This window comes from Lissotriton vulgaris, chromosome 11 (assembly GCF_964263255.1).
Source record: "Lissotriton vulgaris chromosome 11, aLisVul1.2, whole genome shotgun sequence".
In the NCBI taxonomy this organism is placed as follows: Eukaryota; Metazoa; Chordata; class Amphibia; order Caudata; family Salamandridae; genus Lissotriton; species Lissotriton vulgaris.
This window is the reverse complement of record NC_141699.1, coordinates 281,935,432-282,079,610: the sequence shown is the minus strand read 5'-3', so window position 1 is coordinate 282,079,610 and position 144,179 is coordinate 281,935,432. Positions and strand designations below refer to the sequence as shown.

The 144,179-nt window shown below is 45.7% G+C and overlaps 1 protein-coding gene across 1 annotated transcript; it reads left to right on the top strand.

Annotated features, from left to right (window-relative positions):
- The first annotated feature begins 60,885 nt into the window (after positions 1–60,885).
- Positions 60,886–109,012, top strand: LHX5 (LIM homeobox 5). The gene is made up of 5 exons (XM_086944740.1): positions 60,886–61,546; positions 67,234–67,460; positions 77,130–77,407; positions 91,145–91,310; positions 108,091–109,012. Exons 1-5 carry the CDS (start codon positions 61,374–61,376, stop codon positions 108,459–108,461), a joined length of 1,215 nt encoding a protein of 404 aa, XP_086800866.1. The 5' UTR covers positions 60,886–61,373; the 3' UTR covers positions 108,462–109,012.
- Positions 109,013–144,179: the final 35,167 nt, after the last annotated feature.

Below are 144,179 nucleotides of genomic sequence, written 5' to 3'. Positions count from 1 at the left end.
AGAAAGTTCCTCAGAAACTAAAGTCCAAGGTTTCTCTAAACGTGAGTTATTACTCAAAGAAAGCATTACTCTTTTTACCTCTTCATCCTTTTCAAGTTCATCTCTCCACTCTTTCTCCTCAATCGCTCCTTCTGTAATCTCACATACATTTATTGAATCATCAGAAAAACCAGAAACGTCATCTTCTTCAAAATTTTCCTTACCAACCATTCTCGAGAGACAATCAGCAGATTTGTTTGATATACCCGGAATGTAATCAACAGAAAAGTTAAACTCTTGTAAGGAAACAATCCATTTTCTAATTCTTGATGAAATCGCATCCAATCCCTTCTTATAAAAAATTTCCTTTAAAGGTTTATGATCCGAGAAAACAAGAATCTTTGTCCCCCAAATTAGATTCTTTCATTTTCTCAGAGCCCAATAGATAGCAAGAGACTCTTTTTCTATTACAGAATAATTTAATTCTGAACCCCTTAGACATCTTGAAGAACAACAAATTAAATTATCCTTTCCATTTCTTTTTTGTATCAGGACAGCACCAAGGCCTTTTTCACTTGCATCAGTGAATAAAATTGTAGGTAACCCTGGCACAAATGCCTGAAGAGAAGGAGCCTTGTTCAATTCAGATTTAATTCCAACAAATTCACCTTTACATTCATCAGACCACACATACTCTACATTCCTCGATGTCAACCTTCTCATAGACTGTGTTTTGTCTGCAAAATTAGGAATACACTTTCCATAAAACTCCACCATACCAAGAAAGGAAATTAATTCCTCCTTATTCTCTGGCTCTTTTATATTGTTGATTGTGTCAACCAATTCCTTTTTTGGAAAGATACCTTTATCAGTTATTTTATGTCCCAAGTAATTTACTTCTTTCACACCAAACTTACATTTACTTTTCTTAAGTGTCATACCTGCATCCTCTAAACGTTTAAGAACTGCACACACACGACCATAGTGTTCATTTGAACTATTTCCATAAATAAGTAAATCATCCTGGTAGCATCTTACGCCAGGTAACCCTCTTAAAATTCTTGCCATAATTCTTTGAAAGACGGAAGCCGCAGACACAAGGCCAAACAGCATCCTTTTATATCTGTAGGTTCCCATAGGGGTGATAAAAGCTGTTAAATCCTGGGAATGATCATCTAATACAACCTGATGATAGGCTGAGGCAAGGTCTAGTGTGGTGAAATACTTGGCGCCTTCTAACGTGCTCACCATTTCATCAATATTCGGAAGGGGAAACCTGTCAACAACTACTTCCTTATTTAATGCTCTCAAGTCAAAACAGAGCCTAATTTCTCCAGTTGGTTTCTTAACTATAACAACGGGAGCCAACCACTCAGTAGCTTCCACTTGTTCAATCACATCATTTTTTAGCAACTTGTCAATTTCTTCTTTCACTTTATCTTGTTCCATCAATGGTATTCTTCTCACTTTTGCTACAACAGGTATTGCATTCTCTCTTAATCTGATGCGATGTTTATACCCTTTCAAGCATCCTAAACCTTCTCTGAATACCTTGGGAAACTTACTAGCTAAATCCTCACCTAACTCCTTTTCTATCTCATTCTTTTCCACTATGTCCACTTGTTGAATTTGTACCTGTGGATTTGCATTGGGATTTAAAGTTACCCCCAGTTGTCCTTGATGTACCCAACCTAACAGAATATCACCCTTCTTTGCAACATAGATTTTGCCTACAATTATCCTGCTCCCGAGTTCTATCTCAGCCATGAAACAACCAACCATTTTAATGGGTTTGTCTGAATACCCAAGAGGTCTAACATCAGATTTCATTAACCTTACTTTTCCAGCAAAATATGTATTGAATAACTCTTCATCAATCAAAGTAATGCGAGAACATGAGTCAAATTTGAAATTAATCATTACATTTCCTACTTTACAGGATGAACTGGATGATCCCCTTCTTCACATTTTATTTCAAAAGTAACAGTTCTAACTTGTGGTTGAGACTGATTCCAACGTTTCCTTGACATTTCAGGTCTAAATACCTTGGTTCTGCAACACTTTCCATAATGTCCTTTCTTACCACATACATTACATATAATTCTTAAAGCTGGACAGATTGGAGAGTTAGCTAAATGACCTACTTGGCCACATCTAAAGCATGCAAACTTGTTACTCTGCCCTGTAAAGTTATTTTGAGTCATCGAATTTGATGCAAAATTATCTTTTTCTGAACCGCTTTGTGTTTCATTCTTTTCATGTTTTTTGACTTGACATATAACTTCTTCAACTTTTGTTTCTTCTTTCTTTTCAATAATAGATCCTTTTTCCTTTTCTTTTTTTAATTCTCCAACACACTTTGTCATATGTTCTACCTGTTTCGCTATAGCTAAAACCTCTTCAAGAGGTGGTTCATCCTTTAACCAGAGTTCTTTTCTTATTTCATCATGAGCACACCTGAGCACAAACTGATCTCTAATTCTTTCATCAAGAGTTAATCCAAAGTTGCAAGAGGATGCCAGCTTTCTTAATGAAGACACATATTCTTCTACAGTCTCATCTCTTTTTTGTTCTCTTAAACCGAAATGATAACGTTCCATAATGGTACTGACTCTTGGAAGATAATGTTTGTCAAGTTGTGCAATTGCAATTTCATATTCATTTAAATTGCGTTGTTCTCCAGCAGATAGATCAGGAAGATGCTCTAAAACATCTTGTCCTTCTCCTCCCAAACAATGTAGAAGAAGAGCAAGTTTCCTTTCTGCACTCAGGTTAGTTCCACAAACTCTTGCATAGTTGGCAAAAATCTTTTTCCATTTTTTCCATTTTATATTAGGTTCTCCTGGAGTGTTCAAAAAAAATGCGGGTTGGGTTACATTCTGCATTTTGTTTTCCTTTTCAAAAAAATTTTCTTAAAATTTTCTTACTTGACTTTTTTTTTTAAATAATAGTTAAAGATCTTTTCTTTTCTTTTATGTTTTGTAGAATTATTAACAATACAGATGTAAGAATTCTGTTTATTTCAGAAGATCTGAATATACTAGAGTCTTTGTTATATTTTTTTTTGATGAATAAAAATTCTTTTCCTCTTTATGAAGTAAAATGGAATGTTCACATTAAGTAGAATAAGGTTTCAGAATTCTTCTTTCTCTTGTAGTGTTCCTTCACTCTGAGAGGGTAATTGTTACATAAGAGAAGATTACAGAATCTTATAAACAATGGTGAGTTAGTGCTGAAAGAACGCGTTTATTTAATAGAATGACAATGTGTCATCATCGTTCTGAGTTCTTCTCTTGTGCGCGCAAGACAGAGCGCGAGCATTAAGCGTCACGTAAAAGATGAAGTGTCCGGTTTCTTCTCGTGGCTAAGCGTGAGGAGAAGACAGGCTTAGCGGGAGCAGCTTAGCGCGAGCAGCGCACGTTATTTAAACTTCAATTTCTCCATTTATCTCCTCATTAGTATTTTATTTAATCCTCCCGCCTTACTCCTCACCGCTTTTCTGACTAAACGGCCGCTGGGAAGACTCCGCTTCCTTTCTTCATGTGATTTTCCGCCGCTGGAGGAGTAGACGAGTCGTTCTTCTTCTCTCACTGTGTTGAGGTGAAGACTTGGGTTCACCCGATCGTCGCCATAAAAATGTGGTGTCTTTTAAATAGATAAGAGTTCAGGAACAGTTAAGTTGAAACAAGGAGGTATTTATTAAACCTCAGCCACAGGAGACAGCACTTCAACTGCCCACTGACAGCTCGAGTTCACATAGTTCCAGAATCTCCACATGAAAGATTCTAATACATTAAAGGTACAGAATACATATAAGTAAGCACCATCACAATAACCATAACATGAAAAGTTAACTATCACTTGTGAACTGCATCACTTATTGTGCCATCATCTGGAAACCACGGCTTCAGGCCTAGCTCTGTAGCCTGGCTGCTGCAGTGTAAAACCTGCAGTGAGACTTGTTAAAAAAGTCCCTTTGGACAGGTAAAAACCTCCCTTTTAAATATTAGTAACTCACCTCAATGTAGGACTTGTAGTCCACAAAGTAGGGTGCATGATATTTAAAAGCAGGACATAGCAATAATTAATGCTACCATGTCCCTACTGTGATAAGCCACATATGTCACTGCATGTGTCATCAGAAATCTCGGTATCTAACACTTTTTACGTCTCGCTATTACATTCCGAAAGGAATGAATAGCGAGAATTATAGGGTTGCATCAGGAAAGCTAAACCAGCCAGCGGATTTCCACAAGTGCATGTGGTCTCGTGAACGCGCTCCCATCCGCCTGCTGGTTTAGCTTTCCTGATGCTCTCCACATGAAAGCAATCAGCCTCTCTCCCACAGGCTTCCCCATTGTGCGCAGTGCGCACTGGCCTCACTTCTCCTCCCCTCTAATTGCTCTCACTTTCACGGCCGCCAGGCCGTGAGCTACATCAAAGTGTTCCGCTGCCCCGCCCCCTGCTTCACGGCCGCTTCTCATTTCTGTCCGTCACATCACATCATCAGCCTCCCTCCTACAGGCTGCACATGACTCAAAAGATCCTGCCCACTTGCACTGTACAAATGTTTCATTTTCATCATTTTCATTTTCATCATGACACATACCTGTCCGTCGTGTCTTATCGCTGTTTGCAAATGTAATGTTCCCGAAATTCCTTTGTATCATAAAGTAATGCTTCAAGTATCCTTCACGCCAGTTTGCAGACACGTTGTTTTAAGAATATAGTGTATCCATGGTCCAACCTGTTATATTTACATTTATGGGAAAAGAAGTAGGGGTGGGTAGTGTAGCCCATGGTGTGCTTCTGGGTTTTTTCAAATAAGTTGCATTTTGAGTTGAGCGAGCCTAAATAGAACAACAACGTTATTGTACGAGTGCAGGATGGTATCTGCTTCACCTCCATAGTTGTGTTCTAATAAAGCTCCTGGTTTTATGGGTTTTTTCACAATTCCGTCTCTATTTAGTCATATTTATTTTTGGACATTCTTATTGGTATTTTTTTCACAAAGTGATGCTGTCATGATTGCAATTGCATTTAGAGACACAGATAATATGCTGTCTTCTGTGTTTTGTCCTGGTCTGTTACACACATGTTCAATGCTTGTGTGTCGCCTTACCACTGCCTTGGGATCAGACACTTGCTATAGTGTGTGCCCTTTCCCCTGGAATTGTTTTTGCAAAGCGTGAAAGTCGAAAATCCGAATCGAGTCGCGCATTGTAGGATCGAGAAACATGCAAAGACACACAAATACATAAAGCCAAGACGCAAACACATAGACACGAACAGACAGACTCCCCGATGTGACAAGCGCAGACAAACACACAGACACGCAGACAGACTCCCGAGGTGACAAGCGCAGACGAACACACAGGCACGCACAGAGAGACTCCCCGAAGTGATAAGAGCAGACACATAGGCATGCGCAGATAGACTCCTCGAAGTGACAAGCACAGACAAACACACAGGCACGCACATACAGACTCCCAGAAGATGACAAGCAGAAACAAACAGACACGCACAGACTCCCCGAAGTGACAAGCGCAGATAAACAGACTCCCCGTAGTGACAATCACAGACAAACACAGAGACACGCACAGACAGACTTCCCGAGGTCACAAGAGCAGACAAACACACAGACAAACTCCCCGAGGAGACAAGAGCAGACAAACACACAGGCACGCACAGACAGACTCCCCGAAGTGACAAGCGGACAAACAGACTCCCCAAAGTGACAAGCGGACAAACACACAGACACGCACAGACAGACGCACCAAAAATATATGTATCTGCAAAACAGGACACACCGTAAGATATTCTGACTCTTACTGTTTTTAAGCACATTTGTGAAGCAGCGAATAGCAAGACAGTACAATATTACTTTTTTGTAACATTGTTGGAAGGGGTAAGACACAAGCGGGCCCAATAACATGATAATGTAAATTGAGAAGGCTTCTGATGATGAAATACATCTTTTACTCGCAGTCCATGAGGTAGAGTGAGCAAGATCTTGCATGGGCTTGGATATACTTTGTTAAAAAGCATTAACGCTGTGATAAATAATAGTAACAGGAAACAATTAGAGAGAGAGGGTAGGAGGCACTCTTAGTCCCCCGGGTTGAGTATGTCAAACAAAGAAAGAGTGTCATGCGCAAAAGGGTCTGTGTTAGAGCACAGAGGCAAAGACTGTAAGAAATTCCCTATTATGGACACAGTGGAAACCTTATAGGGATTTATTGGAACCTGGTTGGTGACATGCTTCATCATCGGGCCCACCAGGAGAAGCCGAATGCCTCCCTGGTGTGCTACAATGCCAGATTACTGCGGAGCTGGATTTTGTGACAGTGATGTGAAAAGTGATGTTAAAAATGTCTAAAATTGTGCCAACCAAAAAAATTTTTATTCACTGCTCAGTTTAGACATGGTTAAAAGATATGTGTGGGAGAACTACCACAGATTATGATGGGAGTTTCTACTTATAGTGGGGTCAACATGTTTCTGCCCTAATAAGTGTGTGATTTACATGGGCATTGGTCAGGACCGTGTATCGTGTACCTCGGCGGTGTGGGCGCGCTAAGGCCCACCTTAACCAGAGGACATGAAAGTTAAAAAATTGCTCTATGTGTAAAAATCAGTGCAAGAAAACAACACAAACCACAAGTTGTGGGAATTACCTCAACTCTGAGGAACCTGTGTAGTTTGTATTCTAAAAGATCCACGCCCCATGGGTCTCGGGAGGGGGTGGAGGCGACTATGGCCCACCGCCCGCAACGCCTAGCACCCGCTCGGCACCTAACTTCTCCTGCTCCGGACCCCGTGGATCAAGTAGTAATACATTTTCTATTATACAATTGCCAGTCACTTAAATCAAAGTCGATTAAAGTGCTGCTAAAACGCTGCCAAAAGTGCAGTTGTGTGCCGCACAATTTCACAGGGAGAAAATTACAAAAAACAATTTGATGGACAGAATGTAGATCAATGTCTTACATTCACCCCAGTACAAGGATCTGGGCCTAAATCCATCGTTTTTTGCACTCCACACCACCCTGGGTCAGATAATGGCTTTATGCAAATCAGCTCTGACCCTGTGCCCCATGGGAACAGTCCAGTCCGAACTACAACAGCCATATCTTTCCCAGACCAGAATCAAGCATCCGAGGACCGGACCGGTTTCGAGGTAACACCTCTCATCAGCCCGGCTAGCTTGACTCCAGTGGTGTGGAGGCTCTGGGACCCACGTCTGAGCTACCCCAGTACACTCAGGGAGAAAATTACAAAAAACAATTTGATGGACAGAATGTAGATCAATGTCTTACATTCACCCCAGTACAAGGATCTGGGCCTAAATCCATCGTTTTTTGCACTCCACACCACCCTGGGTCAGATAATGGCTTTATGCAAATCAGCTCTGACCCTGTGCCCCATGGGAACAGTCCAGTCCGAACTACAACAGCCATATCTTTCCCAGACCGGAATCAAGCATCCGAGGACCGGACCGGTTTCGAGGTAACACCTCTCATCAGCGGTGTTACCTCGAAACCGGTCCGGTCCTCGGATGCTTGATTCCGGTCTGGGAAAGATATGGCTGTTGTAGTTCGGACTGGACTGTTCCCATGGGGCACAGGGTCAGAGCTGATTTGCATAAAGCCAATATCTGACCCAGGGTGGTGTGGAGTGCAAAAAACGATGGATTTAGGCCCAGATCCTTGTACTGGGGTGAATGTAAGACATTGATCTACATTTTGTCCATCAAATTGTTTTTTGTAATTTTCTCCTTGAGTGTACTGGGGTAGCTCAGACGTGGGTCCCAGAGCCTCCACACCACTGGAGTCAAGCTAGCCGGGCTGATGAGAGGTGTTACCTCGAAACCGGTCCGGTCCTCGGATGCTTGATTCCGGTCTGGGAAAGATATGGCTGTTGTAGTTCGGACTGGACTGTTCCCATGGGGCACAGGGTCAGAGCTGATTTGCATAAAGCCATTATCTGACCCAGGGTGGTGTGGAGTGCAAAAAACGATGGATTTAGGCCCAGATCCTTGTACTGGGGTGAATGTAAGACATTGATCTACATTCTGTCCATCAAATTGTTTTTTGTAATTTTCTCCCTGAGTGTACTGGGGTAGCTCAGACGTGGGTCCCAGAGCCTCCACACCACTGGAGTCAAGCTAGCCGGGCTGATGAGGTGTTACCTCGAAACCGGTCCGTTCCTCGGATGCTTGATTCCGGTCTGGGAAAGATATGGCTGTTGTAGTTCGGACTGGACTGTTCCCATGGGGCACAGGGTCAGAGCTGATTTGCATAAAGCCATTATCTGACCCAGGGTGGTGTGGAGTGCAAAAAACGATGGATTTAGGCCCAGATCCTTGTACTGGGGTGAATGTAAGACATTGATCTACATTCTGTCCATCAAATTATTTTTTGTAATTTTCTCCCTGAGTGTACTGGGGTAGCTCAGACGTGGGTCCCAGAGCCTCCACACCACTGGAGTCAAGCTAGCCGGGCTGATGAGAGGTGTTTCCTCGAAACCGGTCCGGTCCTCGGATGCTTGATTCCGGTCTGGGAAAGATATGGCTGTTGTAGTTCGGACTGGACTGTTCCCATGGGGCACAGGGTCAGAGTTGATTTGCATAAAGCCATTATCTGACCCAGGGTGGTGTGGAGTGCAAAAAACGATGGATTTAGGCCCAGATCCTTGTACTGGGGTGAATGTAAGACATTGATCTACATTCTGTCCATCAAATTGTTTTTTGTAATTTTCTCCCTGAGTGTACTGGGGTAGCTCAGACGTGGGTCCCAGAGCCTCCACACCACTGGAGTCAAGCTAGCCGGGCTGATGAGAGGTGTTACCTCGAAACCGGTCCGGTCCTCGGATGCTTGATTCCGGTCTGGGAAAGATATGGCTGTTGTAGTTCGGACTGGACTGTTCCCATGGGGCACAGGGTCAGAGCTGATTTGCATAAAGCCATTATCTGACCCAGGGTGGTTTGGAGTGCAAAAAACGATGGATTTAGGCCCAGATCCTTGTACTGGGGTGAATGTAAGACATTGATCTACATTCTGTCCATCAAATTGTTTTTTGTAATTTTCTCCCTGAGTGTACTGGGGTAGCTCAGACGTGGGTCCCAGAGCCTCCACACCACTGGAGTCAAGCTAGCCGGGCTGATGAGAGGTGTTACCTCGAAACCGGTCCGGTCCTCGGATGCTTGATTCCGGTCTGGGAAAGATATGGCTGTTGTAGTTCGGACTGGACTGTTCCCATGGGGCACAGGGTCAGAGCTGATATGCATAAAGCCATTATCTGACCCAGGGTGGTGTGGAGTGCAAAAAACGATGGATTTAGGTCCAGATCCTTGTACTGGGGTGAATGTAAGACATTGATCTACATTCTGTCCATCAAATTGTTTTTTGTAATTTTCGCACAATTTCACACAGGCACACACAGACAGACTCCCCGAAGTGAGAAGCACAAACAAATCCACAGCTGCGGCCTGCCTCCCACTTCAAAGGTATCCGCTCACCCGCTCACTGCTTCACACTTCACGGCCGCCAGGCGGTGTCTCACATTTCTCCCCCCCCCCCTCCCCACAGCAAAGCCAAGAGCTTGTTGCTCCTTCTTCCTGACCCAGCAACCTTTCTCGCCCTGCCCCCGTTCTCTTCTCTCCCTTCTTCCCCCTCTCGTTGCGAGCCTGTTGATTTCTGCCCTCTTGTTTCACAAAGTGATGCTGTCATGATTGCAATCGCGTTTAGAGACACAGATAATACACCGTCTTCTGTGTTTTGTCCTGGTCTGTTACACACATGTTCAATGCTTGTGTGTCGCCTTACCACTGCCTTGGGATCAGACACTTGCTATAGTGTCTGCCCTTTCCCCTGGAATTGTTTCTGCAAAGCGTGAAAGTCGAAAATCTGAATCGAGTCGGGCATTGTAGGATTGAGAAATATGCAAAGAAAGACACACACATACATAAAGCCAAGACACATAGACACGAACAGACAGACTCCCCGAAGTGAGAAGCACAGACAAATCCACAGCTAGTGATTTTGGTCATTTCCAGTTTGGGGCTAATTTATTTTGAGAGGCTTCTGGCATCTTTGTGCGCTTTCTTTTATTTCTTAAACACGGGACCTGCTTCGCCTCTTGCTGAGATGAATGGACTTCCGTTCTCACCAAACCCTCTCTCGTCATGCATCTGCGCATGCTCCGTAATTCCAAAGGCATCTTCTCAGCGGATGGAGGACCCGTGTCCCCTCTGTCTAGAACACGCAGCCTTCTGTCATTACCTCTCAGCCAGCCGCTTTCGTAAGGAATGTTTGCAGCATTATAATACGTGCTCCATCTATCGACTGCCTTTCCTCAACGGCTTCTAAAGTTCAACATTGTAACACACTGGTTGCCTCTCAACACTTTCTGAGCTTTCGTCATCTTTATCCTGGCAGGTACATATGAGAGGTGCACATTATTTTATTGGTTAGTGGGTGTATTTAAAATTTAATGTAGGTCATTTACTAAATCAAAAAGGAAAAAATAAATTAACAGGAAACTTAAGAAATCCAGATATTATAATCTATACATCTTTGATTTTGACTGCTCGCCAGTATTGTGAATTTAGCCTTAGCAGGAACAACAAGGAGGACACTGATAAAAGTGTCACTCCCCGGTACCAAGCTTAATGTTGGCGCTTTCACTTTTAACACTGGCGCCCATGGCTCGTTTCCCTCGTATTTTGTGCCTTTCTGCCCCTATTAGACTCGTTTTTGTGCTCTTCTGCCCCTGTTAGACTCGTTTTTGTGCCCTTCTGCCCCTGTTAGACTTGTTTTTTGTGCCCTTCTGCCCTCTGTTAGACTCGTTTTTTTACCCTTGCAACCCCAGCATCACTCAGCGCAACCCTTGCATCACTCAGCGCAACCCCTGCCTCACTCAGCGCAACCCCTGCATCACTCAGCGCAACCCCTGCATCACTCAGCGCAACCCCTGCATCAATCAGCGCAACTACTGCATCACTCAGCGCAACCCCTGCATCACTCAGCGCAACCCCTGCATCACTCAGCCCAACCCCTGCATTACTCAGCGCAACCCCAGCATCACTCAGCACCACCACAGCATCACTCAGCACCACCACAGCATCACTCAGCGCAACCCCTGCATCACTCAGCGCAACCCCTGCATCACTCAGCGCAACCCCTGCATCACTCAGTGCAACCCCTGCATCACTCAGCGCAACCCCTGTATCACTCAGCGCAACCCCTGCATCACTCAGCGCAACCCCAGCATCACTCAGCACCACCACAGCATCACTCAGCACCACCACAGCATCACTCAGCACCACCACAGCATCACTCAGCACCACCCCAGCATCACTCAGCGTAACCCCTGCATCACTCGGCGCAACCCCTTTATCACTCGGCGCAACCCTTGCATCACTCGGCGCAACCCCAGCATCACTCGGAGCAACCCCTGCATCACTCGGAGCAACCCCACCATCACTCGGCGCAACCCCAGCATCACTCGGCGCAACCCCAGCATCACTAAGCGCAACCCCTGCATCACTCAGCGCAACACCTGCATCACTCAGCGCAACCCCTGCATCACTCAGCGCAACCCCTGCATCACTCAGCGCAACCCCTGCATCACTCAGCGCAACCCCTGCATCACTCAGCGCAACCCCTGCATCACTCAGCACAACCCCTGTATCACTCAGCACAACCCCTGCATCACTCAGCGCAACCCCAGCATCACTCAGCGCAACCCCTGCATCACTCTGCGCCATCACAGCACCACCACAGCATCACTCAGCGCCACAGCATCACTCAGCGCCACCACAGCATCACTTAGCACCACCACAGCACCACTCAGCACCACCACAGCACCACTCAGCACCACCACAGCACCACTCAGCACCACCACAGCACCACTCAGTGCCACCCCAGCATCACTCAGCGCCACCCCAGCATCACTCAGCGCCACTACAGCACCACTCAGCACCACCAGATCATCACTCAGCGCTACCCCAGCATCACTCAGCACCACCACATTATCACTCAGCACCACCACATTAACACTCAGCACCACCACATTAACACTCAGGGCCTCCACAGCATCACTCAGGGCCTCCACAGCATCACTCAGGGCCTCCACAGCATCACTCAGGGCCTCCACAGCATCACTCAGGACCTCCACAGCATCACTCAGGACCTCCACAGCATCACTCAGGGCCTCCACAGCATCACTCAGGGCCTCCACAGCATCACTCAGGGCCTCCACAGCATCGCTCACGGCCTCCACAGCATCGCTCACGGCCTCCACAGCATCGCTCACGGCCTCCGCAGCATCACTCAGGGCCACCACAGCATCACTCAGGGGCACCACAACATCACTATGCGCTACCAAAGCATCACTGAACGCCACAGCATCACTCGGCGCCACCACAACATCACTCCACGCCATCACAGCATCAATCTGTGCAACTATTCAACAACAACTGGTTCAAATATGTTCTCTCAATGTTTCAAGCTTCATTACAAATGTCACAAAAAGATGTTAATATTTCACTTCTGTTCTTGGATTTTCGTCACAATAAAATACACTGAACATAACTTTTGTGAAGATTATTTACAAAAGTTTAAGCTATTGCCATTATAAATTACAATCACTTTTAAAGTATTAATTATTTAAAAAATTAAAAGCCATTGTTATTTGTAATATCGATACATCTAAGTCACGTAAATACAAAACATGTTGCATTACAAATGCTATAGGTGTCACATTTGCGAAAGTTATAACTATTGGCATTGTAAATGACAAAGCTATTAATTTCGCTATTTTCTAAACCAACACATAAATAAAAAAATTGTCATTTACAAGACCAATAGCTCAAACTTTCATAATGCGAGACCTATTGCATTGCAAATGCTTGTTCCCTTTGTAGTACAGAGGCATGTTTTTTTTTTTTTGCGGGGAGCAGTTGTAGTATATATTGGTACAGCAACAATATGCCACTATAGTGGGTGTTAGTGAGACAGAGGGACTTAATACGTGTGTCATCTCACTGGAGGGCCAGTCGTGTTGGGGGCCTACCTGCCCGGTGAAGAGCCTAACTTAACCTATAGGTGTCTCACCTGGTCAATGTAAATCTAGTGGCCAAGTCTACCTGTGAACATAAGTTGCTACCATCGTAAAAGTCACGTAGAGCAGGAGACCGGCCCTGTATCCAGTTAAAGGAACCATAATTGACCCTGCCTGATGGGAAGTCTGGGTTATGTGTTGGGGGTAAGCTGGCAAGGATAGGACAGAAATGCCCTATGCTGTCGCACCTCTCTTGAATAAGCTAGCAGTGTGGCTGTCACAGGCAGTAGATGGGGAGCCTCAGTCCACTCCAAGATTGGGAGCCATTAAACACCTCGCTCACCAGCACAGTCTCAACAGTGTCCGTGTAGCCTCATACATTCCCAGCTGGTGAGTGTGCTAATTTGAAAACTGGCCTACAGTGGTGGCATTGTCTCATGTATTGGACATCATAGCCATGGTAGGCCAACAATGATGCAAGTCCAGGCCATAATGACAACAGCTAGGATACACAGGTGTAGACACAGATTTATTGAGGTATTTCTCTCAATGATAATAATAATATTTATTATTATTATTATTATGATTATTATTATTATTATTACTATCTGTCAATGGTTACCACCTTTAACCCATAATCTAAGAACATACAATGAGAAACACCCTGGACTGACATTGAAGCAGGTCAGTTGGTCACCTTCCCTCGACCTTCAGAAATACTGAAGCTCTCACTCTTAGGTCCCATTGGGACAGGATAATGCTCTGAGCCTGTAGCAAAGACAAAATAAGAAAAGAAACAATCTATTTTTTTAGTTTAAAACTTCTTTATTGAAACAGAACCAAATTAAAATACAGCAACATACATAAATAAACTCAACATTAAGACAAGCCATCTGAAAATCAATAACAGTAAAGAAAAAAGAATATACAAAACGAGTGATCTTATAATAAATATAATACAAATAAGGACAAATCTCATAAAAAAAGAATATATAGGCAAAGTCCCAGTAAAATACAACTAGCATTTTATAATGTTTTCATGCAGTGCAATGAGGAGGGGGAAGAAATAGAAAAGAGTGAAAGGAGAATATAAACAAACAATAACTAATAAAGAAAAAGAGGATGGTAAGGAAATAAAAAAGGTGTGAAAAAAAGAGGTGTGCAAGGAGCTATTAATGGGACTTGAAATAGGCAAAAAGAAAGAGCAAAAATAATTGAAGTCAATGAGGTTTATCAACCTCAGCATTTTTAGTATTACTAGAGAAAGGCCGTGTAAGGTAGGAGGTCAGGGGAAGCCAAATTAAATCTCTTTTGGTGGCTGTGTGTAGAGAGGATGAGTGAGAGTTATCCAATCGGCGATTATGACAAATTAAGTTGCATTATGCCAAAAAAGATGCCCTGTCAAAATGTTTCCAATTGGAGGTAATTACTTGTAAGGTAACTGCCAGAAGATCCACCAACATACTTTTAATCTTGTCACCTGCCCAAAGATCCGAACAGCTGCCACTAAAATGATTAGCAATGTAAACAGAAAGTGAAACTGAGAACAGCTGGGAGATTTTGATGCCGAACACACCACCAGAAAGATAAAACTTTAGGAAAAAAGAAAGAACATATGTAGACAATCTCCAATAGAAGAACCACATGACCAACAATTGTGTTTGGGATTTTAAATAAAATGGAGGGAGTTTAGAACAGCCTATTGTAGAAAGAAAACGTAGTCTGCGTCGTGCTTATAGAGAGTGAAGTGTGATGTATATTATGCCACAATTTATTCCATAGAGTGAATGAAAAGGAAGTCTTAAGATCGTGTTCCCAACTGAGTACGATTTTGGCTTTGGCCTTACCTGGGTCTTGAATAGAAGGCTGCCTGTAGATTGAAGCAGCTTTGACTTCTGTAGAAAAAGTGAGAGGAAATATAGGCTCAGGAAAAGAGTTATTCACAATAACGGAAGGAGTAATAATATTAGTGCGGAGAGTATAGATAAGTAGAGAATATTTATTTCTATGAGTAGTAGGAAGACGAAAAATACTACATAGTTCCAAAAGATTGCTACTAAATTTGATAATGTAGCTGGGAACTTACCCGTTTCCCTGCCTGATTGTGGTTGCAAGCGGAGTACGTATTTCAGAACATTTAAAACAGAATTGAACCATTAAGCACTGCAGTAATGCATTACAGAGGCAAGGGACTTTGCCATGTAAGAACAATTATTTTATATATTGGATAAGTTACTCCTAAAGTGTGCATTGTAAGCCCAGAGGGCTGAGTGCTTAAGAAGTAAACATGTAGCATATTACACATTGGGAGAGTATGCCCTCGCAATGAACAACTGTTTAAAAGCTGTTTTCATCATTTATGTCAAAATATTTCCCAGGAACTGGCATAGATTGGATTGCAATACTAATTTCCTTTATCTTCCTGGAAAAATGTTACAAAACTGATAAAAGTTATTTTTCGCTTAGTTTCAAAAATCCAATTGAATGGAGCAAGTACATTTAGAACAAAGGTTACTGTGAGAAAATGAACTCTGTGCTGCCTGAGACCTGAGAAAAACATGGTTTAGAACGAGTGTTCCTCTCAGCCCTCCTGGCCCAACACACATTCCAGGCAGAGACTCAATGGCTTGGCCTCTGGACCTAGGTAGGCAGGGATGTTGTCAACAACTGGCCACTTAACAGGGACTAACCATCTGGAAGGTCACAGAGTTACCGAGCAGAACAAATGACAGCCTTAGCACCTCTTGTTTTGACTCAGTGATGCCAAATGGGGATCTCAAGAACTACTCCCTGTCATTCAGAGTACCATCCTAGAATTTCTGGCTTCAAACCCAGCAGCAAGGATCAGCTGTTTGAACTGAAACAGAGGAGAAAACACCTCGTTTGAATAGGGAAGTGGCTAGCGAATGACCTGTGCACCTCTGAATGGCGGAATGGGATAGCCATCCTGGAGGTAAACTACTTTTGCAATAATCCAACGAGTACTTGTAGAAAAGTAAGGTGGGACTAGTCACGACAATAGTTAGGATTGACTTTAGGAAATTATTAAGTATGTGACTAGTTCCCAGATAAGAATAGCACCTCACCACCACCTCCTCAGAACATTCCTAGACCTGGGAAGGCAGCATCTAATAAAACATACTTTTCTTGAAAGCTTGGAAGAAAGAAGACCCAAAGGCTCCTTACTTCTGCTGGCGCCCAGGGACTAGAATTGCTATCCAACTATCACGTGGTTGGCCTCTATTACCTTCTAAAGTTGCATAAAAGGGAAATGACTCCTGACTCCACCACGGCCTGGTGGACCACTGAGAACTGGACCCTCGAGGGGTGCTGGCTGGAGAAAAGCCTTGTAGCCAGGATCCTGCCCTAAAGACCTGATGGCTGCCGGAGTGACCAAGAGGAGCTTTCTCAACATTTGGTGAAAAGGGGACTTAGCCCTTTTTCTCCACCTCTGGAAGGCTGGGACTTTTATATGGAGTGTGTACCCTTTGGCTTCGCAGGAAAGAAAAGCAGGCTAGTCCCACTCTGTACTTTTCTCACTATAAAAACTGGTGCAGCAGGACCCTGAGATAAAGGTATCCAGTCTCAATAAGCTCTTTCAGCTACCGCTTCCGGTCTTCCTTGCTGTAAGATTTTTAAAAACAAAAAGATGGACAAAGGGCCTGACTTTTAATTTAATGGATGGGTTACTCCATCACAAACATGATGGCTATCCCGTCCATCTTATTACCAGTGCTATAGTATATATTGCACTTTAAATAGGGTGGGTGGACATTTTATCCATCACAATGTGATGGAGTAATACATCTGTCAAACTCTAATCAGACCTAAAGTCTGAAGATATATCCTTGGACTGGAGCGAGATGGTAAATCTATCCCAGTGGCAACTAGACTTAGAAAGACACAAAATCCAGTTTTAACCCACTCTCTGGTTTTGATACCAAAAACAATGGTGTCAAAGGGAGCTCGATAACTACATATCTGATTTTAAGGGGCCCTTGAACCTTTTACCTTCCCTGCTTGAAGACTTTACCTCCAAAACATAGAGTGAGTCCCCTGCTAAAACATTTGTCTGATGAGAGCCACTTGGGCTATCTGGCCTCAGAGCCATCTCGACTAGCCTGAAAACAATCCAGAGTGAAGGTCAACCATAAATTGCTATTTTTCACTGACACCTTAAAAAGTTCCTGTATCCGGCTCCCTCTATCCTATATCTGTTGTTTTGGTGTCTATTTATCAAATGTCCCCAATTTTTGCATTTTGGTTTGGAGTTTTTATTATGTAGTTTCTGGTCTTAAAAACTGTTGGAGCAGCTTGAATTTAACACACAGTTGTTTGCTGCCTCTGAACCAACTACCAGGGTTCAAGCCAAGTTTTACAGAGAATATGTTGAAACCTAACAAGGGTATGTATATTGAGTTGGCCTGGATCCCCATTTACCAAAGTAATAACTCTCTTTTTGACAAAAATTACTTGTAGGTCCATAGACATAATATTGTAGGGTGATGAACATATATTGTGGTACTGGATGCACAGAAATGTGGGTCCATGAAAATATTTTGTGGCAATTGAGGCATGTCACTGTGGGTGATAAACACTTATTGTGCACTTAAGGCTTATCATTCTGAGGTGATAAATATTTATTATGCCACTTGAGACATATCATTGTGGGTGGTGATCATTTATTATGACCCCTTCAGCGTATCACGCTAGAATGAGGAATTTTGATTGCGCCACCTGAAACATAGCACTGCGGGATGATGAACTGTTTTTGTAGCACATCGAGGCATATCACTGTTGGTGATGAACATTTGGTGTGGCACCTGATGCACATCACAATAGGCTATGATCATTTATTTTGCTACCCAACGCGTCATTGTGGAGGTGATGAACATTTATTTGTGTACCTCAGCATATAAATGTGGGGAGATGTACATTTATTGTGGTACCTATTCATTCTGCCACTTTGGGTATATCATCGTGGCATGGTGAGGATTTATTGTGTCCCACAAGCCGTATAATTAAGGGTTGGTGAGCATTTATCATTGTACCTGAGGCATATTACTATGGGTGGGGAGCATTCGCTATGAGATTTGAAACCTATCACTATGGTTCCACATTTATCTATTGTGGCATTGTATGAGTATTCATGTAGCATGATAAGCATTTATTGTGGCACCGGAGGCATAATATTTTGGGGTGGCCAGAATTTTTTTGCCACCGGAGGCATATCACTGTGAAATGTTGAACATTTACTGCAGCATAATAGGGTTACTGCTGTGTGGTGATCAATAATGTATGTGCCACCTGAAGCACACTACTGGTGAGCTGTTATTGCGACATGTTAGGCACATCATTGTGTGGTGATGAATATTTATGTGCCACCAGACGTATATCATAGTGGGGTGGTAGGCCTTTATTGTGGCTCCTGAGGCATATCACTTTGGGGTAGTGGGGCTTTATTGGGACGGCTGAGGCGTATCACTTCAGGGTGGTGGGCATTACTGTTGGGTGAATCGCCTGCTTTCTCCTGTTTATTCTGATCCTTTTGGAAGCTTAGGGCCAGATGTATCAAAGGGTTTTACCTATTCTGTGTCTATGGGAAAATGTGTTCGTACATATGGCCCTTAGTCACTTCTCTGCTATCCCTTTAGCTGTTCTCTCTGCGCGCTAAAACCGGTCGGTAGCAATTGCATTCAGTTCTGTATTGTATGCCATCTTATGCTGTTTACTGTTTCACCAAGGCTGGAATACAATTAAACAATTCTCCAGTATCTTTGCCAAGCATATTAATTAAAGCGTTTGCTAGTTTAAAGAACGACAGCAAACAGCCCTGGCTCTGATACACAATCCTGCTTTTGTTTCTATTTGCTGCTTTCACTGAGATATTTTGAACTAGCACTTTCCTGTACTCTGTCATTCACACTCTTTTCAGAAAGAAGAATACTTTATCTCAGAGCTAATGTATCTACAAGGAAAATGTTTTGTTTACATTTTTGCCATTGTAGTTATCGTTTTTCCAGGTGATTTATACACTAACAGAAGGCTTTTACTATTCCTTTGTCTAATTATTATACCCTGCTTAAATTATCTTTGTCTTCATGGATTATTTAGAAACCTCGAACATACAAAATCGTTTTTTACCGTTTTGAAATTACTTGCAGTCATATTTTGAAGAACCTGCATCTATTCCTTTCAGTTTATATTACCAGCACATATATAATTTAAACCCAGGCCCCAACAGGAGCAAACCCCACTAAACAATACAGAACTTTCAAAAACAATATTGGCATGGCATGAAAGACTGTATTCTGTAAACAAAATAAAAGGTATCCCCTTTTTTCTTGAATATAAGAGCTGGCCAATAAAATTGTAAAATGTGAAGTTATCCCAATATATAACAGGACTGAATGAAGGACATTTAAATGTGTTCAATCTATAAATTGCATGCTTATATTAAAAATCTCTACTTAATGGAAGGATGTCCAACATAGATCCAGATGGGAAGGATTTATAGAGGACGTTTTGTGACTTCCATGTACAACCATTACACAGTGGTGTATCTTGTGTGGATGTCCAAAAAAGGTGGCATAGAGCCAGCCCGTCCGCCCTAAGTTGGTCTCTCTTGCTTTAAATAGTTGCAAAGATAATGGAATCTGACAATGACTATGGCATTGCTCTAAAAAATGGCAAACACGAGCTAGGGGCCATATTTTATCCGAAACAGTAGTAAAAGTTGTTAAAGCAGCAGGACCTGAGAGTCCAAACCAGATTTTGCAATGCCATTTTTCTACTTAATTAGTGAGTTGGATTACTGAAGACTGTTTTCACTTCACTTCACCCTCTGGTGGCGGGATACATTTGACTCCTTTTCTTAAAAAAGAAAAAAAACTTGCTCCCACTTATGGTGGTAGTAGCCTACTTAAATTCCTACGAGTTTAAGTGTTGGAATGCTAAATGATTAACCATGTCACATTGATGTGGGTGAAAGCCTTGGAATCCCCAGTGGTATATCTGTCCCGAATTGGCGGCTCAGATATGAATAGTTCTATTCTTCGATGACTAAGTATATAACACTCTATTACTCTCCACGTTCCCAGTTCTTCAGTTAGTTTTTCGGTACCTGGCCTCTACTTACAAACTTCCACATTACAGCACTGTCAAAATATATATATTTTTGCCACTAACCATTTCGTGCTTCTTGTCCCCTCTCGCTTAATAGCCCCAACACCTTGTGGGCTCTTCTAATGTATATATAATTATATGCATACCTTGACACTGAGAACACCCACCAAAACCAAGCACAAAATAAAACGACCATTTTGTCTTTGAAGATGTCCACCTTTAATTTACCTCCCAGCTTTAATAAATCGTGGAACACCTGAGGTGTCCCATCTGCATGGATTTCCGTGTCTGAACATTGATTAGGACCAAACCTTGGATAGAACCAATGTTCTACTTAAGACACAGTGGGCCCGGTCATACAAACGTATTTTCATCCATAAACGTATGTTTATGTACGAAAACGCCTCCATTTACTTCTGCCAGCAATTCACAAAAAGATTTGCGGCGGTCGGGAATGGATTTACTCCTGCAGAGTCTCTGCCACAGATGTGGAGCAATTCGCAGTAGTAGTAAAGCTCACGCAGGAGTTGGTGGCAGCTGGGCACTACAAGGTGTAGTTTGCCTTGTATCTTTGTGACTACTCTCAAACCTGTACCTTTGTGGGCATTCACTAATTCCGATTGGCCCCTTCCCACCCTAAAATTAGTTAAAGGCTGGAGTACCTACCCTTTCAGTATGGGATGGGAAGTGGCTCAACGACAAATTAGGTGGTGCGTAGCGGAAGGGATTTCTCTACTGTTTTTGCCAAAGTAGTAAAAAAGGAAATATAAAAACATGCTTTAATACAAAGTGATCAGTGGCTCCTGTGCTTATATCAAAGTCATGTAGAATGAGAACCTGTGGAATACGTCACGTGACATTCTCAATAGTACATCTCTAAACCTGACCCTGTGGCTTCTAACTTTCGGACAGTAATCTGCAAGGACAAAAAACAAAAGAGACCTACACAATTTTAATATTTTAAAAAGTGTAACCAATACTGAGTACCCCCACCATCACCAAAACACATGGGAGCACTTGGAGCAGTGAACGCTTCTTACAAAACTGTGGAGGAACAACGACAACCTAGGTGCAATTAAAATATAGTTAAACAAATATTTCATTAAAGAGGAATATATCTATCAATGAAATTGTGCTGCTATTGTTGCTGCCTGACTGGGCGAGCGTTGACGTGCCTGTAAGAATATATCTCCTTGTGTTGTAATAGCCTCGGCTTTTGATTTGAAAATCCACTAAACATGAAAAAGCTAAGACGCTCTCTTGTGGAGAGAAATAAACAATACTATCAATCCAGATACATGAAACGAAGTAATGGTTATTGAAAATACTATCAATTCCTATATCCATATCTGCCTTTCATCCAACCCTTGTTAGAAAATAACGAACAAAAAGGCTCTTAAATGTGAATGTTCTTCGACCACCTAGATGATCAGTACACCCTGTAAGAAAGTGTGGAGGCCGGAAGTAGGGGCCCTTCAGACTGACAAGTGGAATCCCACTCACCGAATGGACATCGGCCGGGCAGGTTCCCCCACATAACATCCCACGCGACATGCGACAAGCTGGGCTGGGGGAGCCGAGCTGGGGCATTATTTTAAAAAAAAATTTAAAACCTTTATTTGAAAAAGTGCACACAGCTATTCAGCCTGACATCCCGGAGGCAAGGCAGCATTACGAAACAGGAGAGCAATAGTGCAAGAATCAATGTAACAGTACAGTGAAGGTTGATTTTATTTTTTGTTGTTTTATAGAGGAACGTAGAAAGAAGAAAAAGAAAAAGGAGCGCCAGAAAGGGCGCGAAGAGAGTGGCAATGGAGTACAAGAAACCAGTGAAGCGTTGTTGGAGGGGCAGGGGGGGAAACATAGGGATCACAAGCATGGAAACAGGATAAAGGACAGGAGAGAGGAGGGTAAGAGGGAAAAAAGAAAAACAGGATAATATTTACAACGTATTACAGTTGGTGTCGCAGGCTACGGCGACAGATGTTCCTCCAGCGAGACAGGTTCCGGGGGTATGCAAATGTCTCCCCTGTACGCATTCCAGGCCCCCCACACTTTCAGCCACTTTTTGGGCTTACCCCTAGCAACATAGACCGTCTTCTCCCTAAACATGCACCAATCCATATTGGCTTTCCACTGCACAACCTTGGGAGCTACTGAAGCTCCCCACTTCTGGGCGATATCACGTTTAGCCACCATGTTGCCAAGGGTCACCCACTGCGTCTGCGCCACGTTGTGGTCCGTCGGATCCCAGATGTTGAGGAGGCACCTCCTAGCTTCCGCATTTACCGCTACCCCAGTCACCTCTCCCATAATCAGGTGCACACGTCTCCAGTAAGAGGCTATTCCCAAAGGATGTGCATAAAAGTGGCAAGGGCACCACAGCCGCGGCGACAAAGCCCATCGACCGAATAGCCCATATGCACAAGTCGGGGGCCAGTTACGTACACCCTATGCAGGAACTTAAGCTGCCCCAGTCTGAGACGGGAAGAGATGGCAACCTCCTTAGGGGAGGATACCGCACTCTGCCAGTCCTCATCATCGATTTCCAACCCATCACGCACCCACTGATCCCGCACACCCAGAAGGAGATCGGTGCGAACATTTATAAGCTTCTTATAGGACAGTGAAATGGCGCTATCTGGCATACGGCCGTCTAGCACCCTATCTTCCAACAGGGAGCTTTCTGGGATCGCCCCCTCTTCCGGCCTAGCAGAGAGCAATGCATGTCGCAACTGGGCATACCGGAAAAATTCCGAGGTACCCAACTGATATTCATCCTGTAGCTGGGAAAAGGACTTAATCACACCTCTCGATAACATATCATCCACCCTGGAGATTCCTATAAGATCCCACTTATCGAAACCTTTGGTGTGCCACAACTTGCCCAGGATGTCTGAATCGTATAGTGGGGTAAGCCTAGTCAGCTGGCCTTGCCAGCCCTGCGCCTTGGTAATTGCCCTCCAAATATGGACCGCCGTTTTCGTTGGGCCCGACATCCGCCCGTCTAGAGACCTCGAGTAAAGCGCCCTATAGTAATTACCGCCACCCAGGAGCCACCTATCCATGGCGTATCCAGGGTTGTTCTCCGGACCATAGAGACCGTGATTGATGGCCGCTAACTGGGAGGCCCAGTAGTATCTACGCACATCTGGTAGCGCTATTCCCCCATCGTACCACGGAAGCGTGAGCTTCGTGATAGCGATGCGGGGCCGGCCATCCCAAAGCAAGGCACGCTGAAGGCCCTCGATCTCCCGGAAGTATCGGGCGGGTACCGGATCTTGAGTATTCTGCAGGGCGTACAAGAACCTGGGCAAGGACATCATTTTAAATAATGCTGCGCGCCCGAGCAAGGAAAGGGGAAGTTTGCGCCAACCCTCCACATCTCGCCGGAGGCGGAGAAGAGGGGGAAGCAGATTGTGTTCATAGCGCGCCTTCGCATTGCAGGAGATATAAATCTCCAAGTACTTAAAGCCCTGGCTGGCCACCTGGATGCCACAGCCTCTAGGGAGGCGCGGTGTTCCCCCTTTCAGTACATACAGGGAAGACTTGGCCAGTTAATAACAAGGCCGGAGTATCGGCCAAAAAGCCTCAGTACATCACATGCCACGATAAGTGACGTGCAGGGGGAAGTGAGGTAAAGCAGAATATCGTCCGCGTAGAGGGAGACTCTGTCCTCGAAACCAGGGGCCCAGCTGATACCATGTAGATCCGGGTGAGTCCGCAACAAGGCCGCGAGTGGCTCGAGTGCGAGCGCAAACAGAAGAGGCGGCAAAGGACAACCCTGCCTGGTGCCCCTGTGAAGAGCAAAAGTCGCTGAAACATGGCCATTAACGGCAACATTTGCCAGCGGGTCAGCGTACAAGAGCTTAACCCATTCCACAAACACCGGGCCAAAACCGAGCTTCGCCAACACTGCCCACAGGTAACTCCACTCGAGAGAGTCAAAAGCCATTGTGGCGTCTAAGGACGCCAGGACAGCCGGCTCCTCAAGGGTATGGGCCCTGGCCAGGGCACCGTGAAGTCTACGCAAATTAAGGGCAGTGTTGCGGTGTGGAATAAAGCCCGACTGGTCCGGATGCACTAAGTCGCCGATAACACCAACCAGACGATTGGCGAGTATCTTGGCGAGAATCTTAGGCTCAGCGTTCAGGAGGGAGATGGGACGGTACGACAGGCACAAATCCCTCGGCTTCCCTTCCTTATGGATGACCACAATGGTGGCCAACCTCTGGTCAAGGGGAAGTAGACCATTCTCCCGTGCCTCCAGGAACATGTTGCGCAGGTGTGGGGATACCACATCCGGCCTGATCTTATACAACTCAACTGGGATACCATTGGGACCAGGTGCTTTGCCCGATCGCAGTGAGCGAATCGCAAGTGCGACCTCATCCACAGAGACGTCCCTGTCCAGATCAGTGCGTTCTTCGTCCGACAGGCAAGGGAGATCGACAGCAGAAAGAAATACTGTCGAATCGGTCTCAGACCGGTCCGAGACAGAGGTGTAGACACCTCGAAAGTAGTCAGCGAAGGACTCGGCAATGGCACTTGGGTCAGTGACCACCACTCCATCCTCCCCCAGTATCTCAGGTACAACACGGCTAGCCCTCTCCCTCCTATCCAGCCAGGCCAGCAGCTTCCCGGCCTTGTCGCCGACGTCGTAGAAACGACCCTGCTGTTCTTTAGCTAGGATGAGGGCAGCGTTAGTAGCAAGATCACGGTACTCCGACTGTTTAAGGGAGAGATCATGTAGAAGAACAGGATCGGGCTCGGCCTCCAACCGGGAGTCCAACTCCATGATCTCCGCCTCGACGCGCCCCAAATCGGCATCTCTAACTCTACGGGCTTCCGCTATAAGAGCAAGAGCCTCGCCCCTCAAAACTGTCTTAAACGCCTCCCATAAAGTAGCGGCCGACGTGACCAACCCCTCATTTTCAGTGAAGTAGAGATCGATGGCCTTGGCCAGTAGATTACGAGTTTTGGGATTGCGGAAGTACCACGGGTTAACAACCACCGGCCGTTCCGACATGACAATATCGAAGTCAAAAGAGACCCACAGCGGGGAATGGTCAGAGATACCACGTGCCAAAAACCGAGCCTCAGAAACAGCAGGCGCGTGAGCCGCCAAAGTAAGGACGTAGTCGATTCTAGAAAGACTACCGTGGGCGCCAGAGTGAAAGGAATAGTGACATTGTGTGGGATGCAAAAGTCGCCAACTATCTACCAACCCCAGCGTCTCAAGGAAAGTTGGCAGCCACAATTGGGAGCTACGGAGGTCTCTAGGCGGATGGCGGTCCAAGGAGCCGGAGCAAACCGAGTTGAGATCACCCCCCAAAATCAACAACCCAGCGGGCAAATTCAAAATGGCGCCACCAAGGTCCTGGAAAGTACTAGACTGTAGGCCCGGGGGAACGTAAACTGAAAGTAAAGTCAGGGCACGCCCTTCCCATCGTCCCGCCACGGCGGCGTACCGCCCCCTCTCGTCAATCACAGTAGTGTCAATCTCAAGCGGAAGGGACGTACGCACAAGAACACCCGCCCCCCGAGATCCCGAAGAGAACCCCGAATGGGCCACCATTTTAAACCCTTTACGATTAAGCGCTTTACATGTATTGCCAACCAGGTGTGTCTCCTGCAAGAGAACAATATCCGGCATTTGTCGTTTAATCAATTGAAGCACAACCCCTCTCTTAATACGGTCACCCAACCCGTTGACATTCCAACTGAGAACTTGCAATTTCCTACCCCCCATCATCGTGACCCAGGCCCCGCCCAACCCCAGAAAGCCTCAACAATAAGTGAAACAGAACTGTACACACAACCCATTGCCTAAGAGAGATAAAGAGAGAATAAAGAAAAAACAAACAAACTTCCCCACCACCACCCCCCACCCTGCACCCCTGCAGCAGACTAAAAAGCCCCGACAACCAGCAGTGTGCCTGTCGCCCCATAAACTAATCTACAAGAAAGACCCTGAAGGAGTGAGGAATCTCCACAACCCCCTCCCGCCACCCTCCATGTAAAAAAAAGAAGAAACAACAAAAACGGAAAAGCTCTGGTATTAGCAGTCACAGACAGCAGGAACACCAACCGCCATAATTGGCACAGTAGAACCTAGTCCTGGAGATCAAGGCCACCAGTTGCGCCTCCGGAGCGCTCGTCGTGATCTTCTCGACGTTGCGGCAAAGTGTCCAGCCAATCGCTCGCATTCTCGGGCATGTCGAAGAACAGGGCTCGGCCCTCGTACTCGATACGTAGTTTAGCAGGGAATAGCATAGAGTACTTGAAACCCATGTCTCTAAGGCGCCGTTTCACCCCTGCGAAGCTCTGACGTTGTCTCTGAACGGCCCTTGTGAAGTCCGGGTAGAAGTGCACCTCAGAGTTCTGAAATTTAAGTGGCCCATGTCTCCTGGAGGCTTGAAGGATCACATCCCGGTCTCTAAAATTGAAGAGCCGGGCAATGATGGGTCTAGGCGCAACACCCGACTTCGGAGGGCCACCAGGTATCCTATGAGCCCATTCCACCGAAAAAAAGTTACTCAGTCCAGCTGGTGCGAGATGTGTCTGTATCAAATCCTCCACAAAAAGGTCCACAGTCGCCTCCTCCGCTCCCTCCGGTACACCTATGATGCGAACGTTCTGTCGCCTTGCTTGCCCTTCGAAATCCTCCAGCCGTCTAGAGAATTGGTCGTTAACCGATCGTAGGGTCCGGACCTCTGCTTGCAGGTCCGAGACATCGGTAGTCAGGCTGGAGGTCTTAATATCAAGGGATTTCACCCGATCAGTGGTCTTGCCCAAGTCGGCCCATATCAAGTTGAGATCAATGGCCAGGGTGTCCACCTTTTGTGTCAGGACCTCATGTTGCTTCTGCATTTCAGACCTGATGCCCGCGATGGCCCCCAGTATATCACTCAAAGTGGGCTCCGAGCCATCAGGCGAGCCCGCGCGTTGCGAGTCTTTAGAAGGGGCCACCACAGAAGGCGACGTCCGTTGCTGGGTATAACGATCGATCTTGTTCAACTGTGTCTGAGTCGTCCTCCGAACGCCTCTGTTCGCCGTCTTGTCGGAGTCTCCTCTGCCGGCCATGATGGAACCAAGGAGAACAAAGGGCTACCTAGCCCGGACAAAGTGGGCAGGTGTGCAGAACAGAGGCGAAGCCAGCACACAAGTCAGCTGACAGCAAGCGACTTCGCAGCTACGTGCACTCCGCCTGCAGGGATCGAAGGTCTTCGTTTCGCATTCCAATCATGCGGAGCGTCGGCATGATCATCGGCCACCCATGAGACAATGGCGCATCCCTGGCACAAAGTTCAGCACGACGTAACTTCGTCTAGGAACAACGGATTTGAAGGCGGGAAGCAGTTCCCGTGTCCGCGACCTCTCACCAATCGAAATCCACTACCGTGGAACAGGATAGCATACAGGATATTTGCGGAGGGTCGGAGGGTCTGCGGAGCTCCGAGCTTACGCGGCCATCTTGCTCGCCCGCGAAGCTCCTCCCCTAGCTGGGGCATTATTGACTGTGCGGGGCTAGACGATGCTGGGCAGTGTGCACACGACGAGTGTCCCCAGTGACTCGGGTGGGACGGCATCAGTCGGTGTGCCCGAGCTGCGTGCGCACCTGGGGCACCGTGTCGCCCAGGCCCGTGGGCGGAGCCCTCGCCTCCCTAACCTGACGCACCTGTTGCTGCTCGGCTCTGGCAGTAAAGGCTGCGACTTTGGTGCTAGAAACCAGGGTTTGAGCCTCAGGGTCGCGTCCACATCCTGTGATTCTGGGCAAATCACTTCATCTCCCCGTGCCTGAATGTGTAAGGTAACTGGTGCTCATGTAAAGCGCTCCAATACCTTTGGGTCGAGTTCGCGCTATATAAAATCTGCAACAAAAATAAAAAAAAGGCAGCGAGGAGTCTCTCATTGGAGCCTGTTATGGTCTAAAAACAAGTGGATACAGGGGTCCAAATACAATTAATATAAGAAGCGGCAAACTTTGGCCCAACATGAAGGGACGCTAGGGTGGGGGTGCAACAACACTGCAGGATACCACCGAGGTCCCCTCGTTGCCGATTCCGTTTGGTGCTGTAGGGCTGCTCTCCCCCAACGATTCCAATAACGATTCCTGCTACATTCGCCTCAGATTGAGCACCATGGCTGCTCTTTATTGTATAGAACCAGTCAACTGGCTTTACAGCCCATGAGGCACCAACAGGCTCTTTGATTTCTATTGCACCTATCACAAGAGGTATCAATCAATATGTATGGTGTAAACACTGTAAATGTCAAGTTTAGGGAAGCTGTGGCAGATCCATGAAGCTTATATTATAGGCCAGGTCATGGATTACCCAAGGGCCACACACTTATACACCCAGCCCTTGACAAAATATGCACTGCATGCTATATTGCATAGATGCAAGAAGCACCATAAGGAGTCGAGGGTGTAATGTAACTTTAGACACCAATGGGGACAGATCCCATACCATGACGGATCCAATATCCCTGCAGATACTGACATTTTACATTGACACGCTTCAGCCGATAGAGACACACATCCAACCAAGAGGATGTATGTGCATTTTTCTTTCTCGCAAATCGATTTCTAGTTAAGCTCGAAGCTATCGAATTGGGTACGTGAGGTTGGGCACTTGCCACGCACAATATCTGATCATTCTCCTGTGAGGTTACATATGTGCCTATCAGCCAAATTGTGCAGAGGAAAAGACATTGCTCGACAGATGTGTTAGGGATGCTGCATTTAGGAATGATATGGCTGTTACAATCACATAATACTTCGATAACCATGTAGGTGACATATCCACCTACTCCACATTGCGGGAGGCATTTAAAGTAGTGATTAGAAGTGTTGCTATACCCAAACACGTCCCAAATCATTTACAAAAGCAAGAAAGCAAGATTACAGAATTAGAGAAAATATTACAAAACTCACCCTGGGATTTTTTAACATTTGTCTATTTGAAGTTCGCCATAGACTAATTCTATGAGTTGGCAGATTAAGAACTATTCTTCCTAGGGACGTCTGTACAAGCTAGGGGATATGACGCGGGCAAGCATTCCAACCACACCCTGGTGTGTCTGCTAAGGGATTACCAGTATCCAATATTACTAGTGCGGTGCAAGATGAAGAAGGGCAGCTAATAACTCACTTCCTGGATATCTTGTATGTCTATCAAATATTATGGAAAAACTGGTCAGGCTCATGAGACAGCACCCGAAGGAGATAACTTTAACATGGGTGGAAGTGAGGAGAGAAAAATGATGGGGGGTCTGCTTAGCTTGAAAGAAGTTAGAAATGCTATAGATGGTTTAATGATGAGTAAGGCACCTGTGTCTGATGTCAAAATAGGACCAATCATAGTGGCAAATAGAATGACATCCTGATGCAAGAGATGGTCCTGCCTGAGCAAAATGCTATTATCTCCAGCAGAAAAAAGCACATATAAATATAATATAAGGAAGCTGTTTGCTATAATGGGTCAAAGAGAGCCAGACTTAGCAGCAGTCACTTTTTTTTAGAACCTGAGAAGGTGGTTTACCCCTGGTGTCGGATCAAATGTAGAACACCCTCAGCCCAATGTGTCTGGATAATTTCTTGATGAGGTTGATTCAATTGTTATATACAGAACCTACTTTGCAAAATCTGGATTATTGGATATTTCTCTCATCCCTTGAGCGTACAAGGGGGTACTTGGCAGGGGTGCCTGTTATCCTCCTTTGTTTTCGTGCTTGCCATGGAGTCCCTGGCTTGCATAATAAGGAAACATCATTGGTCGCAGGCGTTGATAGTCAAAAAAGGGCAACTAACATTATTGCTATATGCAAATGACATCTTATTTTTTTAATTAAATGGCGATTTTGGTGAAATGTCAGGTATCAATATCAACTGGTGTAAATCTGGGTGTGAAATTCCACTCCACTCATGGAGTTCGCAGAGTTTTTCCCGCTCCGTGCTTCGTGTGAAGTTCCAAAAATTTCCGCTCTGCTGATTTTTTTCCTCGCTCACTCTTGCCAATGTTAAGTTGGTGAGCGCGAGCAAGACAAATCTTACTACAGACCACTTCCTGGCAAGATCTGTCAACAAAGGCAGTTGCGGATGGCTGCTGCTGCTCGGGTTGAAAAACATTCCATTTGCATTGAGGAAACTGCTGCTCGATGACAACATCTACTCATGAGGCAGAAAGAAGCTGCGTCCTCCTGCGCTCGGCGTGATGCCGGACGCACTGATTTTCCAGTGCGGGATAAACACTCTGCACTGAAAATCAGCACACGCGGCACAACCTAATGCACTCTGCCACTTGCCGAACTCCGCGTAGCGGGCAGAGTTCTTTGGCCCTTCCTCCGCGAACTGCGCCCAGCCCTCGGTTGCAGTTGGCCTAGAATATCCCCTTAGTTGGAGTAGCAATTCAGTCAGATATCTGAGGGTTAGAAAACACAGATCTAAAGATGTCGGTCACTCAAGGCCATTACACTATGTACTGGTTTGTACCCACCCGACCCCCTTCTGCCACAGATTGTGGCTGAGACTGATGGGACTGGTACACTTGCCTCACCCTGTATATGCACATCCATGGTTGCAAGCACAAACTGAGCCTGGGAATCATTCACGAAAAAGTCAACCTACTGTCTTAGTCTTACCTTAAATCCACTATGAAATAACCCCTGCACTTACCTCAACTCTGGAGCAAGCTACCAGACATGATACTTGTGTAATATACTGCTATTGATCATATTTGCTGTATGTTTAATCCGTTATGGCAGGCCATAACACTCTGACCTGCAGACCGCACGATGACTACTGATAGTCTTGCTGAATGTCATTATTTCTGTTCTTTTTTTGTGTGTTACAAATGCAAAAAAAAAATACTTTAAAAAAAAACTCTGCAGCAAGCTATGTTCAATACTTTAAAAACACATATAACTTAACCCGGGTGGGAAAATTATTTCAGGATCAAGTCTTCACATCAATGGAACATTGTAAGGAATTAGCATATATTTAAATACTGCCGATTAAAGAATGCAGTGAAATACCTGTCCTTTGCCGAAGGTTGGAGGGCCCTTGGATCCACTCATCAGAGTGATAACACTGGAAAGTCCGACGTGAGGACCCCCACATTATACAGTTGGCTTGCTAATAACAGAATGGACGGTAAACTACTGGCAATAGAGAAATGTGCTGCTCATATAGGTGTACTTTTTCAGATGATAAATGGTCAATTTGCTATGTGTTCATTTCAGCTAACAACAGGCACAGACTGACACATTCTAAGTGTTTCCGTTGAATGTACATGACTCCCATGCAACTGCCTAGAACAGACCCCAGTAAAGATCATACATGTAATGTGTGGGATGCCACATGCTTGTTTCATGCATTTGGCATGTGTATGTTCAGAATTTCTGGGCTTCTGGCATGCCGTCCGAGAACAAAACTATGGCACTTGTAATACCTGTCAGCCTTTTGGTCATGGTGTAGTGTAGTTCCTATATTCCCAATAGGCTCTGCGCATTGGAATAACATAAACGATAGCTTAGACGTAGGACTGAGGTCGACTAGGTCTCTATTGAATATGTTAGACTTAATTGTGTGAGCCAGCTAGCTCAGAGGTCACTAGAAACTTTCTCGAGTAAACAAGAAGGCGTTTAGCTTTCCTGAATAGACAAGAAGGGTTTAGCTTCTGACAACCATATCACATGTCAACTTTGTTCCCCCTGTAATAAGGAATATATCTCTAGAGGTGCGGAAACAATAGATAGCTATTTTACTCAGTCAATCGTGCATGCTTCGTTTCACCAGAAATGCTGAGAAATAGAGAGACGGGCGTTTTCCATAAAAGGGAATTTATTGAGCAGTCTTCTTTCTCATGCAAGAGAAATGAATTGCCACAATTGCAATACTTGTCATAAAGTAACGTGCGTACAGTAAAAGGAGTATTATGAAATAATACTGTAAAAGCATTTATATGGTTTCAAAGCCATAAGATACATAAAATGGATAAAAATACAAACAATGATAAAATAATGACTAAACGTACTCAACTGGTGTTTCTAAGATACTCCTACCCCAGTGTACCTAACCTAAGCGAGGTACAGGGAAGGAGTAGATGAGTTACAGTTTTTGCAAAGAATCTGAATCAAGAATTCTCTATGGGTCTAATCAGTTCCGTACCTTGGGTATAGAATGAAGGAGGTCTTGTATCTCTCTCTCAGGACTCGATCTCCCAGAAACCCACGAGGGTGTCAGGGAAACACTGGAGCTGGATTTTCTCAGCAGGAGAAAAGACAGCGTCTCTCAGTGCGTCAGCAGGGAGGGTCGGCTTCCTTCAGCACTCGCATCAGCTGGGCGTCGGGCAAGTAGATAGCCCATCTGCTCCAAACCACTGTGTGTTTGCTTAAGGCAGATGCTGGTATATTTATACCTGGAAGGTGCTGAGTTTGACGTAAGGTTGGACATAAGACGTGACTAAGAACTGGCAGTTCTTCCAGGACTCTCAAGAGTTCTAGGACAAATCAAAACAGAAGCAGGGGAAATTCCCGGGCTGCTGGAGGCTTGGTTTGTTTAAGAATGCGTTGTACTTTCTAAAAGTCTATGGGAGTAGCCTTGCCGTATTTGGACTGTATTGGCTATGACTTAATATGGATATGATTCTTATGCCTTTATAGGGATATGATTTATTATAACCACACAAGGGCATAAATCAGGAATATCTAATTAGGGTCCTAGATATATTCACAACAGCCACTCTACGTATAATGTCCATCATTACTAAATACTAAGCAATACTAAACATATAACGATGCATGTGTTTTTCAGCCCACCCCGAAATACATAGTTTGCATTTGAAATGGTGTATACACGAAAAATGAGCATAATACTGTACGTTTTCAAGCAGTGATATCATTCAGAAAATGCATATTTTGTTCATTTAGAATGTTGGCTGAATGAATCACAAAAATTACATTCATGAAATGGCTCTTAATACAGAAGAGAAGGTCGAGACCATTTCATCACATATTTAGACAAGACTGTACATGTGCTAGAGGCTAAGTCATAATATTGTCTCTAGGTATTTTTTTAAAAATAGAAATCTTGTTCTCTAAAAATAGTTCTACTTTAAGCAGAGTATCATGTGCCAAAAAAAGTAAATATTTTGGGAATTGGGAAAAAAATAATTACGCTTTCGGGAAGTCCCAATGTTTTTAGAAGGCCGAATTCAAAGTTCAGGGGACGCTGTGTGCTCGCTATTTCAAATATTATTCCCGTTGTTAGGAGAGAACATTACCTTAGATAGGCCGGCAAAAAATTTGTCTACAACAGTAGGTGAAAGTTGGGCCAACTCCGAAAAAGTGGAAATAGTGCATACATGCGATGCATTGCCATCATCGGTGTTTAGATCAGCAATGGTCACGGAAGGTTGTACCTGTGTACCGCTTTCATCTCGTACCTCACCGCCACCTAATCGTGATGGTGAGGTCTCAACGAATGCCGTCATCAGAATGGGTAGCCACTGGGGACAACACGTTGCATGAGCCGTTACTGAATCAAGCAAAGTATCGACATCCATAGGTACTGCTGATGGAAGTGTGAGACAGACGTCTAACAAGCATTCTTCTCCGCAAAGCAAGAATCTTAATACAGGTAGGATGCAATCTTGCCAGATTGGCCTGAATGAAAGAAAGCAGGTAGTATTCAGATCTCTTAGCCGAGCCAAGCCGAGGACTTTAGTGATCTGATCTCGGTATTGTACTGCTAGGATCGTGTCTTCCATTGTAGCCTGAGTTTTGTCTGTGACTGGACTTACCATATCGGAGCAGAAGGAACAAAAATAAGATTCCTGCTACGAGTCCCAAGATGAGAGGCAGGCCGCCGAACACAGAATGCACAAAATTCGGGAAGATGCCGAGAACTGCTTTGAAGGGTGTTAGCAGTCCCGAAAAATTTTTCTCAAATACATGTGCGATGCCGCTGGTATCAGACATGTTTAAGATTTGACTTAACATTTCTATGAAATGTACGGGGCAATTTGTTGATAATAATGCATGTATCTCAGCTGCTGTCCTTGCAACTTGCAGATCATACGTTTCTCTTGACGAGGTTAAAGGCACAGTTGTTTGTAAAAGAATAGACTTCATTCTGCTTAAAGTATCAATTCGAATAGAAGAGATATTCAAAGAAGGCCATATTGCCGCCTCCGGTACACAGTCAAAATATCGAGTTTTAAATTTCGAACTACCAAAATATCGTGTTTGAAATTTTGAAGGTGCAGAAGATCGATGTCAAGAATATCGTTGGACAGAATATCGACCCTAAGGTAAGTAATATCGAAATTCTTTATATCGATGTAAGTAATATCGAAGTTAGTAATATCGATAGCATATATATCGATGTAACTAATTTCGATGACACTAATATCGATATTTGAATTATTTTTGTTTTTCATTATGTATGTGTTATATGTTTTAGTTAAGTATTTAAAATAAATTATATTATATGTGTATTAATTTTATATATTAATACATTTATTTATAAGTAAACTATATGTTTGAGTACCGGAGTGGGTTGTGGGTTTATAGGGGAATAGGGTGGGAAGTAATTTAATTGTAATTAATATAATATTTTTTTATGTATAATTTATTTTGTAATTAATTATTAATTGGCAATTAATTATTTTAATTGATAAATTAATTATATAATTGGTATTTAATGTTAATTTTAATTAAATGTTATGTTTTAGTACTGGAGCGGGTGGTGGGTTTATAGGGGAATAGGGTGGGAAGTAATTTAATTGTAATTATTAAAATATGTATTGATGTATAATTTATTTTGTAATTATTTATTAATTGGCAATTAATTATTTTAATTGATAAATTAATTATTTAATTGGTAATTAATGTTCATTTTAATTAAATGTTATGTTTTAGTGCCTGAGCGTGTTGTGGGTTTATAGGGGTATTGGGTGGAAAGTAATTTTATTGTAAATATTTAATTATTTATACATTTTTAGTTATGGATAAAAAATGTATTAGATAATTATTAATTGGTAATTAATTATTTTAATAGATAATTAATTTTTAAATCGTCAATTAATATTTGTAATTTGTAAATATTTTTTATTAACTAGAAAAAATAATTAATTAATTGTTAAACTTAATTTTTAATATTGATTTAAATGTAAATAATATGTTATTGTTATGATAAATAATTTATTCTTTAATATTTATTATTTGGTGAGTAATATTTAATAGTTATTATTTATTGGTGTTTGTTATTAATTTATTGACAATTATTATTATTCAAATGTAATTGGTTTTATTAATTATTAATTGTTTTTATTGATGTTGATGTATTTGAAAAATTAATTATACATTATTTCAAATATAAACATTATTTAGAAGTATGTTACAATAAAAATCTATGTTATTAAACGCTTACCCTACTGTTGCACCCTTTAGAGTTGGAATAGTAATTTTTCCCCCTACGCTATCCAAAGCTTTCCCTACTGTTGCACCCTTTGGAGTTGGAATAGTAATTTTTCCCCCTACGCTATCCCAAGCTTTCCCTACTGTTTCTCTCTCTGGAGTGGGAATAGTAATTTTACTCCCTACACTTTCCAACCCATTCCCTACTGTTGCACTCATTGGAGTGGGAATAGTCATTTTTACCTACCCGCTATCAAACGCTTTCCCTACTGTTGCACCCACTGGAGTGGGAGTAGTAATTTTTACCCGTACGCTATCCAACGCTTTCCCTACTGTTGCACTCACTGGAGTGGGAATAGTAATTTTTACCCACCCGCTATCCAATGCTTTCCCTTCTGTTGCACTCTCTGGAGTGGGAATAGTAATTTTACTCCCTACACTATCCAACGCTTTCCCTACTGTTGCACCCTTTGGAGTTGGAATAGTAATTTTTACCCTTACGCTATCCAACGCTTTCCCTACTCTTGCACTCACTGGAGTTGGAATAGTAATTTATACTCTTACGCTACCCAACACTTTCCCTACTGTTGCACTCACTGGAGTGGGAATAGTAATTTTTACCCAGCTGCTATCCAACGCTTTCCCTACTGTTGCACTCTCTGGAGTGGGAATAGTTATTTTTACCCACCCGCTATCCAATGTTTTCTCTACTGTTGCACTCTCTGGAGTGTGAATAGTAATTATTCTCCCTACACTATCCAATGCTTTCCCTACTGTTGCACCCTTTGGAGTTGGAATAGTCATTTTTACCCTTACGCTATCCGACGCTTTCCCTAATGTTGCACTCATTGGAGTGATAATAGTCATATTTACCTACCCGCTATCCAACACTTTCCCTACTGTTGCACCCACTGGAGTGGGAATAGTAATTTGTACCCTTACGCTATCCAACTCTTTCCCTACTGTTGCACTCACTGGAGTGGGAATAGTAATTGTTACCCACCCGCTATCCAACGCTTTCCCTACTGTTGCACTCTCTGGAGTGGGAATAGTAATTTTACCCCCTACACTATCCAACGCTTTCCCTACTGTTGCACCCTTTGGAGTTGGAATAGTAATTTTTACCCTTACGCTATCCAACACTTTCCCTAATGTTGCACTCATTGGAGTGGGAATAGTAATTTTTACCTGTCCGCTATCCAACACTTTCCCTACTGTTGCACCCTATGGAGTTTGAATAGTAATTTTTAGCCTTACGCTATCCAATCTAATTTATGTTTATTTATGTATTTTTAAATATTTTTAATATGTTACATAATGTTGTGTGTAATTAATTTTTTTAATATTGAAAGTATATTTCATTGTTTTTATGTACTAAATATAAATATGTATTATTATTTATGTTATTCTTTTATGAGTGTTGATGTATTTGTAATTTATAGTATTTGTTAACATTTTTAAATTAATTTAAAAAAACTAAATATTATAATTAATTAAATATATATTACATATTGTATGTTTAATTTTAATTAAATGTTTAACATTAAATATGTATTATTTATTCATTTAAAACATTCTAAAATATTTTTACATAAGTTTAAATTATATAAAAGTATTATTTACTTTATATTTCTTTTTTTAATAACAAAAAAACGATATATTTAATTACGATATTTTTAACATCGATATTTTAGTTTCGATATTTTTGTACTTACCATGTTGTAGATAGGGTGTCGATATACTTGCCTTCGATATTCCAGCGTCGATATTTTGTCTGTCGATATCCTGTCTCTCGATATTCTGTCAGAGATTCGCCGCCACCATGTCTGGTTTGCTGTTTGGATACAATACTTGCATACAACAAGTGACCATGGAAGTAACGCTCACGAGATAGGCTTTTCCTGGCACCATGCAATTACAGCTGTGATCACTTATTATAACGTAGCTGCCGTTGGAAAGCTGTCTGAAAAAAGGCTCTATCTACGTAGCAGGGGTGCCTTGCTGGTGATATGAAAGGTTATTTGAAGAACCTTCGCAGGCTCCATGCAAGTTAATTCCTTGACACTGAAGTGTACCGCTTAGTGACTTTTCAGAGTTATTACCACTAAGAAATACCTCTTTCTTGCCCCCACTCCAACACCTATGTGTACAAGGTAAATTCCAGGTTGTCTTGGTGTATCCTTTACCCAACCTTTCATACAGGCCTGCTGATATATACTTTTGGCAGTATTGAAACTGAAAAGTTGTTATCGGGATTGTAATGGTGCCGTGTATTATCCATTCAATGACCGGTTGTTCTGACATTGTCAATGGTAATTTTTCTAGTTTTTCAATGCTCAGCACCGTATAGTCTGCCCCTCTCTTTGCCAAAGAGATTTGTCTATCAGTAAGGTTATAGATAGAAAATAATGACATTGTGTTGATTAGACGCCATGGCACGTTGCCTGGATGCAAATTTTGTAACGTCCAGCCTAACTGTACAATAGAACGTAATTGGTCATGTTGTAACATTAGCATATCCTGTTCTATTATATCAATAGCAGAAGATACAATGCTGTCCAGTGAATAAATTCTGGAGGACAGAGTCGTTAACCCATTGCCCACTACAGAAAGTGATTTTTCCAAATTAATAAGAATCAATTTCTCGTATTTTTTTCTGCAGTTTCAATTTGTGTTATTTTCCAAGCTTCATTGTAAGCTGCGTATATACCTGCGTATATGAAACGTTTTTGACGCTGTTTACGAGGTCCCAGTAAGAAATCTCGCAAGTCAGCACCTTCTTTAAGTAAAGTTAAGTGTTGCTTAATTTCGGGAAGTGTGGATCTCTGTAGCCATTCGAGGCATAGTTTTCCTACACTGTATGTTGTAACTATCCCTGGATGTTGTCTCTGGGAATATCTTGGGTCTGGCCTATTCTGTTTGAACCCCTGTATTATGTCAGGAATCTATCTTGACAGTCATTAGTGTCCTTGGGCCAGATCAACCATTTGTTCCAATTAGGATTTGTTCTGTTTTGTCTTAAAATATGGGACACATCTAACCCCTCATATGTAGTGTTGTTTCTATCAGGCATAGGCTTCGGTATAGACGGGTTATTTAAATCTTTTATCTTGGCTAGGCCAAGACAGGTTGTTTGTTGAATGGTGTCATTCAGGAACATTATTTGTTCTGGGATCATGCAGGCTCTGAACAATGATTCTAAACCTTGTACCTGCCATTCTTTTGTTCCCCAGACAGTTTTTGTCTCAATGTTGTTTTTCCAAAATTCAAAACCAAATGTAGACATTTTTTCATAACATTTTTCAGAATAAATCAGTTTAGTGTTTGTCAACAAGTTTTTCATTCCTGTCTTATTCATAATTTTAAACGTTTCTGGATCAGTGACATTGGGAATTTTGCATAAAAAATTTTCGAACTACCTTTTAGTGGAGTTGGACAATGTTCCCATTGATTATGACTGAACACATTTCTAGGATTAGCAGATTTATACAAATAAGGATGCCCAAAATGATTGAAGCAATACATTTATTCATAATTTGATGAACCCTGTAAATAATCATGTTCTGTAAATGTTGCTGACATTTCTAAATCTGACATCATATTATTAATATTTTCAAAGTCCCAATCATCAGAGAAAGTACTAGGTGATACAAAGTCACCTAAAGAAATCTTGAACTGATGTGGATATTTCAAGAGCTTAACCGGGCCGTAGATTTCGTAATCAGTATTGTCCCATGCTACACCACCAGGTATAGGAATGGCTGTGATGTTCACTGATGATAGTTCTCTTTTTTCAACGTGAGAGAATCTGTGAGGTTTTAGAACCAAGTTGATGTTCTGACTTGCTGTGTCCATTGTACTGTATTTTCCATCAATCATTCTTCCCAGGCCTAAAACTAAGATGAGCCAGAGCAGGAGGAAAAGTACACCTAACACAATCCACAGTTCAATCCAGGGTGAAATCAGATATGTTTCTCCAAGTTGATGAAAGAGTTTTGTAATTTTTTCTTTGAAAGTTTTGTTTGCTGGCTTGTCTCCATGTTCACTTGGATCATCGGAAAAGTCATCGAATTGATAAAGTAGCCAGATGCAGTTTTGTCAATTGTTTGGATGGCATCAGGATTGTTAATAATCTTTGCAGTTGCTTCTTCCTTTTTAGGTCTAATGCCGTCCATCCACTTTTTACGATCCGGATTTTCGAAAGTTCACGTGAAATCACGTGACCACAAGCTCCTTCGTGCACGAGCTTGCATTTCCCCACAGGCTTCCCCCTGCCAGCAGCATTTGCATCAAAGGGTTCCGTTGCCCCGCCCCCCGCCGGCACTTATTCACGGCCACAGGCCGTGACTTCAAAGGGTTCCGCTGCCCCGCCCCCTGCTTCACGGCCATCTGTTCCCCAGCACCTCCCCTCTCTTTCCCCAACACCTTTTGTTGTAAGTTCTTCGGCTCCTCCTATCTTCACGCATTTCAAATGTACTTTTTGGGGTTGTTTATCTGCTCGTATCTGCACGCATTCCCTCGTCTGCACACATTTTCCTGCAATACATTACATTTTTTAAACTTGTTTACCCTGCTCCCTCCTTCACTCGCAGCCACGCATGAACCGGGGGCCACACTTTCCTCAGCATGCCTGCTTCACTGGCAGTCACGCACTTACCGGGTGCTGCGCTTTTTTCATCATTGCTCGCATTCCACCATTTTTTAAGCGCTGGGCTTTAATTATCTTTTGCAGCTTTAAAGCGCCGTACTTTCATTGTATTTGCAGCTTCGAAGCTGCATCTGCTCCACCTCCAGCCCCCAAAAACAAGCTGCATATTTCACGCTCCTCTCACCTCTTCATTAGCGGCCGAGCAAAAGCCTCTTCCGGTCATGGTGATCAGCCGCTGTGCCGGACTCCGAACTGCCCTCCTCGCCTCCAGCAGCTGATCAGCAGCCCACAACACCAGGACGAGTTGTATGGCTGCCAGGAACTCCGGACTCCATACCCCTGGGCTAGCTTTATTTACGAGGGTAAATTATTGGATTTTATTATCGCTTTCTGCACATTTCAAAGGTCGTTTTTAAGCATATGAAGCTTTGTACTTTTATTTTGGTGCAACTCTTCACTTTCCCATCGTGCATGCATTTACCATTATCTAAATGATTGCTTTGGCTGCAGAAGCCTCGCAAACACGTTTATCAGAAATCACCACAACACATCTGTACCTCGCACCCCAGGCCATGCATACAGGACACCTGGCTGTGGGCCCCTTAGAACCTTTCGTCCCTGAGGAAGTCTGATCTGGTTGTAGCCCCATTTCCTTGATCGCTATCGCTCCGCATTTAGAGCCTCCTCTGTAACACCTTTTGTTGTAAGTTCTTCGGCTCTTCCTATCTCCACGCATTTCAAATGTACTTTTTGGGGTTGTTTATCTGCTCGTATCGGCACGCATTCCCTCGTCTGCACACATTTCAAAAACTGTTTCCTGTATATTTTGTATTTTTTTAACAAAAAAATTAGCTCAAATACTTAGTAAATAATTAACTTCAGTTTTTACCATATACTTTCAGAACAAGTGCCATAGCAACATCGGGAAATGTATGCGTGTTTTTTCACAGCCACTTATGTTTTTTGAAAAGATTTTGGTCTCTAATGCCTTAAAAGTCATTATTTATCTTTTTACATAATATCAACTTCGGTAGCAGCAGTATGCGTTTTATAAATGCTTGACAGGTTTAGGTGCTCTTTCAAATTATTAGGATTTCAACCTCTGATGCCTGTTCAGTATTTACATTGTTTAGGCAATTACGCATTGTAAAAGGTTTTCGTGCCACGAGCACGCAGTTCAGTATTCCCTAATGCTTGTATTTGTTACCCCGTCTTAGCCACGCACCCACTACCATACACACAGCAGGCCTGGCTGTGTCCATTTACCGCTCGCTTGCTATGTTTTTCTTTTAATATTGTTTGTTCAAAAAAGCAAATACTTATAGTTTGTTACTTCTTATGCTTCTTTTAAAAATAATTCTTACTCCCATGCACTATTCTGTTACTTTAGTAAACTCTATCACGTTTCATTTTGTAGGCTGCGTACATTTAGCATTTCCACAATTATTCAGTTGGCTGAAGAAGCCTCTCAAGTACGTTTATGTTTGTGAACAAACCATACCGTTTAGTATCAACTACTTTTATCTTTATTCACAACAACTACCCCTGCATCACTCAGCGCAACCCCTGCATCACTCAGCACAACCCCTGCATCACTCAGCGCAACCCCTACATCACTCAGCGCAACCCCTGCATCACTCAGCGCAACCCCTGCATCACTCAGCGCAACCCCTGCATCACTAAGCACAACCCCAGCATCACTCAGCGCAACCCCCGGCATCACTTAGCGCAACCCCAGCATCACTCAGTGCAACCCCTGCATCACTCAGCGCAACCCCTGCATCACTCAGCGCAACCCCTGCATCACTCCGCGCCATCACAGCATCAATCTCTGCAACCATTCAACAACAACTGGTTCAAATATGTTCTCTCATTGTTTCAAACTTTATTACAAATGTCACAAAAAGATGTTAATATTTCACTTCTGTTCTTGGATTTTCATCACATTAAAATACACTGAACATAAAGTTCACAAAAGTTATTTACAAAAGTTTAAGCTATTGCCATTATAAATTAGAATCACTTTTATTTAAGTATTAATTATTTAAAAAATTAAAAGCCATTGTTATGTGTAATATCAATACATCTAAGTCACGTAAATACAAAACATGTTGCATTACAAATGCTATAGGTGTCACATTTGTGAAAGTTATAACTATTGGCATTGTAAATGACAAAGCTATTAATTTAGCTATTTTCAAAATCAACAGATAAATAAAAAAATTGTCTTTTACAAGACCAATAGCTCAAACTTCCATAATGCGAGACCTATTGCATTGCAAATGCTTGTTCATATTAGAATAGTCCGAGGCTACATCATTGTAGACAGCTGTTTCTTGATGAACTGTTGCTATTTGGGTTTCAAGAGGCACAAGTTCCATGGCTTTCTTGCATAGTCCTTTTTTATTCACTGCAGGTTTATCAAATGTGATTTGTCTCTCAGTTTGAACCTCTTGGATTGTAGCAAGGTTTGGTCTTCTGCTACTTCTTGGGAGTCCACTGGGCCTACTACTTATTATTGGCCACATGGTTGTGGTTTTACCAGGTCGATTGATACAACTCGGTTCTCCTTTTTACCAGCAAGGGGCGGTAGTACTACTGATCTTGTTATGCTGATAGCTAAGACAGGTACAGCTTTTCTGTAAGAAGGCCCAAATTCCTTCTTCACCGCGATTTTTTCTCTGACCAGATCCCCAATCTTTGGAATCCAGACAGGTCTTGCTGGGACAGGTGGTTTCTCTTCAGTGGGTGTTGGCTTTAGTTTTGTGTTACTTAGACTTCTTCTTGTTTCATTCAAGTTATGTAAAACAGCCAAACGATCTTTGATATCAAAAGTTTTTTGTTCTACCACTGAAGTCTGACTATCGAGGTCTTCGATAATCATTCTTCTACCAAACAAAAGTTCATACGGAGTGATTCTACCCAGAGAATTTCTTGGCAGATTGTTAAGACTACGTTGGACACTTAGATGTTTGACCCACCCATCACCCGAACCTAATACCCTTAGCTGTTATAGATTGCTTTATGTCACGTTTTTTTTTCTCCACTACCGCATTTCCCTCAGGATGGAATGGACTAGAGTACCGCAATGCAATGCCCATGCTGGTCATGGCCTCTTTGTAAGCTCGAGAGCTAAACGCAGGACCCTGGTCAGAGTGTAGCATGCCAATTGCGTATGTTCCGATAACGACTCACAAATCTTTTATAACAGTTCTGGCGTCAGCCGAGCGCTAGGGCAACATCTAATTGAATCTTGTCCTAGTAGTTGTGGGACCGCATACGTCCGTTGGGATGCATGCGTGTAGACAGTCTAATGCTGTCTAACAGAGGTGTCTGGGTTGGACTGACTGTGCTATTGTCAGTCTCCTGGTTCGGTTCATGACTGTGATCTCTATTGCAGTCCTGACAATCCATTGCAAAGTTATAAATTTGCACGCTCATTCCCGGCCACCAGTATCGTGATTGCAATTCTATTATAGATTTCAGGATCTCTTGGTGCCTCAGACCCAATCCCATGTGTGCTTCTTGAATCAAGAAGACTCTCTGGTTCGTGTTTGGAATTACTCTATCCCCCACTCCAGGGATTTGAGCAAACGGAACGAAGTTCGCATCAATTATGTATGTATTTCCGAGTGGATAGTTTAGAGGTAACGCCGCATAATTGCCTTTCATTGAGGCTTTTACTGCAAGCAGCGTTTCACCATCTATTTGTTTTCTAGAACACTTTTTTTGTAGCTACGGAAGCCGAGTGATCAGCTGCCACTGTGGCTTTATCAGCCAATGAATCCCCTGCAACGTGAACGCCATCATGTTGAAGACTCTGCGTATGTATCACGTGAGTCTTTTGTAGTTCTGTCTGTAAAAGAACTACTTGTTCCCATAGTTTTTTATATTTTATTGTGCCACCTGTCTCATCTTTATCACCATTTTTAATCCAGGTCTGCATGGAATTACTATAAGATTCGACACAGTAATGAGAGTCGCACACTATTAGTGTGGGTAATTCGCGATCTGCATTTTCAAGCGCCATCTTCAAAGTTCGTAGCTCAGCTCACTGAGCTGTACAGTTTCCAATGAATTCAGTTTTAGTGACCATTGGTCTGAATTTACCTAAGCGCCAGCGACCTTTAACAATCGTGCACGCAGCATTGTAGACTTTTTTATCCACAACGTAGTGTTGTGCAAATCTATCTCTGTAGATTACACAGGTGTACCGTTCCAGAGGCAGAATTTCGATCGACAGAGGACATACTTGTTCGTATTCTAGATGTTTTAGCTTTTTCATTCTGGGATCAAATTTGTATACTACGTCTGGTGCAGCAAGAGAATTAACCCATTGTATCCATCTTGGATGTAATGCTTTAACATTAGGAATGCTTGCTCTTGTTACTGCTTCTAAAGCAGGTACTGGTGTAACGATTATTATACGTTTACCTTGCGCGGGGGCTCTTTCTTTTGCTACAGCAGTTTGTACCGCAGTTAGAATTTTTTCAGTAGAACCGAATATCATTTCAGCTTGTGTGTACAAGTGTGATTTGTAAGCTATTGGTACCGTTTCTCCCTCATTGGAGGTCAGGTATGTAAATCCGCATCTTCCTGGATGTAGTATAAGATGCTTTACAACATGTTTTGTGAGTTCATGCCAATGTTATACAATATGGTTGATTTACAATAATCATGGCTTTGTCACTGTGAGAATGTATATTCTTTAGAATAAAAAAAGAAGGGAAATGTAAACATCATCCATAGGACTAGCAAGCTGGCAGGCAATTGAGTAAAGAAATGCAAAAGTTCCTTTGTATTTACAGGGGCAGACCACAGGTACTTGATCCATCCTACAGGCCACGCCGACTTCCATTCATCACCCTCTGCTACAGAAACAAACTTTCCATTCTGAAAATGGAAGCATTGTTTGGAGGCACCCTCTTCACCCTAGAGTCCCAGCTAGATATGATCAGGGCTACAAAGATTATGCAATTCTGTGGCTGTGTCGGGTCTGCATAATTTGCCTCCTATTCCATCATGCGCTGCATAATTTGCAGATTTCAACAATAAAAATGTTTCTAGCTCAGTTGTTTCAAAAGTTACTAAACATGTACGAACACATTTTGCTGCACAGTGGAGGCCCTTCTCAAAGCTTGACTGGTAACCTCTAGGTTATTTATCGCTGTATTTGAGTGATAAACTGGTACTAATGAGGGGAAACGTTTTCTCAGACAGTGTTAAAATGTGTCACAAAGACAACTTATTAAAGTAATACTATCACAAAATGTGCAGCATAATTTGTCGTTTCTTGACAATAATTTAGTCAACCCTGCAGCATGATCTGGTCCTCTCGTGTAGCATAATTCCAGTGGCCCTGGCCATGATGCATTAGACCGTTGCCACAGTGAGCCAAATATCCAATGCTGAATATGCAAATGTTTTTGGAGGCCCCCTCTACGTCCAACAGGCCCAGCTAGATGTAGTGCATCACATCTCTGCTTCATAACTAGACTTCCCACACTGAACGTATACATCTTCAGTCGCGGCACCTCGCCCATTCTACCAGTCTACGAAGCTTTTAATTGTCAGACCCCTGCTGCAGATTTCACTCTCTATGCATACAAATGCCTGCTACATTCTGATGGCCCACTTTCATTGTTTGCATTGAACCTATGTGTCAGTGAACACTCTGAACATTGAACCAGTCATTGCATGCATCTGATACATTTTGCAGGTCAAGCTTCATTGCAGGGATCAGCTCTCTACTGCAGTGAATTATACTTCCCAATCTTAACATAAAGCCGTTCATTAGAGATGCACCCTCCTTCAGTTAGTGTCAGGGAGCTTGCATGCATCCAAAGGCGTAGATATCATAGTGCAGCAAGTGTAGTGGCACCTAGGCTCAGGCGGGTGCAGAACCAAACTAGAGGAAAGTGGGCCCATTACCCTTGCTTGCTTTTAGGCCTGTTACACACTTAGTATGCCACTGCGCGTATCAGATCTCTGCTGCAGTAAACCATGCTTCCCATTCTAAACACAGAGACGTCCATTGGACGCACCCTCTTCATTGTCAAACTAGCTTGTAGGCCTCAGAGTTCTGCTGCACTGTTGCAAATTTCCCACTCTCGTCATAAAAATCTTCAATGGTGTAACCCAGTGGTTCTTAACCTTTTGAATTCTGCAGGCCCCCACTTAATCATTACTGCAAACCAGAGACCCTCCCACTGAATTATTATTAAAATAGGGAGACCCCCAGTGAGCCAATACTGGAAGCCGGGGATCCGCCGTAAGCATTTTCGATGATTTGAACTGAAAAACAATGCACAAAAAATACATAAACAAACATTCACCAAACAAATACACGAATGTTAAATTATGTTATTTAATTCGCAAATATAGAAGAAAAAGAATCAAACATTTAATTATAGTGGGGTGGCTGGGGCGTTTCTAAATTCAATTGAGGCAACTTACTGTCCATACAATATTCTGTTTGATGCTCTTGCCCTGTTCTGAGGATACTAACTTTATTTTCAGACTCCAATTTCAAATTCCTTCAAATTTACAGAATATTTTAAAATGTTCAACTCTACATTTTGCTTCTTGATTTCTATATACGTATTAACATGTTAATAATATTTAAATCTCTAAGCAGTCACTGACCCCCTAAGAAGGTTTAACGGACCCACAGGGGTACCCACAAAAAGGCTAGGAACCACTGGTGTAACCTAATGCGTGCTACAGGCCTAGCTAGATTGTATCCATGGGGCTTCGACCGCAGTGAATCATAATTCAGATTTTCAACGTAGAAACGTTCATTTGAGGCTCTGGTGTTATCCTCCAGCCAGCTAAAATGCATAAGAATTCAGCAGCAGCAAAGCAGACTTCGGTCTCTTCAATGGAGAGTCCTGCTCTATCCTGCAGGCTCAGCTTGATGGCATTCATCAGCCTTCAGCCACACTCAACAGGTCTTACCACTCTGAGCAGAGAAATCTTAAATCGAGGCTCCAGCTGCATCTTACAGCATGAGCTTGATTGCATGCATCAGCCTTCAGCCACAGTGAACCAGACTTCCCACTCTGAATAGAGAAATCTTAAATGGAGGCTCCCGCTGCATGCTACACACTCAGATTGTTGACATGTACCAGCCTTCAGCCACACTCAACAGGACTTCCCACTCTGAACAGAGGAATCTTAAATGGAGGCTCCCACCGCATCCTACACACTCAGATTGTTGGCATGCACCAGCCTTCAGCCACACTCAACCAGACTTCCCACTCTGAGCAGAGGAATCTTAAATGGAGGGTCCCGCTGCATGCTACACACTCAGATTGTTGGCATGCACCAGCCTTCAGCCACACTTAACCAGACTTCCCACCATGAACCGAGGAATCTTGAATGGAGGTTCCCGCCGCATGCTATACACACAGATTGTTGGCATGCACCAGCCTTCAGCCACACTTAACCAGACTTCCCACCATGAACCGAGGAATCTTGAATGGAGGCTCCCGCCGCATGCTACACACTCAGATTGTTGGCATGCACCAGCCTTCAGCCACACTTAACCAGACTTCCCACCATGAACCGAGGAATCTTGAATGGAGGTTCCCGCCGCATGCTACACACACAGATTGTTTGCATCCATCAGACGCCTGCCACAGTGAACCAGATGTCCCACTTTGAACAGAGAAATCTCAAATGGAGGCTCCACCTGCATGCTACACACCCAGATTGATTGCATGCACCAGACTTCTGTCACAATGAACCAGATGCAGCCTACAGGCCCAGCTGGATGGCATACAACGGCATTCTGTCTCAGTGAATCTTACTTCCTACAGGTGGGGGACCGTACTGAGACATATCAAAATCACCCACCCAAGGATTCCAACCCCGCAAGGCTGGAAGTTAACTGTAGGGAGACAGAGACAAGATGATGACATTCCTGAGTTAGAGAATTTAACAATGCTCAGGCTGTATTTATTACAAATTCATAAACACGACATTAAAATACATTTCACAGTATTCATGCATCCTATATACAATATGTAAATCATGTCATTTTGAGGGGTACCTAATGCATGGTATCTCCTAACCATGGACTTTAAAAATGAGTCATGGTTGACCACCCCCAGGCACCCATAGCATCCACTATTCCAATTGACTCTGGGGCTGTGATCCCCCTACAACAAGTAGCACACCAGAAGGCAAACTCACCTGCCCCTACAAGATAAAGGGAGTGTGTGCCAGCATGAAATCTGGACCCCCAAAATACAAGCATGACAGAGCTAACCCAAAGAACGGATTGCCCCTGGCACCCAATGGGAGATGGGCTTGGGATACCGGGCCAAGCTTGGTGCCCTGTTGCAGTCACTATCCCGCAACATACCCAGGGCCATGTAGTGGAGTACCATAAAAGGCTATAGACAATCACTGTAGAGGGTGTCCAGAGACCTTCTCTACACCCCCACAGCCTCCCCAGTCCTGGTTTAAGGCTTCCAATTCCATCTTGAATTTGCCTGCACTTCTATTCCTGATGCCACAGTTGTCCACCTACTCTGTGTCCAAACATGACTGCTTCCCTGCCAGAACAACCCCGAGAAGAGACTATCAACAGGGATGGGCAGAAGGGGAAAGTAAAAATCCTTCCAGGCTCCCAAAGGCAGCAAGGTCCTGAATGCAAGCGCACTGGTGGTCGTTAGGGGCAGCCGGCAAAAACAAGGTAACCGTGAGTGCCCCTCTTTTAACCTGCCTGGCTGCCCCTGCCACCTGCCCAGATGCCTCCTTTACTCACCTGCCAGCCAATCACTGTCATTGCAGAATGCCAGCGAAAATTCAAAATACGATGCTCACCGTTGGCCACTGCCTGGAACCGGCCCGGTCCAGCCAGCACCTGTCTTGGGCGCCCGCCATCAGCTGAGGTTGCCCCATGTCCATTCTCAACATAGAAGCGTTCATTTGAGGCCCTGGTGTCATCCTCCTGCCAGCTTGAATGCATCAGACTTCTGCAGCAGGGAGGCAGCCTTCCCACTCTGAACATAGAAATATTCACTGGAGGTACGCGGCATCCCGCAGGCCCACAGACTCCTGCTGCAGGTAACCAGACTTCCCATTCCGAACACAGAACCTTCATTGGAGACATTTCCCAACACACAGCTATAGGCACCTCCTGAGATGTCTTCACATTTTTTTTTAATTAAACATCCTACTTGAACGTCTAATCAGCTTTTAATGTTTTCTATGCTTTTTTGGCTGGGGTCATTTTCTTCATTTTTATTGCTTGAGTTCTTACTTATGATTAGAACTGGATTGTTTGGACTTTGCCAGCAGTGTTTTCATGGTCTTCAGCAATAGCGATGATTGCATTAGCATTTAAACTGTTAGCTGCTGCTGAGCTAAGTTCCTTCAGACATAGGGGATAAGGACAAGGTTGTAGGGGGAACCCGGAGCGAAGGCATTAAGAACTAAAGCAGGCCATTAAGGAAGGAAGGGAGCTCAGGATAAGCCATTCTTAACCGAGTGGTGCCCCATTCCTGCCCTTTCCGTTCTGCACAACAGTTTGTTGGTCATCTGCATATGAAATATGATCAGAGGTAAGTCCAGCGTCCCTCTACTTACATCCCCCTTCCACTTTAAGCATCACCTGGTGGTCCCAAATCCTTAAACTAAAATCCAGGGCCAGCAAAGGTGAGATGAATTCAACCAGGAAAATTTGCTGACACCTAGGTTACTGTTGAAAGTCTGTACCATAGAGAGGACATACAGCCAGATTCATGAAGCAAAATTGCGATCGCAATAGCTGCGAATCAGCAATTGCGATCGCAATTTGAAGAAAAGGAATTCATGATAGTGAAAAGTTTAAAATAGCGAATTCGCTAAAGAAAAATTGCGAGTTCGCAAAGTAATTCGCAGAATCCTGGAAGAAGCCCTTTAGCGAATCGGAAATTGCGAGAAACCATGGATTCTGTGAATTCATTTGCGAAATCGCTAAATAATCGCAATCGCTATTCAAGAAAAGTCACAAAATGCGACAAACCCAAAAATCGTTATTAGCGACGCGCAATTTAAGGAGAACCCAAACCAGGTGGTAACCATTAAGGAAAAAAAAAATATCTTCAACAAACTACCCACAGGTGCAGGCCTGACCAAACACACTTAAGGATACGCAGCTGGAGCATGAGGACTCTCACAATGCCAGGACTCTACATGGTGGTCAGGCGGCGAAGGCTTCAGCGAGCAGCACGGAACAGACGCAGGATACAGGAGCGAATATTTCACAAGCGGTTCACCCTACTGGGCCAAACTGCGGAGCAAATCTACTCCAAGTACCGCCTGAATGGGGCAATGATCACTAAGCTGATCCGGGACTTAGACCCCCTGATGCAGCACCCAACAAGGAGGACCAAAGCCGTGCCCATACATGTACAGGTCTTGTGCAGCCTGCACCTCCTGGCTTCCGGAAGCTTCCAGGGGGTGGTTGCTGTTGCAGCGGGGATCTCCCAGAGCACCATGTCCCACTGCCTAAGGAGTTTCCCGGAGACAATGCTGACCTGGCTAAACCATTACATCACATTCCCAACCACCCAACAGGACTTGAATCAAACCAAGCTGGATTTCTACAACATTGCACAATTCCCCCATGTAATTGGATGCATAGACTGTACCCACATCCACATCTGCCACCTGCACAAACAGAATACATGTACCGGAACCGCAAGTCCTCCCACTCCCTGAATATTCAGATGGTGTGCAACGCTAAGACAATCATCACGGACATAGTGGCACAATACCCGGGGAGCACACATGACTCATTCATATTCCGGCACAGCGGCATGCGCACACGACTGGCCAGGCAGACTTTGGCGAAGGACACCTTCTAGGTAAGTACACATGCCACTAAATGGTACATTGCCACCATGTTGCTGCGCATAACAGGCACTCACCCTCTGCTCCTTTCATTCAGGTGACAGTGCCTACGTCTCCGTGAGTACCTCCTCGCCCCATACCTCAACCCTGCCACACCACAGCAACGGCGTTACAATGCTGCACACATCCGCACTAGAAATTGCATTGAGAGGATATTTGGCCTTTTGAAGAGCCGCTTCCTCATACTGCACAAGACTGGTGGGGCCCTCAAATACGAGCCTGAGGTCTGCTGCCGCATCGTGGCTGTGTGTGCAATACTCCACAACAGTGCTACCAAGCGCAGGATACCTGTAGAGATATCTGGCAGTGAGTCGGAAGGGGACAACCGCCCACCTGCACATGCGCGTCATGCACGCGGGGAAAATCCAGCTGAAGGACACAGACGCCGCAACCAAATCACAATTAACTGTTTCTAGTGCACCCACTCCCCTCACCCAACACTTCACTCACGCATGACAATTGAAATAATGACATGAGTCTGAGGTACTGTTATTGAATAAATATTATTGTTGTTTTCACAATAATATTGCATTATTTTCAAAAGATACATTTGAGGTGTATTGCGTCATACATCACCTGATTTGTTAGAGGGCATGCTTTTCTTATCAGCATGTCCCTGCATGATGACCAAAAATGTCAATGGCGCCTCCGGCCCGGAGCTCCGATTCGCCTCTCCACCTCTTCCTCCGGATTCGCCCGTGATGCCGCAGTGGGCCTGCTGCTGCGGCGGGGAACTCTAACCGGTGGCAAAGACAGACTGCTGTGGCTAGATGTTCCCTCACTAGCGTCATCCCCTCCTGCCTGGCCGTGGCCAGTTGCCTGCAGAGCCTGAACTGCAGTGGTTGCCTGCTCAAGTGGCCGTGCCACGTCCTGGCAGCATTGGACTATCTGGATTTGCATGGCCAATGATCTTCGGGACAGCTGGGATGTTGCGTTGCCAATTATATAATTGGAGCGCGTGAACGCCGAGAGGCGTGTTAGGAGCTGGCATTGGCAGCACCGAGTGAGGTCCAGCTGGGTCAGCATGCCCTCAGTGTTTGCCTCTACTGCTGTGGTCATTCACTCCATCCGGTCAGACAGCTGGATGTATTGTGCAGCTGCAGATGTATTGCTGCAAGGTGTCGTGCCTGTTGTTGGTGGACGAGCAGCATGCGGCGCTCTATTGAAAGACCCGGCACACGCACAGTCACCACCCTCCTGCCGGCGCATGGTGTAGTTTGGCACCGCTCCCTGACCTGTCCGCTGGACTGGGTGGGCACAGTAGGTGTGCGTTGTGTTGGGGGCCTGGCAGCTGCTGGTGTTGCCGATGCCACTGGCATGAGTCTCACAGTTGGCGGTTGTGGTGTGCATGTTGTCTCTGGCGTTGCAGGTGGTGGTAAGGCTGCTGGCGTTGGTGCTCGCCCTGATGGTCCTGGTTGTGTGGATGGATGTGTGTCACCCTCAGAATCCTCAGGATTGTTGTCAATTTGTAATCCCTCACTGTCGCTGCTGGTATCTTCAGCACCACCTGTGATGTAAAGTGGACGTTCATTAATAACATGTATCTTGCACATGGAATGTTGCTACATGCATGCAGGCTAGCATTCCCTGACTGACTGTTGGATTGACTCTATTAGGACATATCTGGCTGTATGGGGCTGAATGTAAATTGTGGTCAGACTACATGTCCCACAATGCAATAGGGATTTTCTGGTGTGCATGGGCTGCATGACTGGGGTTTCTAATGGGTAGCTCTAGGGTCATGGCCATTGTTAGGGGACAGGGTCGCTGTCGCATGGCACTTACCTTGGCTTTCCTGGGTGGGTCGGGAGGAGTCCAGCCGGGTTACCCCAACGCATGCCTCAGGTTGCAAGGTGTTCTCAACGAGGTCCTCCAATGGGGTGTTGGGAGGGACTGTTGGCTCTCATCCTCCTGTTGCAACACGCTCACCCAGCCTCCTGGCGATCCACTCCTTGGCACGACCTCGGAGGTCGTACCACCTCTTCTTGAGATCGTCGATTGATCGCTGGGTGACTCCAACTGAATTGACTTTTGTGCGGATGCGCAACCAAATTCGCCGTTTGTCGGCCTCTGGCACCCTCCTGGAGTCCTTCCCGAACAGTCTGTCATGATCTCTACTGACTCCCTCAATCAGATGTTCAAGCTTGATTGGTCTTATGCATTTGACTGATTATGGGTTAAAATGAGGAAGGATAGGGAGTTGTATTGAAGACTGGGAGTGTACTTCAGATTTAACTGACTTTAGAATGAGTAAGAAGACTGCAAGTGACGCTTGGACGGGGAGGATTCACTCTAGCATCTTGACTTGGCACCTCAGTACGGAGGCCTTACAAGATACGCTAATCCGAGAGACCATAACGGCACACGTCGCGCAGTGCTTCGAGCTGAATACAGGCTCAGTTCAGAGAAGAGCTGCTGAGTGGGAAACCCACCAAAGTAGTAATAGGCAGGCATCGCAACTACGTGGGGATTAGATGGACTTTACATAGGGAACAACATAACTTGGATAGATCCCTACGTCAACTTGAGACAAAGATGCCATTCCATCAGGACAGGGTAGATCGACTAAGGAACCCCAGAAAGGATCACACAGCGCTAGAGGTTTGCTTAGGGAAACTGGGCAAAACCATTATCTAACCCAACAGCACAGTGAGGAAGACCATGGAAGTTATTAGCCTGGCTGCTGCGGGCAATCAAACCCATAGGGTCCATTAAGACGGATGACAGTCAAATACAAACCACCAAAGCTGACATTAACGGGGCATATGTCACTTAGTACTGCCACCTGCATGCAGCACATGGTAGTGCCACTGCAAATTAGTTACAAGCTTACTTCAAGGGCATCCCCTTTCCAAACTTTAACTCACTCCAGCGAGCTGAGCTAGATGAACCGCTCCACCAAGAGGAAATATGCATGGTGATAGCTCAAATGGCCCATAACGCAACACCAGGCATCGGCGGTCTCTCCGTAGAATACTATGCTACCTACGACACACTGTTACCCTCAAAACTGCTTGAATTACACAACGATGCGAGGGATAATGAGAAGCTCCTGGACACACTCCAAGAAGCAATTTCAGCGGTTCTCTTTAAAACCTGGATGTGACCCATTGGACGTGCAGTTGTACCAACCACTATCACTCCTTAATCTGGATTACAAAATACTAGTGAAAGTATTGGCCAATAGGATGCTTCCTGTAATTAATACCATGGTACACACTGACCAAAATGGGTGTAACGTAATAGGTTCCTCAATATACAGCGCTTACTGGGGTTGCTGAATGCCGAAAAGGGGGACGAAGGAGTGGCATGGGGATTTTGCTTGATGTAGGAAAGGCATTTGACACCTTGGGGCGGATTTTCTTACTGGAGACATTGTAAAAGCAAGGAACTAGGGCAACGTTGTGTCAGCTGGATGAGGGTGCTGTACACCTAACCGACGGTCAAAGTGAAAACAGGACACATCATCTCAGACAGTTTCGAAAAACAGAGGGGCACCAGTCAGGGACATTTTAGCCTGATTATGAGTACAGCAGCTTATTTTAAGACTCTATCGGGCACATGCATCAAGCGATTTTGGAATCGCAAATGGTGCGAATCGCAAAATTCTGCCGTTTGCAATTCCAAAATCACTTTTTGGGATGCATCATTCATTTTTCAATTATCGCAATTTAGGAAATCACAATTTTTTGCGATTTCTCAAATTACGATAGCATTTAAGAAATCGCAAATTTTGCGATTTCTTAAATGCTATGCATGAATATTTTTTTTTTTGCGAATTCGCAATTTTGAAGGGGAAAATTACCATGAAGTACACCTTCAGGGTAATTTGCGAAAAGTTTCAAAAATGCAAATAAATGCATTTTTCAAATTTACAATTTACACACACACATGCCCTTGGGACATGTGTGTGAGTAAAATGTACTTACGTGACATTTCAGGAGTGCAGGGGGGATCCTTTGGACCCCCCCCGCACCCTTGAAATTGCATTCTCATTTTGTGATTCCTTAATTGCGAATTCGCAAAATGAGAATGCCTTCCCATTGATTCCTATGAGCCTGTAGGGACATAGGAATCAATGTAATGCGATTCCTTATTTGCGATTCGCAATTAAGGAATCGCAAATAAGGAAAATTAAGAAATCGCAAAAACTTTTGCGATTTCTTGATGCATAGGAATTTGCGATTCCTAAATTGCGATTCCTTAATTTTCGCAATTTAGGGATCGCAAATTCCAACAATGATGCATGTGGCTGTATGTAGTTTACCAGAGGCTTCTTTGGAAGACCTTTTGCAGGTATTGAAGGGGCGAAAGACCAAAGCAATTTGTTGGAGGGCTAGTAGAAGAGAAAATGTACCAGGAAGACGGCAAAGGTGATGAGACACATTTCTAGGGAGAGTATTCACGTAGTCAGTGAGAGAGAGGGATCAGTATTAAACATGGCTCCAAGGTGACAAAACTTGGTGATGGTGTGCAAGGGGCATCTATAGAGTTCACCCTGGCATGGAGGAAATAAGGGGGCAAATGTATCAACATTGCATTTTGCGAGCCCATAATAGCAAATGTAACCGATTCGCTATTATGGAATCGCAAAATGTAATGTATGTAGGTTTCGCAGAAAAAAATTGTGATTCCTATATTTTCCTTAATAGTGAATCGCAAATTGCGATTTGCTATTAAAAAATGCCTTCCCATTCATTCCTATGGGCCTAGAGGCCAAATTGGTAATCACAAATTGTGAATGAAATTACAAAGGTGATAGGGGGCAAAAAGGCCACCCTCATGCACCCACAAAAAAGGTAAGTGTGCACATGTGGCACACATACACGCCCTAAGGGCATGTGTGTGTGCCAGATGGCACTTAGAAAAATGCAAAACTGTGCATTTTTCTAAGAATTTGCAAATTACCTCCAACTAGAAGTTGGTGGTAATTTGTGATTCCTTAAAGCAAGGTCGCCATTTTTAACTGCTGCCTGCATTGCATTTAGGGAAATGCAAATTGCAATTCCCTAAATGCATTCGCAAAATAGGAAATTGCAAAAATTGTGATACCCTATTTTGCGAATGCCTTTTGGGATGATACATCCCAAAAGACTTTTCATTTTTCGCAAATGGGACGATTCCGCGAATCGGCCCGTTTGCGACCGGTAACAAGCTTGATACATCTGTCCCAAGGTGAATTTACAAGATGCACAAGGCCGACCTTCACACTTTGGCTGTTGAGACAAAGGCAAATTTGATGCCTCCCAGTAGGGTATCAAACTCAGGGATGAGAAATCCAGAGCTTTTGAGGCTTCCATTCCCATCCTCTCCTCTGCCTTCTTTTATCTAATAAATAACACTCTCCTGTTGCAATGTCTTTTTTCATCTTTTTCTCTGCCCTCTCATCATATGTTTAATCTTCTCTTCTCCTTCCTCGCCTGCCTGTGCTTCCTCTTCTGTCCTCTCCTTTTCTCCCTCCTCTCCTCTTTATTCTCCTTGTGCTCCTCTGTACCCTTTTCATCTACTCCCTCCTCTTCTTGCCGCCCTCATCTCACTTCACTCAGCAGTCCTCGCTCTTCGGTGCTCTCCTCGTCCTCTCCCCCAATCCCTTTGCCACTCTCCCCCTCCCTCTATGCCAGTACTGTCCTGTGTCCTCACATATCCCCCTTCCTTCTCTTCCCCCTGCGCTATGCCCTCTCTTGCCCTCGCATTCTCCTTCCTTGTCTCTCCCTTTTAACTTGCCCACCTCTTCTCTTTTCTGCCTTCCGTTCTCTCCTGCCCGTCCCCTCCCCCTCTGTGTTTTCTTCCATCTCGCCTCTCCCTCCCGCGCCTCTGATCTCTTTTAACCTCCTCTCGTCCATCTTCCTTCGTGCTCCTTTCTTTCCTGTCTGTGCCCCCCCCCCCCCCCTGCGTCCTGTCCTCTATGTCCCTCCTTCCCACCCATGCTCCTTCCCTTCCCTCTCACTCTCTCCCTCCTCTCTTGTGGGCCCTTCCTCTGTCCTACTGAGGGTGCGGTCCAAGACTGCGAGGGAAGGGTTTCTTACGGAGGGCGAAGGCCTGGAGCACCGAAAAGGGGGGTGGGGTTGGAATAGAAAAGAATTTCCTGGAATAAAACAAAAACACCTTGGGCCTTATTTATGAAGGACTTGCGCCGCCGATGCGTCACTTTTTCCCATGTTAAAAGTGACGCACCGGCGGCGCAAGTCCTTCATAAATAAGGCCCCTTGAGCTTCACGAGGAGCCGGAGTCAGCCGGTTCTGTCCAACCAAAGGCAACGGGGCACTGTACGCGGGGGCACACACGGGGTTAATTCGGGGAGGAGCAGAAAGGACGAGACAAGTGGGCTGGGAGGTTCCGAGGGTGTTGAGAGTACATAATTTGAAGTATCGAATATATATATGCCTGTTCGGGGGCGGGGCATGGGTGTCCATGTATTGTGTTACTGTGGAAGAGAGAAAGACTGTATCCTCACGCACAAATGACACACACACACACACATATATATATATATATATATATATATATATATATATATATATATATCGTTTTTAAAAATTATGTGCACGTGTGCTACGCAATTACATATGACTGACATACCTTACACCCACGGCTGTTCAATATTACGTTCATCAGAAAATGCACAGGCACATAGGATCATCGGTGATAATAAGAAGATGCATAACCCTCTTGTTTTATTGTTACTACAAATAATAACACAAAAATCCTACAGTACAAAGTTTAATTACTTTAAATTGAAAAGCTGATCAAACAAATAGTTGTATAAACTCGAAAGGAATCTCGAACCAGCAGGGACCGAACATTCGAAGCTGAACATATTTGCGGGTCGCCGAACCGAAAATACACTTTACTTCTTCAAACCACTTCTGACTTCACATCATGTTTACCAGTCCGATCTTTATTTAGCCTCCATTGTTGCAGGTCTTGGTGATGTTACACCACTGAAAACGCCCGATTTGGTGAATTAACCTCGGGAGCTCCCATACTGAGGTCACAAATTCTATTTTTCAGACATGTTTCCAAACCAATCGGAGCACAGCATTGGAAATCCCTGAGCTCAGCCCACGGGGCATTGTGTGGTTTTAATATTCTTTAAAAAAAAAAAACATAATGGACGCTCATTGTTATCTTTTTTATTGCCTCAGTTAGGTTTGGTACATCACGCGTTCGAGGTCGGATATTTCTTCCATGCAAACATGCCTTGGGCGAGCCGGGGGCGCATAGAACGCGTACACTAGCTGAAGAAAACACTGCAAAAATGACCCTCAGAAGTAGCATTGTGTTAGCAAACATCAAATAGGACAACTGTACGTCTGCTGTGAGTGACGAGTGGGAAGTTTGACCTGACACGGACCAGAAATTGAACGAAAGAAAGAAAGGAAAGAAAGAGTGGAGCGAGAGTTGAGGCGGAACTGCTGAGATACGATTTGGAAACAAGAGGGGGAAAAAAAACTAAATGAAACGCAAAAAAGTGTCGAACTAGAAAAATGAAGAAAAAAATGGTAGAAAAAAGATGAAATGTTAATAAGAAATAGAACAGAGGGAGAAAAGCGGGAAGATTAAAAAAGAATGAAGGAAGGGAGTTGAAACGGAACTGCTACGTTAGGAAACGGTAGCCAAGAGAAAAAAACAAAATGAAACGACAGAAATAATTTAGATAAAATTACAGAAAAAAATGGGTTGAAGAGATGGAATGTTGTGAAATGGATCAAATTGGGATGTGGTACAATTGGGTAAGGCAAAACGAGAAAGAGCGACAGATGGAAAGAAATAAAAATAAATACCCCTCAAAAAAGAAAGGAAATGAAAAGCAGGCAGACATGCAGTGCACTGTGCACGACTCGTTTCTCGGGGTCGGCGACTGGCGGTGCAGCTCTGTCACCCCGGAGGATGAGTTAAACTCATAAAAACGTCATTTGTTTCCCACCCCCGGAGAGACTTTGACAGTGAATGAGAATGGGCTCGTGGAATGTTTTTCTGGCAGGGGAAGACATTATCCCGCCCCCCTCGAGGTAAGTATCGCTGCCGGTGGGCATCATCTGAGTAACAAGGGCCCAGCGGGGCGACGAGGACAGGCAATTCGGCATAAGAAGCCTCACCTTGTCCCTCGGAGTCCCCCCCCCTGGGGGGGCCTCAGGTGGGACGATCTGCATCCACACCCAGCCCCCGCTGTGTAATGCGCTCCCACCGCGGGCGCGCAGCCCCATATGTAAAGCGCGGCCTTTGTCTCACTAATGGGTGTCTGTTGACACTGAGAAGGGCTGGGAAACGAGCACCTGACCTGCCCCCCCGCCCCCGCCTCCCCCATCCACAGACCACCACCGCGGCGTGAGGCGCACTCAACCAGGGGGCTCCGGCCCAGGCAGGAGCGGCTGAGGTTCGACGCAATCCCCCAACAGGCCTGAGCAGAGACTATCACAGTGACTGACTCAGCCCCAGCCCTACAGGACATTCAGAGGCAGCGACAGGGCCCCGTCTGAACACAGGACACTTTACTGGGACGTTGGTGCAAAATTATAAATAAAAAAAAAATAACAGAAACTGCCGTGACCATATTCTTTGTATAAGCCACCCCATCCCTTTTGATGCCCATTTAAGCCCTTGGCACATTCGCCCACCGCTTCCTCCCGCCCCAGTGCCCGGCTCCAAATCGCAGCCAATATAACCCTGCTAATAAATCATGGGGGTGCAATACCGCCTCGCTCTTGCTACTATTGAGAAGTAGCTAGGGAAGGACAGATGCCATGCTCTCCTGGCACTGTGTACAAAATCTCAAACGTATCCCCAAAAGGAGCGTGCGCCTTGAGGCGCTTCCCACGCTCTCTAGCTAGAGAGAGAAAACCCAGGCGTTCTCGCTTTCTTCCCGCAAGTACCGGCTGCAACCGTGTGTGCTTGCTGTGAATTTAGGGGGTGCAACTCAAGGCACCCCGTCTGCCCTGCTCACTTGTCAAGAAAGGTACGAGGAATGTCCGTTGTCGCTTTCTTTCCAGAGGTTCAGCAAGCAGGCATGTCCGATTCTCCTTACAACCTCGGGTCCCAAACTGACCCCATTTGTGACACCCTCACTCAGCTCTAGCGCTGCAGTCAATTCGCATTTCGCAAAAATTAAATGGTTCATATCACTGCACCATCCTGCTAACACTGAGAAGGGGACGAGAAAGTGCCTGCTGCCCTGCCACTGTAGGATGCCCCTCAAAACACACCCTACGGAGGGTGAGCTGCAAGCACTTCCCGTGCTGGAGAAAGACAAGCAAAAAATGAGAAAAGATTCTACTCACTTTTGTTCCATCGGCACCAGGTGAACCCAACCACTTTTGGTGCACTCTAATGTCCCTTGTTTTTCCCCCTCTGTGCCTAGCTCAACGCCGCTGCCAATGTAGACTTGCTATAAATTAAAGGGGTTGCCATGGACACGGGCCGCTGATTGGCTGCGGAGCCCTGCGTGCCAGGGGACGTCACCGAATCTGAATAAGGATGCGCGAATGGACCAGCTTGGCAGTCAAAGCTGATCATAGGGGAGGACGAAAGTGGAGGCGAAGAAGGACCATCCCGCCGGGCGCCACGGGGGGAGGAGAAGCTGGAAGAAGGGATACTGCTGGTCCCACCTGGAACGGACACACAGATCTGCCCACGCGAAGCTCCGAGTTTGTGTGTTCAGGACACCTGCCTGTTTATCTCCAGATACCACCTCAGTAACCAGCGAGGAGCCCAGCGAGGGACACAGGCCTGTCCCCCAACTGTCACAGCAGGAGCCAGGGATGGACAGGGGGCTGGCCCTCTAACAGCACCACCGTGGCCAGCTAGGGGCACCTGCTTGATCCTCTCCGGGCACCACCACAGGAGTGTTTCCTAATAGCACCACTTTGGCCTGGCAAGGGAGCACCTGCCTGGCCCTCTCAGGACACCAGCACAACAGGCCAGGCCGGAACCCCTCTGGTTTTGGAAGGACGGGCCATCTTGCAGATACACAGGCGCGCGCTGGCTGCAGGCCGGCCCAGGCCCTGCTTGGCGGGGTAGCTGGACCTCTGGACGCGGACTGGCCCATGCACCGTGCACAGAGACCCGCCGTGGAAGGACGAGCCTGTGCGCACCGGGGCGCGTGCATGGTCTGCACCCGCGCTCTCCTCCTCCAGGCCCCGGGACGGGGGAGCCGGAGTTGAGCTCCTGCTCGCTGGGGCCCGGGTCTTCGGTTTCTCGGACAAGAGGAGCAACCCCACCCGCAGACATGATGGTACATTGTGCGGGCTGTGAAAGGCCCATTTTGGACAGATTCCTTCTGAACGTGCTGGATAGGGCTTGGCACATAAAGTGTGTGCTGTGCTGCGACTGCAAGTGCAGCCTGACCGACAAATGCTTCTCCCGAGAGGGCAAGCTCTACTGCAAGAACGACTTCTTCAGGTGAGTGACCCCTAGAGAGAGCCTCCCAAAGAAACACACTCATGCACACACACGTCCAGGCGACATCAGCCCTTGAGACTGAGGTACGGGATAGGAAAAGAGGCCAGCGCCTTGAAGGCCGAGGGTGCCTCTCTATGCCAACGCCCCCTCTGGGCCGTGGTCAGCTGGTGACATATCGACGGAGTTATGCATTCATATTGCAGGGAACAGGTACAAAATAAAATAAACAGCGGCGCTGGCTCAGCATTTCACCCGTTTCGGACCCATCAAAGGCGTTTTATTGATGTTGGTGATATTAGCTAGCGACGCACATTAACGGGCAATGGTGGGTTGCTCGGCTTTGTTATGTTCCATACTCAATATGAAAAATTGTCCACACTCATAACTAAACTATTACTATTTGATAAAATGACACTACGCTGCAATCAGTAATGCTTCTAATAATGGTGGCCTTCTGCCATTTGTATTAAGCGTGTAACCAGCACCCATGTTAAAGGGTTCTACTTTCCCAACCCCGGAAGGGTGAGAGGGTGCACACTCCCGTTTATTATTGTTTTTTTGTCAAACTTAAAAGTTGGGGAAATTATAGCATCTTCGCCCAAGAGGACAGGCCGCCCATTATTTGACGCTTTAGGCAGGCCCAAACTGCCTCGAAAAGCAAAAACAAGACAAGAACAGTCACGTTTCATTCGCCAATCGATAACCTCGATGAACCCTGGGGTTCGGGTCCGAGGAGCCCACTCCGCTGGTCAGGATGGAGGCGCGCGCTCCGAAGCACCCGCTCTATGGCGCCCAGGGGCCCGCGCGCACTCACACCGGGATTAGCTGCGTAAAGCTCGCGGCCCCCTCCCTCCACCGACGGGGGCGCGAGGCAGTGATTTACATTTTCCACAGAGACCCTCCTGCTATCGAGTTTTTAACGGGGAAGGAAACGAGCTGTGATCATTCATATATGCATAGGGTCGAGCGCGCAAGACAGGAGTACATCTTTAGAATTTATTTTTGAAACCGAAGTTATTTCTGGGGAGGTCGAAGGTGTCACGCAAAAAAAACTATTAAGCAAAAAAATACTATTAATAAACATATAACTAATTTCCTTCCCTCCCTCATTCTCTCTCTTAGACAGGCGGAGTCCCCTTGTCATAATAAGCAGCACGTGAGGTAGTCAAGCGTTTTTCAAGGTTCAATGTCAATGTTGTTGCACTGTGGTAAGAAAGGGGAAATTGTACGTATCACGTGTTAATAGGCCACATGTATTTTAATTCCAATGAAAATAAATTCGACCCAACAACGTGTTGCGTAAGGCAAGTGTTGAAATAAACACACCCCACATTTATTATTACTATACTAAGGTCAAATTCGAGTTTTATTACCGCAGTACAGCGGTAAGTGACGTGAGATAAATAAATGCCTTTCACGACAGCAGAGATTGAAGCTAAGGATAGCTTTTCACAAAGAAACCACACTCTCCTGATAGTCACTTGGTTCTCGGGTTCGATTTTGCCGTGCTGCAAAAATGTAAGGCCTTGCATTCTGGTCCAATGCATTTATTAGAATACATGCACTTGAAATGTCGGCGCCCAACAGTGTAATATGTCATGTATTACTATTGTTGATGCACCCACCAATGGCTGCTAAGAGCACATTGTCCTCTCTGGCATCTGCATGCGTGCTGTAAACACACACACACATCCATGGGCGAGGGAGAAGCACGACCCACTAATTAAAAATCTACCCCTTCCATATATAGAATTAATATGTGCACACAGCTCGTGGCAACTATACGCGCGCTCCTGACATTCCACCTGTGGTCAGGGTGGTTCTGTACATTGGGGGTCCAGGGAGTCATTCTCACACCCTCAAACAGGACAAATGGTGGCCGGGGAGAGTGTTAAGGGGTGGAAATGGAAAGGTGATGGCAGACATCCCCCTGCTCTTGGAATCCCCGCCGTGACCCCGGTGATGGCCGCTCAGGGGCCGCTAATGCCGTCCGAGCGGCCCCTGACGGCTCTGCCCTGCAGCCCTAATGCGGCCCTCTCAGGGCTCTTAACGACCGGTGATAAGAGGCAGATGAGACAATTATTTCCCGGGCCCAGAAGACGAGGCCCTAATGCGAGCACTGCATCAACGTCACCCGGAGTGATGTGTCCGCCGGGGCTCCTTGAAGTGGGGGTGCTCCCTGCGGACAGCGGTGGCCTTTACAGGGGCAGCACCTCCCCGCAGGTGGGAGCCACACCAATCACATGCACGCCCTATTCCTACCTAGACAAGAGAGGGCGAAGGCTCCCACGCTTCTAGAATAACCTTAGCCCGTACCTGGTACCCCCCTCCCACCTACAGTCGTTTTGGAGGACGAAAGGGTACATATTTCCTTCTACCCACGGGCCTTTTCTCAACCAGGAAAGCGCGCACTAGTGCCCTATCTCCAGACACCTGAAGCATAAACTGACCACCCCGCCGTCTGTGGCCTGTCATTCACCCGCCCTACCACGGCTGTACCCTGCATCCAACAATTCAATAGTTATCGGCTCAATAGCGCTGTATTTTCGACCCACACGCGTGTCACACAGACCGGCAGTGTGTCTTTAACGACAACCGTCCACGGGCGTGTACCCCTCACTTTCACCAAACAGTCTCCTTTCTGCCTGTATTATATATTTTGCTACACGTGTGGCTAATATTTTCCAAAACGACATAGATCCTACACCTCGGGGTCTGCAGCTTTTATTTAAAACTCCTTGTCCTATTACCGGTTCTCTTGAACGGTCCGAGAGCGCACTGGACAGTCACGCACAAGTTACAATTACAGTTTTTTTGCTCCTGCCCTTACTGACTCGAAACATTCAAATGCGGCTTTGTCCGGAGACGGCGCTACCTGCTCCTTCCAAGAGGAGTCACATCTGGTCATCGGGCGCCTTGATGTCCGGCAGCGCTATACTGTCCTAGCTCTCCGTGACCGCGGCTGGCACTTGCCCATTGTAGGCAGATGTAATGTTTGGATAGGTGCCCCTCCATCCTCCCAGGTGTGAAGCTGGCTCTACACCCGACCTGCAATTCGTTCAGTGACCGCCCACACTTCATACCCTACGCGAGGAGAGGCTTCTGGCACAAAGCCCCTGCGTCCGACTCCCAAATACTACACAAACACAACCGCTTGTGCAAAAGGCGAGTTAACCAACCTACGGCACAATACGGATTTCAGAAAGACAGTAGCGGCTTAAGACTATATCCATTAAATGTCATGTGTTAGGCGGCTGCTCATTCATAGGGACACAAGGCGACCGACCTAAGAACACAGTATGTCTTTCCTAGAGGCAGGCGGCGACTTTCCTTCTAATCCTAAATCCCCTCAGGATAATTCACCCAAGGGTTCAAATATAATTTTGGACATATTCCAAGTAAAATTGTGCAGGAGAAGCAGATGGTAGCACTCTGGATTCGAAGAATTCCCCCATAATCCTACAGAGAGCTTCTAGAAGACGCACACATTTGCTAAGGGTTTCTTGGGGGTGTTTACGATCCAAGGTGACCTTTTTTAATAACGAACACCCTGATAAAATTCAAATTATTCAGTTGAATTATTCAAGGGTACAAATATCTTTAAGATTCAACCTGGTTTTCCTAAAATAAACACCTGCAATAGTCTAAAAATTGCATTTCTATATTGTTTTTGGAAGACAGCGAGCTTGGTTGACCTCTCTTAGCTTACAGTTGTTTTCACCCAATAGCAACATTCTTCTTTGTTCTGGTGTCACCTTCGCCGCGCAATAGATCAACCCTAAAACCCTGGGTAAAGGACAATTTAATTCGTTTAAGCTTGTGATACACAAGCTGAGGCGAATTAAATTGACCCCAAAAAGTCTGCCTCGGAAACGTCTGTGTTTAAAAAAACGAATCAACTGTCTATTGATTGGACTGAACTTGATTTAGATAGCACAGGTGTATTATATTCCGCACACATTTTCTTGTTGCTTGACACGAACAGCAGCGTCTTGAAGTCAAGCTCCTCTTGGAGCCTGACCGGCGGATGGAGCCCCGCCCCCTCGCCGAAGCCCGCAGCAGGCACCGAGCTGTGTGACGGAGGGCACGCCCCGCCCCCACGATGGGCCTTTGAGTGGCTCTGTTCGTAACTACCCACTGCCATCCGCTGGCAGGCACTGAATGACCCCCAGGACATATCCTGACCCTCCATTCTGAGCCACTGAATGACCATCCTGAACACGCCACACCCACGCCTCAGAACCAGCTCACCCGAGCAGGGCCTTGGGGACCTGGCGCGTTACCTATGACCCTGCTCCCCATGGCATGGGGGGGCCATGCGTAATCCTGGTAGGCACTGCCCCTTGCTCGGGGCCAGGCCCCGCAGTCCATGCCGAGCCCTGGCGGGCACTCATAGCTCTCACATTACCTGAACATTCACGTCTCATTCGGTGCCAAGAGCCCCGGCTCTTATACGTCATACGCTGCCCCGGGACATGCCTGTTAAGGGTTGGACTAGACCTGCCATTGCCCCCCCCCCCCCCAACTCACCGACCCTTACGGAGCCTGTCCCCGACCATGCTGAACCCGGCAGACGCTGCACTCCTTCTCCGGGACATGCGGCTCTCCTTCCCCAAAGCAGCCCCTACACCCTGAGCCTTGTGACACAGCATGACCCCAGAGCCCATCCACCCTCAGAACTTGTAGACACAGCATGACCCCAGAGCCCCTCCACCCTGAGCCTTGTGGACACAGCTGTCCCCAGAGCCCCTCCACCCTGAGCCTTGTGGACACAGCATGACCCAGAGCCCCTCCACCCTCAGAACTTGTAGACACAGCATGTCCCCAGAGCCCCTCCACCCTGAGCCTTGTGACACAGCATGACCCCAGAGCCCCTCCACCCTCAGAACTTGTAGACACAGCATGACCCCAGAGCCCCTCCACCCTGAGCCTTGTGGACACAGCTGTCCCCAGAGCCCCTCCACCCTGAGCCTTGTGGACACAGCATGACCCAGAGCCCCTCCACCCTCAGAACTTGTAGACACAGCATGTCCCCAGAGCCCCTCCACCCTCAGAACTTGTAGACACAGCATGTCCCCAGAGCCCCTCCACCCTCAGAACTTGTGGACACAGCATGACCCCAGAGCCCCTCCACCCTCAGAACTTGTAGACACAGCATGACCCAGAGCCCCTCCACCTTGAGCCTTGTAGACATGGCATGACCCCAGAGCCCCTCCATCCTGAGCCTTGTAGACACCGCATGACCCCAGAGCTCCTCCACCCTGAGCCTTGTAGACACAGCATGACCCCAGAGCCCCTGCACCCTGAGCCTTGTAAATACAGCATGACCCCACAGCTCCTACACCAGGGTGGCACCTCTACGCTGAGCCTTGCAGGCCCAGCGTGGCCCAGAGCCCCTCCTCCGTGCTGTATGTGGCTGGCAGTGCATGGACTCCAGTGGCCTCCTCCATGCACAGGCACCGTATGTGTATGATATTCAAACCCCTCCTCCGTGCACGACCCCCAGAGCCACCCACCTCCGTGAGGACCCAAGGGCCTCTTCTCAATGCCGGTCTGGCAGGCACTGCATGATCCCCAGGGCGCACCCTCTCCCCCAGTACCCTGCCCTCCAGAGCCACCCTCCGAGGGGGCATCTCCCCGCAGTCAGCAATCCCGCACTGAGGGCATTCTCTCTGCTTTTCTTCCAGGAGGTTTGGGACCAAGTGTGCGGGCTGCTCCCAGGGCATCTCCCCCAGCGACCTGGTGCGGAAGGCGCGGAGCAAAGTCTTCCACCTGAACTGCTTCACGTGCATGGTGTGCAACAAGCAGCTCTCCACGGGCGAGGAGCTCTACGTCATCGACGAGAACAAGTTCGTCTGCAAGGAGGACTACACCAGCTCCTCCCTCGGCCTGAAGGAGGGCAGCCTGAACTCAGGTAGGAGGGCAACGCCAAGGGCCAAGGCCCCAGGTGCTAAATGATGGTGGGGGCAAGGGGTTTGTAGGGTGTGGGTGAGGCCCCTGGCAGGACCTGGGGGTGCCAGGTGAACTCCTATAGGTCGCAGCAGTGTAAACTCAGGTGGAAGAGCACCGTGGTGGGCAGCCTCAGCTCAGAGGAGAGGGCAGCCTGCACTCAGGCAGGAGGGCAACTTCAAGGGCCAAGGCCCCAGTTGTTAAATGATGGTGGTGGTGGGGGGGGGGGGGGGTGCCCCTGGCAGGGCCTCTGGGTGCCAGAAGAAACTCCTGTAGGTCACAGCAGTGTAAACTCAGGTGGAAGAGAACTGTGGTGGGCAGCCTCAGCTCAGAGGAGAGGCCAGCCTGCACTCAGGCAGGAGGGTTGAGTGGGTGGAGCTTGAACTCAGGTAGGAGGGCTGAGTGGGGGCGTGTAAACTCAGGTAGGAGGGCTGAGTGAGTGGAGATTAAACTCAGGTAGGAGGGTTGAGTGGGTGGGGCTTGAAATCCGGGAGGAGGGTTGAGTGGGTGGAGTTTAAACTCAGGTAGGAGGGCTGAGTTGGTGGAGCTTGAAATCCGGGAGGAGGGTTCAGTGGGTGGAGTTTAAACTCAGGTAGGAGGGCTGAGTTGGTGGAGCTTGAAATACGGGAGGAGGGTTGAGTGGGTGGAGTTTAAACTCAGATAGGAGAGCTGAGTAGGTGGAGTTTAAACTCAGGTAGGAGGGCTGAGTGGGTGGAGTTTAAACTCAGGTAGGAGGGCTGAGTGGGTGGAGCTTGAACTCAGGAAGGAGGTCTGAGTGGGAGGAGTTTAAACTCAGGAAGGATGTCTGAGTGGGTGGAGTTTAAACTCAGGTAGGAGGGCTGAGCGGTGGAGTTTCAACTCAGGTAGGAGGGCTGAGTGGGTGGAGTTTCAACTCAGGTAGGGGGGTTGAGTGGGTGGAGCTTCAACTCAGGTAGAAGGTCTGAGTGGGTGGAGTTCAAACTCAGGCAGGAGGGCTGAGTGGGTGGAGCTTCAACTCAGGTAGTGGGGTTTAGTGGGTGGAGATTAAACTCAGGTAGGAGGGCTGAGTGGGTGGAGATTAAACTCGGGTATGAGGGCTAAGGGGAGTCCATCTTAAAGGGCTATGGCCCGAGGGGTTTGCAGGGTTTGGGGGAGGCCAATGGCAATGGCAGGGTCCTGGGTGCCAGAGGAACTCCTGTAGGAAGACTAGAAGGTCGCAGCAGAGTAAACTTGACAGAGGAGAACTGTGGTGGCAGCCTCGGCTCAGAGGAGAGGGGATCCTGAGCTCACTGGCTGGGCTGGAAGGGGGAGCCAGGCCTCCGAAAGAAAGACTGGGTCTGCAGCGGGGAAGCAGGGTTCAAGAACATCTAGACCTCAGGTAGTAGAGAGGGGGCAAGTCTGATCTACGGTACAGCAAGCTGTGGGGCACACGTGTCTCAGGAGGGCAGGATACGCCGTGGGGGGGGGAGGGCATCGAAGGCTCCATGGACCCAGGCAGCAGACCTCAAGGGCAGCCTCGGCACGAGTGGTACTGTCAGGGGGCAGAGACAATTTGAAATCAAGCAGGACACCTCAGGTTGCAGGAATAGCCTGAACTGAGGAAGAAGAGCATAAAGGCCAACTTAATGCAAATATCTAGTCCAATTTCTACTCTGGCATTAGATTTCAGGAGGCTCTCTCTTACGTACAGGGTGGAGGTGGGATTCAGTCGAATGAGCCGATGATCCTAGACCGTAACACCCCTAACCCAAGCCTGGTCTGAGATCTGTAGATCCCATCGAAAGAGAGAGAACTTGTGTGGTACTGAGCAGGTATAGAGGCCATACCATAGGAACAGAGGAAGTTTTCATTGAGACACACCTTTCACCAGGTGTGATGCTCCACAGAGCGGCCTGAAGACTCTGCCACAAACCGGCAGACGGGGATCACAGGAGCACATCATGGTGATTAGAGTTCTGTGGGTTGTACTCCAAAGCAATGCCAGGAGGTAAAACTAAAGAATCCTCTCTAAAACCTACCTCAAAGTGATGAGCATGATTGAAACCGACTGATCTCTCCTGGATCATAGTCCAAGGCAACATGGGTGGTACACACCTTTGTAACGCCCTGCAGACGCCCCTCCAAACCAGCTGACAATGTATTCAACTCAGAAATGCTCTCTGGACCCTGCTTCAAAATAATGTACAGAGCCTGGTAGGACCACCTATACTGTACTCCAATACATGGCCATGGGCTAAAACTCAGCAAAGTTAGAGCATGAGGCAAGAGCGTCTTTTTCACCCTTCCCCGTACCCCAATGAAACCGTACCCTAAAGCGATTGTTAGGACATGATTCATTAATATCCTCCAGATCCTGCTCATGGGTGATTACATGGCATGAGAGGGCAGAATGTCCTCCTAATCCTACTCCAAAGTAATCACCAGGGCATAGGACAAAAGTAAAGGCATAGAGACGCTCCTCTCAAGGCTGAAAATCTGTAATGTAGTCTAGATCCTACTTCAAAGTGATTATCAGGGCTTGAAAATCAGTAACAGAGCTCCAGGCCCTACAACAAAGGGATCATAAGGGCTCAGTCTTAGTAATGTCCTCTGGATGCCACTTTAGATTGAAGGTCAGGGCTTGAATCTCTGCAGTGTCCTCTAGACCCTACTCGCAAGGGATTGGCATGGAGTGAAACTTGGAACACTCTAGTCCTTAGTCCAAAGCGGTTGGTAGCGCATGGAACTCTGCAATATTGTTTAATCATTACGCCCAACAATGGACCGGGTACTGTGCCCTAGAGCCCTCTCCAAGGTGAGGGACAGGGTATAACACTGAATGACGCCCCAATACACTTCTGTAATACAACATACATTGTTTGAGTCTCTGGAAAGTACTCCTGACGTTCTCCAAAGAGATAATGTAAACATGAGAGTCAGTGGAGGGGTCGCTACCCTACTCCAGAGCAGGAGGGCAACAGAAAGGACAGGCGACTGGAAGCTAGGCGGCTCTCTTAGAAATGTTTGGGACAGAGCAGTAGGACAGTATCTCGCAGAGCAGGGCCTAAAGAGATAAAGCAGAAAATAAGCCCCAGTGACGCTCCTTAGACCCTGGTCTAAAGGTAAGATGTGAGTGTGAGATTGAAATTATGAGATGGAAAGGGAGTCAGGAGAATGAGAATAGGATGATGGACTTTGGGACGAGACTGGGACCAGAGAGACTGGCCAGAGGAAGGGGATATTAGAGGGTGGCAAGAGAGTACACAGTAAGAAGCAGAGAGAGTGTCGAAGGGGTGAAGAAACAAGAGAAAGGAGAAATGGTGGCAGGCTTACAGAGAAAGCATAATGGGCCTGAGGAGGAAGAAAGTAAAATGAGACCAGAATAATGTGAAACAAGAAAGATTAGAGAAAGAAAAAAAGATCTATGAAGAAGGAAAGAAGAAGGAAAGAGTGCTGGTAGGAAACACACATCGTACTGAAGGCTGGGTATCTCTCCCCTGGGACAAAATTGCCATGGATTAAGTCCTGCTGCCCAGTTCGGGCGCTGACCGTGGCACGCAGCCATTCCATGCCCTGTGGCAGACGGGCGCCCTGCACAGGTGCAACTTGCCGCTGGCTGTTCTGGGCGCTGACACTGAGGGCAGAGGGTGCTACTACTGGGGAAGGCCCCCCTGCCAGGCGCAGGTGCCTCCTCTGTGCCCCTCTGCCACCCATGCACGACCTCACCTCCCTTCTTAAGTCAACACTTCATTAAAGCCTGGGTCAAATCGAAATATATATATATATATATATATATATGTATACTGTGCCACGTGTGTCTTTAAAGCAACCGACCGAGAAGATATTTTTCGAGAATGAGTTTTGAAGGAGAAAAATAAAGCTGCAGGTCATATACAATATTGTCACCCAGCAAAAGAAGTGAAGGATCCATGGGTGTTTGTTCGCATTTTATGTGGAATAACCACCCGGTAAATCGATGTTTACGGATGAATTTTCCTGGAAAAAAAATACTCTTTTGCAGAAGAATTTTGCTTTAAGCTTTATTGATGAAAAGAAACAATTCAACATTTCCTGCGTGCATGCGCCCCAGCCTTTGAAGCATCCAGCCCAGTTAGTGGACGCTGGTGGGGGCTAAACGGGAGACCTGAATATTATATGTTTTATTTATAAATAGAGTGGACACACGGAAGTAGACAGTCGAGCATATACAATCGAAGATAGATAGATAGATAGATAGATAGATAGATAGATAGATAGATAGATAGATAGATAGATAGATAGATAGATAGATAGATAAGATAGATAAATAGATATGTCCTGTATGTGATTAGACGAGTAGACATGTGGCTGATAAATGGATGATTGAGTTAGTGGATGTGGGTGGAATGCAGGGTGGATGGCTGGCTGTCTTCGGGCGCCGGGTGGATTCCCTTTAGATCCGTAGCCGATATTGAGGGTGCGCCTGAACAGACAGATCCCCAAGGAGGAGTGCGGTACCCCAACACGAGAGACCCGGCAGGGCGCTGGTTGTGGGGTTCCTTAGACCAGTCCTCACAGCCCCCTCTCACCTTTAACGACGTACAAGCGCACACCCTGCAAAGCACAGCATCAAATCGAAGAATGATTTCGGAAAATTACTTTACTTGCATATTTCAAAAATATAATTTTAAAAAATGGCTGTGAAGTCCTGATGTGGAGAATCTCTCTTGCTGAGACCCTGGCAGCGTTTGTTTGCTGTACCCTTGTTCGCTCCTCTTTTGAGAGTGGCTGTTTTGCTCTCCCGGTAAAGGGGGCCACACAGCGCTGTTTCTGGTCTCTCCCGGTCCGAGCCGGGGGTGCTTTTGTTTTAAAATCTGCTGAGACGTCAAGTAAACCCGGGTGCAAAGCTGTACTCGATTGTTATTTGATATGTGAACAGTTTGATGACAAGATTTCGATTGTGAAACCTCATTATTGAAAAGGCCCGCGTTTGGATTCACTCACTGGCTGTAAGCAGCGTACATTTACAAGTGTATGTGGGTGATGTGTTATAATGTTCGCGGAAGTGGGACATGTGATATTTCGATGTGTAATATTGGATATCCGTCGTTTGGGCGCAAGATAGTTAAAGGGCGGCGAGTCGGACGCTGGTAGACGAGAGGAACAAAGGGGCGAGAGGGGGCAGAAAGAGAGATGTAACGAAAGCCAGAGATGTGGGGGCGAGGAGGCCGGGGGACGGGGGCCTGCAGAGGAAGAGAGAGAAGAGGTGTGGGGGCTGGGCAGGGGGCGACATTAGAGGTACAATGATGAGGCCCGTGTCGAGAGAGCTAGTGGGGATCACGATTGGAGAAGCCAGAAGTGAAACACGGCAGAGGCGATGGGTGAGCAGCGGGTAAAGCGCCTTGAACCCGAGGCCGAGTACAGTCGACCAATCCTGGGCTGATGGAAAGGATGAGGTGGGGCGTGAAGGGAGGACACGCACCTGAAACTCACAGGTCCATTATAAAACAAAAACACTTTCAAATGGTGTCTGTGTGGGCTTCACGCTCAGCCCTTGCTTGTAGCGCGTGCATGCAGTGATTTGCCTTTTGAGAGTTAGGCGCTCTCAGACGTCATCACCTGATTCCACACCGGTTCACGTTGAGTCTTTCCCCTCACACACTCGCTGTCTCCGTTTCGTCTGTCTTTTCCATTTCTTCCCTTTATTTCTCCACATCCTTCTCCATTCCCTCCCTCGTATTCTTACCGCCCCTTCACTCTCGCACTTTCACGTCTCACTCCTCCCTCCGGTTCCCTCTCTCACACTCAATCTCCATTTTCTAGTGCATTTCGCCTGCTCCCCTCTCTTTTGCATCTCTCTCATTTCCCCTCACTGACTGCGCGCTCTCTCTCTCCCTCTCTCTCTCTATCTCTCTCTCTCTCTCTCTCTATATATATATATATATATATAAATATATATATATATATATAAATTGAATTTCGCAGGATTTCCGTCCCACACACAATCATAGTCTCTCTCAATTTATATATATTGTATAAATATAATTTCACAGGATCGCCATCCCACACACAACCTTGGTCTCTCTCTCGCGGCTCTCGCTCTATATATATATTTCTCGGGGTTTCTCTGTTTCGCACCTGCTATTTCACACCTGCGCGCTCTCATCTTTCTCTCCCCTCACCCCTGGCGGGAGCTCTGCCTTTCTTGTTCCCTCTGTCTCACACGCACTCTCCCACTCTCTTTCTGCACCCCACCTCGCTCTCAATATACGCATTTCCCGTGGTCTCTTTCTATGGCTCTTACACCCGCTCTCTTACTCTCGGGTGCTCTCCCTCCTTTTCCTCTTTTGACCCTTCCTCGCCGTCTTGCGCCCTCCGCTCTCTTGTCCACCCCCCTCTCCACCACGCCCCGCCCACACCCACTCTCTCGCTCTGCCTGCCCCGCGCATCTGTAACCCGGGCACTCCGGTCGATCCCTCGTTTCCTGTATGTAAGACACTCGCCTCCGTACCCCCCCCCCCCTTTCCTTCGCATGCCCCCATCTTCTATGTTTACGCTTAGTCTCACCTCCTAGTATTTTTTTTGTCATGATGTAGAATCGCTGCTTTAGCGGGGTCACGCATCCCAGCAGATGCTTTGAAGCGCTATGTAAAAATGCATAGGGGGCTTGCATCGAAGTCGGAGGTGGAGCAGCTGAGTTGTCCATCATCTAAGTGTAACTCGGCTTCAGTCCCGCCCCTAGCAGGTGTGCTAATGCCAATAGTGCCAATGCAGAGTTAGTGAGTGTCTTGACTGGTCATTCTACCGTGGCGAAATTTAAAAAAATGACAATCTTTAGAAGTGGAGTTGGGTACATTTTAGCCACTGTGCCCTTTTGGAGAGGAGGGTGGCGCTTCATTTGCGCCAATAATTGGCAGTAGTGGGCATAATCACTTATTGAGGCCCAGAATTAATTTTTCATCAAAGAAGCCAGTCTTGGGTAGCTGCATGGGGATATCATTTAGGGGCCGCCACGGGTCGCTGCTGCGACCCTTGGCATGCACCTTGTGACGCTTTGCACTTTCTTTGCGACCCCTAACGTCAGCAGTTGCAAAATCAGTGGCAGGAGCAGAAGAAGCTCGTCTGTATGGACGTCGATGGGGGCTTCACTCGCCTCGTTTTGTGTCCATTTTTTCTTATATTAATAGTGAATAATATTACATTATCTGCTATTCGTTTCATTAAAATGGAGTACAGATACCTGGAATATGACTTTGCCTGGCAGCTGAGGTAAGTAAAACAATGTTTTTAAATGTGTGTAGTATACGTGCTTGCAGTTTAGAGTGTGTTTATGTAAGAGAAGTGTCTGCATGAGTGAATGTGTGTGCATGTGTAGGCAGAGTGTGTGTGTATATGTGAGTGTATGTGTATGTATAAGCATATGTGCTTGAGTGAAAGTGATGGTCAAGGGGCGTGTGAAGTTACTTCCACTACCCCTGGCATTTTGGTGAAATTCAAGTCGGTAGGTAGCTGTGCCCTCTATAAAACGTTTAACATAACATTACCAGACTGTCTCGGAGCAAGAAAGAAGTGAGAGAAGGGAAGGGATGTAAGTACCGTGAGGAAGGGAGACAGCTGGGATGAGGAAGAGCCTGTAGGAGTGAGGAAGTGCGTGCAGGGTGGTGGGAAGGCTCGAGGGCGAAGAAGGCGAGGCAGGCTCGGGAGTCATCGCATCGGTCATTACCGCGCACATAAGGGTTAATCAGGTGCAAGGACAGACCCTATGGAAGGTGCATTTTATTTCAGCCCCAAGCGTGTGTTTCATCGCCTCCTAATACAGCGATGGTCTAAATGACGGTGTATTTCAGAGGGGGCAGATCCTCGGGTTTCTCTTTTTATTGCATCCCTTCCATCCTCTGCAACATCCGCCTCCGAACCTAGAATGCCCCTTGGACCTGGAAGTGTTTGAATGATCTAATCTGCATATTGCACATCTTCCCCTCCATGGCAGCGAGTATGCTGCCCCCTCTATCTCCAACTTGGTAATGCAACTGAAAGTTATTTATTGAAGAATTCAAAATGTTCTGCACGGGAGCAGTAATACCATCATAGGCTATTAAGTGCAATGTCTGCCAGTAGTAAAGGAGGGGTGTCCAAATTAGGCCCAGCAGGCCGGATCCGTGTCTGTGTTTGGCCCTTGTTACGGGCTGGTTAGATTTAGGCGCTGGGATATAGTTCCTAGGTGTACCTGGGAAGAGTGAGTAAAAATATGCATATTTCACCCGATTCTTTTCCACCGACATTCGCCTCCTGCTTTCAGTAGGGAGGGGTAGGCCTCTGCAGGTCATGGGTGGGGGAGGTGCCTGGTACCATGGCATGTTGTGCCCAGCTGGGAGGAGCCCTGTCTGCTCCAACTGTGGTGGTGTTCGGGGGCGGAGTCTGGGTGGAGACCAGGTTGTGTGAATGCCCATAGAAGGTCCACAGCCCTGAAATTGTGTCATGTGATCTTGCGCCCAGGAGTCATGAGGGACTAGCTCTCCAAATGAGACCCATTTATATTCATTGTATGCAAATATATTTCATATGGATGTTCTTAAAGGATCTGACTCCCCTGGACCTATGTTGGGCCACGCTGGAGTAGCAGGGACTCTGTACAACCCGCTTCTGCCTCTCTGCTACAGTTTGCCACATTGTAGGGCCGTATCTCGGCCTTAGTTTCTTATCCTCTTGTAGAGCTATATGCATCAGTGAGCAGTGTAATATTACATTCTTTCTCTGCAGTGAGTTAAGGAATCGACTGATCTCCAGTGAGAGAGCACATTTCTCACCAGCCCTACTCATCCCTCAGACACCTGGAAGCTGGAAATGTGATTTATCACTGCCCACTGGTACACATACTTTAAAACCGGAAACACCACCTCTGTCTCTTTGCAGTGACAAACCATTGCACTCTGAATATATTTAAATTGACATACCAAGCAGAGCAAGCTGAATCCACTCTGGGTGCTCACAGGTTTTGACAGATTAAGTAATAGGCAATGCTAAATACAGTAAACTGCACAGGATCACACAGTTTAGTTCACAAAGAAAATTGGATTAAAATAAAGACCTGCAAGTTACTCTTTTGGGTGAAGCCTAAATAAAGCTGCACATTACATAAGTAATTACATCAAAGCTCTATGTGTCTCTTTTTTTCTGTGCCCTTTCAGTACAGATTGTAACAATGAATTGTTCATCTGGCAATTTTCAGTAGAATAATTTTTAACATCCGCTGGGTACTCACATATTCGTATAATTCCTCCACACACAATGTAACAACATTTTTGTTGGATTTGAACTAAGATTTAATATGATATTGAGACAATATATCTTTTTCTTACAGTACCTATAAATAGATTCATGAGGATATGTATTGAAGCCAATATCACCTAAAATGTGGTTACATTCAGTGGGTAAAAGAAACATATACAGGTGTGAGAATCCAGCTCATGAGAAGAAATAATTCTCTTGAAAATTACCAGATGAATCATTGAATTTAGTTCTAGAAAATCGTACCCAGGCTGACCTCTGGCACACAGGATGACCTTTGTTGTGATTTAAGGTCTCCTAAAAAAATATGTTCCTTTCCAGAATTATTTTAATAGTCTTGACCCTGGCTCCAGAGAAGCACAATCATGGAGCCCTCCCACTAATCTCTGTCCCCTCATTTTTTCTGCAGTGTCCTCCTGCACGGACCGAAGCTTGTCCCCAGATCTCCAGGACCCCATCCAGGACGACACCAAGGAGACGGACAACTCCACCTCCTCTGACAAGGAGACCACCAACAACGAGAACGAAGAGCAGAACTCGGGCACCAAGCGGAGGGGGCCACGAACCACAATAAAAGCCAAGCAGCTAGAGACCCTCAAAGCTGCTTTCGCTGCTACCCCCAAACCCACCAGGCACATCCGGGAACAGCTCGCCCAGGAGACGGGACTCAACATGAGGGTAATTCAGGTACGAAACCAGGCCGCGTCCTTCACGTAGATGTCAATGTGTCAGGTCAGCAACCCAGACAGGAAACCCTTTGAAAGAACCGAATGCACAGTGCTCTCAACAGACTGTGAACATCTTCACATCTTCAGCAAAACTTTATCACATAGGATCCCAGAAGGTGATTTTATGTTGTAAAACTGTATATATCCTTATAAGCATAGTCCTTCTTCCATAGGCTATCTGAGCTGTTGAGTGCACCACCAGAATCTCCTTCCGCAGTAGGCACATAAGTTGGCATTGTCTGCCATTAGGCTGTATGGCATTCCACCCTCTTTGCCAAGACTGAAGTTTCTCAATTTGGCCCAATCATGTGAATGTCATAAATGTTTTTTCTTCAGTGATGTACTATTAATGGACACTACAACACAAAGCATTAGCAGTCCACATCCACTCTCAGCCCAAGCTTATCCTTTAATCAGTTGTTGACTGTATCTTTGCTACTGTCCCTGTACAACACTGCTAATTTTTGGTTATGTTTGCACTATACCACATACTTACATACATAGTTCACACCCTGAAGTGCAAAACTACTTGACATGTCCGAAGAACAGGAGCTGCGAAAGCCAGAACCTAGACTTCAGTCTGGTGCAGAGAAGAGGCTAAAAATTGTGTAGTACAGATATCCCTGAGTCTCTCTCAGGAGTCAAGAGTTCCTCTTCCAATGTCCCCCCACCTCCCAAACGGTGTCATGTCCCTGAATCAAATTAGAAGTTGTGCTTGTATTCCAACTTTGAAAAGCTGCTTCATAGACATGTTCTACATTCTTAAGTGCCCTAGGAGTTGTTGAGTGAAGGGCTGTACCATCCAGTAGGCCTTGTAATCTTGTGACTTTTGAAATAATGTTCGCGGGCGGAGCCTGGCACATGCATTTGTGGCATTTGAGGACTCCCAGGGACAGTGCAGGGAGGGCGTAGGGCTACTTTCCAATCTACAGCCCAGATGGGCCGTACAGATGGCTTTATCACTCCATAAGGGACACTCAACAGTCTGAAGTGAAGAGAGATGAAGGGTTTGTGCTGCTTATGGGTTCTTATTAATGCTAGGTTGAGTGCAAGAATCCTCTGTCTGCAAGAATAGGGAGTATAAATGGGAATTCACCTTACTTTTAGCCGTTCTAAATCCACCGGATTAGATCTAACCTCATATTTTGTAATTGAATTTAACACACTACGGGCAACACATGCACTTATAGATTATGAGACGCACAATGAATGGCGCAAAACACTGTCCCGGCCTTTGAGGGTAAACATTTTACAGATAGGACAAGCACATACTGCATGTGTGGGCCCTTTCTAGAATCACTTTATGTAAATTGCAAAATGTTCCTGTAAAGTGAGACATGAAAGTGCACAAACAGTTTAAACAGAGCTTTGCCAGTGAAGTCAAAAGGTAAAAATAGTTCTATAGCTGAGGTCAAGGAGTAAACAAATATAAAAAAAAATACAACATGATCTTTTTCAAAAGAAGCAAGGCAGACAATTACTCAATGTCAATCTGAACAGGCCCACAATATACTTGATGAAAATCAGAACACAGACTTAGTACCTAGCAACTTCATGTCTTTAATAGAAACATTGAGAGAGTCTTCAATATTGTGCTTATGGGCGCCTGTTAACTCACTTAAAAAAGTTTCATAGAAAGACTCTGGGAGCACACAGTAGAAATATTGTCAACATTTAAGATATAGTTACACAATATAGTGAGGCGTTCTAAGTCAAAGCATAAAATATAGACACTAAGGGGCCTATTGCGACGGCGGTTGGACAGCCTCCGAACATTGGTTGGAGGCTTTCGACCGCCAGCGTTGGTTTCTTTTCCGACCTGCTAATAAAGATGCAGCCAGTCGGATTTGAAACTGGCGGGTCATTCAAGCTGGCTTCTGATGGGCTCAAGGAGCCCGTTGGCCAGTTGGAACTGGCTTGTAATCCCAAAGGACGGGCCTTTCCAAACTTGGAATTTCGATGCACGGCTTCCGGCATGATTTCCATGCCGGCCTGTCTGACATGGATACCTTGTCGGAAAGGGTGTTTGGGGGTCCCCAGCAGGGTAGGATCCCTTGAGTGTGCGTTCTCTAGTTGTGGGCCGAGGGGGCACCATAGGTGCCCCCCTGTTGATCCCTGCACCCCATGGCAGGCACCTTGCACGGCCGTAATGCATGCTCCCCTTGGGAAATGTAGGAATGCGACCAAACACTGATCCTAATTAGTTGGTTGGGACCGCCCACAGGGGGTTGGTCAGTTCTGGGACCGAGTCTGTGTAGGGTGGAAGCAATCCCGCCCAACATTGAAATTGGCCTCAAATTTAGAAATACCACATATAGGTGGAGATAAAAGGAACATTTGTTTGCATTTCAAGTGATAAATCTCAGCTTAAGAGTAGGAGCATTAGAACAGAAATTTTGGGGTGCTGTGACAGAATGACTTAACTCGTTGAGCGCTCATGACGAGCTCAGCTCGTCATGAGGCACAGTGGCACTGTGCTCATGACGAGCTGAGCTCGTCATGACCGCCGCAGAACGCCAACGCGGGGATAATTCCCCTGCTCTGCTGTGCGTTTCATTAAACGGGCGTGGTCATGACGAGCTGAGCTCGTCATGAGCACAGCGCCACCGTGCTACATGATGAGTCAAGCTCGTCACGAGCACCGCAGGGCTGCGCACAACCCCCCTCCTCCCAGCACCGCAGGGGAATTAGCCCTGCGGCGAAGGGGTTAAAAAGAGAGGGGCAGACTTCATGGGGCTATGAATTAGCGGCATACGTGTAGCTTGGAAGGAACCTGCATGTTTATATTCAGACCCCCACTATCTGTATAGGAAGCACAAGGTTTGCCGGGATCCTGGATTATTTTTTTATGTATAGTAGCATCTCTTGAAGAATATACTCGATGGCACCTCAGATTAATATATCTATATGGGGCACAGGCAGGCTGGGGCCCCGGATCTGTATGAGCATATGCCTGTGAGGTGCAGGCAGCTGGGCTCCTGATTCCCTGAATCTGTATTATAACCTGTCTTGGGAAGAGGCTAGCTGAAGCTCGGACCCCTGAATCTGTGTTATAATAACCTGCGTGGGAAAGAGGCTAGCTGAAGCACGGGATCCTTGAGTCTGTATGATGACATGCCTGGAGACAGCAGACTAGCTGGGAGTCCAAGTACATATGCCTGACTGATAGCAAGCCCGGCACGAGCAGGTCTGTTGATGGCATGCCTGGCGGAATGAGGCTAGATGAGACCTACCATGGATCCCTGGGTCTGTCATATGCCATTCATAGAAGGATGAAGCTAGTTGTGACCCTAGGCCACTGTAACTGATTATTAGCATGCCTGGGTGAGAAGGGTAGTTGAGACCCTGGATTTGGGAGAATGTATGACGACCTAGCTCGGGAAGCATGCTACCTTAAACCCTAGGTCTATATGTTAATATAGCCCTAGAGCGCGAAGTAGCGGGCTCAACTGCCCATTAAAGGCCCACCACAGCGTTAAAGACCTGAGGGCAAAATGCTATAATTTGTAAAACAAAAGCCTTGCGGAGCCCAAGGGGATTGTTAAACATTGGAATGTTGATGCTCCGTTCAACTTTCCACTGTTCTGTTCTAACATGCCTTACAGGAGACAGCTAGCTGGCACTCAGTGTCTAGGGGTCTGCATGGTTGCATGCCTAGCAGGATCTGGCTTGCTGCAATGCTAGTTCCATGGGGTGTGTGATTTAGTTTCACAGAATAATGTAAAACTGTGGCTTTTTTCACGTTCTTTATCATTAGGTGACTAAGTAAACATTTGGTTTAGGGTTTCAGAACCAGTAACATGAATGTACTGGCAGTATTCCTACCGCCCACCTCAGGCGCGGCCCATGCAGGTAAGAGCAGAGGTGCGGGGCTTCCCCCTTGCCCTGCCACCTGCCCCACCACTCTTACCTGCACCGGCTGCGCCTGGCCCACCTATCTAGCATCTGTTGGACAATCCTTTTGTACAGGCATAACTATGCCCCACTTATCTTGCTTATTGGAAGAATTGCCTGTTGAATTATGCAAGTCAGGCCCGTTCATGTAGTAAGGGGCTTGCCACTTCTTGGCCTTTTAGCTAAGATCAAGTGTAGTATTTGTTCGACCTTTCTGGTCAAGATCTACACTTGCGGTGGGGGGAAAGGGGGCAGGTGGGAGCTTTTGACCTGACTTTGTCCACTTTTCTTTCTGCATGGAATGTTGCCCCCGCACTCTTACGGGATAAAAGAGGCGATCCCGTGCGACAGTGGCACTGAACTCGCTGTCTTTTTGGAAGAGTGAAAGTGAGTTTTTTTTAAATGACTTCTCGTCTTTGATAAGAGGGGCTTAAGGTGGGGGGAGCAGGGTTATTATCTTGGTCAGCTACGGATGGGTCAAGCTTTCCCCCGTCCAGACCCAGGTCTGCTCACTTGACACCTTTTACTACAGATAAAAAAGTTTGGGCACAGCTTTGTGATTTAGTTTCAGAAAAAGTTTTATTTCTTCCCCCATAAATGTCGGCAGCCAACATGCGTTTCTGGCACAGGCTTCTTCAAGGCTCACACAAGCAACAATTAGGGTCTTTGCAAATGCCCCACACCTGAAGCTTTTTCATTCTTGTTTTTTTCTTGTTTTTTTCTGCATTTCTCCAATTTGATAAGGCATCTTGTGGCCTGCACCACAAAGCTGCAAAAGCAGTGGGCAACAGTACGCTTAATGATAAATATGGCTTCTCGTCTGACAGAGGCAGTGTCGGACTGGCATATTTATTTATTGAAAAGTTTCATATAATGTTAGCTTGACCCGAGGTTATCAGAGCACTTTACAAGACATGAGAACAGGTTCCAAACAGTGATAAGAGGGTTTGTATGGGTTGACGTAGTACAACAAAAGGGGGTAAGAACATTACAGCATTATAGGCCGATCAGGGTCAAGGATAGTACAACAATATAAATCAGTGGTGTTAGCAACAAATTTGACTGCTGAGTGGGTCAAGTGACCATTAAGAGGGATCCTTATCTGTATGACAGGAGCATGAACACAAGTCAGGTTGGTAGTGGATTGAAATATTTGTTCATCAATAGAGATTTGAGGTTCAGTTTGAAACCAGAGTAGGAGGGATTGCAACGGAGATCCTTAGGAAGTGAGTTCCAAATCCTGGGGGTGTTTCCTGAAAACGAAAGCTTCTGGGATGTTTCTTTTTCAATTTGGTAGGTATGAGGAGAAGTGAGTTGGAGCTTCTCAGGGCTGCTCTCAGGGCCGGACTGAGAACCAAAACCGGCCCTGGCAAAGTGCTCAGCCGGCCCCCTGGGGGTGCGACCGAGCTCCTTGTCGGGCCGGTTTTCTGCCGATTTTGTTACAGGGTCGAAACGGCCCTGTTAAAAAAACGCCCCCCTGGGCCCAAAACCGGCCCCCACCTTTGCGGCGCACCGGGGATTGCCTGGTGCCTGCAACGGCCGGTCCGGGCCTGGCTGCTCTCAATAGTTTTTTCTCCAGATAACTTGGGTTAGCTGTGTGAAGGGCTTCAAGGGTGATACAAACTGTCTTGAAGATGCCTCTTCCTTCTATGGGGAGCCAATTGAGACTCTTGAGAGCAGGTGAGATGTGGCTGAACTGTTTGGCTCCGGTCAACTGCATTACGTGTTGTACTTAGGGGCACACAGTGACTTTTCAGGGTCCCAGTGACAGTGGCGTTACCGTAGTTGAGCTTTGGCAGGTCCATTGATTGCAATACAGTCTTTAGATCGTCAGAAGGAGTAAACAGTTTGATTTTCCTGAGATGTTTTAAGGAGTAGAGTGCCCCCTTGGCTGAGTTCTTGATGTGTTCTTTCATTGACATGCTTTTGTCGAGGATGATTCTCAGGGTCTTCATGGATTCGGAGAGGGAAAGAGAACAGTTTAGTGCGTCCACATTCATGAGCCATTCTTGTATTGGCAAAAGTTTGTTCTTGGGGGGGAAGAGGTGGGGAGTAGAAGTTCAGTTTTATTGGAGTTCAGATTTAAGTGGTTGGTGCTTAGCCAGTTTTGTACCTTGTTTAGTGCCAAGCAGGTAGTGTCTAATGGGCTGGTTTGATAGACCGTTTTATTAGGTCTCGGCTAGACAGCACATGAGCTGTCCTGAAGAGTCGTGTTGTGTTCTATATGTGGGTTTACAGGCCATCCATCTCCTACCATTGGTAAACTTCAGTGTTGCTCTCATTTTCTTTGATGCCATTCGTCATGGAATGTGGGCGTCATGCCCCCTCCTTCTGTTTGGCCCTCCTATAGGTCATGGACCAAGTACATGTCTCCTTACATTGCTCCTGGTAAGCAGAGCTATTTGTATCTTTATTTCTCAGCACTCCATAGGAGTACTTGTATTTTTAATCCGTCTCCCTTGTACACATACCAATAAAAGACATGTGCTTGTACATCAACAAATGCATTTCTTAAAAAGGTGTTAAAACACGAACAGCACTTGTTTATTTTTTTGCACGATCTGATGGTACTGGAGCGCTCGCTTCGTCGTCCGTCTTGCCATAGCACAAACACAAGCCAATGGTATCGGAGCACTTTAAGGGCTCACCAGTTCCATTACACAATGACACTATCATTCTTGTCGCTGATCCTGCTTCAGTAAAGGTTTTTTTTATCATTATTGCTTGCCCCTCTCCTCATCCCCTCCTGCTTTCCTGTTTGAATTGTTTCTCACTACCTTCCTTGTAGCCGCTGCTTTTTTTTTGTTGCACAATTGATGGTATTGGAGCGCTTGTTCCGTCCTCCCTCTTGCCATAGTGCTAACACCAACCAATGGTATTGGAGTGCTTTAAGTGCTCACTAGTTATATCACACAATGACACATTCATTGTATAGGCAGGGGGAAGTGCATGTGATTCTTTGTGCACCAGTCACAAACTCATTAATGGTGCCGGCCCGGCCGCCCTGAAAGACCTTGTCGCCCCTTACAAAGCCCCAAGGTCACTGCGCTCGGACGACGAACATCTGGCCATCGTCCCTAAATTTAAGAAGGTTCGTACCGGTGGCCGTCGCTTTTCGGTCAAAGCCTCCTCAGGCTGGAACGCACTGCCTCGCTACTTGCGTCTGGAACCCTGCCACGCCCTCTTCCGGAAAAAACTAAAAACTTTTTTATTCCCCAAATAGTCTTCCGGTCCCCCCCCCTCCTGGATATCACAACTCTATAGCGCGGGGATACCAGGCGCTCTATAAATTTATAAATAATAATAATAATAATAGATCCCTACAATGCCTGAACTATTGGCCTTGTCAATGTGAATATCTTTTAGCTATGTTGTCCAGCAGCACATCTGCTGTTCAGCATGGCTGAAAGTCATTGAAGAAAGCACTTTGATACGGCTAGCGCACACTACTTCACAGTGCTTTTTTGTGTTAGGATGAGCAGGGCGATAAACTCAATATGGAGGGGGGCAAAGAGACTCGGCATTGGCTCAACATCCTGTGATTATGAACTTTCAATACATTTCAGCCATGCTGAACAGCAGATAGACAACATAGCTAAAAGACATTCACATTTACATGGCCAATAGCTCGGGCATTGCAGAGACCTATTGGTTTTGCCATTGCTTGCTAGCAGTTTGTGGGCCAGTTTTATGGCCAAGCGGACTGGTTTTTACTGTTGACTTTTCTGATATTACAACAAGTATTGCTTGCAGCAAAGACAAATGCATTCAGTCTCACAAAATACCTGCACAGTGTGTCTTTACAAGTTCCAAACTATCCTTATTGGCAAAAGTGGGCAACTTTTTTAGGTATTTAGTTTTTATTTTGGTGTCCGGGCTTTTTCTTATCACAGTCCGACCCTTGACAGAGGTGCATACACAGTCCACTACCTTCAACAACAGGCAATCGGAGAGGCCCCCCATTCATTCACCTGACTGCACAGAGTGACATTACTGCACTACTGATTCAGGACCAACGGAAAGCTGGCGTGGACTAGACGCTGTTAGTTACCAGCATGCTCCCCCGGGCCTCAGAAAGCCCTTTCATCTTAGCACTGTGTGTAGGAAAGTGCAAACTCTAGTGCAGAAGGCAGCGCTTTGTGGACCGCCTTTGCAAATAAACGTACAACCTCATTAGGAATTTATGAATTAAAGCTATCGAGGCATAGCTGCAAGCAGCCTGTTTTTGACATTTAAAAAAAACTCATAATGCCTGCAGTGTTTCTAGATGATTTGTTCTCTGATTTGTGCACCACAAGCAGCTTTGTTGCTTCCGTCGTCCTTTCTGAACTGAAATAAATAGGATGCTCTTAGCTCAAACGAAATTACAAGACACTATAGAATGCAAATTATCAATACACGTCCATGCGCTTATCTTGGTCTGTAAAGCCATGACAACAAACCTTTGCATGGATTTTGCATGCTTGGTAAAGCCAACTTGGCTGTGGCAAATTCATTTTTCTCTGCCTCCAAGAGGTTTATCATGCAGAAAGAGGCCAACGAATGAATGGTCAAGGTATGTATTTCTTTGCTGCCTCCTAAATTTGAGCCCCGAGAGCGCTGACAAGCATTCTCTTTAAGTCGTAGTGGAAAGCCCACTCAACTAACACCTGAAGAAAGGGTGCAGAATGAGTAGCGATACATTTTCCGCCCAGTCGAAAGAAGCCACATAATCAATTGTGATGGAATGTAAGCATGATTTCAAAAGAGCAACCTAAAAAAAGGCAAGACCTGAGTAGATCCCGCCCTAGAGGATACTCTTCCACTAGAGAGAGGCCAGTAACTGGATGGCTGTCAAGTTCCATCCGGCCTCTGTCTGCAGAGGTGATTCATAAATCGCTGAGAGGCTAGTGACAAAATGGGGCATCGAATCTACAGATAGCTCTATCTAAAAAGATCAATTCACTAGAGACTGTGGAATGTACAGCGTGGCCATGTTTCATTGGAAGATTAAAATTGCCTTTCTAATCCTATGGTAGAAATCTGAAGCAGAATATCTGGTATTCATTTTTTACAGGGTTTTTTTACAGCACAGATCACGGTGATTTGTTTCATTTTTACCAAAGAACATCCATATGTATCACATTAGTGATGCAATTCTTTGTTATGTTATAAGTATAGTAATATATTTCTGAGATCACAAACACAGTCTTCAATTCATTGACCATCATTCTCAGAGCCCCTATGTTATTGTGTGTCAGAACTATTTAACTATTAAAACAACATGCCAACTCCACTGTCCACACTGATTCTGGTAGCTCAGTGGACTAACGCATCCACTACAGGGACCTGTGTTTCACCTCATGGTTCAAATCCCGGCAGGTCCACTCAGCCTTTCATCCATTTCAGGTCGATAAAATGAGTACCATTGAGTTGGGTAACAATATAAATCTGTGTTTTTTTAATTCCAAGATGCCCTGTTGCTGGGGTGAACCTGCGCTTTACAAATACACCTGTTATGTTATCCATTCTTAGGCGATTAGGATTCATAGTCACCAATTTGATTACAATATTTGACTCGGACAACAAAGATTACATTCTTGTTTTCTTTGATATTTCTCTTCACTTCTTAAAGTACCAATCTTCTCCAAAATCCTGAATCTCAGTTGGCCTTCAGTACTCCCTACCAGTGCTTAATTTGTAAAAGAATAAGCGCCAGGGCTGCCAATGACAGTATACACAAGGCTACTAACCATCACCCTCTCTCTACAAATGTGACAATTCTTACTATTCAAGGCCCCCAAAGCTGTAAGAATGGCTTGGTAGGCAGGTATTAGTCATTATAAGTGTATATTGAACTAATAAACAGCTGTTGTTGAGCTCATACCTAAATTGGCTAGACAGCACCACCATGTGGTAAACTGTCATAATCCCCATTGTTGGCAATTAGTTGCCAGTGCCAAGTACCGGAAGCCACCAGCTCAAATTAAGCACTGCTACCTTCCTATAAAAAGGCACAAGGCAATTCTAAGACAAACTATATATGAGCTTTCACCATTAAGAAGTGATATTATGTGACATATTTGTCCATTAATGTTCTTAATCTTTGGACATTATTTGAAGGCAAATGGACATATATTACAGATACCACAACAGTAAAATCATATGTCTAGTAACTTGGTTCTATGTAAAGTGAGCAATTTACACATGCCGACAGTAAGTATTATGCACAATTTTTCCGATTTTGTCCGATACGCTAGCGCAATAAAAGAACTGCACCCACCACTAATTGAGACATGCCTACGGTATGGAGTGCGATGGTTAACTAACGAAGAGGCCGCCGCCTGTGCATGAGAATGAGTTCCCTCCTTCAGGGATATTACCAGGTTTAATTACCAGGCTGCTCCCGGCCAGCTCATCCTCAGTGGCCTACCCTGCCTGAGACTGCATTTCCTAGCAGTGCAGGAAGAATTAATGCAAACTCAGCTATTCCTACCGGGATCTTCCGTAGGAAGGGAAGGGGGCCGCGGATCCTTGAGCGTTATCGCTACCTGCTTCAGACGAATGTGAAGGTGTGTTCCCTTCCACCAGCTTCCTCCCTGAAGATATCCTTCACCTTTCTTTTTCAGGGTCTCTATTATGAAACACCCCAGGGTTTTTTTTTCAAAATCTCTCACTCCTGTAAGGCTTCAGGAGTTAAATCCAACTTTTGTGTGAATAAAACTGCTCAGCTGGACAGGATTAGAGGTATAATCCTTCCAGGCATCTCCTCTTTCCTCTCCATGGAGGCCTGTCTGCCTTCCGGAGCACAGGGAGGGAAGGGGGCTTTCAGGTCTGGAAGGGGGCTCCCGCCCGCCATGCAGGAGGAGATGCTGTCCCAAAGAGCACGTTACTTTGTGAAGGACATCCTAGGTGGAAGGGAATGCCCTGTCCACTCCTTGAAAAGATTAACTGCAGAGCCTGCTGGCTTGGACTACATATTACTCGTTGAGGAAAAGGGGCTAGGAACAATAAGCATGAAATTAAATTAAATGCAGCAATACATAGCGCCCAGATCTTCTGATCGGCCAGGTGCTGTTCCTGGGGCGAAGGATGACTCAGGGGGGCCACACACAGATGATGCCACCAAATAACACCTCACATGATATGACAAACTGAATAAAAGTCGGTGGGTTTTTGTAGCGTGTCAGAATCCAGCACACATCATGCCAAGCAATTTCTCATTTCACAACATCCCTTGCAAACGGTCACTTGTCCAGCAAGAACAGGTCTAAATGACACCCGTAAAAGTATCTAATGTATTTATTATTGTAGGTTATGATGACACTACTACCTTGCAGCCTCGCAGCTGCATGCCTCCTGGTGCTCCAGACCTTTGACGACCTCGAGCAGCATGCTATGTTGCAGGAGATTAAAAAAACAAATGATATCCCTCTGCTGAGGCTACGCAAGATTGTCTTTTAAGACGTTTTGAGGAGAATCCACCCTGGGTGACTCTTCAAAGAGAAGTGCGGTCCACCAGAGTCTAATGTGTTGGGATGATGTGCCAGGGCCACATGGGACTAAACAAAAAAGAATCACAGGGGCATGGGGAGATCAGAATATGTAGCAGATGGTCATGGTTCAGGGAAATTATGCACATGAAACTGGGCAAGAAATTCACTAGTGTCACGGAGCATGACAGGTGAGCTACTGTAGCTATTGAATCAGTCAAGCGTGCTATGGTGGGCATCTATCAGAGCAGCTGGAACAAGGTATTAGATCAAATAGGATTAGAAGCCGGGTAGGAGATCCATTGGATGTGCACAAAAGGGACAGACTAAAATGCTTCAAGTAATCTGAAGCACTGGTAATTTCTGTGGGCGTTTTCAATTATTTTTTGCCCACCTCTGTCCTTACAGACTTCAACCAACCAGATGCATACTCGCCTTAACTCAACATCCCCAAAATGACCAATTCAGCACCGTTATGGTCCTTACGTTAACCAAAAGATCAAGTAGTAACCGGAAACCATGCAGGTGCATGGCAGCCGCATGGAGAACACTGAGGCAACAAAGCTAGTCAGAAGATCCATCAGGTCACAAGATCTACTGAGGACAATAAAATAGGAGATCCAACAAGGGCCCCAGACCCGGCAGAAGATCCACTGAAGCAAATCAGCTAGCCAGGTGATCCAGGAGGTCCCTCAGACCAAGCAGGAGATCGCCTGAGGCTTACCCTTGGAAGAAGATCTAGCAGCGACCTCAAACCTGGCAGAAGATCTACTGAGACAATAAATCTAGTCAGGAGATCTAGCAGAGGCCTCTAACCTGGAGACCAGGCAGACTAGCAGCCTATTTGCGGAATCAGCTTCCTGTCCAACTAAGAGACATTACGAATTAGACTACTTTTCGTAAATTATTAAAAACTCACTTACTTAGCCGTTAATTTGCCTGACTGATCTGATCTGCTGCATTTAGCCCTTGGGCACTCTTGCGTAGCTGTGCGATTTATAAATAGTTTCATTCATTCATTCAGACAGGATATCCCAAGGCCCTGAATCTTTACAGGTGATCCAGTAAAGACTTTAAATATTTTTACTGGAACTATTGCTAGGCATGGAGCCAGACATGTTGGACACACGGAACAACAATGCCAGCTGGGTATTTATCAACGACATTAGATTAAGAAAGAGCTCTTCTTCAAACACAACAGGCTCCTACCTGTCCACATGCAACAATGCCCACTTATGTACACACTGTTAAAAAAATGACTATGCTCATGGATGATGAGATTCATCATTATAGAATACAAATTCTAAAATTAAAGTACTCTGTATCTATCAGGTGCATCCGTGCTGCAGAAAAAAATCAAATAAAATAAAATAAACAAATGATCCAATGAGAGTTAAGGAGGGAGACAGACTGTAATGCTAATAGGAGGGTGCAGGGGGTTTAGAGAGACCTCACAGTACAAGTGAACATTGGAGAAGGACCTACATGTGTTTACATAATGTGGAAGAGGGATCAGATACCAAACGAGCTGTAAAGGTTCTCCTTGTGATCGCACTCAATTGCATGCTCTGCAAGAGGGCTACACTATGATCACAGAGGCCTAACAAATCAAATCAAAAAACTCTTTTTTTGTGTTTTTATAATACCATAAAAGAGATGCATCAATTAAAAAAATACATATAATAGATAACTAACATGAACCAAAAGCAGGGCCAGCAGCTCACCAACACTCTGTTGAAAGTAGGCGCTCTCAACCCAGGGAAACTGCCAGACTTTGAATAGTTTGCCTAATAAACCCCAGAGCAGAGAGGTCCATCTGTCACAAAGAGCATATGTAATGCTAAATCTCAATGGATGTAACAGGGGCTAATGCAAGCTTGTGGTCCATGCCCTTTTTGGGAACAGGAATTTTGTCTTTCTCCATCGCTGGAATCAGTCGGCTCTCTCCAGGACATTGCTCAGATTTAGACAATGAGACTTACGGTCTTTTTATAAGATACATTTTAAATCCCAGATGTATATGGGTAGCTATGTAACACAGGGGAAATAGCGTACGTACATTACATAGGATCCATGGAGGGATTGGGAAGAGAAGTTGCGTACCAACAGAGGGAAAGCATGTAAAATGACCAAGAGCTGCTAGACAGGTTGGCCAGGTTGTTGTTTTTTTCATTCGTACCATGATTATATTTACAAAACGGCTTTACGAGGCATGTGTACTCGTCTTCCGCTTTTCGAATCTTTCAACTCAGATGAGGCTTTGCTTTAGTTGAAGAGTTGGGTGCAACTTCTTTAATGCTTACTGATATGCTTTCTTGTGTCCTCCTCAGGTTTGGTTCCAGAACAGGCGGTCCAAGGAGAGGCGCATGAAGCAGCTGAGTGCGTTGGGGGCCCGGCGGCACGCCTTCTTCAGGAGCCCAAGAAGAATGCGTCCACTGGGAGGCCGGCTAGATGAGTCTGAGATGCTCGGCTCCACCCCTTACAGTTACTATGGAGGTAAGAGACGTGTTCAGCGTCTGAGCTCTGCGCGCTGCGCTGCGCGCTTATTGGTAGCATTGACAAGTCGCGGTTGAGGGCTGAGTTGTTCAAAGTATTTATACCTTTCAAAGGTTTCCGGCTCGTATTTTAGAAGGAAAATATGGACTAGGCTGACTGAAAACTAATGTGTATGTGATGCAAAGAATCTAAGTTATGGGGATTTTCTGGTGAAAAAGAAGGATGGAATTTATACATTTGCATCCATCAAACGCAAATAGTAAGCTTTTTCTGAGAATAAATGAAGAATTTTTCTCTATCCCTAGCCTGTAGATCCAGAAAAAAATGGGGGTGTTTGTGAGGGCAACTTCCTTAGACAATTGGTACATTGCCATTCATCAGCCTTGTTTGTAGGGCATGGTATTGTGTGTGTGTGTGTGTGTGTGTGTGTGTGTGTGTGTGTGTGTGTGTGTGTGTGTGTGAGAGAGAGTGTGAGTGTGTGTGGGGGGTAGGGTGTGTGTGTGTGTGCGCCTGTGACAAGGGTATTTTGTCACTGAGTGCATGTTAATGTGCATATGCATTCTTGTCTTTGGGTCATCATCCTTGTCGGTGTGACTATGCCTAAGCGTCACTGGCAGATCTCTTGCTCCCGCCGAGCACTCTTGGCTTAGGCCGAGTCATAGAACTCAATGTACCGAGCCTTTCCTGGAGGTAAGCATTTGTGTAGTTGCGGACACATAATGGGATGCAACCACCAAGTGACCAAAATGCATGCCCAATAATGGGAGGGTGTGGACAACTGCAAAAGCTGTATAAAGAGAAAGAAGAAGATATGTCAAGTTTAATACACCTGCAAAAAGATTGAATTCAATTATAAAATGAAGTGTCTGCTTGGATGGAGAGGGTTCTCACTGGGACCATATCAAGCACAAGTGGAGCAGAAAGCGGTGCTGCAATGTCCAGAAAGCAATTCTCTTCCCCCAAAGAGTCATAGAGCCCGGACCCAATAGGATGCTCCCTGCCCTGCCCCCATGAAAACCCCACAAATCAGTACTTGATACCATAACTGTGGGTACAAACGGCCATGTTTATTATGACACCATCAGACATAAGCATGACAAATTGAAATTACTTATTCACACATTGCACAAATCCATAGTCACACTTTTAATATTGGCAATCATAAACAATCAGCCTAAGCGAAAGACTTCTTTATCTATAAGACATTCTATCACTCCAGCACCAAAGGGCCCTCCGGCTCACAAGCCCCAACTGAAAACCATGCAAGGAGCAACCCACCTGCATCCTTGAGAGGTGAGCCCCAGCCCTCTGGTCCTTGTCCACCACTTTAGAGCCCACCCCTCTACCACAAGGCTGACAAGGAGGTTTGTAGGGAATAACCAGGGGTCGTTGCCTCATGCTCTAGATGGTGACCTGGCGCCCTTGCCCCCCAGCCAGTGTTTCAATTCTCTCTGCGGAGAGCTTACTGTCTCTCCTCGTCAGTGCTGGCCTAGAGAGTATGTAGGAGGAGTTCTGTTAACCATGTGAGTCAATCTTCTGTGGCCTCTTTACCGCCTACACCTACCCAAATACCTAATCTAAGGGACGGTGGGTGGGAGATTCTTCACTTGTGACTGACTGGGGCCGGCGCGGGATAGAGAGAGAACGATGTCTGGAGCCGGCTAGCATAAAAAGTTTCCTTTATGTCAAAGGCACACAAGCTTGTGAATCTGATGCACACATGGCAAGTTGCCTTTCAGGAAGGGATTATCCTGTTAGGCTGGTTGGCTGATGAAGCAAGCCTTCGACCAGTCAAACCTAATAAATGGGGCCGCATTGGGCTTCCCTATCAAACAGGGGAATGAAAAAAAACTTGTTTGAGCTGATTCTATCTTCTTGGTGGAGTTCCTGAAGCTCAGAACAGCTTGCTGCTAAGGTAGTCTCATGAGGATGCTGGAGGTATGCAAGTCTGAGATGCTGGCAGCTCAAGTAGCAGATGCTGCAGGTTGAATGCTTGAAGCAACAATGCGGTTCTTATTTCTGCCACCCCTGGGAGTGATGGAAGACATCAGATCACCAGAGCTCTTTTCTGTCAGATTGTTTACTATTTGGAGTTACTGTAGTGTCCCATATCTCCTTAGAGCTATTGTAGATTGCACCAAAACAGACTGTATCATCTGAAACTAACCAGTACAGCTCGGATGGTTTTAGTCCGAAAGAGAGATAGAGGCCCCAGACTAACGTTCCTGGTTCCCAATAGGAGTTCATGCAGATCTTCGGCAGAATGCAAGCTTGAAGAGTTCAAGTTTAACAAGTTTGCTTAAGTAGAGGTGGTTAGGTTCTACTCTCAGGGTAGAGTTCAAAAGGATTCCACAGTCTGGGCCCCTGGGTGCCCCACGATCTGCTTCAAACATTCTTACATCCGAAGGTTGATGAAACAGGTGCAAGTTGGACAATGGTACTAGCAAATTTTTGCAAGCAGCTTGGGCCATTTGTTCCAGTGAGCTTTGAGGATCATGCAAGGAGCTTCAAGGAGCCAACTTTTGCAAGTAGCCTGGGATGTATGTTTGAGTGAGCTTTGAGGATCATGCAAGGAGCTCCGAGGAGCCAACTTAAGCAAGTAGCCTGGGCCATTTGTTCGAGTGAGCTTTGAGGATCATGCAAGGAGCTCCGAGGAGCCAACTTGTGCAAGTAGCCTGGGACGTTTGTTCGAGTGAGCTTTGAGGATCATGCAAGGAGCTTCAAGGAGCATACGTTTGCATGTAGCCTGGGCCATTTGTTCCAGTGAGCTTTGAGGATCATGCAAGGAGCTTTGAGGAGCCAACTTGTGCAAGTAGCCTGGGACGTTTGTTCGAGTGAGCTTTGAGGATCATGCAAGGAGCTTCAAGGAGCCAATTTTTGCAAGTAGCCTGGGTCGTTTGTTCTAGCGAGCTTGAGAATCATGCAAGGAGCTTCAAGGAACCAACTTGTGCAAGTAGCCTGGGTCGTTTGCAGATCTTCCGCAGAATACAAGCTTGAAGATTTCAAGTTTAACAAGTTTGCTTAAGTAGAGGTGGTTAGGTTCTACTCTCAGGGTAGAGTTAAAAAGGATTCCACAGTCTGGGTCCCTGGGTGCCCCATGATCTGCCTCAAAAATCCTTACATCCGTAAGTTGGTGAAACAGGTGCAAGTTGGACAATGGTACTAGCAAACTTTTGCAAGTGGCCTGGGCCATTTGTTCCAGTGAGCGTTGATGATCATGCAAGGAGCTTCAAGGAGCCAACTTTTGCAAGTAGCCTGGGACGTTTGTTTCAATGAGCTTTGAGGACCATGCAAGGAGCTTCCAGGAGCCAACTTTTGCATGTAGCCGGGAACGTTTGTTCCAGCAAGCTTTGAGGATCATGCAAGGAGCTTCAAGGAGCATACGTTTGCATGTAGCCTGGACCACTTGTTCCAGTGAGCTTTGAGGATCCTGCAAGGAGCTTCAAGGAGCCAAATTTTGAAAGAAGCCTGAGTCATTTGTTCCAGTGAGCTTTGAGGATCATGCAAGGAGCATTGAATGTAACCATTGGCTCCATTGGGAACCCAGAACACTGCCCTTGATGCTGGTACCATGTAGTCTCTTTTCATAAGGTTCAGAGACAGTTTGACCAACAACTGCAGTCCATCAATTGACTTCCTGAACCAGGCCATACCTGAAATACAATCGAACTGTTCAACACTTGAGAGAATGAGCTGTCCTCCATGCTATCCACAAAGACATTCCGCTGCCATGAAGCACAAAGCCAACTCAGGAGAAGTCTGCAAGTCTCCTTGGAGATTTTACTAGTATAAATATTTCTAAGTGCTGCTCTTAATCATTTATAAGAGATCTCATAATTTCTTGTTACCAAGACCCCAATCTCATGCATGAGAAAAAGAGACTTCCCTGGATTGGTTCAGGTCACCAGAGAGAACGCTTCTCACTTGGGCAGCGCCCAATTGCTGAAGGGCAGGTTTCTTTCTGCGGTGCACAATTGCCCAGCAGTGTGCTCACTGATTTCCATGAAGCTCTGTGGTGCAAGTTTGCAAATGTGCAGTGAACCCAGAAGTGATTCTAAAAGGGGAGGTCGAAAGGCGACCAAGGTGACCCTTTCACTGGCATAATTCGCTGTCCCACACCTCTTGAAAGCTCCCCTCATACTAATGTGCAGAGATCAGGGGTGGCAGAATCAGTTACCGCAGAACTTAGTGTCAGATGAACCTGTCACAAGACAGGAGACACGTGCAGCTCACGAGTGTGTGCAAGCGTTGGTTTCAAACGTTGTGGCTCGGGGAAACAAATAATAGTAAAAAGACAGTCTCCTACCACCGAACAAGTGAGAGGCATGACACCAGGGTAGGTAGAAGCAGCCATTGGCAAGGTTGAGTCTCAGTCTGGGAACTGAGGGTCTGTTCTTACCAAGATCAACTGGCTTGTGTCATGTTAACACCCTCCCCCCGCCTCCCTCCCAAAGCAGGTACTTGAACAGAGCATGTGACTGCGTGCAGATTTTTCACCTTGTCTGTGTCACTATATCTTATTGTATGTGTGTGTACTTGCTCCTCACACCATGTATGCCTCAATGTCAATATATGTGGCGTATGGTGCATTTGTGTGGTTGGGTCTAAGTATGTCTCTCGGCCTCTGTCAAATTTTACCTTAACCTGCCGGTGTGTGCTATGCCTTACTGTGTCTGTGCCTATGTGTGCTTGTGTCTCAATGCACCTCTGTGTCAGTGTATCTCTTATGGTGCCTGTGTGTACTTCTGCCTCACTGTCTGTTTTCCTCTGCCTATTGGTGCTTGTTCCATACTGCGTCTGTTCCTCTGTCACTGCGTCCGTTTTACTATGCCTATGATTGATTGCGTCTTACTGTGTGTGTACCTCTGGGTCACTGTGCTTACTGTTCCAGTGTACGTTTGTGCGTCACTGTGTCCGTACACATGTGACAAGGCATCTGGTTCCTGTGCCTGTTTGTGTCTAACTGCATCTGTGCCTCTGTGTCACCGTGTCTGTTCTTCCTGTGTCTAAGTCTATACCCCTGTATTAATGTTAATTTACCTGTAATTTTGCTTCTCACTCTCAGTGTGAGACTTTTTTAATGACTTTTTGAGTTAAGGAAATGGGATTTAATTGATTCTGGGGCTCGCCCATGGCTGCAGAACACTTTTGAGAGATTCTCTCTTCTGATGTCAGCCTCCTCTTTAAAGTGACAACTGTCTACAGAGGTGAACACTGTTATGAATTTTACGTGGAATAATCCGGGTTATGGTCATTTCCGAGTGGCAATGCTGAGTGCATCTTTATTGTCGGTGACGTCCCTTGGTGCAGGTATAGTCAGTGCTCTGTCTTGAATGGATTGCTACTTGAGCCTTTGATATTAGAGCGCAGAAACAATTGTTCAGGAGAGAGTGACCCTGGCCGGGTGCAGAGCAGGAACAATGAACTTATCATGCTGCCTGTGTGCTTACAAAGGGTGCCATCTTCCACAGGGTTGGCATTTCTGGGGACCTTTTTTGTTTTGTGTTGGCTGCAGGAAAGCATGTGTTTAAGTGCTGTTACCCGCTTTGGTGGCCATTTTGGTGGCACTGTTATTCTTAGGTGTAGCGGTCTAGCTCCTGTGTTAAGTCCCTATTTAAGATGGGGGGAGCAGACGTGCAGTGGCTAGGTAGGGGCTTGCCTTTGAGAACCGCTATCGCTTCATTTTGCACATTGTCAGATTTCCTATTGTTGATCTGTTTTAACATTATTTTGACTGCTTGGGAACGAAGTGTGTTCTGGAGGACTTGGGCCTTTTATGTTTTGCATTGCTTGCAGCAAAGCACATGTTTAAGTGCTGTTTCCCATCTTGGTGGCCATTTTGGTGGTGCTGTTATTATTGGGTGCTAGCGGTCTAACATAGGATGTTATGGCCTTATTTAAGATGGCCGGGGAGCGGGCACGTTGCTGATTCAAGAGGAGCAGACATGTATCTGATGCGCCCAGCAGGCGCACCTAAGGCACGCCTGTCTCCACCCGTCTGCGGTCAGCCATGGCCAGGGACCACGGACCCTGGTCCAATCCTACCAGAGTTCTACTCTGCTGATCTACTAAAAGCATTAGGGGTGGACTTTATTTGTAATTGCCAGTCCTTTGTTCTAGTGGTGAGTCCTTTAACATGTAGGGGTAGCAATTTCTCTTGTTCAACTTCGCTAGACTGTAATGTTCACAATGCTATGCTTCCGTCCTCCACCCGTGGCCCAGACACCACAACCAGTATGGCTGCTCTGTTGTATCACCCCCTGGTTGCGTGGGAAACTGGTGCACCTCTTTTCCGCATCTCATAGCCCTGCACATTTTAAAATCAGCCAACTTTACACTCTTGGGTGACGTCAATCTTCCTCTGGATGGTCCTAAATGTTCTCAGAGCTCAACCCTCACAGAGGATCTTGGTGTTCTCAATGTGAATCTGGCAATTTTACTCCCACCCATGTAGCAGGCCGTCTTTTGGACCCAATTTTTTCAAATCTGTCAGACCTAATCACTGCTGATCATTGAATCATGACCAGACTCGCTGTTGGCTTACGGAGGCTATGGAGAAAAGTCTACCAGCCACTGCAATACATCTATGCCATTTTTTGCCAACGGCACCTTGGTTTAATGAAACACAGAGACTAGAAAAGAAACAATGCAAGGTCCTGGAAAGACTTTAGATAAAAGTCTTATATAGAGGAAGCCAAAATCAGTTATAGAGAAGCGCTAAAAAATACACCATGGGCTCTGTAAATCTGTTCGAGCAGCTTTTTACTCAGACAAAGTTCTAAATGCTCAAAATTGTCCCAAAACACTTTTAAATTGGTGAAGGAGTTATCTGATTCTTGTAACTTTCCTCCCACTCCTCTGCTTTCTCAAACTCAATGCAAGGATGTTGCCCTCTTTTTTTACTCAAAAAGTGGAAAATATCCACTCCCAATTGACCAGGGACTGCACTCAGGGAGCACAGCCAAAGGACTGTTGTAAACACTTATACTCAGAACCTTTCTCTTATAGTCTCTCTAAGGCACCCGGCCCACTGCTGACCTGCCTTTAAAATGTAGTTCTTGGTCCCCTCTGGGCATCGCTTCTCTCAAATCAATTCTTCAGTCGATCAAGTCAGGTTCACCGCTGGATCCTTTACCACCCAACATTCTCAAGCAGTTGGATTCTAGCCTCCTACGTCTCACTCAGGAAAGGGTCTGTTCCCCAGAAGTGGAAACATGCCATGGTTCTTCCACTCCTGGAAAAAGCTAACTTGTATCCTGTCAAATTGTTAGATTTCCGCCAAATCTCCCTGCTGCCCATCTTCTTGAAGATTTTGGAGAAACAGGTCAATGGCCAAATAACCTCTTTTGTGGAAGTTCAACATTTTCACCATCCTTTCAAGTCTGGTTTCAGGGCTGGACACTGTAATGAATCCACCCTTTTGGGTGTAACTGAGCTTCTAAGGCAGCGCCTGGATGAGGGAGGAACAGCTGCGCTTACTTTCTTAGGCTCACTTTGCCACTGGATTCAAACAAGCCGGGCTGAAGACCGCTGGAATTCTAGAAACCGGTCCTCGGAAGCTTGTTTCCGGTCCAGGGAAGGCATGGCTTGGCAGTTCGGGCTGGACTGTTCCCATGAGGCACAGGGTCAGACTGATTTGCATATGGCCATGTCTGAACTGGGGTGGCAGAGTGGGCTAAAGAACGGTGATGGATTAAACCCAGATCTTTTGACTGGGTGTGAGTGTTTGATTGATTCAGATGCTCCGTCCATCACCACCCCCTTTTGTACTACTTTCTTAGACCTTAGCATGGACTTCGATACAGTGTCTCACTCCATCTTGATGGAAAGATTGGTGGCACTCGACCTTGATGGCCTAGCCCTGGAGTGGCTCAGCTCTTTTCTTAATGATCGGTCCTTTCAAGTCTTTACTTTTACTGCAAGGTCCAAAACAAAAAGAAATAATCTCTAGAGTCCCTCGAGGTTCTGTTCTGTGTTGAGTCTGATGTTGTTCAACCCCTACATCCGTCCTTTGGCGGATGAATTGGAGAGCAGTGCCTTGTCTTTTTTCTCCTATACAGATGACATACAAATCATCTTCACTCTGTCATCTCCTCATAACAATGGACCTTCTGATCACAATTTGGGCTTGAGTTGCATCTCCTTATGGAGGAATAAAAAAATCACTCAAGCTCAACGGGGACAACACTGAGGTCATGATCATGGGCAAAAAATCAATTTCTCTGAGGTCCACAACACTGGCCTGTTTTCCCTATGGGCTCTGCCCGCTCCATCCTCAAAGGCCGAGAACTTGGGCTTCCTTCTGGATGACATGCTATATATGAAGCCTCAAGTGGCTACGGTGATGGCCCCTTGTTTTGCAGTGCTCAAATGGCTTAAAAAAGACCCTTTGGCTGAACACCGCCTCTGTGCAAAGGATAGTGATTCAGCCCCAAATTATTCCCAGATTGAATCATGGCAATGTGCAGTACTTAGGAGCCGACAAAGTCACTATCCGTCGGCTACAGGTAGTGCAGAAGTCTGCTGCTAGGCTTCTCTGTCGACTTCCTAAATTTGCCTCAGCATCTAATCTTTTCCATGAGTTGCACTGGCCTACGATCGCTAACCATATCAAATTTAAAGCACCATCTTGCATGTTCAAGGCAAAAGCTGGACTTGACATCCAGCATCTGGTGTGTCCCTACTATAGTCCCTACTATACGTCTCTCTCCTTGAGATCCTTACATCGAGCCTTGTTTACGGGGCCTCGGTTCCTTTTTTCTGGCATGAGAGGGCACTCATTTGCCTATTTAGGCGCAAAACTATGGAACTCTCTTCCAGATTCTCTGAGGAACTGCGCGCTTTCGAAAAGACTTGAAGAACTGGCTCTTCCAATTTTAATCCCAAATTTTCTAGCCACGGCTCTTCTGCATCCTCCCTATACGCTCTGTGCAGGAAAACCCCTTGGGGTAACAATAATAGGGCACTCAGTCTGTTATTTTTGAACAATAATATTTCCAGCAGTCCTCCTGTGGTGCCAGGTGTCCATACTCGGCACTGTGCACGAGCACCAATAAACCGGTGTGATCTCCACTGTCTATCAAATAGGAGGATTGTGGGGAAATGACAGACCTCTGACGAAAAGGTTATGAGGCCATGACGTCACGACCTGCTTTGCCCCTCTCCTCCCTCCTGCCCCAAGCATGTTACCACCACCCCCGCCCCTCCTTCTCACACCTGCCCCCTCCCGCCCTTCCATCACCTGGGCAGCACCTCTGCCCCCTGCCTGCCGCTTTGAAAGGGCTTTGCGCGGCTCCGCGGAGGCACCCGGGCCCGCCTGCCGCCGGCTGCGGCTGATTTATGTGCGTGGAGCGCCGCGGTCGGGTCGATATGGAGAGGCGGAGCCGAGAAGAGGCAGAAAACCCCCGCAGGGCAGAAAAAAAAGGAAGGGGGGTCGGAGTGTATGGCCGTTTGTGAAAGTGCCAGGTTCCCTCTGGCATCTGCTCCGGAAGGGTGCCTGCCCCACAATCTGATATCCCTTTTTTTGACTCCAGTGAATTGTGCAGGCATGACAGGCCTTTCAGTGCAAAATCACACAAACACGCCCACGTGCACTCACCACATTACATACATTCGTTATAATGTTATGAAGCCTTTGACTATAGAGAAGAAAACATGTCTGTTGCGCACACAATAACAACCATTTACCAATGGCATATTTCTGATAAAGGGTAGCCAAGTTCAGTTAGACATTTCATAAATGTACTATAGTCATTATTGCAAAAATGAAAAAATAGCTTCAATCAAAATGCGTATGTGACATTTAATGATTGATTTCCCGTTAAATGACCTCTCGATTACAATTCAATTTCAAAGTGCTTTATTCGAGTATTACTCATAAAAGCAGACAAACATACATGAAATTAAAAAACAATTAAATTTGCATGATCAGTCGAACAGCACGATACATAAATTGACAATTTTAAAACTAACAATTTAAAAACAATGACACATCATATATACAGGTGCAGAAAACAATGTCGTCGACAAATAAAGACCAGAGAAGGATGATCCCAATAACAATATAAATACCCCCAGGAGATCATTCATTAAAAAAGTTCATTGCATTAAGAAAATCAATGTTGGCTGATGACAGAATACGTAAACAGAGAATAGACGAAATGCTAGCAGTCTCTGGTCAGTTAAAATTTACAGAGAATAAACATTAGTTTAGCAGTCTCTGACTATAAATAAATAAGCAGTTACAGAGAATAGACTAATGTCTAGCAGTCTCTGTGCGACTTGATGGCAGTAATTAACTTGCCAACCGTCTCATCCTTAAAACCCACGCCCATCCCAGGTACTTTGCAATTGCAATATTGATCCATTCTTCAATGGTAGATTTTACTATACGCAGTGCCACCATACTACTTTTTGTACCTAAATTCCGACACATAGGAGCCAACCAGGCTAGTCTTGGGGCAGCATATACTGGGCAACAAAACAGAAAATGTCCCAGGGTTTCTTTGCCTACCCCACAAGCTGGGCATAGTACAGCCCCCCCTGGTTTCCATTTAGCTGTTAGGTTACGGAGTGGGAGCGAACCTACCCTCATTTGAAATAACAATTTCCTGTCCAGGGGATTCATTATATAGTCCCAGTACTTTTCATAAATAGGGAACATTTTAGTTTCTAAGTAGCCAGTGGTCATAGTCCCACTGTTGGTATTAAGTAAGCTGCTATTTGCTACATGTTCCCAAAATGTGTCCTTTAACACAGTTTTAGAGGGAAATAAGGCCCCAGCAGGATCTGTCCATAAGGCCTGGAGTCCTAGATTGTACAATGCAATCTTTAATGTTTTGAACCACCTGATTTTATTATAGTGATCAGCTTTAATAACATCAGAGAACCCCTCCGCATAATGAGAGAGTTCTGGTGTGGTCCAAAGTCTGCGCCAGAATAATATCGGGCGTAGTTTGGCCTTTTCCGTGAGCTCTCTTCTACCTAACTCGTAGCGTAGGGGTAATAGTGGGCTACTCTGTGGAGTACCCGTCAATGACCTCAAAAAAAGCAGAAAACCCCCGCAGGGCAGAAAAAAAAGGAAGGGGGGTCGGAGTGTATGGCCGTTTGTGAAAGTGCCAGGTTCCCTCTGGCATCTGCTCCGGAAGGGTGCCTGCCCCACAATCTGATATCCCTTTTTTTGACTCCAGTGAATTGTGCAGGCATGACAGGCCTTTCAGTGCAAAATCACACAAACACGCCCACGTGCACTCACCACATTACATACATTCGTTATAATGTTATGAAGCCTTTGACTATAGAGAAGAAAACATGTCTGTTGCGCACACAATAACAACCATTTACCAATGGCATATTTCTGATAAAGGGTAGCCAAGTTCAGTTAGACATTTCATAAATGTACTATAGTCATTATTGCAAAAATGAAAAAATAGCTTCAATCAAAATGCGTATGTGACATTTAATGATTGATTTCCCGTTAAATGACCTCTCGATTACAAATAACAGCCACATATGCACACAAACACTCATCAAAACACTGACCCATTTTTAAACACAAACGCAAGCCCATGCGTGCGCGCGCACACACCCTTCCTGCCTCTCGGACACGCGCAAGCAGAAACAAACAGCATACATACACAAACAGAAAGGAACAGACAGCCTCAGCTCAAACGTATTCATGTGTTCATGTTGTGTAAACAAGGGCACATACACGCATGCACAAAGTCTCATAAGCACACAGTCCAGTTTTACACAAATGCGCACTCACGTGGATACAGGCATAGTTACTAAAGTTAAACACGCCACCACACGCACACTTATGCTCCTCCATGTTTGCACATAACTCACAGACACTGTCTAAAAACAAGCATGCACTCACAGGTTCGCTCACCCCCTATCATTTTCATTCAGTCACAAGCTGTGGAAAGGAATCTTGAGGGGTCCTGCCTACAAGATACATGGGGGGGCGGGAGGGGGGGGGGGGGCTTAGCACCCATCTCAGCACCCAGTCAGGAGCGCTCAGGCCAGAGGCCCGCCGCCGCCCGTATACAGTGCCGATAGGGGGGACCCTGGAGGTCGGCGCCCCTGTCGCCCAGCTGCGGGAGGGGGGTTATTTCTACAACACTGGTCACATGCACTCCAACACTCACACGTAGCCCACACACGAACACAGCCATACTAATGAAAACAGTCTCACGCACTTACACGTGCTCACACGGTCGGGCATTCACAGGCTCGTGCACCGTCACCCACTCTCGCTCACACACAAAAATGCACTCACTCACTCACCCCTCGCACACTACAAGCACACGCATATGCACTAACTCACACATACACCTCAGAGTCCCGCCCAGCCCAGGCCCAAGTCAGCCCTGCTCCCTGCAGAAGGGGCGCTAAGCCGTACATTGTGTAGAGAGCTCGAGACACCCCCTCTGAACGCCCCCCCCCCCTCCACCGCCCCCCTCCCTCCCTCTCAATCCCTCCTTACTCTGCAGAGCCGAACAAAGATACAGCTGCCCGTCTTTGTACCCCTTTCATGCGGCATTTGTTCCAATTACCTCCGAACTCTCCGAGCATACGGAAGGTCATTGTCACAGACCGGGGCCCCCTCCTTTCATGCTGCCCCCCTCCCTCCGCCCCCAAGAACCCTCTGTTTGTCTCTTCTGCTGTTTGTTTATACCCCCGGCATCATCAAAAAAACAAAACTCGCGTCTCTGCACCTCACATGAACACGCACCGCTTCTTTATGTGTCTGTCTCCGTGGCGGGGTTTGAGCCCCTGCCGCCATTAACCCCCTCCCACCCCTTTCAATAAGTTGCAATTCGCCGTTTGATTCTGTCAAAGGCTTCGTGTTTGTTTATCAGCTTAATGCGAAAACAGGCTGAATGGGAGGTAGTGTTAACGGATTACAAAGACGATTTATTTCGGGTTACGTGTGTTTTGGGGGGCGGGGGTGCAGCGATCGGGCATTTAGTTCGCCTCCACCCCACCCGAATTTCATTCACACATGTTACAAAGGAGACCTAATAACTGGATATTCTATATGGCGAGCCCGCGTCGTGCATGTGAAGGAACGCCGCCCCTCGCGGGGTTTTAACGAAGGGTCGCAGCCAGGATAAGACTGCGCGTCATAATATCCAAATATTGTCAAAATGCGTGTGTAAATATATGTTAGAGTGTCGCGAACCGAGGCGCTAGCAGCTGGTGCCAAAAATATCCCGCGTCCAGTGCAGACTTTGAGGACGAATCCGAACCCGAATTGTCTATTTCATGGTTTGTTTCATTTGGCATGGGTGAAATCGGCCTCCCGCTGGGGTGAGCGTCCTTTAAAAAGTAAAACGGGGGGAATTTGGAGCATTTTCGTTTTGTCAGAAATATTTATCAACGGAAACGTGCCCCGGACACCTAGGAATACGTGTTCATTTGGATGCGCGATCGCTGGAGTGAGCAGTTTAACCTCTTTTCTTAATTTTCGCTTATTCAAAAATGCTTTTGTGTATTTCCAGTATATGCGTTGACATGAATATGGCACGCTGGTATCTGATTTGTACACATTACATACACTGTGGTAGATAAAAAAATACAGGAAGGGGGCTTGTACTGGGAATAATATATGTTATGGTTAAAATCAACTGAAACGTAAAATCTAGACTTGAAACGTTAAGGGTTATTTTTTTACCTGCGGATGTATTTGTGATGCATTGAACATAAGCTGTGCCTGTCGTATATGTGTGGTGATATGCGCAGCTATCGAATGGTTTGTGTGTGTGTTTTCACAGAAAGCCTACTGATACAAACATGTTTGCACTTTAACAAGTCCTATAAATGCCCCGGCATGTTCTCCCTTGATATGTGTGTGCAGGGTCGATTTTATAGCCGTGTGTGAACACGTGTGCAGGTCAAGCCACGTACCTTTTTCACGCGCGCAGGTTCTATCATGCCCATTTGCATATCTGCATGCCTGAAAATACCGTGATACGGTGTATGTCTGGGATGTATGTACAGCCCTCAGTATACAGCAACAGCTGCCTCTGCAGACATGTAGAGGTACTGTATCTGTAGGGCACACGTCAATATCTAGGTATGTAAGTGCAAAGATTATGGGGCAGTTTCTGTGCACGTTTCGGTACATATTTATGTCCCACAGGTGCAGACCACTTAACAAGGCATATGTACATTTCTCAACGTGTATCTATAGCTATACGTGTGCTTGTGCGCAGACACTTTCGTCGTGTGTCTCTGTATGCATTCCTACCAGCACGCAGACACATACGTCATCTATAGAGGTGATTGCACAGATCCATGGCGCAAGTACGATAATTTGTCAGACTTTTTCAGCGCCAAGATATGCTCGCGGGTGCTACTGCACTTTACAAACACACATAACATAATTTTGCGAATACACTCCCTGGTATCTTGAGGTGAGAGCAAGTGTACACGCACGTGCGGATCTGTGTCATATGTCTGCTGCTCAATATTCAGTGACGGATGTCACATGGTCATATGAATGTACGCCCTTTGGTATCAAGTGTTGGCCCTATGCACACGTGTGGATGATGTCACAAGATAGTGTGCATGCACACCAATCCGTATCTAGAGGTGAATGTGGGTGCACGCGCACAGCCAGTTGCTGTCACACGGTGGTGTGCATGAAGACTGATCGGTGTCTAGAGCGGAGTGTGGGTGCACGCGTGTAGGACGTATTTTTGTTCATTACAACGAGCTCAGTTGCTGTCACACGGTAGTGTGCGTGCAGACCGATCCGCATCTAGAGGGGAGTGTGGGTGCACGAGCACAGCTGCTGTCACACGGTGGTATGTATGTACACCGATCAGTCTAGAGTTGGATCTGGGTGCGCGTGTACGGGTGTGCATGTACAGCGTTTGGTATGCAGAGGTGGGTGGTCTGTGGCGTTCTCTTTATCTAGATGTGGCTGGCTGTGCGTATGTACAGATGGTGGTGTGCAAATGCACTCCGGTCCAGAGGTGGGTTTGTGTGCACACGCTCCGGCCTGCGACCCCCTATCCATCTCTTTATCTAGAGGAGTCTCAGCTGGGTGTGCCCGTGTTACAGATGGGGGTGTGCCCGTACACCCCCGGTGCCCAGCGGGGGCGTGTGTGCACGCGCCCCGGCCAGCAGCTCCCCCTCGCCTTCTCTTAGAGGAGTCTCAGCTGGGTGTGCACATGAGTGCCCGCTGGGTGTGCCCGTGTTACAGATGGGGGTGTGCCCGTACACCCCCGGTGCCCAGCGGGGGCGTGTGTGCACGCGCCCCGGCCAGCAGCTCCCCCTCGCCTTCTCTTAGAGGAGTCTCAGCTGGGTGTGCACACGAGTGCCCGCTGGGGGTGCACACCGTACACCCCCAGCGGGCACTCGTGTGCCCGCGCCCCGGCCCGCAGCCCCCCCCCCCCCTTGCTGGCGGTGCACAGAGATAGATCCCTGTAACGCAGCCAGGCTGATACCCCGGGCGCGCCTCGCCGATCCGTGCTGCACTCACTTCGTTAGCCCGCTCTATAATTAAGCCATTGTGCAGCAATTACGGATAATTTAAGGCAAACAATGTCCGGGCTGAGAGGACGGGGCCTCTTTGTGAAGCCGGGGGCTGCCAGTGTGTGCTGGAGGGCCTGGCATTGGGTTTGATTCAAGCGGCCCCTTCTAACGCGTGCAGGAGCCAGTTACCTGCACACGTGTTTATTTTAAAATAAACCCCGGCAGAGCAGGGCTTGGGGTCTCCGTCGCCCTAAGCATGCCCCCTCCTCCCTCGACCCAGCGCTAGGGGGAGGGGGCTCTCTTCACGGCCCCCGGCCCCCTTCTGCCGGGCTCGACGGAGATGAGGGAAGCTGTGAAAATGAACGAGAACCGCATTCACACTTCTCGGCCTCGCCAGCAACGCGCGCCGCGCTGTATTAATGCTTCACGGCTCAGACCTGATGTGTATTAACGCTGTTTTTTTTCTCTTTTCCACTGTCCCTTTTTCTTCCTCTTTGTCGCCTTCTCTCGTATTTTTAACTTTCCTCTTCTCCTTATAATTCTGCTTTTCTCTGCCGTATTGCCCTGTTCTTACACCATATCCCACCCCATGGTTTGGTCTCCCGCCGCCGCCCTTCTTCTTACCTTCCTCTTTCTCATCCTCCCCATTCACCTTTCAAATGTTCTCATTTTAACCCTTTTGTGTCACATTTTTTTAATATCTCTCTGATTTTATCCTCGGCTCCATCCCCTTTCTTCTCTTCCCTGTCTGTTTTTGCATCCTTTGCTGAAACTCCTTCATCCTCTATTTCTCCCGTTCTCTGTCCTTCCGCTCTATATTTCTTCTCCTCTATTCCTCATTCTCCTTCTATTCCTCACTCCACCCTCTCTTTCTATCTCCTCCTTGCCACATCGTTCTTTCTCTTTCGCTTGTCTCCCCTTCTCTTGCCTCCTCTTTCACCCCCTTTCTCACTCCCTAAACCATGCTCTCTCCCCTCCTTCTCTCTATCTCTCTCTTCCCTCTCACTTCTCTCCCTCTCTCTCTTTCTCTCTCTCTTCTCTCTCTCTCTCTCTCTCTCTCTCTCTCTCTCTCTCTCTCTCGCTCTCCCTCTCTCTCTCCTCTTTCTCTCTCTCTCTCTCTCCCTCTCTCTCTTTTCTCTCTCGCTCTCTACCTCTCTCCTCTCTCTCTCTCTCTCCTCTCTCTCTTTCTCTTCATTCTCTCCTCTCTCTTCCCTCTCTCTCTTTTCTCTCTCTCTCTCTCTCTCTCTCTCTCTTTCTCTCTCTCTCTCCTTTCTCTTGCTCTCATTCAACACAGATTACCAAGGTGAATACTACGGACCTCCCGGAAGTTACGACTTCTTTCCGCACGGCCCTCCCTCCTCTCAGGCCCAGTCCCCTGCAGACTCCAGCTACCTTCAGAACTCAGGACCTGGGTCAACGCCTCTGGGCCCCCTGGAGCCCCCTCTGTCTGGACACCACCCTTCAGAAAACCAAAGGTACACGGACATGATCTCCCACCCGGACACCCCCAGCCCAGAGCCGGGGATGACCGGCTCCCTCCATCCCATCCCCGGCGAAGTCTTCGGAGGGGGGCCGAGCCCCCCTTTCTCCATGTCCAGCAACAGTGGGTACAGCGGCCCCCTCTCTCACCCCAACCAGGAGATGAACGAAGCGGCTGTCTGGTGAACCTGGGCACGGACACGGCACGTGGACACATCCGGTGCGGACCGGGCCAGCCTCCCTTTCACCCCGCCGAGCTTTGGACCAGAAACTATCGTACAAGGCATCTTGGACCGGCCTAGAGGGACACCAGATACCAAAAGCCCCATGCAGCCAGGCATCTGCCCCCTGGGCAGGGCAACTAGGGCAGCAGGCTGAAGCCCCCGAGCGAGCAACCGCTGACCCCGAGAAGAGCAGAACCGGAAGGAAGCCTGCTTAGGAGCCCCCGGGCCTCTCTGCTCACAGCACCCCAGGGGACCTGTGAACCGCCCTCTTGAGTCAGTCTGCACACAGCATTCACGAGACACCCAGCATCACAGTGAAATCTGGACACAGAACTCTTGAGTCAGTGTACACAGCATCCATGAGACATCTATCATATAACATCACAGGGGATGCTGTACACAGCACTCTTGAGTCAGTCTGCACACAGCATCCATGAGACATCTATCATATAACATCACAGGGGATTCTGTACACAGCACTCTTGAGTCAGTCTGCACACAGCATCCATGAGACATCCATTATATATTATCACAGGGGATTCTGAACACAGCACTCTTGAGTCAGTCTTCACACAGCATCCATGGACACCCATTATATATTATCACAGGGGATTCTGTACACAGCACTCTTGAGTCAGTCTGCACACAGCATCCACGAGACATCTATTATTTAACATCACAGGGGATTCTGTACACAGCACTCTCTAGTCAGTCTGCACACAGCATCCATGAGACATCCATTATTTACCATCACAGGGGATTCTGTACACAGCACTCTTGAGTCAGTCTGCACACAGCATCCATGAGACATCTATTATTTAACATCACAGGGATTCTGTACACAGCACTCTTGAGTCAGTCTGCACACAGCATCCATGAGACATCCATTATATATTATCACAGGGGATTCTGTACACAGCACTCTTGAGTCAGTCTGCACACAGCATCCATGAGACATCTATTATTTAACATCACAGGGATTCTGTACACAGCACTCTTGAGTCAACCTGCACACAGCATCCATGAGACATCCATTATATATTATCACAGGGGATTCTGTACACAGCACTCTTGAGTCAGTCTGCACGCAGCATCCATGAGACATCTAGCATCACAGGGCATTCTGAACACAGCACTCTTGAGTCAGTCTGTACACCGCATCTACGGGGCATCCAGCAAACAGCACCACTGAATTATGTACACAGCACTCACGAGCCAGTCCACACACAGCTTTCATTATCTATGAGACATTGGCACTTGTAAGTAATTGTCCGAAAAATATTCCTAGCCATGTTTTATTCACAGACCACCTGTGGGTCGTTCTGCACTGGACACCCAGCATCTTCGAGGCACTCACCAGACAGCAGCCCTAGGATGTGTTGCACAGATCACCGCCAAGGGATTTAGCAAAGAGTATTCATGGGCCTACAAAGACTGCACCATTCACACTCTACGGATTGCACCTTAACTTATCCATGATGCATTCAGCATCCCTGAGCCAGCCACAGACAACTTCCTGGTGGAAATTGACGCATTCCTTCTGGGATGCATTCCGCACTCAGTAGAACTGACGAACTCCACATGCATCATCCGATATCTATTTTGCACACAGCATCCCTGATTATTTGTGCATACCACGCCCCCGATGCACTCACCAAACAGCATTCCTGGGGTATTCTGCACACAGCAGTCTTGATGAATTCAGTATACAGCATCCCTGAGCCACTGTGCATATAGCATCCCTGAACATTCTCAGCACAACATTCCTGATGGATTCAGTATGCAGCATCCTTTCGTGAGTTCAGCATACAGAATCTCTAAGGTATTCTGCAAACATCATAAATAAGTCTTTATTCAATTTTTCATAAGGAATTAAAGAAAACGAAGCCAAATATATATACATCCAATTTTGCAAACATCATTCGTGATGCACTCTCTGCATACATCATTTCTGAGGTCCTCTACACACCACCCTCGTGTAAATCCACCCAGAGAGAGCATTGTTGATGTGTTCTGCACACAGCTGCTCCGGTGCATTCTGTAGGTAACATATTTACACCAGCCAATCCCAGCATCCATGCAGCAGTCAAACAGAACATCGCTCGTGCGTTCTGAGGAGCGTCCCAGAATCATTCCCTGAGAACCTAGGCACAGGATCGACGAGCCATCCACACACCACCTCCTGGAAGGCTTGTGAAAAGGCCATCCGTGGATTACCCTTCAGCAACCCCAAGCATTTACAGACAGCATCCATCATACATTCTGCACACAGCATCACTGAAGTATTCTGCAGCCTACGTCACAGGGTATTCTGCTCTCAGGTCCCTGGTCCTTTCTGCACATGGATCTCACAGGTAGTTATGCACATGGAGTCCTTGATCACTCTGCACACAGACAGCCTTGGTCACTCTACACACCAGTTTTTGCACAAGACATCCCTCATAACTGGTCCTGCTGCTCACACACCCCTCAAGTACTGAGTGCAGGACATTTGAGGCATTCCGTGCAAAGAATCCCACATCACATTGGACTCAGCACCCCTCCCAAAAATTCACCGACCATCCTGGAGTGTAATGATACTACTCTCAGCACACATTAGTTAACACATTACATTTTTGGCTCAAAGCATCATCTGTCTTGTAATAGGCTAATACACCCTCCTCAGAACACTGGATCAGAGTCAAGCGGTTTTTTGGGCGGGTGGAGGTCGGGAAGATAAGTTATTTTTTTTTCCATGGTAATCTTGACCAGGGAATGTTATTTGTAAGTTATTTAACTTATGGCATCTGCCGTGAGGCGGGTGAGGAGGACGGCGCGTCTACTACAATACCTTGTTTTATGGAAGTAAAGCAAACGCATCCACTGGAACCAGCACGCCCTCTAGCGGCATTGTTCCCTAAAGGCCTACCTCTTCCTATCCATGACTGCAGGGCTTGGAATAGACTTGGGCGATAAACTCCAAACACCTCATTTTGCAGAACATTTGTTGAAAGAAAGAGCGAACGGGAAAACAGCCTGATTTTGCAAAGCAAACACGGTGAACTCTACTCCCTTCCGGGACAGTTTGGAGATAACCGCATCCACTTATGTATCATATTTTTTGGAAGTTGATGGGTTCGATCCTAATATTTTGTATAAAGAGGCAAATAAAGTATGTTTTTGTGTTTACAAATGTATTTATCAACCTGGATTATCCAACGTGTACATGCTAATTGTGTGTGGATTGTACTGGAAGGAGGGGAGAAACTCTGGCAGTTTGATGCTACAAGACATGCAATAAATATATATGGCCAGGAAATCACTGAGAGAGACAGACACGGGTGCGCATTTTGATAGCCAGCCGTTTCAAAAGCAGCCGCACTCATGGAACGTGTGAGAATATACTTATGTTTTTTATTTGTGCAGCTTCCAAGGCAGCTCTTCCTCAGCATTACTTACTTAATGCACTTTGATGCTCACGCGTTTTTCAGGATGATTAGATCAGTTATGGGAGAAGGTCAGGTGCAGCACAATGCAGGTGTTTGAGCATAGGCGAAATCATGTGCTTAACCCCTTAAATCCTAAAGGTTCCCTTTCACCCCCTAGCGCTAGATCAGTTTTTGTCATTTGGGGCCCTCTGACTCATACATCTTCAAACTTTTTTCAACTAATGGCATCCAGACACAACCTTGCCATTCCCCCCCAAATGTGGCAACTGCAGCGCTGCTCGTGTTTTAATCTGGAGTGTGAGAAGAGTCAAATTTAATTTTGTACCAAAAAGTGGGGGAAATGCTCCTCAAGAAAATGTGTTTTCAACAAAAAAAAAAAGAAAACATACATTAAAAAGGTTTGCTGTGCAAAAACACCCCATTTCCCATTTTACACTTTTCTGCAGCAGGAAGGAAGGGCAAAGATATCACTTTTCTCCATTATTGTTTTCCTTTAGGAATTGGTGGTCAATATTTCATTTTTTTTTTTGCGGTTCCACCAGTGCGTAGTTTGTGAGGAAAACAGGCGTGTAACCTATGAGTGAATCAAGAAAGACAAACATTTTAAAAGCTAGACGATATTTCAACGGGGGGTCATCTGGGTGAATTGTTTAAAGTTTGATAAAATAGTGATGAAATGTGAAAAAAAGATTGTTGGCCAGGGTTTTTTTATAGAACTTTTTCTATTGAAGACAGACCCATGATAGTGGCATGCTGCCATGTTCCCCACATTCTTCTGATTATAAAGATATATAACTTAGAATATCTATCCAAAAACACATGACACCCAGACCACCAACTGATGTTGCTTACCATGATTTTTTCAATGGCAATGAATAATTTATCAATAAAAAACAAAATGAATATAAAATGAAAATCAAGTGGAGCTATACACTTTCAAGTTTTAGCCATGACCCTGAGTTTACTCCGTCAACTTTTGCTTATTTAGACCTTTGTCTTCAAACAATTCCACCATAAAAACAATTGGTATAGATATACAACGAATACTATAAAACTGACAATCCAATTAAACCGATAAAATCGATCCAGTTTACTTAACCTTCTAGATGAAATAAAAAACACATTGAGATCAATTCCTTATTAGTATTTCCTTCAAAGATAATAAATATCTCACCAATGTGCACATTACACCAAGATACTTCATTACTTCATGTCCAGTAAAAAGATGACTGCTTGTCTCCTATTCCTAACATCGTATTTCCTTAACCCCTTCGATGCTGATGACGAGCTCAGCTCGTCATCAGCCACGGGGGGGGGCGTGTGCGGATGACGAGCTGAGCTCGTCTTCTAACGCAGCTTTTTGAAAAAAGCCGCGTAGCGCGAAAATTACCGCCGCAGCGATGAGGTTAAAATAGGTCTCAACAAGGATTTCCGTTGCTCTAAAAAACACGAAGGGCCTTATGACGGCCTTGCAACACTTTTGCGCTGCCGTTTTGTCACTTTATGTGAGCGTAAACAATGCTCCATGATGCACCATATTTATTTAGAAGGTGACACATCTAGGCAAATGCAGCATCTTGTAAGCCCTGCGCCACATTATGCCTGCGTCAGACCCTTATAGGAGTAGCACAGTGAAATTGTTCAGATTTGACTGCGCCTCTTCTAGGATGCTACTGCGTCAAAACCATACACCTGCCTCATAGAAGAGGTGTGGCGCAGCGGCCAGGGTGCCTGACTCTGGGCCACAGGGTTCACAGTTCGATCTACGGCTCTGGCGGCAGGTTAGCTCAGCACCATGTGACTCTAGGCAATAACATGCTTAATCTTTCCGAATTATCCCAGCGTCGGGACACCTCTCTGGAGGTAGCTCTGCATTTATAAATGCTGGCATTTAAATAGCAGGCGCAAGGGTGACTCAGTGCTATGTGTATAGGTCTGCCTCATGCATTGCTGGAGTTGCATCATACTTGAGACACAATTTCAGCAATGCGTGACTTTTGTGCCAACAGACACGTCAGGATTCCTGACGTAGCTGTCATTCCTTGCGACATGGAGCACCGTACATTAAATATGGCACGTTCATTATGTCGCAAGGAGGGCGTAGTGAAAATTGTTGCATCGCTGTTTGGTCACAGTGATGCAACAGTTTTCATAAATGAGGCCCAAACAATTTAATAAAATGTGAGTAAAGGTCGCATTTCATATTCATGAAAAAGTCGTGTATGCAGGAATGCTAATACATCCCCTGATGAGGCACTCCGGGGGTGATCAATAATTTGATTCACAACATAGAATAAGGCTTAGTTCATTTGTTCTTGGAGAGTTTATTCAAAGTCTTTAAACGGATATTAACAACATATCAGGAACAGCATGAATCCATAGGGTTCATGTATGAACTATCTCCAATGCATTTCGGGCAGGAATGCCCTTGATCACGGAGTGCTGTGGAGGAAGGCAAAGGGGGATAGGTAAGGGGGAGGTTCAAGCTCTTGTCAATGATTAGGGGCCAGGACTTACTCGTGCGCTAAGTGAGGGAGTGTGGATTTTAAGTCGCCCGAGTGAATTGACAGGTGCTCGGTAATTATGCGTGAGGAGATGGGTAGTGTGGGAATTTAACCGCGTGAGATCTAAAAAGTAAATGGATAACTTGTGCTTAGAGTTAACTGCGCCTGTAAAAGACTTACTTCATGATAACGCGTAGCGGAGCCTGCTATCCATGCGGCTGTGAGGTCGCTGTCGGGTGTGTTTGTGGGTGGAGGGTATTCATGCAGCGCGTTCGAAAGCGACAACGGAGCTGTAAAGATAGGCAAAGGACTAGAGCGGCGGAGGGCTGAGGAAACGAAAAGGCGGCCATGTTGGAGAGGGGTGTGGGCTATAAAACGTGTGCAGTGAGGAATGTGGGGAGTGTAGGATGAAGGATAAGGAGCAACGTAAACAGTAAGACAATACTTCATCAATACTTTAAAGACCCCCGGAGTGCCTCATCAGGGGATGTATTAGCAGTTCCTGCATACACAACTTTTTCATAACTCTTAGGTGTTTGGACGGACAACACCACCCTCGAGAGCACCCAGAACCTAACCTAAACGTTTCCCAAAACGTTACCTAACCCAGCAGTGCACCCCCTATTTTCTCTTTTGTTGCATTTCATATTCATACCACTCTTACAGGTACTCTTTGCTTCTAAAAAGAACCTCTTACTAGATGAAGTTGAAACTGGGTCTCCACAACTCTACTATTTTAAAAGCAACATATTAAGGATTCATTAGGCAGTTTTTCTAAATATGGAAATGTTTCTTCACTCAGTCAAGATGGCCTCAGTGGCATACCGATCACTTAATGTTCATATTTCTAACATCGTTTTCCCTAGCCTTTATTCTTGTTAACATACAAAGGTCACCTTTATTAATTTTCAATATTTGATGACTATGATATATTATTGATAACCTGTGTCCCCTGGGAACCCCTTCCCGTTTACGAGTGGCTTACCACCTTTTTGAAATAGGTGGTAAACTGCAGGTGTTTTACAACAGCAATTGCGGTCGCAAAACAATTGTAAATAGAGGTGCGACTCGCTATTAGGAAGGGACGCCCTTGGCATGCTCCTTCCTAACAGCGATTCGTAAACACTATTTTGCAAGTCGGTAATAGGTTATGTACATTGCACAGACCTATTTTGCAATCGCAAACGGGCCGATTGCCCATTTGTGACCACAAAAATGGTTTTACATCTACACCCCTAGTTTTCTCCGCAGACCCATTTCCATGATAAACAAATTGTCTGCATAAATGAGACAGCTAATATAAGTGTGATTCCCGTTAGGGCAAAAACCATTTGGTATTTCTATTTGTTTGAGTAGATTCACAAAAAATAATGAAAATAACAGTGGTGGCAGGACACATCCATGTTTCAGACCATTCCTAATATGTATTCTCAGTGAAATTGACTCTTAGATATCAATATCCACCCGCACCCAATTTTCTTTATGCATTACTTGTAAAATCATGAGGAAACCTACGCATTTCATAGTTTGTTAAGGCATCCCAAACCAATTCGCAGTCAAACAAATCGAATGCCGAGCAAAAGTCCACGCAATAACAATACAAGCTTGCTCCTTACTCCATGGATTTTTGGGTTGAAGCCCACAAGCTGAAGCAATGGTCTGCAGTCAAACCCCCCTTACTTACCCCCCCCCCCCCCCTTGGTCTATGGAGATTTTGAATTAGACCCTGCCCACTCTTTCTGCTACAGCCAATAGAATTTTCAAGAATATTTTTCCACCGACTCTAATAGGTTAGTTAATCTGCCCCTAGTTCTGGGTCCATGAAGCATCTCTTTTTTAATAAATTGGGTTGATAACTGCACCTTTCCAAGTGACAAGAAATATTCCCATCTCTGCAATTCTTTGGAAGCAACAAACAAAACAAACGGGACCACGAATCAATATTTGTTCTGACTAATACTGCAGGTAGATTATCTGGGCTGCTCTTGTCACTTTTAGTGCTGTTATCGCATCTTTTATTATCTCTATAGAAAACTGACCCCTTATTTCATCTTCTATATTGCATATGCCTGGGCATGGGCTATTCTAAACCCATTATTATATAATTCCTCCAGATATAATACCTACGAATCTACTCCCACCAGGCACCTTAACTTTCCCTTTCATAAGCCTTTTTGCACCTAATCCAAAAAATGCTTGGTGTTATTTGATTCAATTACTTCAAATATAGTTTTCCAACACTTATCTTGATGGATTATTTTCTTTTTAGTTAATAGCCCTTTCGACGTTCTTCTTACTGCAGTAATCCTGGCTAACGCCTCGTATTTCCAGGGCAGCTATGTGTGTTTTTCCAATTGTCTTACCCATTTTTAGGTGCCTGCATTCATCATTGAACCACAAATGTATGTTCCACTTTGTCAACATAACCCTGATTGCCTTATTATTGTAATATGTATATTCCCTAAATTGCCCTTTAGCCAAGCCACTATCTGTTTAATTGTTTCATCATACCAAAGGACGAAATTTACTGGTATCTCTTCTTCACAAATTACCTTGTATTGTTGCAGAATTTTGCGGAACATTGTTAAATGCTTCTCTGGTATCCTTGTTCTACGACGACTGGGGTAATCCATTTCTATCAGAAGCACTCACTCTCTTTTTTTGTCGAGCGTCTATACTTATCACTAAGAATAAGGGGTGATGGTCTCTTCCTTCAATCTGCAAAACTTCAAGTTGCTCCATATGTTTATAGGCCCAAGCATGCAAAAAGGCAGAATCAATAAGGAAATTCTCTTTACCATGCATAAAGGTCTTGTTAGCTGGTGTATCCTATGACACACGACCATTAAACTGGCCAGTCCATTTGAAGAAAGGAATACTAACAATGATGTATCCCTCAGGGCACCAGAGCTTTCTGGATATTTCGTGGGATGGATGCTATATGCTGATAACATTTTGTTATAGGAAAGATCCATCTTACAAGGGTCTATTCTGAAATTGAAATCTCTGAGCATACAATCAGGTGTTGTAAGTCTATAGTGAAAATTCTATTAAGGTCCTCCTTAAAATATTCCATACTACCATCATAGCCATGAGATCCCACAGCTTACAAATCGATATATATATGACAATTATACAACTGGGAACAATATTCACAGAATGTAGTTGTGCAGAACATGCTAAGATCCAGTTGCTCCTTGTACTATTTCCTAAAGCTTTGAGGCCACCTTAGTTGACATTAATGTCTGAAAGCCACCTGAAGGGTGTCCCGAATAATTCTCATAGTTCTCAGGGATACCTGCAGGAAACCTTCTATCTGAGATGGTTCTACGGACAGCCAAGTCTCCTGGAAACACAAGATCTTATATGAGTAGGTTACATACTTGAAAACGTCTTGTTTCCTAAAATTGTTAGTTCCAGGAAAGTATGGCATCTCTGTGCGTAGAAACCCTTCCCTGATCTACATCACTTAGGGCTTCAATACTCTCCTCAACTTTCTGCCCGCACTCAAGCAGGTTTAAACTAAAAATGCTATTCTCCCCACTAATACGGCCTTCTCGGGGAGTGTTATCCTTATTCTACCTTCCCTTCCATTACCTATTTGCCTAATACCCTGTTGCCGGTCTCGATAACACAGCTTAACCTGATTCTCCTACAGACCAGAAAGACATTGTAAGAAGCTTCATCCAGGACCTTCAATACTCTGCAGATATGCTTCTGCTGTGGATTTAATCTCCTAATTCAACAATTCTATTTCTGCTTTTAGAAGGGCATCTTTTACCATCTCGGAGAACAGTATGATCTTTGTGACTTCTGTCTCTGATTTACTTAGCACAAAGCTAACTCACTGGAGGAGATTAAAAGAAGGTTTGAGCACCTCGAGAATATCTGTAGTAGCATAGACCCGTTTAAAGGATTTTGTTTTCTCAGTTTTTACCACTCTTACCTTTTTGGAGGGGCTCCTCCAATATATAAGTTGTTTTCAACTTTATGACCTTAGGCGCCTATTAGGATGGCGGACAGACCTGCGTCCGTCCGCCACCCCGAGGTGGAGGGACCGTCCGCAGTGGCAGCAGCGGTCCCTCCGGTGGAATTAGGATGTGACCGCCACCCTGGCGGTCACATCCCGTATATTTAACATTGCGGCCAGCCGCAAAGTTAAATATGCATGCTGTGCATTTGCATGCACAAAGCTGCAGGCACCGTGCGGTGCCTGCCGCATTGTGCATGCAAATGCAGGGGCATACCATAGGTACCCCCCATGTGCACCCCCACCCCCCCTTCACCCTCGGGGGCCTGCAACGGGCCCCCAAATAAAAAGCCGTATGCCTTTCCGTGGCGGCATTGCCGCCATGGAAAGGCATGTCCTGAAGCACATCCTAATATGGCTGGCGGTGTCTGACAGACACCGCCACCATATTAGAGCTTTTCCGCCATGGTCGGAAGCCGACCGCGGCGGAAAAGAGGCCGACGGTCTTCCCGTCCGCCGATGACCCCCCTGCTATCCTAATGTGGCGGGGGTCTTTTCAATCACCGCCGCGGTATATCCGCATCCTCCGGGCCGGCGGTGGCTTGCGCCGGCCCGGAGGATGCGGATTCACCGCAATCCTAATCGAGCCCATAGTTCGTATTTATCTTATGTGTCATAGTTTCCTTAATGTCTGCTATTTCTTCTGGTGATCCTCAATTTTTCTGGTCTATTTCTTAATGTGACAAACAGTGTAGCTTTCCCTTGTAAGCTGTTCTCATATGGACTTTTGTGTCCCTTCTTTTTTCCAATTCAACCCCCTTATCCCTTCCATTGAGGGGCCACAGCTTGCCTTGCTGGTATTTAGACTAGTCCCAGAGGTGTTCCATTGCAATCCCTCTTATCCTTTCCATCGAAGGGTCCAGATTGCCTTGATAGTTTTTATATTTGTTTTTGTGTTGTTCCCAAGGCACTCACTATTAGCTAGATGCTTCATCGTGGTATCCATTTTCCTATATATATTGTTCTCAGTGTTTGCATGATTTTTTGGGAGCTCTATATTTTTTCTTACTAGAATCCTATATTCCACTATCTACTTTCCCGGTCTTATTGCTCTCTTTCAATGCCAAAGCCTTTTGCCTCAAAAGACACACAATTGATGGACGGAATGCTGAACAATTCAAAACATTCACCCCCAGTCAAGAGATCTGGGTTAAATCCATCATTCTTTTTGCCTCAGCACCATTAGGTCCAGCTTGGAGGAAGATGAAGTTAGAGACATTTCCATGTCCCATGTAGGGGGGAAATACTTGAGGAGCATTACTTACATTGACGAAACCACAGTATTGGAAGTTCTTAGTCATAAGGCTAATACTTAAATGGTCTTTGTGAGAAGTTGGCCTGATATGTAGTGTTTCCAATTCTGGAACCACTTGGTATCAGTCCAAACAAACCCCAAAGATGTCTGGTTGTAAGTCAACCTTGTTAGACAAGCTATCCTAGTGGTAGCATGGACTAAGCAGCCTTAAAGGCTTAACTTAAGAGGTCGTGTTAAGCGAGCTGTTTTACCACATACAATCCTGTAATCAAATGAAAGGACACCACACAAGTATATATTATAAAAATATATGTATTTATTTCTAAATTACTCCCCAGTACTCTTTATGAGGAAAGGGGCACAAGCGTTAAATCAAAAGCACAGTATAACATACAAAGTTGCACAATTTTGGATGAGGGCCGGTGGCCACTCAAACCATATACTAAAAAAGTGGTATAAGAGATACCAATCGAACAGTGGTTAGGCCTAGGGCCTAGAGAATCGCTGGGAGCAGTCAGGACTAGCAATGCTGAAGTCGGGAGTAGCCCACGGAATTCGGGTGCAGCACGGAAAGTGCGGCTTGCACCAATGCAATGTCAATGGTGCGTAAAAGTTACACAAAGTGAGTTAAAAGATACTTCAGCTGAACCTAGAGGAACAAAACTTAAGACACAGACCCTAGAGGTGTGTACCAGTGTAGGAACACCGGCGTTGCAATGTTACCTCACCCACAGGAAGTGGGTGCACAGGGTCGAAGTGGCGTCGGGTTTTGACACGCAGGCTCTTGGTGCTTGGAGCTGAAGAAGCTGCAGGCGTTGGAAAGTGGAAGTGTCCGGTGTGATCCAAGGGTGGATCGAAGTCTAAAAGTACCTGAAAGCAGAGGGGACAGAGTCTGGGTCACTCAGCAGTGACCAGGGTGGAACCAGGACGGAACCAGGCAATGTCGGGCGCAATCAGGTGGTTGTCGAGAGGCTTCTCTCCGCTGTCACGTGGGCTCTGGGGCATCTGCGACGTCCAGGAGCAGGTCACGATCTGTCCCACGTAGGCTCTCGCCGTCAGCACCGTCGGCTTCAAGATTGCAGCAAACAGCACTTGGCTAAAGCAATCCACGCGGAACCGGGAGATTGCTTCTCACTCGAACCAGAAGGGTCAGAGTGGGGGCTCCTTTTCACAGGAGCTGGTGCAGATCTGGAGCAACCAGAAAAGCAAGTCGTATTCAAGGTTTCGTCGGCACAGGGGCCACAAGCCAGCTGGCAAGTGACCGGGCCAACACGTCGAGCCAACACAAGCAGAAGGGCCCCACGCAGCACTCGTCGAGTGTGGAGGAGGTAGCTTTGGTGCAAATGTAGCTCAGGGTGGGGGCTTCTTAAACCCCGGTGCACAGCTTCGAGGATCACCCGTGGGCTGCACGGTCAGCGTCTTGTGGCCTTTTCAAGATGGCGTGCTCCACGCTTCCGGTCGCCTCCACTGGTCTCAGCTCTGCAGGGACTGTGGATCGGGCTGGGAGAAGGCAGGCAAGCTTGATCTCGTCGATCTCTGTCGCTCGAGTTCCGGCAGGAACTGCAACAAAGCAAGGGTCGAGGGCTGGATGGTGCCTGTTTGCACAGGGTGGTCACTCCTTGACCACAAGGGAGATTCTTCAGTCTTCTATGTTGAGTAGAATGTCGAAGGGTCCAGAATTCGTTTCTTATGTTTCTTCAGGATGATCTGAGTTGCATTGGCACTGCTCCCACTCTTATTCGAATCTGGTGGGCTGGACATCCTGCTAGGTCCCCTCCTATGGGTGGGACCCAGGAAGGGGGTGGTTACACCCCTTTCCTTTGATCCAGGCCGCGCTGGGACTGGGGCTGGAAGGCCCCAGAACCGGTTTGGCCGGATTACGCAAGGGGCAGCCTTGTGCTCCCCAGGCAGTATCTGGTTTCTTTGAAACCTCCCTGCTACAATCCACTATCTCCTGTCTGGGGTGGTTTAACACCGCCCTTCGACAGGAAACCCTTTGTCCAGGCAACCATTTGCTGAGTTTCGGTCAGCAGCAGGAGGCCAGACCCGTGTCTGTGGCAGAGGCATCCATTTTGTGGATCTGAGGCTCATTTTAAATCAACCGCGTTTCAGTAAAGTAACATGTCTTATCTCTCTAGAAGGGTGGAATGCTACCCCCGTTGCCAGAACTGGCGAGGGGGTAGTATTCCAATTCGTATGACACCTTACACGACATCTTTTGATAAAGCCAAACCAAAGTTGCTATATAACCGCGAGGATTATAAGGCGCTTAAGAGTATATGGTATGGCATTATCCCGGATCAGCTTAGGGAGTTGTTCCCGACAGCTGCAGACAGGCTCAGCTCATGCCAGAGCTCCATCTCACATAAAACCGCGCACTCTGCCTCCAGGATTGATGAGGCCTGCCATAGGAGTGGCTCACAGGTTTATATGTGTCCAGATAGGTTTAGATATAGGCATACTATATCTAAGCAAGGGGTGGTTACACCACCTTGCCCCAGCTGAGTGATCAGCCAGTTGTGTCAATTTTAGATAGCCAGCCAGGGGTGGCAAAAGATATGCTGCAGCCCCTGGTAGGCCTTGGATGCACCTATGCCCTGGGCACCTATAGTGCTCTGTACAGGGGCTGATAAAGTGACCCAAGCCAATCTAGTTATGCACCTAGGGTACATGGAATCCATTTTACAGAGAGAGCAGATAGCCTGGGGTCCTGATTAGCAGGGAACCAGGCCAACTAAGTCGAAAACCAGCTAAACACAAGGCAAAAAATCTGGGGTAACCATAGTCAGGTAGCCACCTTCCTACACAACCCCCCCCCCCCAAACGAAAGGAGATAAGGCTATCCTCGGCCAGGTAAGCCTATATTGCCTGAGTGGCCATATAAGGAAGTACCTGCACTAGCATGGGTACCCCCTGTCTCATGGTCCACTAAGCAGTCCCTCACCCTTGGGGTATCAGAGGGTCTCCACCATAGGGAATCACTACCTTGGGTGTGTCTTTGCAAGTTAGAAGGCTGGTTTGGATATGGAGTTTTGAAGTGAGGCTCCACTAATTTAGGACTCAGCTTCCTCCAATTATCTTCCACCATGTGTGCCCTTCTCTCTTCAACTGAGTTGCACTGTGCTCTCAGGGTCAGCCTCTGGCTACCTAAAGCTGGAGGCTGGGTCCCTCTGTTTGGCTTGCTGGAGGGACAGTTCAGGTTTGGGCCCTTTGGGTCCCAGGTTTGGCTGTGCCCAACAGAATACATCTGTGGGAGGTCCCTAACTACTTTTAAGGGGGCTCCCTCAGGAGTTTTTAAAGTTTTCACCTTACAAGGGCTACTAGTTTTGGTGCCCCTAATCTGTTGATGGGGGTGCTTTATTTGACAGGGGGCCCTCTGGGTCTCACTGTCCTTCTTGTCCTCTGCAGCCCTGGGCTGACTAAGGCAAGGTAGAGAGGGGCAGGTTACCTGCTCCAGACTGGATCCCACCTGAGAAGGGTCCACTGCCATCAGAGGCTCTGTCAGGCCAGGCCTAACAACCTCTGGGGCAGTTCCTTCATCAGGGGTAAGATCAGTTCCCTGAGGAGGCTGATCCTGTCCTACTGTCTGGTGAGGGGGAGATTTCTCTTCCTCCTCCATGCTCTCAGTTTGGGTGGAGTGATCCATCATTTCAGGCTTCACAACACACATATCTGTTTGAGTTTGGGCTGTGGCCGTCACAGCCCCACCAACCTTTTCAGGAGGGGACTCAGTTTGGGTTTCTGCTGTTATCATAACAGCTTTGCTATTCTGCTTTGGAAGAGCTTCTGTTAAAGATGGGGCAGAGAGTTGCTCAGCCCTACCAACCATTTCAGGAAGGACATCTTGGGTTGGGGCTGTAGCTATTACAGCCCCACTAACCTTTCCATTGGAGTTTACCATTCTAGAATGGATTTCCTGTTCAACCTCAGCCCAGGCTGAGATTTCTAAATCATTACCCAGTAGACAGTCTACAGGCAAGTTTGGTGACACTGCCACTCTCTTTGGGCCAATGACACCTCCCCAGCTGAGACTTACTACTGCCATGGGATGATTTGTTTGGATGCCATCAATGTTTGTTACCTGGTATGTGGCACCAGGTAAAAGTTGCTTAGAGGGGACTATACAGTCAGCCACCACGGTGATGCTAGCCCCTGTGTCTCTAAAGGCTTCAACTTTCAAACCATTGATGATGGGTTCTTGTCTATATTTGCTCAAGGTATTTGGGCAATCAGAGAAGTTGGCAAACCCCATGCCAGTCTCATAAACAAGATCATTTGGGGATGGGGACCTGGATAGGCCAGGGTCCTCCTGGGCTCCAAAAGTAAACCCACCCAGATTCCTGGGTGTGCTCCCACTTCCTGGGGGATTACTGCTGACAGTAACAGGAGGTGTTGGAGCTGGCTTTGGAGGTATGTTTTCTTTATTGCCATTCTTGGGACAACAGCTGTCTGTTTTGTAATGCCCAACCTGTTTACAGGCATGACAATAAGGCTTTTTCTCTGTTGAAGAAGTGTCGCGGGGCCCACCCGTTTCATTGGAATTTTGGGGCCCTGGGGAAGTCTTTTCTTTACTTTTATCCCCACCCTTATCTTGAGGCTTGGTAGATTCCTTCTTCTGGTTATTGTCCCGATTCTTAGGCCTAATCCTGGTTCTGACCCATTTATCTGCCCTCTTTCCCAATTCTTGGGAAGAGGTCAAATCTGAGTCCACCAGGTGCTGGTGTAAGAGCTGGTTCTGACAATTACTTAGGATCTGCTCCCTCATAATCAAATTATACAATCCTGTGAAGTCATGTACTTTGCTGCCGTTTAGCCAACCCTCCAGAGCCTTAGTTGCACAATCAACAAAATCAGTCCAGTCCTGAGTCTGTGTCTTCTGGGTGTCTCTGAACTTTAACCTGTACTGTTCAGTGGTTAAGCCAAACCCATCTATCAGAACACTCTTCAGGACTTTGTAATTGTTGGCATCCTCATGTCTGACAGTGAGGAGCCTATCTCTCCCTTTCTCTGAAAAGGAGTACCATAAGATTGCTGCCCACTGTTCCTCAGGAACCTGCTGTACCATGCAGGCTCTCTCAAGAGGAGTCATCCATTTGTGGATGTCATCCCCTTCCTTGTAGGGGGGCACAATCTTTGTCAGGTTTCTACTATCATAGGACCTGGGTTTCTCTTTAGGAATATTGCTGCCACCAGTGGAATCTAATCCACACATTTTTCTTTCTCTTGCTAAAGCAAGTTTAGCTTGAGCCAAGGCTATCTCTTCCCTCTCTATCTGGAGTTGGACAGCCCTCATCCTGGCCCTATGCTCTTTCCTCTGGGAGGGAGTCATCCCTCTTTGAGATTCTCTTGAGGCACTAGAAAGATGTGAGTCCCCTGATTGAGATCTCACCCTCCTGTTGCCTGGGAGAATTTGGTTATGAGATCTGGAGTGGTGCTGGCCCTCTCCATTCCCATGTAGGTCTAGGTTGGCCTGGTTAAACCTGGCAACCTGTACCTGGGTCACCCTCTGATACTGATTTTCAGACTCTTCTACATCTGAGCCTTCCTCTTCCTCTTCTTCTTCCTCCTCCTCTTCTTCATCTGGAAGATCCTCATTCTCAGGGGAGTGTATCCCCTCACCTGAATCTAAGGGAGCCTGACTCACCTTATCTAAGTCATCCTTTTCTAGGATAGCTATCAGGGAAGGAATGGTAGGGCCTCTGCCCTTTTTTAGCCCCCTGGCTGTGCACAAGGCACTCAGGTCTTTGTGGTTAAGGTTGTCATATCTGGAAGTTGCCTTGGTAAGGTCAACTGCTACAGGAGCAGAGCCTGAGGCTCCACCTGTATCAGACATGACTGCTAGTGAGGTGTAAGTGATGCACTTACCTACACTAAGTGTTTTCCTACTGTACCTTGCTAGTGAGTTGTAGTCAGGGTGTGCTACTCCCTTTAATCTACAACTACTAAGTTCAGTAGAACTTAATATGCTAAGCTTTTGATTTATATGTACCTAAGGTACTTGATGTGATCTTTCAATTTGATGTAAAGATTGCAATGGTAAAACAACAGCAAGCTCAAATCCCACCGCTGCCACCAATGTGAGAAGTTGGCCTGATATGTAGTGTTTCCAATTCTGGAACCACTTGGTATCAGTCCAAACAAACCCCAAAGATGTCTGGTTGTAAGTCAACCTTGTTAGACAAGCTATCCTAGTGGTAGCATGGACTAAGCAGCCTTAAAGGCTTAACTTAAGAGGTCGTGTTAAGCGAGCTGTTTTACCACATAAAATCCTGTAATCAAATGAAAGGACACCACACAAGTATATATTATAAAAATATATGTATTTATTTCTAAATTACTCCCCAGTACTCTTTATGAGGAAAGGAGCACAAGCGTTAAATCAAAAGCACAGTATAACATACAAAGTTGCACAATTTTGGATGAGGGCCGGTGGCCACTCAAACCATATACTAAAAAAGTGGTATAAGAGATACCAATCGAACAGTGGTTAGGCCTAGGGCCTAGAGAATCGCTGGGAGCAGTCAGGACTAGCAATGCTGAAGTCGGGAGTAGCCCACGGAATTCGGGTGCAGCACGGAAAGTGCGGCTTGCACCAATGCAATGTCAATGGTGCGTAAAAGTTACACAAAGTGAGTTAAAAGATACTTCCGCTGAACCTAGAGGAACAAAACTTAAGACACAGACCCTAGAGGTGTGTACCAGTGTAGGAACACCGGCGTTGCAATGTTACCTCACCCACAGGAAGTGGGTGCACAGGGTCGAAGTGGCGTCGGGTTTTGACACGCAGGCTCTTGGTGCTTGGAGCTGAAGAAGCTGCAGGCGTTGGAAATTGGAAGTGTCCGGTGTGATCCAAGGGTGGATCGAAGTCGAAAAGTACCTGAAAGCAGAGGGGACAGAGTCTGGGTCACTCAGCAGTGACCAGGGTGGAACCAGGCAATGTCGGGCGCAATCAGGTGGTTGTCGAGAGGCTTCTCTCCGCTGTCACGTGGGCTCTGGGGCATCTGCGACGTCCGGGAGCAGGTCACGATCTGTCCCACGTAGGCTCTCGCCGTCAGCACCGTCGGCTTCAAGATTGCAGCAAACAGCACTTGGCAAAAGCAATCCACGCGGATTCGGGAGATTGCTTCTCACTCAAACCAGGAGGGTCAGAGTGGGGGCTCCTTTTCACAGGAGCTGGTGCAGATCTTGAGCAACGAGAAAAGCAAGTCGTATTCAAGGTTTCGTCGGCACAGGGGCCACAAGCCAGCTGGCAAGTGACCAGGCCAACGCGTCGAGCCAACACAAGCAGAAGGGCCCCACGCAGCACTCGTCAAGTGTGGAGGGGGTAGCTTTGGTGCAAGTGTAGCTCGGGGTGGGGGCTTCTCAAACCCCGGTGCACAGCTTCGAGGATCACTCGTGGGCTGCACGGTCAGCGTCTCGTGGCCTTTTCAAGATGGCGTGCCCCACGCTTCCGGTCGCCTCCACTGGTCTCAGCTCTGCAGGGACTGTGGATCGGGCTGGGAGAAGGCAGGCAAGCTTGATCTCGTTGATCTCTGTCGCTCGAGTTCCGGCGGGAACTGCAACAAAGCAAGGGTCGAGGGCTGGATGGTGCCTGTTTGCACAGGGTGGTCACTCCTTGACCACAAGGGAGATTCTTCAGTCTTCTATGTTGAGTAGAATGTCGAAGGGTCCAGAATTCGTTTCTTATGTTTCTTCAGGATGATCTGAGTTGCATTGGCACTGCTCCCACTCTTATTCGAATCTGGTGGGCTGGACATCCTGCTAGGTCCCCTCCTATGGGTGGGACCCAGGAAGGGGGTGGTTACACCCCTTTCCTTTGATCCAGGCCGCGCTGGGACTGGGGCTGGAAGGCCCCAGAACCGGTTTGGCCGGATTATGCAAGAGGCAGCCTTGTGCTCCCCCGGCAGTGTCTGGTTTCTTTGAAACCTCCCTGCTACAATCCAATATCTCCTGTCTGGGGTGGTTTAACACCGCCCTTCGACAGGAAACCCTTTGTCCAGGCCACCATTTGCTGAGTTTCGGTCAGCAGCAGGAGGCCAGACCCGTGTCTGTGGCAGAGGCATCCATTTTGTGGATCTGAGGCTCATTTTAAATCAACCGCGTTTCAGTAAAGTAACATGTCTTATCCCTCTAGAAGGGTGGAATGCTACCCCCGTCGCCAGAACTGGCGAGGGGGTAGTATTCCAATTCGTATGACACCTTACACGACATGTTTTGATAAAGCCAAACCAAAGTTGCTATATAACCGCGAGGATTATAAGGCGCTTAAGAGTATATGGTATGGCATTATCCCGGATCAGCTTAGGGAGTTGTTCCCGACAGCTGCAGACAGGCTCAGCTCATGCCAGAGCTCCATCTCACATAAAACCACACACTCTGCCTCCAGGATTGCTGAGGCCTGCCATAGGAGTGGCTCACAGGTTTATATGTGTCCAGATAGGTTTAGATATAGGCATACTATATCTAAGCAAGGGGTGGTTACACCACCTTGCCCCAGCTGAGTGATCAGCCAGTTGTGTCAATTTTAGATAGCCAGCCAGGGGTGGCAAAAGATATGCTGCAGCCCCTGGTAGGCCTTGGATGCACCTATGCCCTGGGCACCTATAGTGCTCTGTACAGGGGCTGATAAGGTGACCCAAGCCAATCTAGTTATGCACCTAGGGTACATGGAATCCATTTTACAGAGAGAGCAGATAGCCTGGGGCCCTGATTAGCAGGGAACCAGGCCAACTAAGTCGAAAACCAGCTAAACACAAGGCAAAAAATCTGGGGTAACCATAGTCAGGTAGCCACCTTCCTACAGTCTTCATCTTGGTCAGAGTCTAGAATTCATTGTCACTGCTACCGTAGATGTTACACTGCAGACTTTATACAATGGACTCCCTTAACATACATGGAATTACAACAGTCTTGGTTACAATCTCTGTACCTCCGAACTCGTTATATCTGGTAGCTCTAAAATATCATATGTGTTAAAACTGGCATGGTCTGGCTTTTGGCACAGAACGGTCAGATTGGGACTTTGGTTCCTGGTGGGTTTATTCCATAATTGCTTCCCCACAAATACTTTTACTGATTTTTTCAGCGGTGAAGCTTTAGACATCTCAGTTTCAGCTGGCGTCATTTCATTTGACTCCCTTTCTGGGTAGCTGTGCGCGCTACAAATTCCTTAAATAATAATAAATAATTATTATTATGTGACCCCCACACACTATCTGCAGACAGGCTTTCAGAGAGGAGCAGGCCCGATTCGTTATTCTGACTTTTGCCATACAAGTCTTGCCGGACTACAGTTTAGGGAATCCTTACTGGCTGGGGTGTTATCTCCTTACTCACTGTCCCATGCTTAGTAAACACCCTTCACTTAGACTCAGCTCTATCCATTGGGTGCTTTAGTTGAATGGTTTGAAGGTTGCCAAAAATCACAGACACTCTTCACGCTGATGCATCAAAAGAGACTCAAAGTCACTGTAAAGTAAGTGTTTTGCCCCCCTTGAGTGAGAACAAGCACATGCGTGTGTTTAACGTCTTTATTTATTGTAATTCGGAGAGCCATCTTTCTCCTCGTGCCGCAATCGTTGAATGCGCGTCCGCCGCGTCACATCACTCCCGGTGTACCTTGCAGGAGTAACGTGACGACGGAGGACTAGACCGCAACACAACACATCTTCCCCCTTAACAACAATGACGAATAAGAGCAATGCCTGGAACAGAATGACGATAGAAGAAGAGAGAGAGAGAGAGAGGTAGAGAGAGAGAGAGAGAGAGAGAGAGAGAGAGAGAGAGAGAGAGAGAGAGAAAAGATTTACAAGTGGAATTCACTGAATCATTGGGTAAGCTTCACAGTGCGGCCCGTGCGGGTGTGCGTGACAGGACCCTCGCTCTCCACCTTCATTGGATCCTGCCTTTCTCGTACTCTCCTCCTGATCTCTGTCTAGGGTAGTGGATGTCTCATGTGAGGTGCCGGCACTGTCCATGTCCTGGCAGGACATGAGCGGTGTTAGCCTCTTGGTAATCTGCCCTTCGTCATTTTCCGGGTGCTGGTCTTACTCCTGTTGGAAATCTCCATGTATTCCAACACCGGTTCTGTGGTCGATGCATCTTCTCCTGTGGCTCTGATACCTTCTTCGAGGTCACTGGCGAAGGCGTCATTGCCATCCGTGCCCCACTGAAGGATTTTGTTACAATTGGCCATTCTGGATTGAGACCACACCTTGCAGTCGCTCAGCAAAGCCGACCATGTGTATAAGTCCACGACACGTAGGGGCTTACTGAATTTGCTGTCTCCTTTTTGTCCTGGGTGGCCTCGTTTGACTCTGACCCAGTCCCCTTTTGCCAGCGAGACGTCTTTCACGCTGTATTTCTTATCATAATTGGCTTTGTATATGCGTTGGGCTGCATGCTCAGCCAGGCCATTTTGTCTCTGGTGAAAGGTTCTCTGCCTCTCAAGATTTTAAATGGGCTGTAGCCTGTGTGGGTGGGAGTGATGCAAGAAGCCCACACTGTGCTCTTTACCTCGGTCTCCCAGTTCTTTCCTGCATTGATAGCTGCTTGGATCGAGACCATGATCACCAGGTTAAAGCGTTCCACCTGGTTGTTGCCTGCAGGGTGGTAGACGGGTGTGTGTTTGGTCTGGATACCATTGCATTTGATGAAACTGTCCATTTGGCTGAAGTGAACTGGGGCCCATTGTCACTGGTGATGGTTTTGGGAATGCCTTCCCTCAGGAAGATGCCTGTGAGGAAGGAGATGACAGCATCCAAGTCCACTGATTCGCATATGTTGACCTCAGGCCACTTCGAGTAGCGGTCCACTAAGACGATGAAATGTTTTGGCGTGCCCCAGGTATCTAGGATGGAACCTACGATGTCAATGGAAAAGTCTTCCCAAGGGTTGTTGGGAGTGTTGAACTCGCCCATGCAGGGTCTCAGGGTGATGAGTGTTTTATCAGCTCTGGCACAATGTTCACATGCTCGCATGAATCTCTCCACGCGGTTGTCCATGGCTGGCCACCATTTTTGCAGTTTCATTCTTCTTTTTGCCTTGACAATGTCCAGGTGGCCTTCGTAGGTGATGTGGAGTATGCGGTCGATCAACGTTCCTGGGGGCACCACTCTGTCAACTTGCAGCAGAAACACTGAGTCATCGGTGATTGAGAGTTCATCATGGACTTCCCAGTATTTCATGAAGTTGTTCTTTGTGCGCTTCTTCTCTGGCCAACCGTGCGTGACATACTGTTTGACTTTGAATGTTCTGTGTCTTCCGTATAGGCTTCTTCCCAGTCCTGGACACTGATAGTGTGTTCGTGATCCGTCATGAATGCCACGCTGTACTCGTCCCAGTCCGACTGTGTGACTGGCCCTTCCATGGCCGCAGCCCTGCTGAGGAAGTCTGTCACTCTGTACTGGGGACCCGGGATGTATTCCACATCGTACACAAAGTCCATGAGATACAAAGTCATCTTTGTGATGCGTGGGGTCACATTGCTACTGGAAGTGAGGACTTTGACTAGGGGTTTGTGGTCTGTGCGGAGTGTGAATCTTGACCTCCACAGATATTGTCAACATTTTTCCATCACCCAGATGATTGCTAGCATCTCCTTTTTGATCATGCTGTACCTCTCTTCACAGGGGGTGAGGGAGCGGGGGGCAACTCTACAGTGGTCTCCGTAACAACTCCCGCTCTCTGGGTGAGGACCACTCCCAACCCTTTGTCACTGGCGTCTATTGTCAGGATGCTGGGCGCAGCGCCATCAAATCTGTGTAAAGGATTTCACAAGTTGACCTCGCACACCAAAAACAATATAATAAACACAATATTAGTGCTTGGTGAACATTTGTTTTGTGACAAAGATGGAATCCAACAGTTCTCCCAAGAAAATTCCAAGTCAATTTTCTTCGTTTTATTCTTTCTTTTATTATTCAAAATTTGCAGATAAAAATAGCCAGCGCGTTTCGTCCGAAACCGGACTTCTTCAGGGCTACATTTAAAAAAGATACAAAAGTATATATAAGTGTGTGTATAACACAGAAGTACGTGCATAGATAAATAAACCATACAGTTTAAGCACAGAGAAACATATTATAATACACCAGACAATTTTGAAATGTACAACATACGAGAAAGAGGACTTGGATCGAATATGTCTAAATTCCAGGGAGAACATATATTGTCACCCAAATTTTTTTTTTTTTTCTTTCAACACATCAAACAGTGTGATGTATACAGGGTATTAATAACCTAACCATTTTAGAAAGGGATTGCGAAGGAAAGTGACAACTGAAGTCTAACTTGGGTACACATTTTAGTATTTACATTGTAACTTTATAAACATAAATGGTTTTAAATACCTTAACGCAGTGTATCTTTATGCTACACGTCCCATCCGTCTTGATAGTTGTCTAATCAATAGGGTTCTATAAGGAAATATATCCATGTTTTAAAAAGCATGGTCATGTTTGAGATCCTATATTATTAAACAGCCATTGGTATCTACAGAGCTAAAAACTAGTTTTATTAATAGCAAAGTCATTATCTAATTATTATGTCTAATCTATAGGGCTATTTGTAAGAATATAATTTTTTTTAAAAACAATTGACTGGCAAAGAAGAGCCTACCTATTAAAAAACACTAAAGTCTATATTTAAGTTAGAGAACGTTATGAATCACAGAGATGAAAAAATGAGCATTTACTATAATTGTATAGTTGGCAGGTCAAGCAAATCTAATAACATCCGTTCGTTATGTTCCAGTAGGAAAAGAAAAGAATAGAGCGTGTGCCTGAAAAGAAGGATTTTTGAAATATTATATTGAGAAGTTAAAGCTATATGTATAGAAAACAGAAACAACAATTGTTGATGAGTAAATAGTTGTTATCAGACTGAATGCCTTTCTATGCTTATGTGAAATGAGTAGACGGGGAATGTCAGACAAATGCCTTTATATACCCATCGTCACTGTAGTCAAAATTTAGACATATACGATGTTAAACACTTCGTGATAGTAAGAGAGTTCCCATAATTTAAGGAATAACCTAAGAGTTCTTAAATCCCTAAGATTTGTTAGCTTTCGGTATTACGTAAAGATGCAGAAAATACGTGTCAGTTACAGAAACAATCATGTCATGAAGCAAATTATATTAAGAAGAACTATCCCATGGTACATAAGCAATAGCGGCAAACAAGATAAAATATGCCGACTTTGCGCGATGATAGTTGAAAAATAACTTCCAACCAGTTACACAATAAGTCATGTACGGACCTGTCTAAGGAGATTGAAAAGACAAGAAAACGTGCCCGCCATCTTAGCGTGTTAACCCGCATGGTCAGTTAGCTATACAAGTCCATACACAATAAATATTATTATTGAATTAAACCCAATGAGATAATATAACTAACAGAGGGTTATGTAAAAAGATTGTCTAAATAGACAATTGGGAACCCATATAGCGTTTTCCTTTGGGACTCACCATGTATTCGGCGTCGTCGTCTCGTACGTATGTGGTCGTCTGGTCTGTCGGTGAATAATGAAGGCATTTTACGGAGGGTATATATATCCTCCAGAGGTGTATAATTATCAATTAGGATCACTAATTAAGACAGTCAAAAAAGGCGCGCAGCCCCTGACGACGTAAAAGACAATGCTGACATGGCCGCCATCTTAGTCTAGTCAAGAAATGACGGAGAAAATCCCGAATTTAAACAACAGAGACGGCTTTTTGGTCATATATGCAAAAAGCAAGATTGTTCAGTGGCGGATAATATTGCTAGAAATAGTTATGGTTAGAAATCGTGCTATTATATTAAGAAAAGAGCCTTATTATAGAATATTTGTGAGCGGTAAATCAAATATAGTAAGGTCCCAAAAGGTATTCGGGATTTTCTCCGTCATTTCTTGACTAGACTAAGATGGCGGCCATGTCAGCATTGTCTTTTACGTCGTCAGGGGCTGCGCGCCTTTTTTGACTGTCTTAATTAGTGATCCTAATTGATAATTATACACCTCTGGAGGATATATATACCCTCCATAAAATGCCTTCATTATTCACCGATAGACCAGACGACCACATACGTACGAGACGACGACGCCGAATACATGGTGAGTCCCAAAGGAAAACGCTATATGGGTTCCCAATTGTCTATTTAGACAATCTTTTTACATAACCCTCTGTTAGTTATATTATCTCATTGGGTTTAATTCAATAATAATATTTATTGTGTATGGACTTGTATAGCTAACTGACCATGCGGGTTAACACGCTAAGATGGCGGGCACGTTTTCTTGTCTTTTCAATCTCCTTAGACAGGTCCGTACATGACTTATTGTGTAACTGGTTGGAAGTTATTTTTCAACTATCATCGCGCAAAGTCGGCTTATTTTATCTTGTTTGCCGCTATTGCTTATGTACCATGGGATAGTTCTTCTTAATATAATTTGCTTCATGACATGATTGTTTCTGTAACTGACACGTATTTTCTGCATCTTTACGTAATACCGAAAGCTAACAAATCTTAGGGATTTAAGAACTCTTAGGTTATTCCTTAAATTATGGGAACTCTCTTACTATCACGAAGTGTTTAACATCGTATATGTCTAAATTTTGACTACAGTGACGATGGGTATATAAAGGCATTTGTCTGACATTCCCCGTCTACTCATTTCACATAAGCATAGAAAGGCATTCAGTCTGATAACAACTATTTACTCATCAACAATTGTTGTTTCTGTTTTCTATACATATAGCTTTAACTTCTCAATATAATATTTCGAAAATCCTTCTTTTCAGGCACACACTCTATTCTTTTCTTTTGCTACTGGAACATAACGAACGGATGTTATTAGATTTGCTTGACCTGCCAACTATACAATTATACTAAGTGCTCATTTTTCCATCTCTGTGATTCATAACGTTCTCTAACTTAAATATAGACTTTAGTGTTTTTTAATAGGTAGGCTCTTCTTTGCCAGTCAATTGTTTTTAAAAAAAAGTATATTCTTACAAATAGCCCTATAGATTAGGCATAATAATTAGATAATGACTTTGCTATTACTAAAACTAGTTTTTAGCTCTGTAGATACCAATGGCTGTTTAATAATATAGGATCTCAAACATGACCATGCTTTTTAAAACATGGATATATTTACTTATAGAACCCTATTGATTAGACAACTATCAAGACGGATGGGACGTGTAGCATAAAGATACACTGCGTTAAGGTATTTAAAACCATTTATGTTTATAAAGTTACAATGTAAATACTAAAATGTGTACCCAAGTTAGACTTCAGTTGTCACTTTCCTTCGCAATCCCTTTCTAAAATGGTTAGGTTAATAATACCCTGTATACATCACACTGTTTGATGTGTTGAAAGGAAAAAAAAAAAAATTTTGGTGACAATATATGTTCTCCCTGGAATTTAGACATATTCGATCCAAGTCCTCTTTCTCGTATGTTGTACATTTCAAAATTGTCTGGTGTATTATAATATGTTTCTCTGTGCTTAAACTGTATGGTTTATTTATCTATGCACGTACTTCTGTATTATACACACACTTATATATACTTTTGTATCTTTTTTAAATGTAGCCCTGAAGAAGTCCGGTTTCGGACGAAACGCGTTGGCTATTTTTATCTGCAAATTTTGAATAATAAAAGAAAGAATAAAACGAAGAAAATTGACTTGGAATTTTCTTGGGAGAACTGTTGGATTCCATCTTTGTCACAAAACAAATGTTCACCAAGCACTAATATTGTGTTTATTATATTGTTTTTGGTGTGCGAGGTCAACTTGTGAAGTTTGATATATAAAACAAATTCCTGTTTGTTTTATGTTGGGATCTAGGGGGTTGTATCCCAGACCATTTGCACCCATACTATACTAACAATAGGAACTTGACCCTCTGTGCGCCCCCTAAAGCCTCATCCCCTTTTCTCCTTGACGTAAATCTGTGTAAAGGAATCGCCCCGCAGATATCTCTTTTGATGGTGGAAAATTTGGCTTCCGACTCTGCGAACCAGGAAAAAGCGTTTTTTTCTTTCAGTAGTTGATGTAAGCTGTGCGTTTTTGTCGCAAAGTTCCTGGCAAACTTGCTGTAGAACTCTTCCAGGCCCAGGAAGGAGCGGACGTACTCCTTGCTTTGTGGAGACGGTGTTGACATGATGGTTTCCACATTTGCCATTTTCGGGGAGATGCCTGCATCACTGATTTTGTGTCCCAGGTAAGTCACCTTGCGTAAGCCGAACTGTTAAAATCTAGGTTGCGGCGTAAACATTATCGGCGCCATCTTGTCCCTTTTCCAGGCTCATACGTGTGCGTAAGCAGCAGCCATTTTGAGTACCATGGCCTCTCTGCCCACTGCCGATCGCCAGCGCGTCTCTCTCTGACCTCACAAGCATCCCCCGCGCACTGACAGCCCCCGCTCTCCCATGCTTGGGCCATAAACCACCACTGTAAACAGGTTGTTCCTTCAATGGCCCTGCATTACACAGTCGGTATACATCCAATTATTGAAGTTAGGTGACAAAGAGATTCTAAACACTGATTATTCAAAAATATATATACTTTATTTTTCTTTTTTCTTTTCATATACTTTTTTTACTTGAAAAATTATTTCATAAAAAGTTTATTTTTTCAGGAGAAGAATATTTTTTCTAAATACATATAAACATTTATAACAAAAATATTATAAATATATAAAAAATTAATAAACACACAATATATATAAGAAACACATCACCTGATATCTAACATACACTGCAAAATGCATACATCCTCGCACCCACACCATAGTCAAACCACATCCACAAAAGAACAGGGAGGAACTAGGTTATAGTTGGCAAGAACTGAAATGTCAATTCTGGGGCCTCAAGATGTAATTGTAGGCCGTTGTAACATATTTTTATATATTTATAATATTTTTGTTATAAATGTTTATATGTATTTAGAAAAAATATTCTTCTCCTGAAAAAATGAACTTTTTATGAAATAATTTTTCAAGTAAAAAAAGTATATGAAAAGAAAAAAGAAAAATAAAGTATATATATTTTTGAATAATCAGTGTTTAGAATCTCTTTGTCACCTAACTTCAATAATTGGATGTATACCGACTGTGTAATGCAGGGCCATTGAAGGAACAACCTGTTTACAGTGATGTGTTTTCGTTCCCCTCTGTTCCTTGGCCACAACTTGTTTCTCTGAGGGGGTCCCATCTTACATGCTGCTGGGCCATAAACTACCCCCTTCAGCGCGACCCTGCCTCAGAAGCCGCATCCCGTAGCCGGCTAACACCTCCCTCCATCCCTTTCATGGTCACACATCCTTTGATGAACCCCCTTCCTCTGTGCCCGATTGTCCGACCCGATCCCAGGCCATCACCTAGTCCTGCGGATGCAGTTTATTGCCCCCTACTGTAAGAAGTTGCCCCTCTTCAAAGGAGCTGCGATTGATCAAAGCTCCGACCCCATGAGATCCGATCAGCCTCACACATTCCGGGAACCGGCGGAATGTCCAGCTGCGTGACAGTCATCACCTACTGAGATCGGGGTGGGGACTTCTACTGTAGATATGTGTGGGAACGGGCCTGAAGCGGGGATTCCGAGGATGTCTTTCCGTACTTCAAAGTATTTACAAGAATGTGCCACATGTAATAAACCGCAATAAAGACCATAAACCTGTGTATAAGAGGCCAGGCCTCAGAGATGCGGTTAGAGCACCTCGAGACGATACCCTGTTGTCTGATCTGATGTGTTCTGCTCAGACGGAATAAACTTCTGTTTCCTGCCTTCTAGTCTCCAGCGCCTGCCTCTTTGTTTGATAATTATCGAGTGGTATGAGAGGCGACTAACGCCGGGCGATACTTAAAGGTTATCGATTGAATCTGCCCCCTTTTACAATTGGCGTCCCAAGCGTGGGGCCCATCAGCGACACGTGGATCCAGTGGGAGAGGTCCTGACGACAGAGTGAACGACTGCAACGATCGGGAAGTGCACCTGCCCGATAGACCCTCGTCTGGCAGCCGATCATCCGAACTTCACGGGTTCCGAGCAGACCTCTCTCGAGTGATCTACGGTCCTGACTGGGAACCATCAGGAGTGCTATGGCAATAACGGAGAATAGAGGATGATCGGGCGCTGGAAGCGGAAGACGAGAAACTGTCCATGCGGTCTGGGTAAGGTCGTGTAACACGACAAATTGCAAAACGATTGTTTGATTGTTTGAAAATACTAGTATTTCTCATTGATTGTTTTTGAGATATTCTCTGCCTGCAAACGGGGAAGAATAGAAATATTCCCTCTTCCTTTGCAGATAGTGAAGGGTAGGTAACGCGGACCTTTGGCCCCCTTTGTAATCTGTCGTGCCTATTTTTCTCCCCACTGATTGATTTTCCGAACATTGATTGTTCGAAGTTGGTTCTTTTTGAGATATTCTCTGTTTGCAAATAACGTAGAATAGAAATATTCTGTCTAGTCTTTGCAAGTAGTGAAGGATAGGTAGGATGGACCTTTGTCCATCCTTTGTAATCTGTCATGTCTATCTTCTCCCCACTGATTGGTAGTTGGTTCAGCCCGGACTGCTTATTAGAGATGAACCATCCGGCTCCACTGGAAGGCACCCCTAATAAGGACATGTTCACTAAATATGGATTAGTCGCCGTGGCTTATAGTAAGCTATGGCTTATATATACAAAAAAGGATCAGGAAAGTCAGTGGCCACTGATAGGGTCCTTCGATGACAATAAAATAGACATGCTAGAACCAGCCCTTCGTAACAATAAGACAACGCCCACCATGCTTGATAGTCTCGGCATGTGGCGCAAAGAAGCAGCACAACGGAAAAAGAGAAATGAAGTAAGATTAGAGAAAGAGCTACGAAAAGCAGCTCACCTTGCTGCCAAAAAGTTAGAGGAAGAGATAAAGGAGAGAGAGGAAGCTAAACGGAAACAAGAGTCCGAAACATCGGGCCAGTGTCCCGTTAGAACACCCTCTACGCTCTACCCTGAGTTACCCTCGAAACAACGAACGAACGATGATTTATTACTAGGTCCCCCAATCATCTATATGCCCCCTCCATACGCCCCCTCCCAACCCTTAGTGCAGCACCCACAGCCCCCAAGTACAGGTGAGAATAGTGCCAGGACCTCGGTCCTCACGGCCTCCGCGCCGGCCGAGCCCCTTGTACTGAACACAGCACAAGCAGTAACATTAGATGACCCTGAGACTAGAAAGAAAGATTCCACAAGAATGAACCGGTTGAGCAAAGATGAACGAGCAGGGATCGATAAGATAGTGAAGACACTGGTGGAATGAAAAGAGGGCAAAGAATACGTAATGGATATGTACAATTCATATGCCGATAGCCACAGACGACATTTTGTTGTGCGATTTTGTTATCACACCCTCAATGCCTAGGAGGACCGATACCAAGATAAAGGTCCTGAGAGCCTAACGACTCTATATAGGAAAGTCAACATTGGAGACGAAGGCGAGTGGGCTGTGACGGACCTCTTCACGCGTACGCTTGAAGTTTTCCGCTACCTCACTGAACAGAGGCTAGAAACTAAGACTACAACTCCTGTAGCGACCGAACCCCGAACAGAAAAAACGAACACAATGATGCCTATAAAGAAGGCCGCTCCCTACTGGGTTCCCCCACGAGGACAGGGAACGCATGATGACATTACCACCAAGATGCGAGAGGAAGGGTAGTTTATAACTGGGTCTACCAAACATGGGATCAACAAGACATCCTGACTTTCTGAAAATCCTTACCCGATTTATGAAAGAACCCCACTGCCTTTTATACTGAACTAGGCACAGCCTTGGGTTCGACGATTATGACCCTAGCGGACGTCGATTTGTTTTTCGGGCTATGTCTGCCGGCTGATGTGTGGAAGCAAATCCGGAAAGTAGACCACCTTGATCTGTTCTGACATACCTGGTCACAACTTGATGGCATAGATAGACAACGAGAGCCTGGACAGAAACCTTTAAAATCCATTTTAGAACTCCCGGACAAGATCGTCCAGAAATTGAAAACCCTGATCCCAGAAAAGAAGGTGGACTGGTCGATAGTAACGGCCTGCTGCCAGAAACCCCAGGAAGACGTATCAGAATACTTCTCCTGGTTCGAGACTGTGTTTTCCGATTACAGTGGCCAGGACATGACCACTGCGACCGGACATCATCTGTTTGTCCAGAAGTATGTCAAAGGTCTGTCGCAGGAAGTCTCACTGAAACTACAGACTAGCGAGAGTAGTTGGGCAGCCTCCAAACCTGCAGCTATCCTTCAGATGGCCCAGTACTATGAGCATCAAAAGAACGAGAACGATAGGGCGACTGAGAAAAAGAAAAACAAAAAGGACCTGAAGGAAAGGGTGATGATCGCACAGTTGCAAGGGGTGACTATAGGAAAGGAACAGTACAAAGGAAGTTACCAATCAAATGCGCCCAGAAATCCATCCCCTAAAGACCGTACATCCGCAACCTACGCTGGACGTAAAGACATCGATGAGAACCAATGTGCGTTTTGTAAAGGATTTGGTCATTGGAAGTCCCAGTGTCCGGTCCTGCTAGAAATGAACAAAAATAGGGAAACAAGAGATGTAGCGGGTGGGCCAAGAAATAGATGACAGGGACGAGGGTACACGAACGACACCAGCAATGACAGGCCAGGCAGACCGAACGCATTTGACCGTCCCCGACAGAACCAGTACCAACAGTCTGACTGCGAAAACACCCACGACTTCGCATAGGACTGCCAAGGGCAAGGGAGGGATCCAGTCGAGCTCTATGTTGACCAGCAAGGCCCTTATGTCACCGCTAAGGTCCTGGGTACGAAGTCTCCATTTTTGGTAGACACTGGCGCGACACGTAGTGCGTTATCTAAACGACTGATTCCAAGGGCACCCTTGTCTGGCTTACACGTAACATCAATACGTTTTGATGGAACGCCCTCCACTAATCCCTTGTCCACCCCGATCCCCATTGACTAGGAAAATAACACCACTGACACAACGTTTTTGCTCTCCTCCAACACCCCCGACGCCATTATGGGACTTGGCTTGTTGAAACACTTCCGAGCTACTATTAGATGTTCACAAGATGGAATTCGAGTCATTCTGTACGACAACCCGACTCTGCTCGGACCATGTCCCACACGACGCATGTTTTCCATAACTGATGCTGACCTGTCCCTACTCGACACTCTACCTCTGTACCTGTGGGCCAAAACTGACTCGGACGTATGACGCATGATGATTGACCCTGTGCATATAACGGTTCGACAGGACGCATTACTCCCAAAACTTCCACAGTATTGGATATCGCCCGAGGGCGAGAAGGCATTGGTAAAGATTTTACAGTCCCTGATAGATGCAGGAGAGGTAGAGGAAGTAGTTAGCAATGTTTGCAACAGCCCTATCCTACCCATTGTAAAGAAGCAGGGTGAGGGAGATGAGAAAGTGTACCGTTTCATCATCGACCTACGAGAGGTCAACAAGGTAGTTGTACCTCAGTACCCCGTAGTCTCAGACATCACCACCATTCTGACTTTGATTCCTTCCACTGCCACCACCTTCACTGTAATCAACCTCAAGAACGCATTCTTCTCCATCCCCATCCACCCAGACAGCCGCTACCTCTTCAGCTTCACCTTAAAAGCCCGCTCATATAGATTTTGTAGAGCACTCCAAGGCTACACTGAAAGTCCTAGCATCAATAGCCAGGCCCTCAAGAGACAGCTGGATGCAGTCCAGTTACCGGATGGAGTGGTGTTCATACAGTACGTCGATGATATCCTTTTGGCGGCTGACACCACTCCACTTGCAGTCACAGCCACCATCCAACTCCTGCACTTCCTCGCGGAAAATGGCCACAAGGTCTCCAAGAAGAAGTTACAATTCTGCCAACCCCAGGTGACTTACCTAGGCCACCTCTTGTCCAAAGACGGGAGAAAGCTTACACCCGATCGAATTCAGACCATTCTAGAAACCCCTGTCCCTAAGACCCAGAAACAAGTCCGCTCTCTGGTAGGTCTCACCTCCTTCTGTCAACAGTGGTTGCCAAATTTTAGCCTCATTGTAAAACCACTACTTTCCCTGCTGGCTGAAGATGTCCCCTTCCCACTCCCTTGGACCCCCAAATGCCAATCCTCCTTCAAAGAGTTACGAGATGCCCTTTGTTCAGCACCAGTCCTAGGAACCCCAGATTACACAAAGCCCTTCTCCCTCTACACTCACGAAAGGGAGGGGTGCGCTTTGTCTGTCCTGACTCAGTCCATCGGCCCCAAGCAACGCCCATGTGCCTACTTCTCTGCCACTCTTGACCCCGTAGCCAGAGCTTTGCCTGCCTGCCTTCGAGCTGTAGCTGCCACTGCTGCCTCTATCCGACAAAGTGAGGGAATCGTGCTCTCGAACTCCCTTACGGTGTTAGTGCCCCACTTAAATATAGACTTTAGTGTTTTTTAATAGGTAGGCTCTTCTTTGCCAGTCAATTGTTTTAAAAAAAAAGTATATTCTTACAAATAGCCCTATAGATTAGGCATAATAATTAGATAATGACTTTGCTATTACTAAAACTAGTTTTTAGCTCTGTAGATACCAATGGCTGTTTAATAATATAGGATCTCAAACATGACCATGCTTTTTAAAACATGGATATATTTACTTATAGAACCCTATTGATTAGACAACTATCAAGACGGATGGGACGTGTAGCATAAAGATACACTGCGTTAAGGTATTTAAAACCATTTATGTTTATAAAGTTACAATGTAAATACTAAAATGTGTACCCAAGTTAGACTTCAGTTGTCACTTTCCTTCGCAATCCCTTTCTAAAATGGTTAGGTTAATAATACCCTGTATACATCACACTGTTTGATGTGTTGAAAGAAAAAAAAAAAAAATTTTTGTGACAATATATGTTCTCCCTGGAATTTAGACATATTCGATCCTAGTCCTCTTTCTCGTATGTTGTACATTTTAAAATTGTCTGGTGTATTATAATATGTTTGTGCTTAAACTGTATGGTTTATTTATCTATGCACGTACTTCTGTATTATACACACACTTATATATACTTTTGTATCTTTTTTAAATGTAGCCCTGAAGAAGTCCGGTTTCGGACGAAACGCGTTGGCTATTTTTATCTGCAAATTTTGAATAATAAAAGAAAGAATAAAACGAAGAAAATTGACTTGGAATTTTCTTGGGAGAACTGTTGGATTCCATCTTTGTCACAAAACAAATGTTTACCAAGCACTAATATTGTGTTTATTATATTGTTTTTGGTGTGCGAGGTCAACTTGTGAAGTTTGATATATAAAACAAATTCCTGTTTGTTTTATGTTGGGATCTAGGGGGTTGTATCCCAGACCATTTGCACCCATACTATACTAACAATAGGAACTTGACCCTCTGTGCGGCCCCTAAAGCCTCATCCCCTTTTCTCCTTAACGTAAATCTGTGTAAAGAAATCGCCCCGCAGATATCTCTTTTGATGGTGGAAAATTTGGCTTCCGACTCTGCGAACCAGGAAAAAGCGTTTTTTTCTTTCAGTAGTTGATGTAAGCTGTGCGTTTTTGTCGCAAAGTTCCTGGCAAACTTGCTGTAGAACTCTTCCAGGCCCAGGAAGGAGCAGACGTACTCCTTGCTTTGTGGAGACGGTGTTGACATGATGGTTTCCACATTTGCCATTTTCGGGGAGATGCCTGCATCACTGATTTTGTGTCCCAGGTAAGTCACCTTGCGTAAGCCGAACTGTTAAAATCTAGGTTGCGGCGTAAACATTATCGGCGCCATCTTGTCCCTTTTCCAGGCTCATACGTGTGCGTAAGCAGCAGCCATTTTGAGTACCATGGCCTCTCTGCCCACTGCCGATCGCCAGCGCGTCTCTCTCTGACCTCACAAGCATCCCCCGCGCACTGACAGCCCCCGCTCTCCCATGCTTGGGCCATAAACCACCACTGTAAACAGGTTGTTCCTTCAATGGCCCTGCATTACACAGTCGGTATACATCCAATTATTGAAGTTAGGTGACAAAGAGATTCTAAACACTGATTATTCAAAAATATATATACTTTATTTTTCTTTTTTCTTTTCATATACTTTTTTTACTTGAAAAATTATTTCATAAAAAGTTTATTTTTTCAGGAGAAGAATATTTTTTCTAAATACATATAAACATTTATAACAAAAATATTATAAATATATAAAAAATTAATAAACACACAATATATATAAGAAACACATCACCTGATATCTAACATACACTGCAAAATGCATACATCCTCGCACCCACACCATAGTCAAACCACATCCACAAAAGAACAGGGAGGAACTAGGTTATAGTTGGCAAGAACTGAAATGTCAATTCTGGGGCCTCAAGATGTAATTGTAGGCCGTTGTAACATATTTTTATATATTTATAATATTTTTGTTATAAATGTTTATATGTATTTAGAA

Bases quoted from the DNA above. Each gene is read 5' to 3' on its own strand.
- LHX5 (XM_086944740.1), top strand. From the start codon at position 61,374: ATGATGGTACATTGTGCGGGCTGTGAAAGGCCCATTTTGGACAGATTC. The intron at 61,547-67,233 runs GTGAGTGACCCC...CTTTTCTTCCAG, and splicing joins TGCAAGAACGACTTCTTCAG to GAGGTTTGGGACCAAGTGTG. The intron at 77,408-91,144 runs GTACGAAACCAG...TGTCCTCCTCAG, and splicing joins TCAACATGAGGGTAATTCAG to GTTTGGTTCCAGAACAGGCG.